At 35.3% G+C, this 135,068-nt stretch overlaps 19 protein-coding genes, 4 long non-coding RNA genes and 1 pseudogene across 44 annotated transcripts; 11 read left to right on the top strand and 13 right to left on the bottom strand.

Annotated features, from left to right (window-relative positions):
* The first annotated feature begins 7,230 nt into the window (after positions 1-7,230).
* On the top strand, positions 7,231-8,658 carry LOC135145163 (NH(3)-dependent NAD(+) synthetase-like). The gene is made up of 9 exons (XM_064077259.1): positions 7,231-7,356; positions 7,408-7,478; positions 7,537-7,598; positions 7,710-7,888; positions 7,936-8,063; positions 8,125-8,209; positions 8,304-8,368; positions 8,437-8,531; positions 8,583-8,658. The coding sequence occupies exons 1-9, from the start codon at positions 7,233-7,235 to the stop codon at positions 8,656-8,658; spliced, it is 885 nt and encodes a 294-aa protein (XP_063933329.1). The 5' UTR covers positions 7,231-7,232.
* Positions 8,659-20,166: 11,508 nt separating this feature from the next.
* Positions 20,167-21,227, bottom strand: LOC135145204 (uncharacterized). Of its 2 annotated transcripts, none has more exons than XM_064077317.1 (6): positions 21,160-21,227; positions 21,029-21,108; positions 20,848-20,931; positions 20,747-20,801; positions 20,582-20,690; positions 20,167-20,528 (listed from the first exon to the last, which is right to left on the bottom strand). In XM_064077317.1, exons 1-6 carry the CDS (start codon positions 21,193-21,195, stop codon positions 20,428-20,430), a joined length of 465 nt encoding a protein of 154 aa, XP_063933387.1. In that variant the 5' UTR covers positions 21,196-21,227; the 3' UTR covers positions 20,167-20,427. The 2 variants fall into 2 exon arrangements, with proteins under 2 accessions (XP_063933387.1, XP_063933388.1); XM_064077318.1 differs by having other exon boundaries at positions 20,167-20,515.
* Positions 21,228-27,355: 6,128 nt separating this feature from the next.
* LOC135145182 (uncharacterized) lies at positions 27,356-32,070 on the bottom strand. Of its 5 annotated transcripts, none has more exons than XM_064077290.1 (17): positions 32,007-32,070; positions 31,901-31,951; positions 31,767-31,808; positions 31,657-31,696; positions 31,186-31,580; positions 31,090-31,136; positions 30,980-31,037; positions 30,739-30,820; positions 30,454-30,686; positions 30,348-30,391; positions 30,128-30,295; positions 29,937-30,071; positions 29,692-29,881; positions 29,438-29,631; positions 29,307-29,368; positions 27,488-27,544; positions 27,356-27,437 (listed from the first exon to the last, which is right to left on the bottom strand). In XM_064077290.1, exons 2-15 carry the CDS (start codon positions 31,914-31,916, stop codon positions 29,357-29,359), a joined length of 1,656 nt encoding a protein of 551 aa, XP_063933360.1. In that variant the 5' UTR covers positions 31,917-31,951; positions 32,007-32,070; the 3' UTR covers positions 27,356-27,437; positions 27,488-27,544; positions 29,307-29,356. The 5 variants fall into 5 exon arrangements, with proteins under 5 accessions (XP_063933360.1, XP_063933364.1, XP_063933363.1 ...); XM_064077294.1 differs by having other exon boundaries at positions 30,739-30,808; XM_064077293.1 differs by having other exon boundaries at positions 31,186-31,577.
* A 3,637-nt stretch (positions 32,071-35,707) lies between these two features.
* Positions 35,708-37,965, top strand: LOC135145197 (E3 ubiquitin ligase Rnf121-like). Of its 9 annotated transcripts, XR_010283361.1 has the most exons (9): positions 35,708-35,806; positions 36,013-36,094; positions 36,145-36,223; positions 36,295-36,631; positions 36,831-36,955; positions 37,007-37,108; positions 37,169-37,370; positions 37,778-37,848; positions 37,910-37,963. XR_010283361.1 is itself a non-coding variant. In XM_064077309.1 (6 exons), the coding sequence occupies exons 1-6, from the start codon at positions 35,754-35,756 to the stop codon at positions 37,287-37,289; spliced, it is 927 nt and encodes a 308-aa protein (XP_063933379.1). In that variant the 5' UTR covers positions 35,708-35,753; the 3' UTR covers positions 37,290-37,418. The 9 variants fall into 9 exon arrangements, 1 of the variants encoding a protein (XP_063933379.1); XR_010283357.1 differs by having other exon boundaries at positions 36,035-36,223; positions 37,896-37,965; XR_010283360.1 differs by having other exon boundaries at positions 36,035-36,223; positions 37,007-37,079.
* A 376-nt stretch (positions 37,966-38,341) lies between these two features.
* On the bottom strand, positions 38,342-40,297 carry LOC135145162 (uncharacterized). Its single transcript, XM_064077258.1, has 9 exons — positions 40,230-40,297; positions 39,802-39,849; positions 39,698-39,724; positions 39,536-39,647; positions 39,359-39,458; positions 39,248-39,301; positions 38,722-38,760; positions 38,535-38,622; positions 38,342-38,478 (listed from the first exon to the last, which is right to left on the bottom strand). Exons 1-9 carry the CDS (start codon positions 40,234-40,236, stop codon positions 38,342-38,344), a joined length of 612 nt encoding a protein of 203 aa, XP_063933328.1. The 5' UTR covers positions 40,237-40,297.
* A 123-nt stretch (positions 40,298-40,420) lies between these two features.
* LOC135145138 (uncharacterized) lies at positions 40,421-41,082 on the bottom strand. The gene is made up of 3 exons (XR_010283340.1): positions 40,831-41,082; positions 40,587-40,752; positions 40,421-40,498 (listed from the first exon to the last, which is right to left on the bottom strand). It is a non-coding gene; the product is annotated as an uncharacterized LOC135145138 (long non-coding RNA).
* Positions 41,083-41,218: 136 nt separating this feature from the next.
* LOC135145196 (beta-catenin-like protein 1) lies at positions 41,219-45,028 on the top strand. The gene is made up of 19 exons (XM_064077308.1): positions 41,219-41,278; positions 41,358-41,465; positions 41,530-41,639; positions 41,820-41,937; positions 42,342-42,461; positions 42,562-42,655; positions 42,718-42,764; positions 42,816-42,933; positions 42,989-43,047; positions 43,108-43,256; positions 43,310-43,410; positions 43,462-43,539; positions 43,590-43,701; positions 43,756-43,828; positions 43,879-43,951; positions 44,002-44,066; positions 44,114-44,186; positions 44,244-44,403; positions 44,855-45,028. The coding sequence occupies exons 1-18, from the start codon at positions 41,264-41,266 to the stop codon at positions 44,342-44,344; spliced, it is 1,614 nt and encodes a 537-aa protein (XP_063933378.1). The 5' UTR covers positions 41,219-41,263; the 3' UTR covers positions 44,345-44,403; positions 44,855-45,028.
* Positions 45,029-49,882: 4,854 nt separating this feature from the next.
* LOC135145179 (superoxide dismutase [Mn], mitochondrial-like) lies at positions 49,883-52,184 on the top strand. Its single transcript, XM_064077281.1, has 6 exons — positions 49,883-49,988; positions 50,061-50,186; positions 50,242-50,325; positions 50,385-50,533; positions 50,789-50,889; positions 52,050-52,184. Exons 1-6 carry the CDS (start codon positions 49,883-49,885, stop codon positions 52,153-52,155), a joined length of 672 nt encoding a protein of 223 aa, XP_063933351.1. The 3' UTR covers positions 52,156-52,184.
* A 1,477-nt stretch (positions 52,185-53,661) lies between these two features.
* LOC135145159 (putative uncharacterized protein DDB_G0286901) lies at positions 53,662-54,786 on the bottom strand. The gene has a single exon (XM_064077257.1). The coding sequence runs from the start codon at positions 54,784-54,786 to the stop codon at positions 53,662-53,664; it is 1,125 nt and encodes a 374-aa protein (XP_063933327.1).
* Positions 54,787-65,610: 10,824 nt separating this feature from the next.
* On the top strand, positions 65,611-69,148 carry LOC135145189 (proline-serine-threonine phosphatase-interacting protein 1-like). Its single transcript, XM_064077301.1, has 15 exons — positions 65,611-65,754; positions 65,804-65,840; positions 65,919-65,994; positions 66,190-66,299; positions 66,353-66,462; positions 67,547-67,609; positions 67,675-67,743; positions 67,803-67,928; positions 67,988-68,086; positions 68,148-68,244; positions 68,303-68,365; positions 68,535-68,603; positions 68,740-68,810; positions 68,871-68,925; positions 68,987-69,148. Exons 1-15 carry the CDS (start codon positions 65,713-65,715, stop codon positions 69,040-69,042), a joined length of 1,143 nt encoding a protein of 380 aa, XP_063933371.1. The 5' UTR covers positions 65,611-65,712; the 3' UTR covers positions 69,043-69,148.
* On the bottom strand, positions 68,537-69,126 carry LOC135145190 (uncharacterized). Its single transcript, XR_010283354.1, has 3 exons — positions 68,876-69,126; positions 68,762-68,827; positions 68,537-68,612 (listed from the first exon to the last, which is right to left on the bottom strand). It is a non-coding gene; the product is annotated as an uncharacterized LOC135145190 (long non-coding RNA).
* A 7,624-nt stretch (positions 69,149-76,772) lies between the features above and the next one.
* Positions 76,773-77,683, top strand: LOC135145158 (uncharacterized). Its single transcript, XM_064077256.1, has 4 exons — positions 76,773-76,813; positions 76,886-76,970; positions 77,047-77,116; positions 77,181-77,683. The coding sequence occupies exons 1-4, from the start codon at positions 76,773-76,775 to the stop codon at positions 77,681-77,683; spliced, it is 699 nt and encodes a 232-aa protein (XP_063933326.1).
* Positions 77,684-82,971: 5,288 nt separating this feature from the next.
* LOC135145157 (uncharacterized) lies at positions 82,972-84,611 on the top strand. The gene is made up of 10 exons (XM_064077255.1): positions 82,972-82,982; positions 83,052-83,199; positions 83,280-83,370; positions 83,431-83,477; positions 83,532-83,616; positions 83,672-83,722; positions 83,778-84,058; positions 84,122-84,187; positions 84,247-84,418; positions 84,475-84,611. Exons 1-10 carry the CDS (start codon positions 82,972-82,974, stop codon positions 84,561-84,563), a joined length of 1,041 nt encoding a protein of 346 aa, XP_063933325.1. The 3' UTR covers positions 84,564-84,611.
* A 2-nt stretch (positions 84,612-84,613) lies between these two features.
* Positions 84,614-87,664, bottom strand: LOC135145169 (vacuolar protein sorting-associated protein 33A-like). 7 transcript variants are annotated; one of them, XM_064077268.1, is made up of 20 exons: positions 87,563-87,664; positions 87,440-87,502; positions 87,259-87,377; positions 87,083-87,200; positions 86,867-86,964; positions 86,689-86,744; positions 86,567-86,637; positions 86,421-86,498; positions 86,277-86,343; positions 86,145-86,221; positions 86,054-86,089; positions 85,926-86,000; positions 85,778-85,868; positions 85,643-85,717; positions 85,475-85,582; positions 85,309-85,416; positions 85,177-85,259; positions 84,943-85,111; positions 84,759-84,893; positions 84,614-84,699 (listed from the first exon to the last, which is right to left on the bottom strand). In XM_064077268.1, the coding sequence occupies exons 1-20, from the start codon at positions 87,641-87,643 to the stop codon at positions 84,614-84,616; spliced, it is 1,794 nt and encodes a 597-aa protein (XP_063933338.1). In that variant the 5' UTR covers positions 87,644-87,664. The 7 variants fall into 7 exon arrangements, with proteins under 7 accessions (XP_063933338.1, XP_063933335.1, XP_063933336.1 ...); XM_064077265.1 differs by having other exon boundaries at positions 85,475-85,717; XM_064077266.1 differs by having other exon boundaries at positions 84,759-84,878; positions 85,475-85,717.
* Positions 87,665-90,652: 2,988 nt separating this feature from the next.
* LOC135145203 (inactive serine/threonine-protein kinase 19-like) lies at positions 90,653-92,100 on the bottom strand. 2 transcript variants are annotated; one of them, XM_064077315.1, is made up of 8 exons: positions 91,873-92,100; positions 91,655-91,821; positions 91,425-91,572; positions 91,280-91,370; positions 91,126-91,190; positions 90,986-91,077; positions 90,832-90,917; positions 90,653-90,783 (listed from the first exon to the last, which is right to left on the bottom strand). In XM_064077315.1, the coding sequence occupies exons 1-8, from the start codon at positions 92,060-92,062 to the stop codon at positions 90,735-90,737; spliced, it is 888 nt and encodes a 295-aa protein (XP_063933385.1). In that variant the 5' UTR covers positions 92,063-92,100; the 3' UTR covers positions 90,653-90,734. The 2 variants fall into 2 exon arrangements, with proteins under 2 accessions (XP_063933385.1, XP_063933386.1); XM_064077316.1 differs by having other exon boundaries at positions 90,851-90,917.
* Positions 92,101-92,544: 444 nt separating this feature from the next.
* LOC135145193 (spermidine synthase-like) lies at positions 92,545-93,875 on the top strand. Its single transcript, XM_064077305.1, has 7 exons — positions 92,545-92,833; positions 92,985-93,080; positions 93,126-93,276; positions 93,327-93,410; positions 93,474-93,584; positions 93,636-93,712; positions 93,778-93,875. Exons 1-7 carry the CDS (start codon positions 92,582-92,584, stop codon positions 93,865-93,867), a joined length of 861 nt encoding a protein of 286 aa, XP_063933375.1. The 5' UTR covers positions 92,545-92,581; the 3' UTR covers positions 93,868-93,875.
* A 362-nt stretch (positions 93,876-94,237) lies between these two features.
* On the bottom strand, positions 94,238-95,169 carry LOC135145206 (uncharacterized). Its single transcript, XR_010283365.1, has 5 exons — positions 94,923-95,169; positions 94,706-94,786; positions 94,544-94,652; positions 94,384-94,485; positions 94,238-94,330 (listed from the first exon to the last, which is right to left on the bottom strand). It is a non-coding gene; the product is annotated as an uncharacterized LOC135145206 (long non-coding RNA).
* Positions 95,170-99,981: 4,812 nt separating this feature from the next.
* LOC135145184 (ubiquitin-conjugating enzyme E2 D2-like) lies at positions 99,982-100,835 on the top strand. The gene is made up of 3 exons (XM_064077295.1): positions 99,982-100,043; positions 100,281-100,407; positions 100,459-100,835. Exons 2-3 carry the CDS (start codon positions 100,294-100,296, stop codon positions 100,786-100,788), a joined length of 444 nt encoding a protein of 147 aa, XP_063933365.1. The 5' UTR covers positions 99,982-100,043; positions 100,281-100,293; the 3' UTR covers positions 100,789-100,835.
* Positions 100,836-102,141: 1,306 nt separating this feature from the next.
* Positions 102,142-103,951, bottom strand: LOC135145156 (acidic fibroblast growth factor intracellular-binding protein B-like). The gene is made up of 4 exons (XM_064077254.1): positions 103,927-103,951; positions 102,966-103,187; positions 102,529-102,907; positions 102,142-102,217 (listed from the first exon to the last, which is right to left on the bottom strand). Exons 1-4 carry the CDS (start codon positions 103,949-103,951, stop codon positions 102,142-102,144), a joined length of 702 nt encoding a protein of 233 aa, XP_063933324.1.
* Positions 103,952-108,568: 4,617 nt separating this feature from the next.
* On the top strand, positions 108,569-110,344 carry LOC135145177 (eukaryotic translation initiation factor 3 subunit I-like). Its single transcript, XM_064077280.1, has 9 exons — positions 108,569-108,664; positions 108,798-108,900; positions 109,025-109,102; positions 109,167-109,295; positions 109,358-109,447; positions 109,496-109,632; positions 109,712-109,822; positions 109,876-110,052; positions 110,120-110,344. Exons 1-9 carry the CDS (start codon positions 108,662-108,664, stop codon positions 110,279-110,281), a joined length of 990 nt encoding a protein of 329 aa, XP_063933350.1. The 5' UTR covers positions 108,569-108,661; the 3' UTR covers positions 110,282-110,344.
* Positions 110,252-111,506, bottom strand: LOC135145178 (uncharacterized). The gene is made up of 3 exons (XR_010283351.1): positions 111,416-111,506; positions 111,159-111,337; positions 110,252-110,353 (listed from the first exon to the last, which is right to left on the bottom strand). It is a non-coding gene; the product is annotated as an uncharacterized LOC135145178 (long non-coding RNA).
* A 4,418-nt stretch (positions 111,507-115,924) lies between these two features.
* LOC135145199 (uncharacterized) lies at positions 115,925-117,469 on the top strand. Its single transcript, XM_064077311.1, has 9 exons — positions 115,925-116,046; positions 116,152-116,224; positions 116,285-116,364; positions 116,426-116,584; positions 116,642-116,704; positions 116,788-116,854; positions 116,903-117,033; positions 117,084-117,233; positions 117,285-117,469. The coding sequence occupies exons 1-9, from the start codon at positions 115,981-115,983 to the stop codon at positions 117,390-117,392; spliced, it is 897 nt and encodes a 298-aa protein (XP_063933381.1). The 5' UTR covers positions 115,925-115,980; the 3' UTR covers positions 117,393-117,469.
* A 77-nt stretch (positions 117,470-117,546) lies between these two features.
* LOC135145200 (dnaJ homolog subfamily C member 9-like) lies at positions 117,547-118,952 on the bottom strand. Of its 2 annotated transcripts, none has more exons than XM_064077312.1 (7): positions 118,848-118,952; positions 118,495-118,721; positions 118,303-118,438; positions 118,059-118,222; positions 117,916-117,990; positions 117,741-117,857; positions 117,547-117,682 (listed from the first exon to the last, which is right to left on the bottom strand). In XM_064077312.1, exons 1-7 carry the CDS (start codon positions 118,906-118,908, stop codon positions 117,602-117,604), a joined length of 861 nt encoding a protein of 286 aa, XP_063933382.1. In that variant the 5' UTR covers positions 118,909-118,952; the 3' UTR covers positions 117,547-117,601. The 2 variants fall into 2 exon arrangements, with proteins under 2 accessions (XP_063933382.1, XP_063933383.1); XM_064077313.1 differs by having other exon boundaries at positions 118,498-118,721.
* A 3,608-nt stretch (positions 118,953-122,560) lies between these two features.
* Positions 122,561-127,075, bottom strand: LOC135145145 (pre-mRNA-processing factor 6-like; annotated as a pseudogene).
* Between the last annotated feature and the right edge of the window lie 7,993 nt (positions 127,076-135,068).

Raw genomic sequence — 135,068 nt, 5'->3', positions numbered from 1 at the left:
TTTAATTATAGCTTTTTAGGTTTTAATCCAAAGCTGATATATTATTTCTTTCTTTATTGCAAAATTAGAAAATCTGGCGAAGTTTATGATAAATAGAAAAACACTAATAGGATATAGAGAAAATTCTAGAAAAATATAAACCTCCCAATTTAAAAAATATTTAAAAGTTTAAATAAACATAAGTAATTAAGAAATAAAATTAAAGAAACAACACATAGAAACAGAGAGATTTTTAGATTAACCGATACAGTTCTTGTTTATTATTTTAAGTTTAATATATTGTTAAATTGTCTAAATATCTAGGTTGGTTCATATATATTGTTGATTGGGTATTAAATAAATACTTTTTTTTAAAAAATTTTAAATTTTCAATTTAAAACCTTGTTATAACCTCATAGTACGCTTATAAGTTTAAATATCTGTTTAAAAAAAGTACCGTGTTTCAAAGGGGAAAAACTTGGTGAAAATATCAACTATGTTTGTTTCAGACTTTATATGTTTTTCATTACAGTTTCTTCGCTCTACAGACTGTTTAATGTAATGATATATAATATCATTATGACGTAACCTTTTTGATAGTGCATTCCTAAAAATATCCATTAGTCTCGTTGTCTGTATAAATTTGTACTGTAAGAGGTGCATCAGGGAAAAGTTCTTTTAAAATATCTTCTATGACTATAGTATCCGTTATAGCGTTCCTAAGAGCTATATACTCAGCCTCACAAGAAGACTTATTTATAGCGGTTCTATCAAAATAATCCATTCAAGTACGATAATCATCGACCCAAGAAGAATCACAGTAACATTCTAGGACATATTGTTCTTATTTGAAAAATTATCGGTTTTAAGTTTTATATTCTATGTTTAATAGAAGTAATTATAGCTTTTTAGCAGTTTCATATTGTTACTGTTTTGTGAAACCTTCCTAAAATGGTAGCATCATATGCTATTTCTGGTCTTGTAAGGTCAGATGTTTTTGAGTGAACTAACGATGTTTTTATTGTTAAAAATATAATAGTTTGACCTAACTGACTATCTGTATGCAGACTCTATAAACCGACTAACGGCGTTTACTAAGAACAAAGCAGAAGCTTACGACTTTATTGTAATATATAGGGTTAGGGTTAGGGTTAGAGCTTATCTGCACATGGTATTATTCTTGCTAGATTATTTTCTCTAATATATACGCACTCAGATTACATTAATTTATAAGCGAAATAAACAAAGATACAAATATGTAAACTGCGTGATACATTTTAATACACCCCCTGAGTCACACAGTTAAGGAGCTAATTACTAGAGGCCAGAGTAGTAAATTGAGGGTCAGCTATATACTTTTTAAAAAAAAATCAGCTAATATTTCATTTGACGGAAAATATTTAAAAAAAACACTTTTTCTCTCCATTTCTTTTTTAACAAAGTGATAATTAACGTCCTTATGTCTTGACAATCTTGTCCCCACTTCTATTTGGTGCTATAGGTATCGAGGGTTGATTATCGGTCTAAACACTAAAAGGATAATCAATTTGCCTTCCGAGTTTTTTTAACACAACATTCTACTTACCCACGTTATACTCTCAGCTACCGCATGTATTCCGCTTCAGTAGAAGAAAGAATACTAAGGGTTGTTTTTTAGTCTCCCATACATGGCATTTCTGTCAGGCCCAGATGCATAACTAGCTTCAGATTATAAAAAAATTTTTAAACTTTCTTCTTGGTGGTTTTAATAGCGTTTACCCTTTAGTCCCATTTAGGTAACGTAACACAGTTTTAGCGGCTTCCCAATGTTGAGTTCTATAAGCTTTAAGGTGCTGAGCAGCTTATTTTTAGCTAACTAGATATCAGGTCTCAAGCAATTTGGAAGATACTGTAATGATCCTACAAGTTCTTAATAAGGGCAAGATTTAGTGATCTCTTTGGAGTCGAGTAGTTCTAATTATTCATAGGATATTTTACAATCTTAGACTTTTTCACGTCATAGCTGGTGAGTAAGTTGTCAATATATTTCTTAAAGAACCTTCAGGGTATTTTCCTCATATCTATATTTTATATCCCAAAAATACATTGTTAGAAATAACTTCTTTGGTTTTAGTGCTACCAACCTTTAACAATTCTCAACTTTTTGCGGGTTAGGTGTACACTTAAAAATCATTAAGTAAACAGTCACTAAGGTGGCTACGTCACTTGAATGATCTATTAAAAGGCATGAGTCAAAACTTAATTAGTAAAAACCAATTCCTTTAAATTTAAATACCACGTGGCCAAACCTTATAAGTCCTGCTTGTTTATGACTTAAAATACTTTAACAAGTTTTAAATATTTATTCTTACCCACATTTGGGTAAAGTAACTCAAACCCTTCAGGTAATTTGATGTAAAGGGTAAAATCCTAATCTGTTTGCACATAAGTATTTCTAACATCAAATTGTAGGCATTTTAAATCCTTCTTGTAGAGTCCATACTTCTACCAATCTTACTGCTTCCTTTGATATTACAGGAGACGTAGTTTTATCGTAATCACGCCCTTTTACTGAGTAAACCTTCTAACACACACCCGGGTTTTTAATCTTCCATCGCTCTTAATCGTAAAGTTCCATGCAGTGGTTTTCAACATAAGTCCTTCTGGCAAACTGATTATTCCCCATGAACCTGCCTTATCCAAGGTTTCAAGTTCATTTTTCATTAAAAATTTTCACTCCTCTAAATTGAGAGTCTTTTCGGCGATTCTTGAGTAATATGACCTCGCCGTCATATCTTGGAAAGCTTCCTGTATTTTATTATCAGGGATTTGCTCTGTGTCACGACCTCAAAAGAAACTGTGTAATAAGGTTTATCTTCAATAAATTAAATTGCTGCTACCACTCTAGGGTATCACCTCGGTATCTACCTTTTTTTGGGAAACTCATGAAGTACCTTCACTTTGGCCCAATTTTAAATCTCGGTTGGTTCAACTCCCATGACTTGAGATCTACTTAGTGTGTTCTCTTAAAATTCCAAGATGTGACATCTGGCGTTGTGATGAACTCATTTCCACTATGATTTTCTTGGGGATCTATTATATGATCGTTAGGTAAAATGGGAACTACATATCACTTCTCCCCTATAAGTTTTTCTTAATTCTACTAGTAACTACTTTGAAGCTTCTAGTCTTACTATTCGCTTGGTTTGCGGGTCAAAAATCCCCACAAGTATCAATTGAAGGACTTAAAATATACCGGTTCATACATTGGGAGTCAGCTTCTCAAAGCTTTCATGTCGATAATATTCTGTTAACCCGAAAACATCCAATTCATTAACTTTAAAAATAACTCTATGAAATTTTCCCCGGCTGCCTGAGTATACTTGTTAAAATTTTGCAGCATAATTTATGGCCTCTGCCCAAAAACTGTCATTTAAATTGGCTCGATGCACCCTTGCTTAGTCATTTCCTTTATGATCCCATTAAATAATCCCTCTCCAGTGGGTGTGATGGTGTATGTGGAGAGGGAAAGAACTGTTCTTTCATCTACTGTCTGCATACCTTCTTAAAGAATTTATTTGTAAATTCAGTCCTGTTATCTGAAAGCACATGCTCCATCATATACCCATCTCCCAACGGGTTATCTAAGAAATCTCCAAACAGAGGACCTTAATTTTAACGGCCAATGTCCAAACAAACCTTGTGCTTTTGCAAACCACTGTTAAGCAAAACCATGCTCCACCAAGAGATTCAGTTCTGGGGTCACAGAGATCGAGATCCTGATAACAAACCCTCGTATTCATTGTGTTTAAACCTCCTCACTAATTTATGGTGAAGGTTCATGTCCTTACGTACAGTCTATGTTTGTAACTTCAAAGCCCATTCCATACCTCTAAAAAAATTCCTTCAATTTTCCTCCTTAATACGGCCCAGCGTGTCATGCCATTTTTCGAGGGTTCAGTAAGCTGTCCTCAGTAACATAGTAACAACCATCCAAATTCCTAGGGGCAGACAATGCCGGCTCTGCTTCCTGCAATAGGTCTTCCTTAACATTCTTGTTTTTTCATAAACTCTACCTTACGTTGAGTCAAAGATGAGAACTTAATTCTCATCACATAATTGTCCCAGTCTAACAAGTTTTCATATGCACTGGGGACGTGTAAAGCTTTTCTGTACAAATATTTTCCGGTATCCTATGCAGGCACATGACCATTTATCTCCAATATCCTCTCTTTGCAGAGTTGATAAGCAGACGACCAGTATACCATGTCCTACTAATAAAAGCTGATTCTTTACTTCGCTATCACAATTATAGCACTTCACAGAGGCTCCTAGAATTTTCTTCCTATTCATAATATTCTCTATTTTTATTCCTGTTAATAGATACTTTGAGAATCTGGCCTTTAAAGCTTAATCATTAGTGGAACTCTGATTAGCTTGAAACTTGCTGTTTCATCGCCCCCTAGAGAGTGCTGAATTAACAGCACCCTCTAAACTAATTTTGCTCTAGGATTGTTTCGATTCATTAATACATTCTGCTTAAAAGTGACCCAGGTCTCATCATAGGGGAGCGCTCTCCCAAGAATCTAGTTAATTTCATTCGGTCACTAATTTTAGCTGACATGTCCTGATGCTCTATTCTGGAGTGCAAAAGGTTGATTCTATTTATTCATTCCACTCTTTCTAATTGTAGGAAATTCTTTTTCTAAGGCCAAAAGTATGCTCTCCGTAGTAGGGTTAAATTTATTATAAAGAGCGTTTCAAAGCTGCATAGGTTTCACTATAGTCCCCAGCTTATCCGTCCCTCGAATTTCTCGTAATATGTTTTTTAAAAACGGGTCAATGGTTAGAGATCATTGCATGCCAGGCTAAACCAATTTTTCTTCTGTCTGTACATCGCGCGTTAGTTATGGCCTTCACAGCGTAGATGTTAGTTAAGTAAGACTAGAGATATATACTCCAATCAGGCCAGTCGACTTCGGTTTTCAACTCCAAATACATGTTTAATTAATCATTGCATCCTCATTCATTATAAAATACAAACAGGTAAATAACTGTTGTATTATAAAAAAAATCTTAAGAGCTCCTGCCTGTTAACCTGTTAATAATAATAATTTGACCTAACCGGCTAACGGTACGCGGATCCTATATGCCGACTAACAAAGTTTACTAAGAACAAGGAATAAGAGACCAGCAAATGGAAAGCAAAAATTTATGACTGTCATAAAATAAGAATTTGTGTACACGCACATGGTAAGAAAGCTTGCTAGATTACCTGTAAAAAAATGCACTGCTTAGATTACATTAATTTATAAGTAGAATAAACAAAAGATATAAATATGTAAACTAAGTGATTCATTATAATATATTCTTCATTGTTGTCATCAGTTTTGCTAGGAGGTTTTAAATTTTGTATATTTATATGTAGGAGTATAAACCATGGTTGTTGTGTTTATACCATATTTAACTGCAAGTTGCTGAACTGTGAAATCTAAGCTGAGGGAAAAAAAATTTTGATTGACGTACCCCAAAATATTACCCAATGGAATTAAGTCCTTAATTTCGTATTCTTGGGAAATATTATTGATATTCGTCAGCATCTCCTCCCAAAAAAATGCAATCATTAACATATATGCTATCAATAACATCGAAATTTTATGAGTAAAATGTATATTAACCCAATACATTTGATTATAGTCATATTTTTGTAATCGTTTGGATAGGTCAAGATTAAAAAAGTCTTGCTGATCCTTTAAAGCCATCAATTGCTACGTTAATTTTTAGAACACACTTGACTTCTTTAGAGTAGTGTCCACTAGTAATCAATTTTCTTTTGAGTTAGGAAATTTTTAATTAAATATGTCTTGAGGCGTGAAAGTGTGCACAGGTTCTTTAAGTTTTCTATGCAAAAAATTAGTTAATATAACGGCAAGACGTATAATTATCTGTTTATAATTTGCAATGTTGAGTAGTAAACGAAAGGACTACTTAGATAAAAATGGTGAATAAAATTCATTGTAATCGATACTAGCTCTTTGTTGATAACCTTTCACTGTTAGTCTTGCCTTATACCGATTGTTACTTTTCTTTCTTTGAAGTAACTAGGTTGTGAATAAAATTTTTTATTCAAAGGAACTTCGTCATTGGTAAAAAATATTATTCCTTTGTGCTTAATTAGTGAATTTCATTCGTGACGGCATCCATATATTGTGTTTTGTCTTCCAAAATTATTGCTTTATTAAAAGTAAAATAAGTTACTAATAACTTATTCTCTTTAGTCTTTTTAACATTATCTATGCTCTCTTCAAAAGCCCTAAAATTTCTTTGATTAGTGCCAGACAAACTTTATCTAGTCTTTATCAGGAGGCGATTTTGGGGTACTGGATTCTGTTTTTAAATTTATATAATCAATATTTTAATCATTAAACTCTTATTTTGGTAAAAGATATGAAGCTATTTAGAAGTGTCTAGAGGAGTTACGATATTTATAGTATTAGGGGTTGACTTCTCTTCTAGTTCGACTCGTTTTTAAATTCTTGTTAAACACGCCTGTTTGCAACATACCACATGGGCAGTGTAATTAGCGTATATAACCCATTCACTAGTACGAACGAATATAGGTTTTGTAAACTGTGGGCTTAAACATGCTTGGTCTATGTGCAGCGACTGTGGTATAGGTCTTTGTGTAGACCTTAGTTTTGTAATATTGATTAATTAACCTGTAACTTTATTTAACTACTATTTAGCGATTGTTTTATAAGATATATTCTTCTATATGCAAAACCTTTAAAGGGGGTATGCTTAAAATCGGCACGAAAGATGCTTCTACCTGTTAGAGCAATACCTGCTCTCCAAAACGACCTTTTTATATACTACAGCTTTATTTTTTAAGGTAAAAACATTACGTCTCAAACAAATGCATTACTAAAAAAACGAGATACCTAATTTTTATCTTTCCCTAATTTTTTTTTTGTTCGATACTTGTTACTAAAATTAAAGAATAGCTACTACGATGTACTTAGTTGCTCAATTCGTGTTTAATATACTTTAAAGTTATTATTTTTCCTATATTGGTTTCTGAAAAAAAGATATAATATAACTTGTATAGCTATCAATACGAGTTTACATCAAAAGTTGCATTTTAATCTGTTTAAAAAAATACGAAAGGCCTAATACAGTTTGGCCAATCATACATATATAAAAACTTATAAATACAATTAACTGTGGGGGTTCAAAAAACAGTATTAGGTGTCTTTAACCGTGCTTTATCAGTTATGAAACCGTTCCACGAGAGTTTAGTTGAGCGGCTCCTTAATTACAGGGCAGAGAGAAAATTTAGTTCTAAAGAATGGATTTCAAAAAAAATCGACCTCCTTAACAATTACTTTTTGGCTAATAGTATCAATTTAGTTTGTTATTCATCATCTTTGTATTATGTGTCTTTTATAGAATTAAAGGCTTGTTGTATATCTTTAAGCGGGGGAATAGACAGTGCCGTAGTTTTGGCGCTTGCTAAAAAGGTTTCCTTCGTTATACTAGAGGAAAGTCATATATAAAATTATTAAATTTTTTTTGTAGGCTCAAGAAGAGCCTTACTCACCTATAGAAAGGGTGGTTGCAATTTCCCAACCCATCTTGAGGTTTTAAGTGCGATTTTATTCTTTTCTAACAGTTGTTAAAATCATTTTTATTAATTAACCATTACCCTTGTATAAATGTTTACCGAGATAATTGAGCAATTTTTTATTTAGCTCAGACTGGGCTCTTCAACGTGCCAAAGAGTGTGCTAAAAAGTTTAATTCCGAGTTTGTGGTCATTGACCAAACCGATCTCCATTTTTTGCTCAAAAATAAAATTGACAAGGCACTAGAAATCACAGGTGGGAAATTTGCTTCAGGGCAGTTGCGCTCCTATATGAGGACACCCTCTAGTAACAATTGTTGTTAAACTCCCAATTCCTTTATTAAAATGTGTTAGATTACTACGTGGCTCAGTTGCTCTCCCAGGAAGGGCTGACTTGCGCCGTGTTAGGTACAGGAAATAAAGACGAAGATGGATATCTTGCATACTTTTGTAAGGCAGGAGACGGCGTGGTCGACATTCAGGTGAGTACAATTCCTGCTTTGGGGCCGCCTTTCTATTAAACCAGAGCTTTTTAATAAATAGTTAATTGCTGATCTACACAAGAGCGAGGTGTTTCAAGTTGGACGAGCGTTGGGAGTTCCTTGCTCCATCTTAGATGCCAAACCCAGTTACATTTAATATTTACTTCTGTTGTGGCTTTAGGCCTTTTAAAAGCATTTTTAACTGAGTACTTGGCTTATTCAATATTTTAAAATTTAAAGGCGCGGATTTGTGGGCTGGCCAAGAGGATGAAGATGAGCTTGGCTTTCCTTATGACTTTGTGGAGGTATTCCAGTTTCCTTTGCCAAACGGAAGGCCGTGATGATCCGCCCACTCGCAACTTAATTTTTTAAGCTCTTTACAGGTAAATATCTTCCCCTTTCAGAGGAGAAAAAAGAACTTTTTTTGGATTCTCTAGGGAAAGAAGCCAGAGACCAATTTCTTTTGTGGTATTTATTTCTGTTAGTTTCAGTTTTGCTTTTGATCTCATTTTACTGTAGGAAATCTAAAGCTGAAAGCATACATTATAAGAATTGCCACAAATTCAATTTCCCCGTTAATCTGAATGTTTTGTAAATTAAACGAAAAGTTAATTATATCTTTGAAAATATTTAGCAGCTGCCTGCCGTTAGGGAGGTATTGGTCTTATATAGTGAATACAAAAAAAAACTATTATATAAGTCTCCTCACCCAGTACTATATATATGGGGAATAAGTACTTTTCATTTTAACCAATTTCACTCAACCAGGAGGTACTACTTACTCAAAACCAGTTTAAGACAGTTCTGTAATAGAACCTGTTTTAACTAGTTTATCAGCATCTGGCAATGTCAATAGTGTTGCTTCAGCTCTCTCGTGTACGTAGCCTCTTGTGTGAGATAAAATACAGTACACCTAAAGCTTCCGTTCGCAACTATTTATATCTGACCTAGAACTTTTTATAACTTAGCCCGGGTCTTGTACCGCTTAACCAAAAGATAGATAGAGTGGAGCCCAGAGCCCAGGCTCCAACGGATTAAAGATCAACGGCGAATGCAATCTAGCTAGTATTCAACACGAGACGCAAGAGACTATAGGTCAGTGGCAGGGCTCTCAAACACAGTACTATAACCAGAATCTTGATGGAACAAGCCCAAGTTACACCAGAACGATTGTGCAACCTGCATAAAAGCAAAGGGAACTTAGCACATCTCCCTACCAAATTTAAAAGCAATTCTTACAAACCGTGCATAAAGTAACTTAAAAGCTCTCCTAAGTGAAACTACCCCATGGTTGACAGTGGACATAGCACAATAACCATAGCCATAGTCCCGTGAGTTTGATCGTTTTTTTTAAGGTAAGATACATGGTAAAAAGGTGAGAGTCTACTTTTAATATATTTGGCCAAGGGAAGCAGTTTATCGTAGAGGCTTGTTAACCTGCCACAATGCCAATCCCATAACCTTACAGCGCAGTTCCATTACAGCCCAGGAGGACATACAACATGACGGGGCCAAGACCAGATGGTAAGATAGGCCACATGACACCTCCAAGCAAGATCAGTCCAATTTATTGCGTAGCTCGCTGAATGAATAAACATAACGACGTCGGGTAACTCTATATCGCGATCTTTTTTCATACTTAACCAATTTTTTATAAATTTGAATTTTTTAATGTAACATATTTTTCTACAGGTGATAAGTGCACAAAGCTGTTTATTTTATTAAAAAAGTTGAAGGGCTTTCATTACAGACGGTCTATTACCTTTCCAGTTACCATTAGGTAAACTACCTGGTGCATAGCGCGTGAATGTTACTGCGGGGCCGTGTTTCGGCCACGTTTATATACTTCTCTCACTAGGATTACAATAATTATTGCCTTTGAACGTTTACAATATATAATAGCCTTTTTATTTGTGTATGTCACTTTCCGGTCTTGCTTTGCCCCGTTATCCCAAAATTACATTTGGAGGTTACGAGTAGATTCTTATTTATAATTAACGCCTGTTTCTCTTCGCTACTTGTTAAGCTGTCTCTTAGGGGCGCCCATTTAAATTGATAAAGATCTAGTCTTTGTAACTACTAAGGAACCTAGAAATTTATATTTCGCTTTCTTTTATTGATAAACTATTATGTGTCGTTGCTCTTGAATGCTCGTGAACTTCACGTGCTTATTTCGTGTATACCTCCGCTCATTACTATAGGATTATACGCTGTGTGATCTTGGTAACTGCTGGGCTATCTCCCCTTTGTCTTGAAAGAAAGAGGGAGAGAGCGAGAAAGGGGAGTAACGTTAATTATTAACAGAAATTAAAAAAATTGCAAGCACTACCTAAAATCAGTGGGTGAAGTTTCTATTGAGATTGTACTTGTTTTCCATCAACAGTTTACTAGGAAGTTTATGGTGCGTGTTTAGTGGTTGCCGGGGAAGAATGGCTGAATATCTATGCGTTACAATTTAGTTTCTACGTTTTAAACTATTAGAGCGTTAGAAAGTTTACGTAAGCTTTATTGAAATAAATTTTTTTTTGGGAGTTATTATGTGATGTGCTACGCACGTAGTAGACTTGGCCCTATACAGGTTTGTTGCACAGTGATAGCTTGCTTGACTGCCAAGATTGTATATTTTAGCTTGGCAATATTAAGTTAAATTTGCCATCTACCTTGACACCTTCCTTTCGGCTTGAGCCTTCCACGGATTATTAGTTAAAGTTAAGTATGGTTAACATTCTTAAAAACGTCTAGCGACTCAAGGCTTGTAACTTGAATCTGCCTTGTTTGAGGTATCGTTAGCAATTTAAAGGATATTAAAAGTGCTCGGTTAGGGGATGTGAGAGACATAAGTTGTTCACAATAAAGGTAGTCACAAGGAGCCCTAGAAACATCGGTGTCCTGGTCATGGTAAGGAATTTTTTCGTTGTAAATTGCCTGTTATAAGGAGAAGAGTTTAAAGTGTTATCAATGAAAAAAGTAGTGAGCTGGTTTGATACTTCCCATAACTACCAGTAAGAAGGTGCGGCCTCAGTGGCAGGGAGGATAGGGTTCTCATTGGGTTTTTATATAAACATTTATGTAGATGCTCGGTGAACTTATAGCAGTCTGCTTAAATCCGTATTTAGTTTCTGCTAATGAATGCATTATTTTATATAAACATAAAACTGCATGGAGAGGTATACACAAACTAAAAGTGTGCGTTCAAAGTGCACTACTGAACCGTAGGAGGCGTGCGCCTTTCAGGGTTCGCATGTAAGTTTTTGAGCCCATTGATGGTTATAATGTTTACAGACACGTCAGGAGACATTAGTTGCATTACTGAAAGTCTTCAAGTCGTTTCAAACCTCGGTCGTCGTGCAGCGTGTTTACTCACGTATTAAGGCGCCATTCATTAGCCGCAGGGGCTTGTTTTGTTGCATCTGCAGGGGTGCAATTCGTCAATGATATTTGTGCGTCTAAGCAACAGTTGCGTAGGCCATAGTACAGACTTAAATAGAGACGATGTTTATTGCGCAAAAATATCGTGCTTTTCGCAAGCAGCAGCGGGTAGATGTGTGGGTTACTGCTTTGATCTTAGCTACAATGAATTCTAACTTGTTGCCGCCAAGTCAGTCGCTTAAGATGATGACGCTCAAGTATTAGGCTTAAGAGTTTCAGGGAATCTTAACATCTTAATGTTAGAGGTTGGGGTGGTAAAAGTGCATCTTCTTGAGATAAGAATTGCTCAGATTTTCTTTTAGTTAATACTTACCCACCACCACCGGCACCAGTTTTCAGATAACGTTGTAGGTATTGTCGTGATAATAAGGGGCTCTTAGAGCATGCGTAAACGGCGATGTCACCGGCGTAGAGTGCGATGAGAATGTGGGGATTTGCAGGAAGTGGAGTTCCGCATGTGAAGCGCGAAGAGCAATGGTGAGAGCAAAGCACCCTGCTGAATACCAGCTGTCAGTCGACCGTATGGTGAGAGCACAGTCCCAACTTTCACTAGAGTGATGCACCTCCATGAAACAACGCTAAAAAATACCTTAAAGAGGGCTAACATAGTGCCTAGACCCGTAGTTTTTGTAGGAGACCGTGATGCCATAAGCGGTCGAAGGCTTTTTCAACATCGAGAAGAAGTTTTCTGCAAGTTGAAATAATGTTGCTCACTTAAGAAAGCGCAAAATTTGTCGTGTCGAATAGTAGCCCCTTCGTAATCCGATTTGAAAATCTGGGAGCGCTTTTGTATGTTTTTAATAACTTTTCCACTTGACGTAGTAGAGCAGCCTTCAAAGCACTGCTGAAACTAGGCTAACTGGGAAGAAAACTGCTAGGATCTGGTGGAGCACGCGCAGTTTTTAGTAGGATTACTACAATATTTCTTTTCATCGCGTTGGGAAGAAGTCAAAAGTAATTGCACAAGTCGCAAAACAGGAAAGGTCGTTAATAGCCACAAGCGACAGCTTTTTCAGCATTCAGTGGGTATAGTCGTCGGGGACGGGTGCTCCCATCACGAAAGTGTGGAGATTATAACAGCGATTCCACCAACTGTGTTCGGTTTAATAAATCTGTTTTTAACAATAGAAGCTTCCGATTATATCTCTTCGTCCTCTGAGATAGCATAAGTTGCAGGAACGCACTGAACTTCAAGGAGGTCCACAAGAGTGTCGCCTTATCCTCGTCGGGTTCAGTCCTTATCACGTAGCTATTAAGCGCCGGAATTGGTGTGCAGCGGCTGTTTTTAATTCATTCATCAAAGTTCTAAAAAACTGGCCGTCTTCGTTAGCTGCTACAGATACCTCCGGCAGTCTTCGTGCTCGTAAGGATCCCTGTTCCGTCCTCAGAGGCATTGCCATAAAAGCGCACGAAAAAGATTATGCCCATATATGCAAATTCGCGCTTCGCTTAGACATTAGTTCTCGCTGCAGACGGTTTCGATGAAGGGCAACAGGTTTTTATCCTAAGGTAAAAACGACGTGCAAATGTAGGCCTATAAAACCGCGGGTATCGGGAAAAGCGGTCAGCTTTCTCTACTGTGTCGGTGAAGGCGGTTTAGCGTTAGTTTGTCGTTGGGTTTTGTGTAATAGCGACCAGGCGTATTAACTAAGGGAATTGACGAATAAGGTTCATTCCGGTATCAACTTTGTGGCTGGTTATCGCGCCAGCGCGGAGGTCGTCAGTGTACCCTCTAAATTATTTAAACCGCGGCTGTACTCCGTTTATGGTCATGTCCAGAGTTTTGCTGTAGTCTTGCCTTCACCTAACTACATAAGACAGCAGGTAGTCCAACGAGAGCTCTTCCAGCTCGGCGATTAATACCGTTAGTTGCTGTCTCCCAAAACGGATGAGTGGAGGAAGTCCGAAGCACCTCAGACACCAAAATAGCTACACCTTCTTCGCGTCTTTCAAGTCGATCAAGATAAAAAGTTTCGTACTTTCAGAAACTAGCCTATCGCCCTCTTTCTGGTTTTCTCACTTAACAACCCGTTATCTACACCTTCACTCTGCAACTATTGCAGCAGTTCGACTTTTTTGCAGTGCACGCCGTTGGCATTCTATTGTAAGAGTATCAGATTAAGAAATTGTGATTGTCATATTGCTTATCGCTCGATAAATGTTTCAATAGCACTTGCGAGTGGTGCCTGTATCTCGCCTAATTGTTTAGGAGCAGTAGATCGTTTCTGTTGAGTAGAGTGTTATGCATATGGATTTTGTCACAGCAGACCGCAAAGAGTGCGTTGGCGTTACTAATTGTAATTTTGCGGATCGACGACGTGTGGGAGACGCAAAAGCAATTCTACGAGGATATCTTAAACGCCCCCTATAGTTCGCAGTGTGGCCTTCGGCGCTGATAGCGGGTAATCCTCGAGGTTACTCACAACGAACCCCATCCCGCATCTGACGCATCGCCGAATTAATGGTACAATTTTGTGCGCTGTTGTCAAATGCGCTCACTCTTTAACAACGGTTCAAGGACTTATTTAAAAGTGACATAAAAATTTTAATGCGTAGACAGTCTGTCCTTGTTGGGCAACTGTTGCACCAACAACTCTAATTCCCTTTTTAAAGTTTCGTTCGTAGCTAATAATAGATCAGCGATAATTTCATGTTGTTCATTATTCGTGGAACAAGAACTCGTTCAAACGTTTAAGAATAAATTAAAATAAAGTTAAGTAAATTATAATGATAACTATAATAGAAATAGAATAAATGGAAATTAAAAGCATGAAATAATATGTATAGGTGAATTTAGATAAATTTGACTAATAAAATAGTTATGCGCGGAACCTACTTATCTTGGTTAAAATAACAAAAGAAATTTATTGCTTAGTTTTTAGTCCTCCAGGCCAATAACTTCGGTTGTTTTTAACGCACATTGAAGCTTACGAACCTAGGAAAATTTGCGCTCGAGCGCCCTGGACACAGCGGACTGTCTTCGGCTATAACCTTCTAGATCGGTATTTTTCAACCTGTGGGCCGCAAGAATATATGCTGAAACGCAAAAACTTCCTCCATGCTTTTGTCCGACTGTACCACTTCACTATCGGGGGAATATTCCGCGGCGCAAGCGGGGGCCAGAACGCTGCACGACGAGTAAAGAGGGAGAGCGCAATTGCCGAAGTTCGAAAACGGTCATGACTCGGCTTGCATGTTAGGATGACGCAAGGATTTTTATTCTATTGTGTTTTTTCGTATTGTTTTCTTTAGTTTTGGGGAAATCTAATAACACTATTTTTTAAAAAGAGGTAATAATAGTATTAGTTTATTATTAATAAATGAATAAATTAGAAATATAAATATATTATCACTATTATAGACTTTACCAAAAAAAAGTTTATTAATAAAAGGTTTAATAATTTCAGCCAGTAATTATAATAAATTAATAATTTATAAAAAAAGTATGAATAAGATTAACACATTATTTTTAAGAAAATTAGTGAAGTCGACTTATGCCAAGTACTAGTGCTTTAAGTGTAGTAGGAAACAGAGAAAATAAAATTTCTTGTTACTTCGGTACGTGGTATACAAACCTAAAAAAGAGAAAAAAAAATTGTTAGGCATTACGCTATGGAATATTTAAAGCTTAGTGTTATAACCCCTCCCCCCTACCGGCATTGAACTATCGCCAAGGCCTCCATGTGTAATATGTTTCGAAGTTTTTTTAAATGTTGCTATGAAACCGTCCGAACTGGCTCGCAATATATGAATTCGAAGCATACAGATTTCACTGTCCACTAAATTTTTTTGAACCATCACGTAATCTGATGAAACTTAATAACACCAAATGGAAAAAATGATGACTAAATGACAAGGCGGTGCTACGAGAGTCTAATTAGTTGCTCTTCAAATAACTAAAACTAAAAAACAGTTCATTATTGGTGAGGAGTTAATAAAGCTTTGCATCATAGATACCGCTTAAAAAAATTTGGGTCCTCAAACCACTAAAATATAAAAGGCTATACCGCTTTCTGACAAACAAACACAGTTCAGAGGAGAACCATCGGTTTAAAAAGCAAATCTAGATCTTTTGCAATTCAACTTGATGGATCAACTGACGGGAGTAACAATGTTACCTTATTTTGCTTCTTGAGGTAGAGTGTGGAGGAGGTCTTAGGGGAGAACTTCTTTGTTGCCTAAATCTACCTGGACGAATCACTAGTTTTGAGATATTTTATACTTTAGATGGCTATTTTAAATACAGGGCTTAGACTAGGGTAATTGCGTGGGTGTGCCTACGGACAGTGCTACGAGCTTGAATATAGTAGCTCAGGTGTAGTTGCGAAAATATAAGGACTTTCACTAAAAAGTTTAGTTTACACACTGAATGATCCACGGGGAGCATCTAGCTGCAAAGGAACTTTATCCTGAACTGAATACTCTGCTGGATGACGCGATGAAGATTAATAACAAAATGTGTAGTTGAGCTAGGACCCAAAATCGTGCACGACACTGGGCGGTCAGCAACCTTTCTTTCTCCATGTAGACGTGAGATGGTTATTGAGAAGGAGAGATTTTGTACACGCTTCTTTTCAATGAAGAGAGAAGTAAATCAATTCTACGAGAACAAAATATGACATAGACGCCCCTGGTGAATGAGGAATTAGTGGACTAGGCTTGGGTAATAGAAGACACATAAATCCTCTGAACGAACTTAATAATAGTTTTTTTCAGGGGTCTTACACCAATTTCACTTTAAGAAATAAAGTGGATGCCTTTAAAGAAGCTGCCTCTTTTGAAAAGTCGCGTATAAAAATATTTTTACTTTTGGAAAAGTTAAACGTTGCTAATTTAACCAAATGATCACAGTCACTATTATAAGCAAATTTTTTAAAATCTTTAGCCAGAATTCTGTAATAATTACTTCCCTAAATTAGAAATCCATTTAGGGGAAACCTATTGGTTAAAGTCTTGCACACTCGACCTTCATGAGAAAGAAAAGTTGATTGAGGCGTTTACTCATGTCACTTTGGTATCGAGACTTAAATTGCATTCATTGTCTCAATTTTAGCTATCCTCCAATAAAGAGTATCCATCTCCGAATTATGATAAAGCTATTAAATTGTTGTTGTTTTTTCGACTTCATATTTGTGTGAGAAGGCTTTCATCTACGTCAGTAATAAAATCAAACAGAGAATGGAATGGATGTTAATGCAGTAACCTCGTCTCTCAAAAACAATGGTGCAACCACTTATATCACTTCTGCTTACAAAGAAGCAACTGCAGATGTCGCATTAACGAAATATTGAGATTTCTATTATATTACATTTGTAAATAAAATTCCATAAAAATTGATTAATTTCTGGCTGATGTCGGGCAGCGAGTGAAAATTATGGCGCCACTGCTCTAAACTATGCCACCATTTATCCGTTTTAACCTCTCAAACCAGAATGGTAGAGTTATCATTAATGCTAAAAACCGGTTGACTTTAGAGACTTCGGGTACAAACAACGATACATAATGTGAAATAAGGCATCTTAATATAGTTCTTCCTCGAGTAAGCTATAAGGCTTCACTGTGGCGCTCATTACAAAATAAGTTAAGTAGATAAGAGGTCATAAAGTTTATTGATCGCTTCACATCCGCCTCCTTTTAACCCTTGATACTCGTAACGTGGAATCAATGAATTCTTTCGAAAATATCTCCGGAGGGTATGACAAAAATTCTTGTTTCGCTTGAAGCGGACTGCGTTTCAATTTATAATGAAGCTTGCTCTTTACTAAATTAAAAGGAGTTAGAGGAAAAGCGGCCTAGACTACTAGTAAAATATGGATCGTTTAAGCAAGAGGATTGACTGGCAGAGGCTCTGTCACTCGTGTAGAGTGCAAATAGCAATGGTAAGAGAAGAGCCTTAAGGAATTCCCGCCACGAATTGGACTGGAAGCGAGTGCAGCTTGCGTAGCTAAGTTTCATACTATAGTTCATGGTGTCAAAGCCTTATTAACGTCGGAAAGACAGCGTCAGTGGCTTTCTAAAAATAAGTTCAAGGAGTCCACTTGGTCAGGCAAAGTATATGGTGGGCCGTTGAAAATATATTTGCCGTGATATAAACTGTAACTCCGACAATGGTGTCCCTGTGTTAACGACTGCCTTCCAATGGTTTATTATAACTGCATCTGGCAACCTTGCTCAGCGGGGGGTGTCCGTTAAGATCATGTCAACTGTAATCTTCCTTATAAGAGAACACGTTACTACGCCTTCACCTAGTCGAGAGGCAGAACAATGACCTATAGTCCCCCCCTGATATGTTTCGATAATTAATGAGTCGTCGGAGTTTAAAAAAAATAGAAAGAGGGCCGATATATTTAGTTTAAAATTTTTGGTATTTATTTATCCTTTCTGATAATCCGGAACATTCTTAAAACACTGAGGGTTAGAATGTTGGGGCACTTCATAGTCTTTCACTTCGGTAGCTTTGGTCACCGTTCAGATCTCTTAGGTAGTAGGGGGCTTCATGAACTCGTGTCAAGGAGCGCATTATTAGCAGTAGAAGAGAGAGGTGGCGGGCAGCGCAAAAAGTATTTCCTAACCTTTATCGCTTTCATATATTTCGCCTTTGCGCAGTGGTGGTGTACGTCTGCAATTTCTTGCTTTTTAACAAATTAATAGGAGAAGCAAGAGTTGCCACTTCGCCTAGCTTAACCTCTCATAGGCAATTTGGAGCGACAGCAGCTTTTTCCTTATGTGTTAACGTAGTTTGACTTAGCTCCATGTTCTTTACTCATCAAAAGGTAATGGCCCCTTAAATAAGGCGTCAGCTTTCGCAGATTACCGCCACGAACTCTTCAGGAGGCCATTAAAAGCCTTACGTAAATTCATGTGGTGAGCGATGGTGTGAGCTTTTGTTATCACACTTACAAGGCCAGCAACAAGGAAACCGATAGAAAGTGAAAAACTTTAACAAAAGCGGCAGTCACAGCTATTGTGCTCGTTTTCCTTATCATGTGTAACAAAAGTTGGCACCGACGGGAGTCGAACCGCTCTCTTGAGATTGTGCGACAATTATCTACCCACTGAGCTGCGGTGACAACTCACATTGACGTTCGATAATTACTTATACAAGTTTTATTAATATCCACCAACAATAGTAGCCCAATGGCCCTCAATTGTCGTTCGTTAGCTAAAATTTAAGGATGTGGTAATACTCCTATTCCACGCAGGCTTTCACTCCCACATAGCTAAGAGGTACCACTAAAAAAGCGTTAAGGATTTGAAGAAGGGGCTCATAATTTTATTTACAGACGTTTGTCTAGTCAAGTAATTTGTTTATATGTACATAATGACCTTTTATAATATTTGATCGAGTCAACAAACTTCAAGTACTATTAGCTCACTATCAGAAATAGCTGCATATCCGGGCTTTGAAGAGGGAAGCATAGTAGAATTTATGAGGGCGAGGTTGAATAAGCGACCACCGAAGACGAAAAAGAAAGTCGTGTCGGTGGGAAACGAACCCATCATCTTGAGTTTGCACAGAGCTACAACGACAACTCTCGATCACGGTATGATGGTTTAACGTGTTTTTTTTTACCTGTTACATAGTTCGAAACAGTTCCGCTGGGCAGTTATCGCGTACAAACCACGCTTTTGAAGATTCAATTTCAGTTTAGGCGTGATGAAAAGCTTTTCACCAGGTATGCCTTCCTGGGTGTTCAGAAATCATACTAAACTACCTTTATACTCTGCGGAGGCGGCAGTGCCGTGGAATAGTGTTGATACTGTGTTAAAACAGAGTTGCAACGCCTCCTCCAATATCTCAAGTGGTAGAATATTTGGAGAAAGCTGCCATTAGTATAATACGCAGATATCTATTGCCTCTCCTTATATACTTTGTATGTAAGAAAAATTATTGAATGTAGAGTTCAAGAACAAGAGCGAAACATCCCCCTAATTTTTATGACACCGAGGTAGAGTAAACCTTTCAAAAATTGTGTTGGCGTGATTATATAAGCCGACGAAGAATACGGAGAAAGTTAACCGAAGGCAAGTTTTAATTTACAATGTAGTAGCAAGAGATAAATTATTTGAAACTAGGTTTATAAGTTTGCAACTTAACGCATTTGAAACATATCTTTTAGGAGAGGACGCGAAGCAATTTATAAAAAACTGTCTCCCCCCCTCTTTACTGTTTCTTTTATACGGCGTTAGAGATTAACGGTAAGATCTACACCAATGATAGATTAAACTAACGCCATTTCCTAGAAGATTAAAAGTTCTGGGAAAAAAAACTAAATTATGTTAAAGTGGTACAGATCATCTGTATAAAAATATTGTAGAATTAAATTCCGAATGCAAGGTCTGGTCTCCTTATGCGCTAGTTATGTTCAAAAGAAGGATCATGGTCGAGGAGTGAATTCTTAAAAAGATGAAGCTTTGAAACTTAATACTGCAAACGTTATTTCAACGTAAATATACTATTAAGGTAGAAAAAATTAGCTTCTCTTGAAGCGGTTCACCTCATTTTTTCGATTTTTGTTCTATTAATGTATTGAGTTTTATGCTAGGATTTTAGTGACATCTAATAATAGTGTTTGAGAGCTCTCTTCGAATCTACTAGCAATAGAAATAAAGATACAATGCTCTGACAAATGGTGCTCTTGTTCTAAAATATAAGGCGTTGAAAATCCCTGTATAAAAGGAAAAGTAATGATCCTTATCGATGCCTCACATGTTCTGGCTTTATAAACTTTTGAGCGCGGAGCCTTAGCTATTGCTTCGACCACAAAGAAATACGTCCCTTCATTCCTTTAAAGAACATTGCCAGCTGTCGAGGTACTTCTTTTTGTCTAGAGTGCTAATGGTTCATAACTTGGGGACCTTCCAATAGCAAGTACACTCTTTTGTAGAGCAAGGATTGCTTTATGTTTCTAGGCTACTATCGTAAAGTTTTCTTTTAGTAAAGTTTTACTAAATCTTTAGAAGGTGTATCCGTAGGATGCGAACGAGTTAAGGGGAAAGGGGAGAGATCGGGAGCCAAAGCGCTTTCAAAGAGCCCTTTAATGTTATTACAAGGAATTATAACCACCATAAATTACGGTCGAACTTACTTCGATCTATTATTTTTAAGGCTTTTAAAGCTTTAAGGCGTTTCTCATAGCGAATTTTGCGTAACTTCAAATTTTCTTGCAAGTTTTTTTTCAAATAATTTTCCCAAACCTGCAGTTGTGTAAGAAGATAAAAACTAGTGATAACAGTTAGTTCGGTCAGTTTACAGATTCAGCGAGTAGACAAACTTCAGAAGACTCAAACATTTTTGGAAGTCCAGGTCTAACACAACTTTAACGAAAATCAATATTTAATTTCACTTTTTAACCTTCTGGACTTTTGTTGCTTCATTAAGAATTGAACGTAGGGTTTTGCGGAATCTAACTTAAACTCTTCCTCTTCTTCCTTTTTACTTAAGATAAGTGAATAACGTTAGAAAAAAAGATTATGCAAGGTATATTAATACAGTTCTTCTTAAATTGATATAAGGTTGTAAGAGTTTAGAATACCCGGCATTAGTGGAAAAAAAGTTTAGGGGCCTCGAGAAAAGCTTACTACTCTGCTTTACCAAACTTTGGTACAGAAGACCCTTTGCCATGATAAGTAAAATAAAATAATAAGTGACTAAATGTATGTATACCATTAAGGCCTTCTCGAAATTTCTAGTTATAAGCATTTTGTGGCTAGACGTACAAAGCCCCCACAGAGTCACTGGCTAACAGAAGCAATATACGTAATTTATCGACCGAAGGTGTGAGCTGTCACCGTAGCATTGGTTAGAATATCGTCGTGCGATCTGTAAGGCCGCGGATTTCAATTCACATCGGGGTCAACTCGCATTTTTCTGGTATGGTGGTTATGTATACAGCTTCCCTACAAACAAAAATTCTGATACTGGCGCCTGCTAACCTTTAGTAGCTCTAGCTTTATTTTCAGTGTACTTTAAGGGCTACAGGCGACAAATGACCCTACTGCATACTTCTTGTAGTGACCGGTAACTCATTAGCCAGAATTGTGTATGTCAACGTAGCTCATGGTTTTGTAACGTTGATGCGTAAATATTTTATCACCGGTTCGACCCTTTTCAGTGCAACCTTCTGGCCTAAAAAGTTACGAGTACGTTCCTTATTAGAAATTTTTGTTGCTCGATCGGACCAAGAAAACTCTTGATTAGAGGATACATCGCACATTATTGACCTAATTCATTTTCCATCCTCTAAACGCCAAGTATTTGGTGAGAAAAAGAAGAAGAAAAACGGCATTTCTAAGTTGCTTTACGTGAACTACCTACTAAGATTATGCAGGGGTGATGCAAAACAAATTAAAATGGGAGAGATAGCAATGACAAGACCAATTAAAGCGGGTCAGTAGACGGCCGCAGGGCGCTGTGCTCAGTTTGCTGTTCGTATATGGCGATGGCATTGCATGAAGAGATAGTACATAGCGGAACCAACCAGGAGATCTCGGTTTAAAGTATCATTTAGCACAACCACTGTAAATGGGGTTGTTGTTTAGTATTGTTGATCTTTCAGACTTGATTAACGTCAAAAACTAATACATTATAAACAAAATTGAGAGTAATAGAGAGCAATAGGTTAAATTATTTCACAAAGAAATATACTATAGAGTTAATTAAATTAACGAAAGCTGTTTAACTTATTTCATTGCTCTCGAGCCGCCTGAGTAGCAAAACGCTCACGACGTCCCTTAAATGTTTACTTAGGGTCGTGCCCTCACACGGTCAACCCTCAATTACCTATAACAGTACAGTACTAAAAACATATGAAACATACCAATTGGTTCAAACTATGAAGATTCACCGAGCAAAACTTTATTTTGAATGATTAACATACTTAAACCTATAACTTTGCTTGTTTGGAACGACCTCTTAAATACATACTCATACCTCATATTATCTAGAAATTTTGTACGTCAACTAATATTAAAATTGACGGTACCCCGAATTTTATAACTCGTTTTAATAATTTTCTGTAGGTCAGCCTTAAAATTTTTTTAATACATATATTGCATGATTAATTTTTAATAAAAACTTCTCTTTATTAAGTAATGAGCAAGTAAATCTTTAATAAAATACATACTTGAAGGATTTATACATAAACTGGTTCTTCTGTCGTGGAGCAATATCTGCAAGGTGTGATGACTTTCTTTAACTTCCGCATCATATAATAACAGTACAAAGGTTTATATAGAAAATCATAGATGAGTAATCATTAGAATGAATTCCTGCTTTTGGTTGGTATCTTCTAGCTGTTAGCTTTGCTTTATAGATTTATGTTTGATACTGTACCAAAGGGGGGGTGCACTGCTCGAAGATAAAACGCTATATTGATGGTTTCTATATTTCATAAACATAACCGTGCTTAAAATAATATATATTGTCTATAAGATACTGCTATACTAAATTCGATGACTTGTTGTTTGTAATATATTAGTTTCTGGGTCTTATAATTATTAAAATTAACAACTTTACTCTTTACTAGTCGCACTGTGTAAATATAAATGAAAGGTACAATATATATAGTTAAACATGATTTAAAAAAGGGGGTTTTTAAAGCCCTAAGATTGTCAGCATTGCAAGTTTTAGTTACACCGTATAGTTGGGTTAATATTAATAATTTAGAGTTTAAACTTAAACAAGCATTAACATTGATAGTGACTGTACACAAAGCCACTCTTGCAGCTTTAAGACACGGGTTGAAGTTCTTTTGTAAACTATATTGCTGTGGATAATTTTAAAGGTCTTATCGGCGAGGTGACAGGAGATGTAATTTTAATTTGGAACTCACGGCAGATGGTAGTCGCATTAGTTTAAGGGTGGCCAAACCTTTTTCTTTAAAGTGCCACTTTTTCATTTCTTTTAAAACATAATGCGTATGCATGCCTACCCTACTATTTTATCTAAATCGAATAACAGAAAAAAAAAATTTACTTCATTAATTTTTAGTTAACTTTTGTCAATGATTTTATAATAAAATTTATGAAACAAAACACTACCCCAGTTGTTCTAGGCTGCTACCATAAACCACTAGAAAACTACATTATTAAACACAGACCACTCTGTTATCGGATAATAGTAAATAAAATGTTAATTTACTTATTTTTTATTTTTAAAAAACAGCAATTTTTAAACAATATTGAGAAACTTGTACTTAAACATTAAAGAGGTCTTTGATTGCTTCATCTGTGCCAGTTTCTCAATGTTCAAGTCTATCTGTAAGGACCCAAGAAGAATGAGATTTTAGAAATGTTCGTCGGTTGAAACTGCGCAATATTAACCTTTAATCAAATTCAGAGTTAAAAATATTTGCTCGTATATATAAGTCAAGCCAAATCTACAAGAGTAGCGGAGCGCAAATTTAGTTAAACTTGAGGACTGCCTTGGGGAGCAATTATCAAAACGAGGCAAACCTCTTTTGAGTGGGGGGTTTCACGTGTTTCCTTAAATTTTCCATGCAATGCCACGTGATCTTATATCTCTAAATTTCCACTTGCTGTGCGCTGGGTAATAGCTTCGGTTGATAAAATTGAAAAAAGATTTGTGAAACTTAAAATCCTCTTGAAAATCGGTAACTCTCTCTTCATACGATTGGTTTGTTTTCTAACTTCATTAAGTCTTGAATTTTGTTTCTACCATCAATTCTTGCATTCGAGTAAACTGGTGCAGTTCACCTTTACTCAGTTGCTCTTTTAAAGTGACAGTTTAGATTTAAAAGTTTGATCCAAACCGAACAAAGTTGGGAAAAAATTAGGTTTTCCTTGCAAACGCTTAATTCAATGAACCCATAATATCTATCACAAAAGCTAAATCCCACAAGCTATCTTTATTTCTAAGAAGTGGGCACTCATCTCGAAGTTTATCACTCTCTTCTAAATATTTCAAAACTAAATTCCTTAAATTTCAAAACCTTTCTAAAGCTTGACCTTGAGATAGTCAACGAGCAATGCAATGTATTAGGGCGAGGTTAAATACGCGACCATTATAGACCGAAAAAGAGAGTTGCATCGGTGGGAATAGAACCCATGGCCTAGAGTATGCGGGTAAATGTTCTTAACCGCTCAGCTACGACGACAACCCCCTATCCCAGTATGATGGTTTTACTTATTTAACCTTATACGATGTAGTAGTAATTCACGCTGTTCTTCTCCATTAAGAATTGAAGAAAATATTGTCGAAATATCCTTCTATGAAGAGCCTCGAAATGTGGTTGATACATCGTAACACAAGATTAAGAACAGGACAAAAGTTTATATCCTTGGTACAGGGAGCTTCTTGGTAAATAATGGTGTTATTTAAAAACTTTGCGTTTTATAAACCCTTTCAACAAACTTACAAACCCTTTTACCTTCTCGGTCATTGCCGGAGCTCTATCTGTACAAGCACTATCCAATTTGTCCAGTTTACTTGATGGTTTTCAATTACATCTTTAGTTTGACGGGAAACTTCTACTGTAATGTCAAATATTCGCCGACATTGCGAATATATGCACGATTGTGCAGTGTTCAGTCACATCCTAGCTCGTCCAAAGCAAGAGGAAAGTAGGAGCACGTTGTCATTTTTTTCCCAACGCCGTTTGCCATTAAACTGGCCTATAATCCGAAGGAAGTTCCTACAGTAAACATGTGCGTTGACATCATATACTACATAATCACGTCCAGAAAAAGTAGTGATTACCAATGGCTTGCGCAACAACCAATTCACCACCTACAAAGCCTAGCCAAGGCTATTTTCATAAAAATTCACGGAGATGGTTTACTAAGGCTGGTAGTTACCATTACGATAAATTAAACGGGTTTTTGACTAGTACTCTCGCTGGCACACCAAGTATTTGCAGTCAAGACATTTCTTAAATTTGTTCAATAGTTTATTTTATTAATTAATAAGGGTACTAAAGTTTAACTATCCTAATATAATGTATTGTTTATTATTTTGCTGCTGCATGTTCCTTGACAGTACACTATTTAGCTGAAACAATAGCGCATCCGTTTCGTTGAAGACATAATGACTCGTTAAGAAGGCCATGGCTTCCGTGCCCTCGTTAAAAGTTTTGATTTCTTACCACGCCAAAAAGTGGACGTTCGCCCCAAGGGGGCAGGAAATCATTTATTAGGTATCAGATATCCTAACATTCAGTCATGGGAAATAGACTAAGCAGCGATTGATTGTAAATCACACCTGTAGCAAGTTAATAAGTTATTAATCTAATAAGGGGGGCTCTGAACTTAATACCTTAGCAAATTGTTTCCTGCCCTCTCAAGATGGGCGTCCACTTCCTAACATGGTAAAACTTTTAATACAAGCCTAATTGGAGTTGGAAAAAAAAAAGATTATGTGGGTTTATTCTAGAGAGAGAACTCGAGTATTCAAAGTTGTTAACTGGATCGAGCACTAGGAAAAGTCATCTATGAATAAATAATAGACTAGTAACAAGGGCTCTAACGAAAACGAGAAATGTACGTTGAGAAACACAACTGAGAAAAGCTGGCTTATATCAGTATTAGCTAAAAATAAATTTAATTTTTATTTATAGAACATGAAGCGCAATATTTTTTTAACGAAAATCGAAAAAAAAACAAGTACTTATTTTAAAAATATTTTTCACAAACGATGAAGGGGTTGGAAATAATACAAGAAGTGTGCTTCTAAAGCTTTATACGAAACTGACTTAGAATCGAACAATCGTAACCCGCCAACCAAACCATACGAGACGCGTCTTCCAGACACTGTCCCCAATAACTTTAACTGACATACTAGGGTAGCTCTGTTTGGCTAAACGAGATGAAAGTTAAAACATATGTTAATAAGCCAACTCGGCTAGAGTTTATAGAAATTTAATGCATATTATTTAAAACTTGTAATATTACTAAAAGCATATGCAATAACCCTTAGTGGAGAAAATACCGCGTAAGAAATAGCTCCACGAAACAATTCTTAACGACAATTTAACAACTAAATACGCGAACCGCGTTGTGCTAGAAGCATAGACCGACAGTTGTATATTTACTATTAACATTTTTTTTCAATCTTTGACCTACTTATATAACAAAAAAGATGGTTTACCTTCTTGTCCAAAGTTATTTTTGTTTACTAATAAATTTTGGTGCGAAGAGGAATAAGTTTCAAGTTGTTAACAGTTTGATAAAGCGTTGAAATTTACAGAGGTATTCAAAGTTAATATAAAGGCGCGGAAGTGTCTTTAAACATATTATCACTGAAAACCCTTTGACTTAACTACAACAAACTTTTCTTTTTTTTTTTTGGATCTTAACTTATCAATATTGAAAGCAGGAAACTTAGACTGCATGAGCAGGCTCACTGTAACGGCCGCGAGAGCAGATTTTTCGGGAGGCGTTGTGTTTTTGAATTCGTGGGCTGTTAAATCAACTATTAATAATAAGCCAATAGCTTTTACAAAGAGATCATATCAGCCTAAAAAAAACTTTAATAATCTAAAATTTTTAATTAGGATTTGATAACCGGTTTTACTTTCAATATAAGCCTATTAAAGGATGTAAGACAAGTCACCTTTAATAAAGTTTTACATAAAATTGAATAGAAAAACTTTTACCTATTAACGAATAAAGCGACTAAATAACAATTTTTATATGTTAGAGAACTTTATTAAAGGTAAGATTTGTAAGAAAATATCAAAAAAGCTACTATATTACATTCACCTGTCAAATTACTGTCTCTTAAAAGAAAAGGAAAACTACTCTAACTGTGAGCAATTTTATTGTTATAACCTTAAAAAACCACCATATAAGTTTGAGGGAATCCCATAACTGATTTTAATTAACATAAATGTGTTTTCATTACAATAGAATTATAAACACTTGTTAAAATAAAACAGATGCAGGTTCTTACTAAAAGCAAAAAGCATCATACGGTTAACTCTTTACCTAGAGTATATAAGTAAAGTAGAAAATATTATAAAGGAGAAAAAATAAACCTGCAAAAACGGCCAAAGGGTTAGTCAGACAGCCCGTGATAGGAGTTGCATGCCTGCCTGTATAAAATAGGTTACCGGTTTGTAAACGTTAAGTTTTTAGAGCGTAGATCGAACACTTACTTATAACGTCACAGAGTCAAAGTGAGTGCAAGATATGTAGGTAAAAATAAAATTTTATGTAAATATCAAAATCATTATACTTTTGATAACTTTGATACAGATAGTTGTAAAGCGCAAAGCCAGCAATTCATTTTCTTTTATAAAAGTTATTAAGCGTTTACGCCGGTAACGGCCTCTTACAGTGTAAGGAGTTGAGACTAGTTATTGTGAAAGGCTAACCTTCAAATTAAAAACTTAATCTTTTTAACGATTTAGGTAAACTTGAAGTAACGCGGTGTTGATATAATATATAAGATAAAAGTTGAGTAATTCTCAAAGTGAACACAATAAAAGGTTCTTTTTTTATAGCATATGTTAAATAGAAACGATAAAAGACATTACGTTAAATATTTAGTAGAATGACTCCTGAAATGCCAACGCAAATTTAGAGGAAGCACAATTCCCCAAGTAAAGTAAAAACGCCCAAGACTTAAACTAACAGACTCAAATATAAATGCATTGATGCTTTAATGAATCAACAGAAGGTTTTGATAATTTTACATCTCAAAAAGAAATTACAAATAACATAAAAACTACGAAAGCAAAAACCTATTGCACCAGTTCCTATTGTGTGTTTTATAGAAAGTCATAAAATGTTTTACTTTTTTAACAAGGAGTTCTAACGAATAATAGAGTAAGGCCTCAGTTGCCGGCAATGGCAGTTTAAAAGTCTCATAAAGATGCATATAATAAAAGCTGAAGTAGTAGCTTCAAAATAAGTTCGTTTTTTTTTAAAAAAACTTAAAAATCTGTTTATAAATCATATATATATTAAATTAACACTAAAAACTTTTGTTAACACTTCTATTATTTATATATATATGAAATCAAAGCGTTGTACTTTCTTTTTACTGTTTTATTAATAAAATTTTTTTGTTAATACTCTTTAATATTAAAATATCTTTATAACTATAGTGTTGTCTAATAGTTATTAGAGGCGAAAGATCCCCTAACAAGTTGAAAAAAGTAATAACATTTCAAAAGTAGGACAGTCAATGTTGTTTTATTATGGTAAAGGTGACATCCATGCAACTGAGCGTATAAAATTTTAAACGGAATTCTTGTAGAAAGATGGGCTGTGTTATTTTGCATAGAATAAAAGAGCCCTCGAACCGAGTAAACGAGAAGCAGTAGCACCCTGACAAGTATATAACTCAAAAACCAGATAGTAGTCAGTTGGTATAGAATAGCTAGCAGTCTTGTGGGTGCTAATGAGTATACTTTTGAACCCTATTAATAACTATAAATAGATCTAAAGCAAGGAAACGATATGACTATGGTTCGATGTCGACAATAGTAGCCTCACGGGGTGGATACACCCAGTTAATTTACTAAGCAAACCGCAGGCTGGGAGTCAGAACACCAATTTTAAAAAAAAATATGAAAGGGATAGTGCACTAAAGATGCAATAAGGAATCAAAACCATGCAGCGTTAATAAAACTTGCAAATAATAAGGAAACTATAAGGGGCGAGGCCTTTTAGCTATAGTATAAATGAACTTCAATTGTCGGGGTAAGGCTAACACACAGCAATGAAACTAGCAGTTGCTGTGTTTATAAAAACGAAGCAAAGATAAAGATATTTTTTTTAAAAAAAAAGTATTACACAGCATTCGGTTAACTCTAAAGAACCAACCAGCCTCAAAGTATTGCCTATTACCTCGAGTATTTCCAGAACTAAGTCTTGTTCAAATTTTCCTCCTCTTGATCCTAACTGGAATGCTTCGAATATACATAGAAATGTGTGGTATAAATGTATATGCCGTAAAGAAGCAAATAAAACAGGCTCACCCCTACGCTTCCAAAGGGGACCTCACCAACAGGCAATCCTGAGCCTGACTGAGAAAAGTAAGCACGAGGGGGGGGGCGCACATACGCCGGCAACTGCGGCTGGGGGTGGACGAAGGGACGAACCAACCACGTGGGCGCCGGTCCACGTTGTGAGAAGAGCTGCGAGAGGGTTGGTGTTGGCTGCGAATGTAGGCCTGATATGCGCTTTCACAATTAAACGACCGGGCAACAAATACTAATCAGCTCAGGTTTACCGTTAGAAGGAACGGAAGCGCATGCAAGAATTTTTTGTTGGTGCTGCTGACAAGCTAACACCTGAAAATAATGCTGGCTAGCCTCTTGGGTTTGTCCCACTCGTGTGCAATAGTCTTGATACTGCTTGTGATACTCTTCCCGTTGGCGATAGTAAGCCAGCCAAGCAGACTCACACTCTTGATTGACACTCTGCAGGTTAAATTATACACGAAAACTAAACACAGGCAATAAGGCGCGTATATACTTGAGGAATAGGCCCATTTGCAGAAAAGGTGGAGGGCAAAGCTGGTAACACAGAAGGCTGCAGAGTTTCAGTACTTCTATGCTGTAAGTGAGGTTGATACAGAAGCTGAACTGGTGGAGCGCCTCCAACAAGAGGCTGTGTTTAAGCATATATCCGTGCTGGTTTAATAATATTTCTCACAGAAGCTGTACCTGGGAAGAAGAGGGCATACTGTTCGGCGCCAATGGAGAGAAGTTACAGGGTGGAAGGGATACTTGTTGGGAAAAAGAAAAGGGTTGGATACTTTTGGACTGGCCGTTCTGCTTTTCTGGTGGCCGTAGAGAATAAGGACCAGCCCGAGAGGTTTGGTAGAGCCCGCCCTGGACCCAGAAAGAAGTTAACAAAAAAAAGAGCAAGTTCGGAAAACCATACCGTGGACGAGAGAGGCAACGGGTGGCCGGTGCCCTGCACGCTGGCTAAAATAGGAGCCTTACTTACAAAATACGTGCACGTAGACACGAAGATATCGAGGTCATACTGGCCGGTGGCGAGGCGGGAGGGTCAGAGCGTTCCATTGTAGGTTGCTCCTGTCCAATGAAAGGCGCTTGCAGACGGTTACGAGGCTGTTCTGATTTAAACACTGTCGCTTCCGCGAAAGGCGTACGTGGTTGTCGCAGTTTCAAAGGTGCGTAATTTAAAAGAGGTAGTGGTGGTTCAGTTTCATGGGATACTTCTTGAGGAAGTGGAGGGGGCCAATGCCCCCGTCGTTCCCTAAAACTGCTAAAGAGCATAAACAGTATAAATAACGAATGGAAAAGGCTACCCCTCCCTTGATGCAGGGCGAGAAAAAGGGCGTTTGATTGACAGCGAGTCTGAGCAGCGAGTGGAGCGCCCTTGTAAAAAAACTAATAGGATACTTATATACGACGGTCAAAGATAAACGTGTAAAAAGGAGTATTTTAAAGTAGAAGTAACAAGAGAGAGTACGAATAAAAACTATAATAATCGAGGATTAAATTGTTCTATACTTCCCAACTAAAAGATGTGTAAATTTATAGTTATACTTTTTAACTCCAAAGGCCATTCACCGTCAGAGCGGGAGAGCACCTCAAGTGAAGGGTTCTACAAACAAATACAGTTTAATTTCGAAAGGAATTCTATAAAAGAGACCGACCCTGCGAGCAGTGGAGTTTGGGGGTCCAGGCTTGTACTCGGTAGAGGCTAAAAACATGGTAACCGCTTGTATACTTGAGTTGTGGTAATAAGTAACCTCGAGGGCTAGAACGGTGCAGTGGTCCGGAGAGGGCCCCAGGCCGAGAGCCCAACCCCTCTTGTTGTATTGCAGGGCGGAATCGTTCATGAACAAATGGGACGCGTGAACCTGAGGTGTTTCCTTGGAAAGAGTGGGCACGAGTAGATTTCGGAGGTTCTTTAAAAACGTTGTCTTCTGGTTGGAAGTTATATTCTCGGTTGGACTCATAAAAGGAGGATGACTTCTGGTGGCGAAAACGAGGCCTCGGGAAAGCGTCTGGAGCCAAATACGGCTTTCCAGGTGGCAGACGAGGTCGTCGGCAGGACACGTGAGCCTGAGAGCCTCTAGTCGTATAACCCGTCCTTTCTTCTACCGCTCGTCGAGATTGACTCGAGTAGTGCCTTCTCTCGCTACTTTAGACGCCAGTGTTAAAAGGTACATAAAAGAGACTATAAAATATACTCTTATAAAAGTAAAATGACAACTTACTTCATATGACCGGGCAAAAATCCAGTCGCTCTTTTAAAATCTTTGAGTTGTAAAAATAGAAAAAAGAAGAGAGGTTTAAGAGAAATTAAGTCGCTAAGTAAAAAAGGTACGTGAAACGAAAGAATTTAAAGGTTTCCCTATAGGCCGAAATCCTAAATATAAATTTATGATAAGTTAAATATACAATAAGATCTATATATACTGCTGGTAAAGATCAATTAGATAATAAGGTAGAAAGATATACGAGTTTGCCGAGTCATTTGCAAAACTGGAAAAGCTTAAATCTAATAAACACCTAAATAGAGTAAGATCCATAAAGAATATAGCTAGAAAAAATTTTAAAATTAAACCTTTTCAAATCTGAAAAAGTTTTACGGAGAAAGAGCAAAGAAAGACGGCAGAGGGAGCAAAACCATACTCTCTTAGAAGGCGGTGCACATAGTTTACCCTCGAACTTTTTTAGGCCAAGTGCATTTTTCTGCTGCCACAAGTGACTAGGAGGTTATTTTTTTAAATTTAAAAATCTAACCAATGCTGTTTTTTAAGCAAATGAATTGGGCAGAGGACGCTATTGTAAGAAGGAAAATATAAGAATTATGAGATTATTCTTCAATTTATTATTTATATTAGAAGTCATGAAGGAGGCAAACAATTGGCATGTCGGTATAAACGTAATAAACGAAGTAACTAGAAGAGCCTGAGAGCGCGAGAAGGCGTTGTTGATATACTAGTAGTTATTACGGGCACGCAAAAGTGTAAGAGAGCGGACCTAGCCTCGGTGTTTAAGGACCAAGAAGACTTAGGAGTCCAAATATAGATTGCGTTGTATGAAGAAGCTGATGAATTACGTTCTGATCGAAAATACGCAACTTTCCTTAGTAAGAACAGAAGCATACAAATTTTTATAATAAAGAAAAAGATTTATGAAACTGTTAGCCTCAAAAATTAATCGAAAAGAGTGAAAATCCATTTCATAAAGTTAAATGCTCTAAATCTATAACAAGATAAAAGGTAATTCAGTCAGATAGTAAATTAAAGATTAAGAATTAATGGTGGAGCTTTAAAATTACGTTGTGAAACTCTTAAAGTATATAATCAGACAGTAGGCTGAGACAATATATAGCCCGCGCTAGGATTTAGCTTAATGAACCTAAAACCAGTCTTAGTTTAATACAAATATGAGGTTAAGAATCTTGGAAAAAAGTTTATTTTGAGATTATCAGCAAATGCTAAATACAAAAAAAAATTGGTTTGTTGGAATTTTATAATCAGTATTTCATTATTACCTATTAGTGGTGAAAAGCAAGACCTAAGGCTGCAAGCGTCGATTTGCAACAAAACCAGAAAAATATATGCGTATGTATAACAATTTACAAGGTTTTAGAAATTATAGTTTAGCTAAAAAAATAAAGATTTAACCACCTTAGATTTTAAATGGTTGTTAAAACAGTCTACACAAAGTTTTTGGGAGAAGTCGCCTTAATTATGCCGAACGATAGGGGAGTGTTATAGTTGGTTGTAACATCCTGTAGAGTTATAAGGTATCTTGAAATTTTAAACCCTTGTTGTAACCAGAGTGTTCGGGGACAATAGGATTGTTACAAATGCAAAAAAATTTTAACCTCATCCCCCATTCTTTTATCAAAAGAAAAAAATAAGAACTGTGATAAAGATGTAAATAAATAATTAGAAGTAAAGTACAAGGCAAAATTAAAAAAATTAAATAGGGCCAATAACGTAACAAAATGTAGTTAAGGAAAATTACGAAAGGGATGAGGGCTAACTTACATAAAAAATTTTTGTATTCATGTTTATTCTATTACTCCGGAACATTTTTGTTACACTATGTATTTACTCTTTATAACCTTTTAGCAGGTTAGTTACCTTTCGGCTACGTTTATACGCCTTTTAAATACTAAAAAAGCATGTATTGGGCATTGCCGACCATATAAGCTGCTCCGTGCTTACATTTTGCATTGTCTACCTGTAGAGGCCAAGTCAAGACCCCGCAAGAACCGTCAACCGTTGGCGAAGGGCTTATTAACCGAGCACAGCTCATTGAATCGCTAATCACTGTTATAGTATTTACACTTTCGCCACGGAGAGCACCCAGTCCTTCTGGCATTTTTGAAACATGCTAAAAAAGATTAAGCCCGGTGGCGATCAACCACCTTTATTTTATGCAACTTCTGCAATGTCCCTTAGCTTTCCAAAACGATGAATAACAGTCGCTGCTGGATACTACCCAAGACTTTACAAGTTCCAGCAGACCCAGTAAATGTCGTTCCATTGCTTGCTTCAGAAGTGGTTCAACTAGGTGGAGACTCTTCTACTACGCTAGATGCTGAGTTTGCAGATACACACCAAGCGCATCCAGCGTTCTCAATTGAATTTTGAAGAGACCACTTGACGACACAACAACCTTTGCGCTTTGCTGAGTGGATAATTTGGAACTTCAATTTTAAGACATTTACGGGCGTCGTTTTTGCTGACATTAAGGCCTTTGACCCCTTATGTCACAAGGACCTCTTCGCAAACCCCGCGCATTAGTTACTTCGTTAGCGCCCTACAGCTTACTTAAGTTTTTTTTAGCGGGCACTCCTTTTGAGTGAGAATTAACACTGCGCTGTCGTCATATCGTCGGTGACAGCTTGCGTCTTGCAATGTTCTTTGCTCTCTCTCCTGCTCTTCGTGCTGTACATGTGGGAATGCGAATTTTCACACCCTCGTCGCACTCTACGCCTTTGGCCCCTCAATATTTACGCATCCTCAGAGAGCTCCTCATTATTAAGGCAACACTTGAAACGTATTTGGAAACACTTGCTGACAGGTGCAAGTAGGTGGGGATTACCTTTAATGCAAAGAAAAGAAGAGCAATACCCATTTCAGAAGTGCTGACTGTTTCCGCCTCTAACCCTCAGATGTTAAGATATCATGGGGATCTCAGTCCAAATACTTGGGCGTCGTCAACGATAGGTGACTAACTGGCGGAAAGAGGTAGAATTTGTTTGTGATTAAAATCAGAGCAGTAACCCACGCACTCTATTTGCCGCTGTGTGCGAGAAATACAAATGTTCTTGCGCAATAAACTGCACTTCTATTAAGTGTGCGTGCGCCCTATTATGATTCTAAGCATCTGTTGCTTGGATGTACAAAAAAACATTGACGATTGCACTCCTGCAGACACAACAAAACGGGGAGGGCGTATCATTTCGTAGTGGGGTTGTTGTGTAATAGTTCCTAATGGTTATTTTTACAATTTAAAGCTCAACTTTTTGCAAACAGAGAAAAAAACCGAGAAAAGGGCGGTATTAAAATAAAATTACACCATATATATATTGAAATTGAAACAACCCCTATTGTAGTGTTATAATTTGTTCCTACTAAGTAAGAGTACTTTGATAGGCTAAGAAATCGTGAACATATTTAGGCGCACAAACGCTCTCCCTCGTGCTTATTTGTCCTCAAAGAAATCTCCAATTCCTTATATGTATTCTCATAAGGATCGGTTTCATTTTCCCTTTTTAAAGAAAACTATTCTTTCTTCTCAAGCAGATGTTATTTCTAAGCTATCGTTTCTTATAAAAGTGCACCTTAACAGGTTAAATACGTAAAACAGCATACCGGCTCGAGAGTTGTCGTCGTAGCTCAGTGGTTGACGCCAAGGTCGTGGGTCCGATTCCCACCGATGCCACTTTTTTTTTTCGGTCTTTGATGGTCGCATATTTAACCTCGCACTCATTAATTTTATTAGGCTTTACGAGGTCAGACTGATTATGACCCGCGTTTAGTAATGCCAATACGCCCATTTACCTAAACTTTGTGGCAATAACGAACCTAAACGAATATTTATACAATTTACTGGTGTGTGCCTAAACCCACCTTGCTGTAAATTAAAGCTTAGACATTCCAGAACCAAAAAGCCTTCTTATTATTTTATTAAGGGCATTGCATAGAAGTAAGTATGTGAAAAGGAATCATTCGCTAATTGTACGTTCCCAGTTTAAAGGGAGTAGTCGTTACCCTCTAGCTACAGTCTGTTATTAGGCTTGCTAGCTGTGGTCGTGCTTGTGATTTTAATTGAAGCCTTCATAAAAATGGTTAATACAACTTTGAACAAAGTGAATCAAGAGATAATAAACGTCCAAAGGTTTTTATAATTTAATTGACTATCGCCGTTTTCTTCTGGTTTTTTTTCAACTTTACAAAAGGCTTTAAGCAATAATTTTATAAACAAATATTCGGATATTAAATAAACCGCCCTTTTTAGTTTATATTTGGTTTAGTAGTATCACAGAATATTGCGTTTAATACAAGAATATATTTAATATCTTCTTAATATTTATTGTAAATCAGCGGTAAATTGAAAATATTATAGACCAACGAATTTACAGCTGGAGCACGACCATCAAGGACATGAACTAATGCACCTAGAAATGTTAGTTGTAATTCTGTTCTGCACCATTTTTTTGCAGACGATCCTTTTAGTCTGGCGGAGAAAGGCGTTTACTTCTTACAGAATTGTCACCATGCTTGCCGTTTGGGCCCTCCCAGGAGTTTACTGGGTGTAATTTCGCTAAACATCTTTTTTTATACGCCTTTGTGAGACCCCCTTTTATATTTTTCTTTACTCTGCAGGACTCAGCTTTACTTTAAACCCCTTTGCATATGGCTTTTATTTAGCATTATGAATGGTTATATTGTCTACGATACTTCGAAGAAAACGCTTTCCAGCGCTACACCGAGATTTGTTTACCTTTATTTTCTAACGGTTTACAAGTTGTGCTGCTTTACTGGCCTTGCTGGCTATCTCTCCATCTTATTCCAGTTCTTTTTCTGTTTTATACTTTCGCTGTTTCAGACCACAAGAATATTATTTGAGGGTTCAGTGCGACTGCTTTTCTATGCCGTTTATTACGGGTGTCTTGTTCAAGACTTTGCCGAGTTATGCGCTGAAAAGATGTCTTCTTCTATTGTAGTGATGTTAAAGTTTTCCTATTTTTTAGTTACTTTAGTTAAAAATGCCACCCCTTTATGGCATACTAAAAGTTTTCAATAACTTTTTTTTAAAAAAATACCAGTAAAGGGAGTCGGGTTTAGGGGGAGGGGGGTTTTACCTTTATTGCAATCAACTTAACTTTAATTTAATATTTTAATTTTTAATATAATAATAGTATCACACGGTTAACGATCTTCCCCTAATAAGTTTCCCAACTAATTCTAACAACTGTTGCATATGTGGCCGCACGTTTTCTGAAAATTATGTAGATGAAGCGGTTACTTTGACCTGCAATCATCGGTTTATTTGTTTGGATAATATTTTTTCTCACTATTATAATAATTTTTCAAGAGCCCACGAATATTGCGTCCGTGGTTGGTGCATTGTAGGCAAGAAAAGCACATGTCCTTGTTGCAAAGAAAAGGTTGATCTTAGAAAACTCTCCAATTCTCCGTTAGTGACTTCTTATTCTCTTCTTTGTATTAATTGGACCTTTTACTTTCCATGCTCTAGTTGGACTCAGCAAGACGTGTGCTTTTCACTCATATTTGATTGGATTCGGTATCTCATCGCTTGGCAACCGCTCGTAGTTGTGCTTTCTAAAGCAGTGATTCGAGCTTTAAACCTAAAATAACCAATTGAGACCCGCAAGTAAAGCCGCCTTTTTAATTCTATTAAATTCAGTAAACCGGATTCAGCGGCCACTTTCCTAGAGGTGGGGTAGTTATGCCGGCGGCTTACTAAATAGAGCAGTTATTGAAAAGCCTTTTTATGGAAGTAGCACTATACTTGACCCATATTTTTATTAATCTATTTCTTGAGTTTTTTTGACAAAACGTTTGTTATTAACTTCAAATTATAATCCCTATTTTTGCTTTAAAAATTGCTATTCAGAGCCTTTAGTTTTACATCTTTGAGTCGATATTTTGACTCTATCACCTTAGCTTTCTAAGGGCAACTGCGTCATCTGTTAATACTTATTATAATGAAAGCAGTACGACTGGTTTATTTCATATACTAAACGGTTAGGATAGCTTTACAAATACAAGTTTTATTTAAAAAATATTTGATCCTAAGACCATGTTAGGTATATGCGGAGGTTTTACTTTCTTTTTTAAACAGTTTTAAAGGAGCCAACAACCGACTACGCTTATAGAAGGCTCAGCCATCCTGCCTTTCATTCTTTTTTAGAGGTTATCAAAGCTGGTTGCTAAGCGTCACTCCAAATAATGTCAAACAGCAAACTATATATAGATCCAAAGTGAATCCATACTAACTTTACCGCCTCCAGTAATTAATCGTTTAAGGTAAGACGCATTTGTTATTTAATACGCATAAACTGAACGAATTAAGCGTATTGGAACAACAAATATGAAGTAAGCGGGTATGTACACCTGTTTAATTTTCTTCTTTATAAAATAAGGGTTTTTAATTATCTTCAACTTTTTCACAAAAAAAATAAAAGTGGCAGTTGTCTATATTTAAGATTAAAAAGTATATTCCTTGTATATTCCTTGTAGAACCAAAGGTAAAACGCAAAAAAATTAGTATCGTTAACATTATAACCAGTTATATATTATTAAGCAAAGTAAAAAAGTAAAGGAAGAAAAAACCTTTTTTTATAAAATCGATAAAAAACGTATATGCAAGTAAAGAACTTGGAGAAAAAACTTTTTTGACCTTTTCTTAGAATAAAAGAATAGAATTAGAAAGTTCCACGACCAAATCGCATTGCCGAAGGTATTTGATCCGCTTGGTTTTATACTGGTCTTCTACCTGCAAAACTTTCACAGTTTTCGCTGGAACGCTTTCATTTATTCCTTCTAGGTAACAAACGGTATAAGTTCTTATGATAGAAAAACTTGGAGTGGGCAGCAACCCTTCCTATTGGTTTTTTTCCGGAGGGTAGGGGGCAACACGCCAATAGGGGAGCCTCGCCAGACACTTAAGGGGCAGGCCTTCCACTTCTTAAATATAATATTTATTAGAGCATTTTGTATACCATCTTACTCAAACTGTACATGCGCCACGCTTAAAAATCCACTTGTTTAAATAGGTTTACAAACCTTTTCATGCTTCTTTACGCAAACTATTTCCTTTAACTTCTATTTGAAGTTTAATTATAACAAATTAGAGTTAGTGATGAAAACATCTCTTTACTAAGTTATCAATTTTTAGAAGTTCTTTATTTTTACTCGGCGTAACATGATTAAAGGATCTAAGTTAAAAAAAAATTTACGTGAAAAATGAGAAAGCTAAAACAAGACTGAATATAAAGTCACGTGTGAATCCTCCAATTTTGAACGTATAAACAACTAAAGCGCCTTTCGCTCGAGTGGATCTGCTAAAGGCAAGAAACGCAACGCACTCGTGGAGCACAAAAAAGAAGAACTTTACGCTATTTTTCGGTCTAAAAGTTACATTCCTTGCATAAACTTACTACTACGAAAACACACAAGTAATAGTATCCCTTAAGTCCACAAGAAAGCTAGCAAGCAAGGGGTGCTTAACAATTAAAGAGGAACTGAGTGCTTAATGTAACCGACTTATTTTTTCCCCCTTAAAAAATAAAAGAAGCAGTGACGAGAATACCAGCTCAATATCTTCTGAAGCGTACTGGCAATCAAGAGGGAACGAGCCCGGATGCTGATAATAGATAAAAGATATAACAAAGATCGTAACAGCTAAAAACCAAAATATTACTTCTCCGTTGTTTATAAAACTTTCATGCAAGGAAGCAAGGGATATTAGTGGACTATAATCTTGAATAAGGTTGATCATACTATAAAACAGAGACCTCGTACTGCAGAGAAAAATATAAAATAAAAAGGTCTTCCAACTTGTCAAAAGCTTAATATATAATAACGGATTGTGTAAAACCTGCTGGAAGGGTTAAACAAGCACCGCACACACAAGGAGTTCCAAAAGGAGGGAGGTAAGCTTGTGGTACTCGAGGTTCTATAGATATCTATCATGCATGCACATATGGCAACTTAAAGGGTATTAACAAATGGTAGAGTAGTAAAAGGAAAGTAAAATTACCGAGTTGTTCCACTTTGTATGCATCATCTTCAGAGACGATGGTGTCGAATAGAAAAAATAAAAAATAGGACAGAAAATCCGGTACATTTTTATCAATTTCATACAAAACTGGTTTCCAAAGAAGTAAAGCTTCAGAATCAAAAGTTTCATACCTTATAATAAGTAAAATAATAATAATGGTACAGACAAAAGAAATTTACCTTAAAATAATAATTTAAAAGAGTAGGTATTAAAACTAGAAAGTGTAATTTCTAAAAAAATAAGGAGGTAAAGAAAACATATGTTCTACTGCACATAAAAAGAATTCTAAGTATTCAATTAAAAAATATTAAAAGTTTGTGTAAAAAGGATATATAATGTAAGGTTAACTAATATAAGTAAAACAACATGAAGTATATAACAAGCACACTGCTGTAACGAAAGTCTATCAGTGAATAGCTAAACGTGGATTTAAAAATAGCCGTCTTAACGTTTTATCACAGTAGCAACCATTCACTAGTGAACAGCAACAGTTACGTTTAATAAAACTTACATTGCATCAAACAGAAGTATGCCTGGCGTGAATAAAACTTGAATTAAGTTTTCAAGTGATATTTTAGAGCATTCATCAGTAAAAGAATTATAAAATTCGGTGTGATTAATAATTTTTTGGCTTTCAATAATTAACGAGTTATATATTTTATATTTTCTAGTAAAAATTTGCTCTCTGTAAAAGATAAGAAGATCTAATAAGTGCTTTCCATTATAGTGGTATATCTGAAATTGCCTCCTCCAGTAAGAATCTTTTAACCAAGTCAAAGCCTTAAATAAGGTAATAAATAAAACTCAGATATTAAGGTAACAACAGGAAATGATTAATAGGGGGTTACTAAAATAATACGCTCTTTACCAATCTGGCGGCTAAACGAAGCACCACAATAGAAGGTAAGATATTGTGAGTTGCTTCATGTCTTACTTCTACACAAAGTATAGGGATACCCAAGGATGAAGCCACCGATAAAACAGATTGTGCAACCTTGCCTTTTTGGTTTTCATCGACAAAAAAGTTAACAAATCTAATAGAATTAATGTAAATTCAAAAGATAAAAAGAAATATAATATAGTTTTTATATTATAAATAGCTATGAAGGCACCTTACAATGGCAAGGGCAAAGGAGAGTTTTAAGCTATTGGATTCTCCTTTCTGATCTTTATCACTGAGAAGTACCGACAATATAGCTCTCGTAGCATCTATTGCAGCGGGCAGGTGCCCCCTGGAACTCCACAATTCCATGATCTGAAGGGCTAATTGATCTTTTTTTTCACTGTGGTCCCGGTGAAGTAAGTGATAAACTTCCAGCCATTCCCCTGAAGATGCCCAAGGAACAAGTCGAGGTGCCATATTTGCAAACGTTGCTGCCAAGGAAGACTTGTCTGAGCAGCCGACGGAACTATGCGATCAATGGTTAATAGTCACGGCAAGCATGCAAGCCTATAACGCGGTCGCAACCAAGTCACATATGATTGCGGTGCAAAGCTCATTCGCTGAAGTATACAAGAATTGGTAATAGCTTTTCACCGGTTAAGATGGTAGATTTTAAGGTGACTTTCCTCCTGTTAATGTTGTTATAAGTTGCACCTATTAAAATGTCTAAAACACTTGTTAACTGTTTTTTCAAAGCAACCTCTGCCCGTTATAAAACGCCGTAATTCCAACTCTAAAAATAGTGATCCTGAAATATTTAGAGAAGACAATAAGCTCTTAAAACTAGATGAGAACATTGATGAGGTTTTTTTTTTATAGAAGCTTTATGTTTATTTACATCATATATACTAATTCAAACTTACTCAAGCATTCCCAGGAATTTAGTAGTACTATTTTAAAACGGTTATTACTAAGTTTACAGAAGAAAATCAATATTAACCAAGAGCTCAGAATTAAGTATCCCGAACAACCAGAAAAGTAAATTTTTTTTGAATATGCTTTTATTTATATTATATAAACTTAAAATATTAAAAATTTTAACAGAGTACATCCAAACTGTGTGTAGAAGTGTTTTCATAGAGTTTTCGTATTAATTTACTTCTTTACTTGCCGTTTATGGTAGATATAGTGTACAGCCTTTTAATTTATTTTATTTAGATTTATGGAAAGTGAAATCGAACTTTATGAAGAAATTCAAAACTTTAGTGTCTTAGCTACCGCCCCTGATTTGTTGCCTGAATTTATAGAAAGTAAAGTTTTCACTCTCACCATCCAAGTAAATCTTATCTCACTACTGTATAATTTATTAATAATATGTCAAAGTAGTTATATTTACTTTTTATTACCTTTTAAAAAAGTAAATTTAGATTATGTAAAAATTTTTATACCAAATCAAAAGTTTATTTGAAAATGATAAAGTCAAAAATTTTTATATAAATTATTATAAAGAAATTTGCAATTACTTTAACTGGTGAAAAGATCGGGTGCTTAAAGTTGGCATTAACTTTTTACTATATAAAATAATAAGTGACTAGCTTGTGGAGATCTGAGTTGCATTTATTTTAAAGTTACTGTTTGCCCATGGTTAGAATTTATATGGTTGTATGAACATGAGTGCTACGTGCCTTTGTTATTCGTGATATTTTACTTACTACTTCTACTTTTATTTTCCTCTATCAGCTTTTAGCACATGAAAATGCAGACATTAGCAGCGCTGTAGTCCAGCTTTTCTTTGAGTTAACGGATGATGAAGTATTAACTGACTTTCCCGATGAAGCCAATACCCTAATTGAAGCGCTGGTAATTATATTTAATAAGCTTTTTTCTAGAAAAAAGTTAAGGAGCATCCAAATAGTCGTTAGGATTAGCAAAGATCCCCTGTCATAGTCTTTGTTTTTAGGTAAAGGACAATTTTATTCTACTTCTTTACCAAAACATTATTCGCATGGATGAGAAGAATGCCGACGATAGCACGTGTGTCCATTCGACGCTGGGTTTCTTTTTAAATATTACGCCCATGTATTTGGGCTTGACTACCGCATTGGTTACTTTTTAGGAATACTCGAGAACTTTACTTCATTGGAGCCAAAGTTGTGTGAAACCGTAATTTTTACTGCTGCTGTTAATGATATTTTGCTCACGGAAGGTTGACAGATAGTAGATTCCTCAGAGTTTTTACCTTGGCTACTTGGAAGGATCCGTGTTAAGCAGTTTGATCAGAATAAACTCTATGCGAGTGAAATATTATCTATTTTACTTCACCACGGAGAAAGTTAGTAAACTTAGTATGTATTATTGCAAACATCTATTACTTTTGTGGCGTTCAGTAATTTCCAGGAAACTGGGAGAAATGGGCGGAATCGACTCTCTACTTCGCTCTTTAGCGGTTTTTTAAGCAAAAGTTGCTCTAAATAAATCCTTAATTTGAATGACATATTCTTTATAGCATTATCGAAATAAAGATCCCAAAGACAGCGAAGAAATTGAGTTGCTCAATAATTTGTTTGACTCTCTGTGCTCTTGTTTATTGGTAAAAGAAAACAAGAAGCATTTTTTACAAGAAGAAGGGATTGAATTACTTATAATTATGCTCAAGTGATGGTTTGGTTGCTCTGCTGTTCCCCTCTCTAATAATATTTTATCCTCAGAGAAAAGAAAATGGCGAGCGTTGGTGCAGTAAAAGTCTTAAATTATTGCTTTACTGGAGGAAACGAATTTGAAGCCTGCAAAAAATTTGTGGATCAATTTGGTAGTGATACTATTCATAGTTGTGAGCGTTTATGTTTGATATGAATTATAGGACTGAAAAGTTTATTTCCGAAATTTATGAAACCTCCCAAAAAATTCATAAAGGGTTTAGAGGTGAACGACTTTGAAGGTCGCTTAAACTAACATCCTTAAGTTACCCCTCGCAACTTTTCGCTTAAGAAAGCGTTGTTTGTATTATTTATGATATGCTGAGAGCATTTTCGGAGAACAGCGCTTATAAAACTCGTGTTCTCGGCAAGTTTATCGAAAGCGACATGATAAAGATAGAGAGGTTTTTTTACTTTATGTTTATTATTACTGTTTTATCTCCTAAGAAACTCGATAGATTAGTTGAGCTGCATGAAAAATATTTCGAGCAAATTCAAAAATGTCGTAAAGCAATTGAGGCAGAAAAAATGGTGCAATTTTTTACTAACTGCTCTGTGTTATGCTTTTATTTTTATTAAAGGAGCTTCAACTTGAAGGCAAGAAGCTTACCGAGTATGACACTGCCAGATTTGAAATGAAAGAATACGATGCTGGTGCAGTAGCACAACTATTATTATCATTATTATTAATATGATGTTGTAAGGCTTAAATACTCTTCGCCTTGTGGATTATTTGCTTTGTTACTTATGCGCCAGCGAAGTACCAGAAGTACTTTATACCTAACATTGTTTTACAAGAAACTTAATCTTTTGTAGTTTCAAGTTCGAATATATAAACTCTTCGATCAAAAGCAGAAGAGAATTACAGAGTTTCTCGCTACGCTTGAAGGCGTTATATAATTTATTGTTACCTTATCGTTGTTTTTAGAATCCCGATAACAAATAGATAACATTAAAGACTTGGAAAACGCTTCGACTGAAGATACAGATAAAGCTGCTAGAGATGTGAAAGCAATGAAAGAATTACTTTTAAAAATTAAGCGTTAAAAGAAGCGCTTCTATATATTCTTTAGCTTTGTTATTAGTGTTAAAATGCACATTTGGAAGTAAGTCATTATCTATAAAACACTTTTTCTTTCGTGCTTTTATAATTATATTTTATTAAGAATTTCTTTGTAATAGAAAAAATGATACTTTTACCTGAGCTGCTTTATAGAGCTAACGTAGCACTTGCTTAAACTTTGTATAGAGCATTTGTAGATTTGTAGCAGTGTCTAGTGATTAACTGTTTTAATACATATGCGGTGATACAAAAACAGAAATAAATATGGGTTAAGCAAACCTGCTTCACGTCCTTTAAAAAAGAACGGTGCTGAGTTATACTCACTTTAAAAACCGCTTTGTACTTAGTAGGCTATACTTGCGTTTTGTTGTGAGTAGGTTGAAGCCTAAAGAAATTTATTTAAAGCAAATTTTACAACACACGAGTACTAAAAATACTGTCTTCCATCTCGTTTATATTTTTAATCCCTCCAAACTTATATTATAATTTTCTAGAAGTCTTAAAGGGATCGTTACTAGCTTATTGGGCCATACAGCTATCCCCAGGCGACTCTAAGTTTGTTAGTTGGACCAACTGCCACGAAGAGAGTTGTGCAGTCATTTCCTATTTCCTGGTGCAAGTTTCACATGAAAGTTCTTATCAATTATAGAAGAGTTAGGACCCTTAAATAGTAGGGGCTTGTATCTTTATTTAGGGGTTTATATGCTTGCGTTATGTGGTTTGTTCCCGCAGAAGGGATCGAGAGTCAAATTCTTTCACTTTTAAACCTCTTCTAAAATATAAACATTAAGAATCCAAAAGATTCTAGGACCGCTGTTGCCGTCCCGTCTTATTTTTTTTTTTAAAATTTATATTGTTTTCACGGTACAAGTTGTGAAGTCAAACTTTTGGATGCGTTTTATTGAATAAAGCGGTAAAGGTTTACCTCCGCCTTAAACTTTATGTTGCGCCGAAGTCTTTTGTTCATTCTTACTATTTCAAATTATAAATACAAAAGTTATTAAGTTTAGTAAAATTAGTTAATCACCTGATTCTACTATAGGTTTAATCATCACCCTCAGAGCATTGCCTCCAAGCAGCTCTTAAGTATGTAGTATATACTATAGCACTCGCCCTCAAAGATATTAACAGCCCCTGGTGTTTTTATTTTGTTTTTAGTAACTTCTGGTTATTTTGGGTCGTAAGTCTTTTCTAAAAAGTTTTATGGTATAATACTTTTAATCTTAACTTCTTTTCTATACTCTAAAATTTTCAAAAGCTAACATCAAAGATATAAAGTAAAAAAAGAAACTACATTTCGACGCCGTAGTATTTCACTAATAATGGGCGGAATATTTTCTTTCTTAAAAAACGTCCGCGCTGTAAATAGGTTGTGTTTCCTCTTCTATAGGCGTTTTTGATCAGTTTAATCATGTAGGTTTTTATAGTTATGTTTTTAACCATGGCGAAATTCGTTAATCAGTTTTCTCATCCCGTAAAGGCGAGTCAGAAAGAGGATTTGATTATATAGGTTTAAATTTACAAGATATTGACGTACTCTTTCCCTTATTTCGATTAAATTTTTAAGCTTCTGGCAGGTTGAAGCAAAATTTTAATTTTTTTTAGCAATAGTTTACTACAGACGTGATTTTTAATTCAATGCTGTTTAATCTACTTTCCCTCTACTAGTTCAGGGTGGGAAAACTGCAACTTCCCTGATGCTGCCTTGGGCCACCAACGAAAAGAACGGATGCGCTTTTCACAGCTAAATAGCATATATCATTAAAGACGTATTAGCAAAGTAATAACGATATTACATGTAATGGAATAATCAAGTTTTAATATCGTTGTATATGTAAAATATCTATTTACAAGTTAACAAAGTAAACTATAACTTTAGTCGTATCTCCCCCCTGCTTGATTTAAAAAATCTTTTGACCACGAGCCACTTGGGATACCAGCGATAGTCATAATCAAATGCCTGCCTAATATGTTGTGATGTCTACTGGCTCTAGTAAGCCGGTTCCCTAAAATTTTATATTCTCGAACAGGCTCTAGGTTACACTCTCTATGTAGTTGACTGTTGCGCACTAACCAAGGGGCGTACATCACCACTTGAAGCCGCGACTTTGTATTATTGTACTCGATAGCATGTTTGCTTGAGGAATAAGCCCAGGCAATAGAGACATAAACCATCAGCGGGCGTATAACCAATTATATAACAGAAGCTTAGTTTAGACACAGTTTGCTTTTCCTGCCTAGTAAGGGATATAAAAGGGTTATAGCATTGTTTTTAAAAACGAAGTAAGATGCGGAGTCCAACTTAGTTTGTCGGCATGCATTAACCCGAGATATTTAACTTTCTTACCTCGAGGTATGACAATTAGGTATAGGGATACTAGGAGCCTGGGGAAATAACCTTGTTTTATTCATAAAGCTACTTTTCGACACGTTAATTAATAACCTCCATTTGAAAACCATGTTTCAAGAGTACTGTCAAATAAGACTGCCTTTTTTAAAGTTAACCGGGCGTCTTTGAGCGATAATATAAGACTGTGTCATCAGCGTACTAAGTTAAGGAGCCTTGTGGCACACCCATTTTTGACTAATAGAGGACGTCAAGGCACGTACTCTAGTAGTAATGATTCTACCTTGTGGGTATGGGTGTACGACCGCAGTTAAGTAATTGGAAGCTGGGAAGTATACCATCGTGCCATTCTCAAAAGCCTTTTCAGTATCGAGATAGACTTCAGCTGTTACTTTTCTATTGTTAAAAGCTTTTGTAGTTTCTTCTGGAAACCCAAGTATTTGGTAAATTGTGGAGTTATTTTTATTGTGACCAAATTTAGAATTTAGGCATGACGCACATACTATCTTCAAAATTGTTGTAACCTAGAAATGATAACCGGTTCCGCCATCTTTCCTAGGCAGAAAAACAAGCTTATTGGGCGATAATATTTAGTAAAATGACTGGGGTCCTAGTTTTAGGAATAAAAATTATGCTTATATACACTGTTTGGGCAACTAGGCAGTGGTAAGTATTTAATTAATAATCTTGAAATCAAAGGGATAGCTCGAGGAATTAAGTTTTTTAAGTGTTAAATTAGAAATACCGTTGGGACCCAAGTCTTTTCCTTTCGTTAAAGGATCGGATAATGGTTCTAAATTCCGCACTGTTGGTAAGCTTAAACCTTGTTACATGTGTTAGATCTTAAAAGTCAAGCAATAACTAGTGTGGACACGTGTTTGGCATAGTGTTCATTATTGAAGGGCTCTATTCTTTATAGTTGAATGAACCCCCATTGAGTCGGCAAATGCCTCTACTATTTCGAAGGTCGTCCTCGCTGAGGTATTTAGCGCCAGGGATGGGCGGTTGTTCTTTGTCCCAGAAGACTATTTTATTCTGCCTCTCCTTAAAGCAAGTTTTTAATTCTTCCTTAACTCGAGTGTTAATCTTGTTGCAAAGTTTTTTGTCGCCTTGAAAATAAGAGTTCATAAATCTTGCCCTCAACTTTCGCTTTCTCTTTATCAGAGATCTAATATGGTCTGTGGCCATATTGCTGGTTTTGGGTTCTTCAAAAGAAGTGGGCTTACTATGGACCTCTTTTATAGCTCCTTCCGTTTGCAAAACAGTAGTGCTAATTTAGGAGCTTCTTCAATGATGTACACCAGGGTATTAAGCTTTTGTCTAATTGTTCCCGAAATGTTGGCCAACTAGTTACCTTTTTAACCCAAGTACTCGAGGGCGACTTATCTTCTATCTCTATGAGGATGGGGTTATTTTGAAGAGAGTTCAAATAGCGTATAGACGATGACAAGTACGTATATATTTTTTGTTACCGTGATGTTTAAAAACGTCGCAAGTGCCTTTGGCGGGGGCGATGCGTTGGGCCCTTTGGATCAATAACAATTATTTTTTTCGTTGGCTATTTCGACCAACCTCTTTTTATTGGCACTCCCCTGCTTGCTATTCCAGAGGTCTTTACAGTTTAAATCTCCAGTCAATAAGATACTGGAAGAGTTAGCAAAAATCTTATCAAATCAGATTTATGCATTACCCTGTTGGGTAATTTGTAAACAGCAATTATATCGACTTCCCCTATAATCACGCCGACAGCTTCTAAACTTACCAGGTCGAAAAAATAGAGCGCTTGGTGGATAATGTTTCTTTCAAGGTAGCTAGCCTCGCACTTGTAAAAAAAATAGTTAGGTACTCCAAATCGATTATCTTCCTTTAGATGTGTTTTAGAGATGAGCATTTTGTCCAGGGCCACTCGGATAATAAGTTCCCGTAGTTATTTACTTCTTGCAGGAACTAGGAGCTGACCTCTATTTTTTTTAACTTTAAAATTAATACAAAATAACTCCCTCATGGCCTTTGCCAAATGAGAGCTAAAGCAAAGGTAAGAGTGCAACAAAGTTTTTCATCATGTTGTTTAAGAGAGCTGTATTAGTTGCTTCAGCTGATAGTTCAGTTTAGTACGCTGTGCATAGCTTATATTTTCCTCAACGAAACTTTCAGGGTTCTTGGAAGCTTTAGTGGAATATATTTATAAATTTTTTTCATAGGTGCAATTTTCGGGTAGTATATGCATCCTCTATAATTTGAATGAAGCTACCCTTGGTAATTTATGCAGGTAGGCTTTTTATTCTCGCCTTAAGTGACGTCGATCCGATAGTACCAGCGTATTTGACGATTTGTAGTTTGACTTACAGTATTCTCTATCTCACCTATGGCATTGGTAGATCCTTCCCCTTTTTTCTCAAGGTTCAACCGATACGGGCGATATACCCTATACCTTTTAAATTATAAATGCCTGCTTCCATTTAGGCAAGTGGTCAAGTAGAAGAGACAGAGGTTGTCTTCTTTCTTAAATGAGCGCATTCTAATCACTACAGAAGAGTTGAACCCTTGAGAGATAAGATCCGCCTTTAAAGTTTCCGTATCAATCTCTGAAAAAGTACCTCGAGTAACTACCTTTAAGTTCTTTTTCGCTAGGCAGCTGGTATGTATTATATTCACAGAAAATTCCGTCAAGAATGTCAGTTTTCGGTCGGGATCCGCAGAGGCTACGTTCACAGGAATTCCTAGTCTTAGGCCCTGGCGCTTTTTATATCTATTTTGTCGTCGATAATCTGTTGTTTGATAAATTCCCAAGCTAGTTTGTTACGAATTATATCATTCATCGTCTTGGTTACATTGTTGTGAAGACGAAGTATAGTTTTATTAACATACAATCCCCCAGTTCTCGCAAATACAAACACCTCTGATTGATTTTTCAGAGTTCCAATTTATAAAGATATAGTGTGTAAGAACTGAGACTTCCTAAAAGGACAAGACTAATTAATTGTGTGAAAATATTAGGTGTGTACAATTTGTGCCACCCGGTAATCCTGCGAGGGTTACCCGCTTAGTAATTGATATGTTTACTCTCCACAAAGGATCTAAAATAGAAACTTCCTTATAAGGAACGCCTGGGGAGCTCTATAAGGACCACATTCTCTCGCACTTATCTTTTTGTTTATTCATCTTTTCTCTCATGATGCGTAGGTTTCCTCGAGAGCTTCTAGTGGTTAAGCCTTTTTTTCGGTACCGTTGTATGCATACGTTACCGGATCTACCTTATGATTACGATGCCCTCGAACCAGGTATAGTAAATCTATTATTTTTAAGATAATATGCGGTGATCCTCACACCCATTAACAAACTGCTTCTCACAGTTATATCAAGCGAAATTATGAAAATTCACCATGCAAAGCATCATAAAGCTTATGTTGACAATTTAAATAAGGCGGAAGAAGGTTTGCAAAAGGCCCTCTCTGAAAAGGATGTCTCTTCTCAAATAGGTTTTTTTTCTCTATGACTTGAAACAGTTCCTTCGTATATTGTTGTTTCTCAAAGCATTCCACAATGCACTAAAATTTAATGGCGGAGGACATCTTAATCACTCCATATTTTGGAATAATCTAGCGCCAAAGTCTCGAGGTATAAGAAAATATTAACTTAATTTTTTGATTAAAAAGCGAATAATATTCCTACAAAAGGTGGGGGCTATTTAAATAATGGGCAGCTCAAGACTCAAATTGAGAAGCAGTTCTCTTCCTTTGCTAAATTTAAAGAAGTTTTCTCCTCTCAAGCTGTTGCAATCAAAGGTTCGGGCTGGGCTTGGTTGGGATATGACACAAGAACAAAGGTGCGCAAAAATAATAAAAGATCAAATAAAAATAAATTTAAAAAGTTTTTGATTGTTTAAATATAATTGTTTTTAATTTCATTAAAATTCTAAAAGTTTATAATTTATTTTTTAAAAAATTGAATTATAATATCTTTATTATAATTATAAAAAATAATAAAAATTTTCTAGTTAACTTTATTAATTACAAAAAGCTATCTAACCTTTTTTTCCTGTTTTCTCTTTTAAATACTTAAAAATTTGGTTGCGTAATAGAATCTTGCTCTTGCTACTTGCCAAAATCAGGATCCTCTCCTTGCTACGGTCGGCTTGATACCTTTACTGGGCGTGGATGTTTGGGAGCATGCCTATTACTTGTGCGCTGATTTCGTATTATTTATATTAATTTTAACGAAGTTTTTATAATAACAATTCCCTCTTCGTAACACCAATCGTGTAGATGTGCCCTAGTGAAATAAGCACGTTTGTATAACCTTTCGCCAGCTTCTATCACGTTTCCCTTTTTTTGATAAAAGCGATTCAGTGTTTGATAAAAAAAGTCTAGAACCTTTTATTTAGCGGAATTATTAAAAAAGATAGAAGAAGGCTACTTATAAACATATAAAGGGGAATAAACAATTTTAATTTTAAATTATAATTCTTTTTTATTTTAATGTTATATTTATTAAAAAACCTTTTTTTAAAAAAATAAACTGTTTGGTTAAACCGTTCTGATTTGTGCCTTTTCGCAGAAGGTATTATTTAATATCTTTTTTTATAATTTAAAATGAAATTAGTAATCTCCGGACAATCCACTGTTACTATTAAAACGCTTTTCCTATAAGTACACAAGACTTGCCTTCGTTACATCAAGAAAGTAATTTATAGTATGGTCTCGTCATATTCGCTGTATTTGTCGGAAACAACTAGATTTCAGAACATTCAAACCTTTAAAATCTTCTAACAATTTTTAAGGTTACAGCAATCTTCGCAGAAAGAAAAATAATCAAACTTTTATATCTTCTTTTTTTAGAAATAAACTTTTTCCCATGTTTGTAGGTGGAATCCAGAAAACTTACCTTCTGTTTTTTAAAACTTTTTATTTATTATAAATAAAATCTAGCTCAAGTTACTTGCTAGCTTTCATTTATTAAAGGAAGGCAGTAGCTAGTTTTGTTATAGGATTTTTATACGTTATGGAGGTTCAAGTAATTTATAGGGAAAAAAGCTGTGAGATCCAAATTTTATTGTTGTCTTCAAGTTAGTAGCACCCGATTGTATTATTTTTTTCTTTATCTTTACATTGTAGGCCTCGGCCTTTTTAAATCCTATGTTGTATAATAATTGTACAACGCTATTCAAGGCCATAATATTTTCTTTATGTTGGTTCTAGCTGATTTTGATCACATTAGTGACGCTATCGTGCGTTACTTATTTATTATCTGTTACTTGGCATTACTTATGTCTACTGTCTTCCAAGATCTCTAATATTTCTTAGCGAAGTTCTAAGCTTTACGTTATTCCTACTTTCCACTAGGCAGTACAAGAACGAGCGGCCCAAGTACGTAGATGCAATTTGGGAGATCGTGAACTGGAAGAATGTCGAAGAGAGCTATCAAAAAGCAGTGGAGTTTTCAAATTAATTTATTTTATTTTATGGAGCAACCTAATAAATACTTTTCCACACGGTTAACTGGGTTTTTTCATTTAAACTTATCACATTAGTCTAGTTACCACAGAAACACTTTTTTGTTCTTTAATAGGCAGTAAGATGCTTCAATCTTCACAAAAAATAATTATCTTTAGAGGTTGCGCCAGTTTTTGAAGACCTAATCCTGTTTTTTATACTTACTTCCTCGATGAGCCTTTTACTTGCTTTAAATAGTTCTTAAAGATTTTTCCTGCTCTCTTTTTACTTGTTTCAGTTATAGAAGGTAAAGGCGGTGTCATATATTGTATTTGTCTTGTAAGTTTTTACTATTGTTAACCTGACTAGCTACTACTATCGCCAATTTATAAAGTGAACATGTAAACTTCTACTTAGCTGGTAGTATGATTGTGTAAACTTGTCTCTTAGAATAAACTCTTTAAACTGTTTAAGTAAGTATTAATTAAACAAGTAGTTTTTGATATGTACCGTTGTGGAGCGGTAGAAAAACGGTAATATCTTCTGTACTACTCTTAACTACGTCTAACATTTAGTTAAATTTCGGTGATAGCAACCGAATTGTATTTAATGTTAAAAATTGTTTACTATTTAAAACTTGCACTTTAAATAATTCCTCTTCTATTCTCCGCTTCAAGTGAGACAAAACAAATTGCTACCCCTTATGGCGGGCGCGCCGTGGTTTCTTCGCAACGACGCCTTCCATTAAGACTCCAGATTGAACCTCTGAGTAACGTTTGTCGACGCAATGCTACCGCCACCCACCCTCCGCTCAGTCGGCAAACCAACCGATTACTGGCAAATTAGGACAAATACAAAATTTGGATGGTGCACGCTATCGCCGATCTCGCACTGAACTCTAAATATATAACATGGGTTAGGGTCAGAGTTATTATATATATATATTTATATGAGATTGCTTTAATGCAAACCTTAAGCTAATGTGTACGCTATCACCCTGTTGAGAACTCGTAAATTCGGTGTTTTCTTCTACAACCCGACCGAGCACCAAGAAATAAATTAATAAATATAAAAATTCTTTATATCGCTTTTATGCTTTGAGCAAGACTCGCGTGAATAAATATTTTATGTTGTATTTTAAGAGAAAAGCTGTGCCATACTACATAGAGACCACTGCTAATATAATAGTTTAATTCTTAGTAATAGTAAGATTTTGCATGATATAAGGGAAGAATATCTTCCAGGTAATATACTATTAAACAGAGATAACGATTTCTTTTGAGTAACCATTTTTAATAAGTTTAAATACTTACAATTAACAATAAATATAAAATTCGTTTTGTTGTATATAGGATGTCCTGTTCAATTAAAGCGTTAGCAACGTAATAATGATATTTTTAAGTCTTTCTTCGCTTGACGGAGCACATAACTTAATTTAAGATTTTAATATAGGTAGATTTATCAATTACAAGTTGCTAAAAAGGAAAAGGTACATTCATTATCTTACAATAAGTACAATAGTTTAAAAGTCTGTTTTAATCTCTAAGTTAGCTAAAGCGGCAGACGGTTCAGTATAGGGCTGAGATAAATTCTGTTGAAGATTAAATTGTTGTAAAAGTCCCAGCTGTTTATGAAGGTTATGACTTTGTTGAAAATTGGGGAGTTCTAACCATTGTTCACTAGGCATCGATTTCAGCCCGCTAAGTTGCGTAGAAATTGACGAGTTCTCTGCAAGCTGTTGACCAAGATTTTGTGTTTCATTAGATATAAGCATTTCATGAATAAGCAAGGTATTATCCACTTCAGCAAGTAGTTTAGATGGCTGAAAATTATGATTTGTGGTTTCGTTATTCAATATACTACCAGATATAACTGGTTGAAGATTATTGTCAAAGGCGTCTGCAGATAAGATGTCTTCAAACAATAAATTCGAACTGAGGCCAACAACATCAACCCTCGGAAAAAGATTACTATTGTTATTACTATTATTATTATTAGAATCTGTACTGTTATTATTATTATACCCATTAGTGTTGTTTTTATTAGCTGTGTTATTATTATTGTTATTAATATTATCAGAGGTAGTGATAGTAGTATCGCTATTTATATTATTAATGTTTTTGCCGTCACTGTTATTATTTCCATTTCCCGTTAGGCTTTTGTCGTAACTAATATTAGTAGACTTATAGTTGTTACTTTCGGTTCTATTAGAATTTGTGGTAGAGGTGACTAAGTTAGCATTACTGCCGCTAATAATACTTTTAAAACGGTCATTACTGCTATTATTAACATCTTTGTTACCAAAATTATTAAAACTATTACTACTATAACTACAATTTATGTTATTATTTAGGTTATGTTTAACAGTGTTACTGCTAGCACTGTAGGTATTATTTTTGTTTTCATAATTGAGAACGTCAACACTTGAGCTACTAAAACCGCTTCTGCTAAATTTTTCCGTATTTGTGTCGTTGTTTACCGTTAGTATGTTGTTTAAGTATATGGCATTAGGGGCCTCCCTTCTACCATTATTATAGTAATTTTCAGATGTTTGATTTAATAAAGGAACGGTTGCACTCTCCAGGTGTGACATAGATATGCTTTTCTTAAGATTATTTAGCGAATTCTCGCAGGGATTTACTAGCATATAGATAAAAGAATATATTAATGGTCTACATGTTTAATGCTTATTATAATAATGAAAACTAATAAATTTTTCTAGCTGTAAAACATCGATTTAAATTTGTAAAGATGAGTATTACAGTTATACTGATAATCAGAAGATTGAGAGCTCCCAAAATTGAATATATTAACTTTGGTTACGTTCTCATCAAATAAGTTATCCTTTTTTAAATTTTCTCCTAACCTAAGTACATCTTTTGAACACGGAGAAAAATATTGGTTTTTTTGTAGCTGTAGTAGTTGACTTTTATCTTTAAGAATGTAATCCATGGGAGGTGGAAAAGGGGCAATATTTAACAAAGGAGTTTTGTAGCCAAGGCCAAAATAAGAATTTCTATTACCAGTATTAGCCCTTAAGGGTAAGTAAGATAAACCATTATTTGAGTTGTAAGTATTAAAAGGAAAAGAATAGGCTTCATTATTTATTGCCGTAATTCTAGGTGCAGAGGGATCCTTTTATGCCGTATTAAAAAAAATATTGTCAACCATTTCATAATGAAATTATAATGATAATAAAAACTTTACGACCAAGGGCAACGTGGAATTTATTGAAGATTTCTCGGTGGTTCGTACAATTGAATTTAATTTGAATCGCCTGCCTCTAGGAAACAACCTTAAAAAGATTAAAAACGGCCAACTTTATAAAAATGCAAAAAGGAATCTATACTTTGAATTTTGACTTTGACGTTGTCTTTGCATATGCTCCACTTGAGTTGACCCAATTGATTCCGGCTGATAAGAGTAAAAACAAAACTTTTTGCATTTTTGTCCTTTTTTATTTGGGGACATTAGCTCCTCAATAGTAATAAATGTTTGGACGTAATAAGTTATGATCCTTTTAGCTATTATTATTTATAACAAAAATGCAAAGTTCATTTTAAAAATTGCTTTGGCATTTTATTTGCTTGTGTATTTAACGAATTTATCGTTATAATGAATAAAATACTTAAAAGGAAATACAAACCAATTCTAAGCTCCCTCAAACAAATATGGCTAATTTAGAGTTCTTAAGCAATTACGACGCCCAACTTGTTTCCATTTCAAGTCTGCATGAATTTCATTTTAAACTATTAAAAGAAACTTCTTCAATAAAGGAAGGATGGTGGGCTCTGCTAAGAGCGCATGGAAAGCTAGGAAAAATGCAAGAAAACTTAAAAATGTATCAACCCTTAAAAGAATAGCCTCTTATGTGCCGAAAATACATAGTGGGCTTTTGTAATACGATTATATATGAGGCCCCTACGAAGAAGAGGAAATGGCTAAATAAATGCTTTTCATTCTGCGCTGTTTATTAGCTTTCCAAAGAACATTTTGATAACGTGATTGACAATGTAAAGTTTGTATTTGCCATAAACTTTTACTTTTATATGAATTTAAATTCACTTCCTTCACCAAAACTTGCAATTAATTAAACTGTATATGTGGATGAGTAAACATGAATGTGCAATTTTGTAATAATAAAGTTTAACCAAATTATTTGCCTGCTACACTAGTGGAAGTTAGTTATCAAAACATTATTGCAAAATTATCCTTGGGTGTGCAATGCGGTTGGTACTCCTTTACTTAAAAATAAAAACTTTTAAAAAAAATTTAAGTGCTAAACTATGTTTATAAAATGACATTACAGTTGAATAACTAAATTTTTAAGAGCAACGAGTACCTATCAAACGAATATAATTATCTTAATAAAACCTATATCGGGTTTTTTTGATATAAATGGTTTTGCTAGTTGCGGAGTCTAAAACTTTTTTTTCAGGTGGAAGTATAGAGCTATAATAAAAACTATTTCGGGTAAAGGGCTCAAAGCAAGTGTTTTCTTAATTACCAACTAGTTTTGCGCTTGTATTTTAATTTTTCTTAGTAAATGTTGCAAACAACGTATCAAAGTATTCACCTTAAAACCTAATAAAATACGAACAAGGACTTTTAATGGGGCCATTGAGCGAATCTTTTAGATTGCTTTTTTTTTTTTAACCCGCAGGATGCTTAAGTCCATTTAATATAAAAGTGATTAAAATGTCTCATAAACTTGGTTACTAACCTAAAATTTTGTTCTTAGGTTGGCATTGTCAAGCACAAGGCTTTACGATAAATTTATTGAAAATTATGCATGGTTAATTACTACTTTAACTTCTATTTTATCGTTAACCTTATGTTACTCATATAATATATGTGGTCATGGGCTTATTTTAAAGCCTTAATAAAAGAAGTAAATACAGGACCAGATTTACATTTGGGATATTTATAGAAGTATTCACTGGAAGAGCTTGTGTGCAAAAATAATATCGTTAATTTGAGAAAGTCTTGTCGTGAAAGTGTAAGTTATTTAATAATGTTATTTTTATGACTCATAAAAAGAAAAAATAGATGCTTTGCTTAAAATACATTATAGAATAACTTAAGTGAAAGCTTAATTTCTCAACAATAGGATCGGATAAAATCATTTGCAAAATATTTGCCACAATTAATGCTCCACGGCTGCTTAATAAAATATTTGCTTAACATGTTTAAAAGATCCACGTGCCAACTGTTTAGTCTATGAATATTTACAGAGAAAAAAAAAAGGTAATTAAATTTAGTTTTCTAAAACGAATCTCTTGCCGCAATCTTTAAAATTTTTTGAAGTCATAAAATGAAGTTTTGATTGTATATTCTGAGAATCAATATGTTTTTACTTAAAGTAATAAAGGGACTTAATATAAAAGCTGGTAATTTTGAACAGTAATACTTTTCTAGCTAGTTTTCTTTTCTTTGCATAGAGCATACATATAATTACCGCCAGTAAGACAGACTTACTAAATCTTTTTAGAAAAAAATTCCTTTACTTTTAAATCGAATTGTATATAATATTTTTAAAAAACATAATAATCGATCCAGATATCAGTTTTTAAGAAAATCCAAATGCATAGCTACCTTACGGACTAAACACAACTTTAATTTTGTAAATCAGTTAAAATATAAATTTTTTGTAAGGTGCACCTAAAATGGGTATAAAAGAAGAACACACAAGAAAAAAGTCGAAATAAAATCAAGAATAAGCTTTTATAATACATTTTTACCTACGCTGTGATTACTCAACTTATAGGCCCTCCTACTCTCTAAGGTGTAATTTTCTCGCATTAATAATAAGTAGGCGGTAGTTAACTTTTAAAAACTAACTTTTGTTAGTCAATTTTTAAATTATATGGAATAAATAAACAATTAAGTTTATTTGTAAAGCTTCATGATGCTCACGAGACAGAAAGTTTCATAGAAGACTGTATAATTAACGTTCCATCTGATGTTCCTTTTAGTTAATATTTCCTCATTGCTTTCTTCCTAGTGCATATTTACACTAAAAAACTTTACTTTACTCTGACTTTTGATTTAAATTATTAATACCTGATTAGAGACTGATGTTAAAATTTTATTTTCTTAATTTATATGTTGGGATTCGTTCATGGAATTATTTAGTTCTTAAATTATTAAGGTTTTTCACCTTCAATTATTATTATAAAATAAATTATTATTTCTTAAATCTATATCTTTTACATAGTTAACGGTTTTAGTACCAAACTAGGCGAATTTAATTTATAAAAATCATAATAAAGCTCTATTGCGGAAATGAAAAGTCTCAGTATTTTTACTAAATATACTGGTGATGGTATGAATCCACTTACAGTGCGCAGTTAAATAAGATAGATTGCGTTTTAATTTATAATTTTAATTGGTAAGTTTAATCTATCAAGATTATTTATAAAATTGTGTATATATATATATTCGTCTCCAGGTCGCCTCGGGCCTTACACCCAAGACTGCCCTCCCGGCGGGATTCTTAGCGGCTTTCCACTACATTAGGCAGAATGGCGGAGGCCCGAGCCCGATATTTTCCGCTTTTTCACTCCTTCGAAACAGTCACTATAGCTCTATAAGGCGTGCTCTAATAACATCGGCAGAAGAAGGAAATTCAGATTAAGCGGCTTAAGGTCTTAGTAAGAAGACCGGCCTTACTATGCCAGTGCTAATAAAAAAATATTTTTATTTTATTTGTGGCATCTTTTCTATCTACAAGGCTGTAAAGAAGTTTAGCTTTTTTGTCTAGAGGACAGTTTAACGTATTGTTTTGGCCTACAGGGTTGAAAAGAGCGTTGTCAGTAACTGTTTATAGGATAATTTATTAGTATATTAGCGTCTAAAGGGCGGGTGATCATAAAGAGCCTAAGAGCTCAAATGAAAATTTTAAACATATACTGTATATACCTTTTGAAGTAATTATAATATAAAAGTTGAAGTAACCGTCAAAAATTTTATTAATAAGTTTAAACTCCGGTATTAAAAAATATAACTTTAAAGAAATAGTTACATTTTAACTTCCTTTATATGTTGCAGCTACATATTTAGCAGGTAAAATTGGGCAATAAACATTTGTCCAGCAAAGTGCACGTGGAAAATTTGTTCACATTACCATATTTAGTTAATTTCATATTATACCAACGAACTGCACGCTTAGTCTCTACCCATTGAAATTTTTTTTTTTACTCGCGCGGTTTTCCTGCCATTTTTGGACGTGCCCTGTTGACCTGAACATATAACCTAAGATTTACGTTAAATACTATTATCCGATTCGTATAGCGCGTATTTGAAAACTTAAACTTAAATCTATAATTACTGACTATTTATAACATAAACTTTGCTACCATGGAGCGTCACTCTGCAGGCACTGCTAGCAGCGAGATAATTTTACTAACCTGTTGGCTGAGAATGCTGAACTTAGAGAAGAATTAGAGGCTTTAAAAAACAAATTAGATCGCTTAGAGAAAGTAAGTTGCGACAAAGTAATTTCTAAAAGACCTAAGGAACCTTTGGATCTACCATTATAAAAAATGAAAACAATAACAACCCTTATTTCCCTCTCCAAATTCTAGTTGAACCTTGTTTTTATAAAGAGGGGTTACGTAGACAGTGTTATGGTAGAGACCACTGTAGACTTAATAGATAGTAGTGTTAACCATACCAACAACATTAATTATATAAATAATAAAAGCTATAACAACAGTAAAAAAACGAGTTTAAAAACTGTAATAACAGTAGTGCTGATAATAGTAACTTTACTAATAATAAAGATTTTAAAAAATATAAAACTAATAACTCTAATAATGACAGGCCTAATCAAGTCTTTGAAACCTTTTCCAAAGACAAATTAAGTAGTGGAATAACTACGCTAGTCGTGGTAACAATACCAATAATAATAGTAATACTAACAGTATTAATTATTTAAAAACTAACAATAACATATATAATAATAACTCCCATATAAGCAACCAGCCTAAATTTAATAGGATACCTCCTATTATAATTCGTAACAAACTAGCTTGGGAATTTGTTAAATAACAATTTATCCACAATAAATTAGATATAAAAAGCGCAAAGGATCTAAGTCACGGAATTCGTGTGAACTTAGCCTCTGCGGACGAATATCGAAAACAGACATTCTTGACGAAATTTTCTGTGAATATTATACATACCAGCTCCCTAGCGAACGAGGCTTAAGGTGGTTATTCATGGTATCTTCGCAGAGTAGGATAGGGAAACTTTGAAGGCAGATCTTATCTCTTAAGGGTTCAACCCATCTGAAGTAATTAGAATGCGCTCGTTTAGCCAAGGATAACAACCTCTGCCTCTTTTACTCGTTAAGTTGCCTAGATGCGAAGCGAGAATTAATGATTTAATAAGTATAGCTTATATCGCCGTGTCGTTGAACCCTTAAAAGAAGAGGGAGGATTGGTCAGTGCCATATATGTCAACTATATGGACTTATAAAGAAATACTGTAAGCTACAAATTCTTCCAATGCGGTGTCCCTCGAAGTCCTGCACAAAAAGCGAGAATAAAAAGTCTACCTGCGCCAATTGCCAAAGGGAGCATCCTTAAAATTATAGAGGATGCATATACTACCCGAAGTATGCACCTATGAGAAAAATTTATTAAAATAATTCAACTAAAGCTTCCAAGAACCCTGAAAATTTCGTTGAAGAAAATATATGCTATGCACAGCGTACTAAACTAAACTTATCACCTGAAGCAACTAATACAACTCCCTTAAACGACATGATGAATAACTTTATAGTAACACTTACCAATGCAATCAGCTCTCATCTGACTAAGACCAAAACGAAGATATTTCAAAATTTAAATAATTTTAAAGTTGAACGAATCGAGGTTAGCTCTTAGTTTCTTGAAACTTTTGGCATTGGAATGTCAACGGCGTTTAGTGCAAGAGGCAAGAACTACAGGAACTTATTGCCCGAATGGACTAGTCACAATTTTCATCTCTGTAACACATCTGAAGGGAGTTAATCGATTTAGAGTACCTAACTATTCTCTTTTCAAGCGCGACAGGGAAGATACTGGAGGAAAAAGCGTAGATGTCCTAATTAAAAGGAATGTTATCCACCAAGCACTCTATGTTTTCGACTTGGTAGGTTTAGAAGCTGTCGCCGTGAATACTGAGCTCTGACAAATGGGAAAGAGGATATACTTGCTGCTTATAAATCACCCGATAAGGTTATGCATAAAGTTGATGTTGATAAGAGTTTGCGGATTCCTCCAACATCTTAATGTCTGGAAATTTAGACTGTAAAGCCCATTGTGGAATAGCAGGCGAGGGAACGCCAATGGAAAGAGGTTTGCCGAGATATAAAAAAGAGGTTTAATTGTAATTGCTCCGAAGGGCCCAACGCATCGCAGAGTTGAAGGGGCTTGAGACATTTCAGATATTACTGCAACACAAAATACCTACGTGCCTGTCACCGTCAATACGCTATTTGAACTCTCTTCTGGTAATAACCCCATCTTCATAAAGATAGGGGCAAGTCGGCCTCGAGTATTGGGGTTAAAATGGTAACTAATTGGCCAACATTTGGGGAACACATAGTGACGCGCACCATTGAGAAAACCCTCAATTTAGATACGGCTGTTTTGTAAATGAAAGAAGCTATAAAGGAGGCTATAGTAGGTCCACTTCACTTGAAGAACGCGAAATCCGCAATATGAGCTAACAGACCATTTCAGATCAGGCGAAAATTGAAGGCAAGGTATATAAACTCTTGTGTTCCTGGCGATACAAAACTACAACAAGATCAACGCTCGAGGTAAGGAAAAATTAAAAGCTTGGTTTAACGAAAGCTGGCAGAATAAATTAGAGTCTTCTGGGCCAGAGAATAATTTCCTATGGAAATTAACAAAGTGCATTTGCAGGCTCAATGGAAGCCCACTCAACTGTAATAGATTTCCACAATAATGAACAACATTCCAGGCACGTGTCCACCATAGTTACTGCTTGCCTTTTGAAATCTAACATATGTAACTAAGTTAAGCTTGCCACCAGTGAGGAACTTATAATACAAGAAAAGCCTCAGGTTCCGACGGTTTTTCTAATTTAATGCTTACAAACTTAACTTCAGGAGCTATTTCTCTGACTTTAAAATTAATTAATCAACTACTTACCACTGTCTACTTCCCCAAAAGGTGGAAATTAGCCAAAGTAATTTTTATACCTTAAACTAGGCCCTCTAGCTGTTTTGTTAAAAATTACCTCCCAATAAGCTTGTTGTGCTGCCTAGGAAAGGTGGCAGAAGCGATTATCCTTTCTAGGTTACCAAAAACTGTGGATAGATGTTCGTCTTGCCTAATTTTCAATTTGGTTTTTCGAAAAAATTACTCCACATCACCAGACACACAGGCTTAAGGAAGAAGCTACGAAAGCTTTTAAAGGTAAGTAGTAATAGGTATGGTCTTTTTAGATATTGAAAAGGCTTCTGATAAAATGTGGCACGATAGTCTAGTTCTTAAAATGATTACCGTCGGCCTCCTTTTTTACTTAACTCCGGTAGTTCACTCATAATTAACAGATAGAAACCTTTACTGCCAGAGTAAGTTCGTTGAAGTACGCTATTAGCCAATTAAAAATGGATGTCCCACGAGGCTCCTTACTATCCCCTTTACTTTTTTCTATCTACCCATTCGACATGCCACAATCGGCAAAAATTAACTTAGCCCAAAACGCTAATTACACAGCCTTATTTTATAGTTCCAAATTTGCCTGCCTGGTGTTTAAAAACAGACTTATTTGACAGTACTTGAGACATGGTTTTCTGCAAGGAGGTTAATAATTAACTCGTCGAAGTAGCTTTATAATTATAACAAGCAGGAGCTACTTTCTCCGATTTCTAATCTCTCGTTAAACCAAACTGTCATCCCTCGAAGGAGGAGGGTTAAATATTTCTGCGTTATGCATGACGACAAATCGAACTGGTCTCCGCATATTCCTTACGTCGTTTCTAAAACCAGACATGCTATAGCCGTTCTGTAGCCTTACTATGCAGGAAAAGCACACTGTAATTAAAAAATCAAGCTTTATTACGAAACAGTTATGCGCCCACTGATAGTTTATGACTCTATTGCCGGGCCTACTTCTCAAGTAAACATATACATCGACTACAAATACTACATCATCGCGTTTTGAGAATGGTGGTGGACGCCCCTTGGTCTGTGCGCAACAGTCAACTACATAGAGGGTGTAACCTCGGGCCTATTTAAGAATATCTTTATACAATTGCACGGAATGGCTTACTAGAGCCAGTAGTTCCCCAACATACTAATTAGGCAGGCACCTGATTATGACTCGTTAGTACCTCAAGTACCCGCGGTAAAACATTCCCTAGATCTATTGGAGGGGGTATACGACTGGTTATAGTTTATTTTATTAACCTACTAATATAATATTAATATATATATTTCTAATAATATAATGGTATTTTATTACGTGTAATATTGTTATTACGTCGTTATTAATGTATAATAGTTAGCTAAAGCGAATCCGTTCTTCTCGTTGATGGCAATGAATCGTTAGGGAAGTTGTGGCTTCCGCACCCTCAATTAATAGAGGGAAAGTAGCTTAAGCAGCAACTGATTATAGTAACGCCTGTAGCTAATCAGTGCTATAAATATATAAATAAACGCTCAGTCTCTCTTGTCTTTGTCTTTTGTATGCAGTTGCAGAATAGTTAAAAAAACTTGTTACCTTCTCTTTATATCAATTATATGCACTACAGCCAATTTGGACTACGCGAGTGGGGGTCTTAACCAATATCTTTAAAAAGGCTGTAAGGTAAGTGCAACTTTCCAATCACTAAGCGAGTGAGGGTTATGTAAAAAGTTAGCTAATACATTAATAAATTTGCACAGGTCAGCTTCAAAAAATAGTTTTAGTTAGTATTCTTAATAACAATTTTTTTGAAACGTTAGCAAAGCAGAGAACAAGGTTTAATTAAAAATTACAAAATATGAGCCTACACGATATATGTAACGAACAAAGCGTGATTGGCTTGGCAAAAATGACGTATCGCTAAGCAATATGGGAGCAGCATTATTTCTCATTTTAGTGTCTTCTTATATCTTACCAGACTGATCCGTTATATTTGGAGGGTGTAAATGTCGTTGACGCTCTCAAGCGCCTATTAATAGCTGTAATGAGCTCGCACTTAATAATTTTCTCTTCTTCCTTTGGGGGTTTACAACTTGAACACTTCTTTTCGGAAGGAACGAATTTGACTGAATCTTTTATAATAAAGCGCCGTCTTTACCTATTTTAAGTTCTGTTGTTCTCAATTTTTGTTCTGCGAACTTTTTAACTCATTTCTACGAGCTTTACCCTGTTTAACCTCCTTTAGAACTAATTCTACGTTCGTTGCTATCTGGCCGAACGGTAGTTCCCTTATCTTCACATATTCAACCTTCTATAATTTACTCCTATCACAACTTTTCGCCCTGTTTATCTTCATAGAACATTATAACCGGCTTGGTTATAGCGTAAGAATGGTGTAACAACTTAATAGAATAACTGAACTCTCCTATTTATTTGTATATAACTGAATATACATAGTTTAAATATTTAAAGTATTAACTTAAATACAATTAGACCTATTAGCTGCGAAAGCAACAAACAAGAAAAACTTCTACATAGTGGGCGCAAAGTTAAAAAGGTGCAGTACTTATAGTAAGATTAAAATTAGTAATTAAAAATTTGGTAAATTATATTTAAATGTTTATAATTCATCGGTTTTTAAGCTTACGAAGTCATCACAAATATGGGAAGTACCGACATTTCTTTTATAAAATGAAGACTTGGGCGTATGCTTAAACTGGGTTTTATAAATAAACTAACGAGTGTCTTTAAAGTAAAAATTAAGTTTTCTTTAAATTCAAAATATACAGAAAGAAAAATTGTGGTAGCTAATATTAAAACGTAAAAAAGAAATCAGAAAAAGGAAAAACACTGAGGAATAGACTACATACCCGTCATACCGAAAATAATTAGCAAATTAAAAAGGGCGAGCTGCAACGAAAAACTGCTCTTATTTAAATTTTTTTTAAAAAATTTTTTTTTGTTTCTCTACTCAAAAAGCTTTAAATTAGTATATATAAAAAATCAAGAACAGTAATACAGCACTAACATATAATCCATGTTTAATTGCTAGGAGATTTACATTGTACTATCTTCTTAAATCAAAAGTCTTTAAGTAAGGTAAAGACTCAAATAAGATATGCATATGTAAACCTAAAACCTTTAATTATTTTCAAAATTACTCATTACCAAGTTATAAACACCCTTTCATGTTTTAAAACTCACCAAAGTTACAGGCATCGATTAGGATAAGCATGACTGTCTAACGCCACAATAATGCAAAATTTATAGGACCGCTGGTTGACAAGTTGAGACCTGCTTCGACCCGCTTGTCCTACTGCAGTAGAGCTTTTCTGTTACTTTGTTAAGGACTAAATGAGTTTGAGTTTTTAAGAACTATAATTTAATAATCTCTTTCCCTAAAAGTCGAAAAATCTTTCGTCCTATAATGGAAGCTTCAGATAACCACAAGTTTACTGATTTTTTCTGGGTATTTTATACGATCTTTCATAACATTTTGTTTTACTTTATTTTACAAGGGCAAGTCAGGACACGAGAATGCCGAAAGTTCAGAAGGTTATATAATATAAATATATAATTTTCAATATATATTTTTACTTAACTTATATTTGCATTTTCCAAATTCTGCTTTAGGTTTTGAAGTGTTAAATAAGCGCATGCACGATGCCAAGTCTATGGGAGAAGCCTTTGAAGAATTTTATAGAAAAAAGTACTAACTTATGAGTACATATTTTTTTGTTGCAAATAAAGTACAATAATCGCTTTTGTAAAGTATTATATAAAAATAATATGCGTAGAAGGTAAATTTGATTTATAGTTTGTGTCAATGTTTATACTAATTATTTAACTCCCCTTTCACGCTGATGTTACAGTTTGGTGGTTTAAAGTTATGTAATACTATTAGAGTAGAATTTGAAAAATCTTATGGAAACGCATTTATGAAGCTTGCAGGTTCCATTTCGCATAGAGATAATCACGGAGAACTTAAGCATTGTTGGGACACATTATTGGCTGGTTGTTTAATTAATTTTTAATAAAAATCAATTTCAATCTTTTTTAAATATTAGTAACGCACAGCGTTGGCCAAACACATCTCACTGTAGCAGATGTTTTTGAAAATGAGTATCTTCCAGAGCTAAAATCTTTTAATAACCATCAAAGGCGAAGAAGAAAAATTGTAAGTAGTTTTTATTCTTTTTTTAAGAAGGCAAAGCATTTACTTTCAAATTAGTTTAAAAATTTAGTGGTGGTTGTTCGAAACTTTGACTATCTTCTTAGCATGTCATAAAGTTGCTTATGCGTACGAGTAGTTACTGTTTAAGCTTATCACTTTGTTTGCATCAGCGGAATTACTTTTTATAGCTCTTTACCAGTTATGTTGTCTGTGAGTTTTAGAAGTGAATATTTCTTTCTCTATCAGTAATTTATTTCAAAGCCCCTATTATTAATAATTTGTGGATGTTTGCCAAAATAGAAACCGATTATAAAAAGTTGGAGTATAGGATTCTGTTTGGTTTAAGTGGTTATTAAAAAAGACGTTAAAGTGAGCAGCTCTGGGCTCGTTTTATAATTCACGTATTAGAGTTGCATTTCTTTGTGGTAAAAGCACTATATATTTATAACTAAGACCCTTAAACATCACTTATGTTGAAATTGTCTACTTCTTGTGTTTTATACAGGAAAAAGTTTTTATTAAAAAACAATCTGAGCAAAAAATCAACAGAATGCAATATTTTTAGTATCAGTATCACCACGTCCTAGTTTTCGCTTAGAGAAATTAGTGGGTTAAATCCCATGGCAGCCCACACTTTCGGCTTTATAAATTTTTATATAATTTAAAACTTCTTTATAAATGCTAACAGCCAAAGAGAGTAGAATTCCAAAGTTTATGAATTCAATAACGTAAAAAGGCGGAGTAGATTTATTATATTCTGAAGCATTATTATAATAATTTACAATAAAAGAACCTATTATGTTCACAAATAAAAAATCGAAAAAGTAAAATATAAGACAAAGAGAAAATTTAAATAAAATAAAGATCGGAAAAGTTTCATTTAGTCAAATTATACTTTTTAAATTTATTATTAAATCCTTTTTTTTTTCAATAAAAAGTTGTTTTGTTTATTGCAGAGTTAACAAGTTATCTATTATTTTATATAAAATTAAACTGCATTGTCGTGCTGTTGGATGGATAAGAACTTTTCTGACTTTACACGAACAACCTTGCACTGCATATGATATTATATAAATTTTTTCTTAAGGCTGAAGATTCGTGCCATAAAACTCACGAAAAACGTTTAAAGGCTTATGAGAAAGTTTCAAGGGTGTGTAAAACTTTTTTGGGGGCATATTTTTTACCGTAACAGCAACTCTTTTATTCTTGTTAAAGACCCAAAAACTGTATTATACAAAGTGTAAAGAGTTCGAGGCGTTGGACGCACAAAGCCAAACGGAAAAAGTGAGACTGTTTTCTATAAAATTTACTTACTATGTTAAAGTTTTATGGCCGATGTTGAGAATCAAGGGAAACTTTGCAAAGTCAAGACCGCTGTGGACACCTTGGAAATCGCCTACTTTGAGGCTGTGCGATCTTATAACGATATAAAGCAGCAGTGGGAGAGCGACTTTACAGTTCTCTGTGAGGTTTGCACTGGCGTCATCTTGGTAGGAATAAAAAATAAACACGGTTACGATTCGTACAGATTTATCAGGAGTTAGAAGAGGATAGAATTTCCTTTACAAAGAATACTTTTATGAATATAGCAGAAGCCGGTAGGCACTGCGCCCAGGAAACCGAAAGAGTCGGTTTTTGTGCCTTTTGTTGCTTTTGTATACGCTCACTCCCGGCGAAATCGTTATTAGATATACAAAAAACTTTTGGATGCCTCTAATAATATAGATGTAAACGAAGAGATACAGTTATTAATAAGAAATATTTCTACTGGAACAGTCCGTTTAAGTAAACTGTTTTTGTTTGCCCTATTCTTCTGTAAGTCCTTAGTAACTTTCTGTAATAGAGGAGATCCCATCTGTCGACTATTGTAAATTAGGTAGCCCTCGAGGGATCATATCTGAAGCTTGTAATCTATATACGATATCAAAATTTCACTAATTATTTTGTTTTTATTAAAAAACTAATTATTTTGTTTATTAGCTTCTAAAAAGGCGTGTCTTCGCTGTAATTGTTAAACAGTTAATCCAGAAAAGATAGATTTTTAAAGCTGACCTTTTTTAACCTTTTATTTTCAGCGGGTTCAGTATCAAACCTGAACTTGTACTCCTTGAAGTCTTCTAGTCAGAGTCCAAACGCCGTGGAGTGTACATTTCCTATTATATATTAAAGTTCGAGTTAATTTCTCCATCGAGTTAGTTAAAAAGATTTTATTTATGTTCTATTAAACTTTTTTTATTCGTTGCTTTTCTATTGATACACTGCTACAATTTTTTCAAATAGATCGTGCTTTGAACGATTATACCAGACAAAGCGAGGAGGAGTTATCCTTCAAAGCCGGCTCTCACGTTTATGTATTGCTTCTTTAATACTTTGGACAGTAAGAACCCTAAATAATAACAATATTAACACAGGTTACTTCGAAGGAGGAAGATCCATGGTGGGAGGCTATTATTAACGGCCAACGAGGTTGGTAGTGCTATTGAGATTGTTTGACTTGCGAAATTTTCTTCTTACGTTTTATAATAAGGGATGGTTTACAACACCTTTTTGATCCCCTCCAATGAGTATGAAAAAAACAATTAAAGCAATGTGGAGACAATGAGTAGTCGAAGCGAAGTGCTAACTTTAATAGCTGATTTACACCACTTTGTGGAACAATTATAAATAAATTTTTTTAACTGTCCTTATATATAAAGTTTTCAAAATTTATTGTTATATATAATTTATAGAAATCATGAAGTTGTTTGCTGTAAGCTTTTTTTATTTAGAAGCGCAAATGTCAAGCTTTTAGAGAATTTATTTCTAATTAAAGTTATTAAACTTAATTTTTAGTTTTGTTTAAATAAGTTAGTTGTTTTATAAGAGGCCTCTATTTTTTTATCAACACTTTTGGTATCAAATACTAAATTGTCCTATTTTTGCATTGTGTGGTAGCCCTTCGTGGTGTAAACCCAGAGATTTGAGTTTTGAAAGTCATATATGACAATAGAAATAAACTCAGATTGTATATAATTAAATAAATAAATATTATATTTATAAAACAATAAATATCGATAAACTACATAATAATGACTGTTACCCATCCAGTATTCAAGTGGTCTCAAGTGAAGCCCGTAAGTAAGTGAAAAATAAATATTTATATTTAACCTTACTATGAAAAGACCGTATGCCACGTTGTGACTATAAATTTCGTTTAACACAAATATTTGCAGTTATAATTCTTTCAACTATCTTTATAGAGAGTTATAAGAAGCATTTTATAGATTTTCATTGGGAGCCAACGTCATGTAATTTCAGTTATCTTACAAGCAAAAGTTGCACTTAATTTCGTCAACTAAAACTTTTTTAAGTTTAGTAAATTTCAAAAAAATAATAATTTGCCATTTTTCTTTGTAGCTTTGATTATGTATGATAGAAGATTAAAGAGTTATGCTTAAGCAAAAAAGAGTAATTTTGTTCAATTTTTTGTGCGTTATTGAAAGCCATAGTTCTTTGTCTTTAGTTTGACTATACCCTTCTCCAATAGTTAGTTGACTCCAAACAGAAATTTTACTATCTCATATACACTAGCCATCGACCAAGTGACATAGTACACAAACAAATTTGAATGCCCCAATTAACTTCGTTATACAGGACAATCGCTAAATAGGGAAGATTTCAAGGCTAAAGGCTAAAAAAAATAGGAAAGGGTGGAGAAATTTTACATGAAAAGTTTGTCCTCGCCCCCTGACTACTCAATTAAAGTTTTCCCTGGATCAGCTTATTTTGTAAACTGAATACTTCGCAAAGAAACTGCATTATTATTTAAGAACACGGAATACATTTAATGGATGCTACCTACGTTTTGGAAGCACGTCTAAAAATTTGTTGCAGATATTAAATTTTAATCTCGAATTATATTATTTTTCAATATTTTGCTCTTAATAGTTTTGTTAGAAATTTCTCTTTTACTAATTAATGACATATACCTACTTAATGGATCTCTAGACCTCTAAGTTACTTAACTCACCCTACTTAAACCCCTTCTACAAGTTTACCTTTTTGTATTTTTCGTGTCCTTTAACTAAAATCGCTATTTACATTGTAACTCTGGTCCTTTAGTCTGCTGTCAATCTATGACAATAAAGTAGCTAAGGCAAGAGTACGGAGCAAAAAAAAAAGTCAGCAACCCCACGTTATATTTATCTTATCTATAATATGTTCCACCGTACTATTATCGTTGTATATAGTAACTTAAACCCTTGACCTACATTCTAGTGACACAGGGAACGGATAAGGGGAGAACAAAAAGGACAGGAGTTCTTATACTATTATTAGTAATGATATTTCCTGATGCTCGATAAGGTCGTAAAAGAAAAACACCGACTTTACGAGCTCTCCACAGGGTTGATAGCGTACCCACTAGCTTTAGGCTTGTGTTATTTGTCTATTTATTTATCGTTTTGACCTACGACAGTCGTCTGCAATAACTTAAACTGCTTAAATTCCCTCATTACGGTGATGGTTGAAGAGGGTGGCCCCCTTTATAAATTAAGGCCTCTCGGATCATCTTTCATAACATAAAGACAGCGATGTCTTTGCGATTTAAGCGTATTACACATTCCCCCTTCCCCTTCCCCCCACCTAAAATTCAAAATATAATAATCATGTAATAAATGTTCTGGAGACGTTTCAATACTCGATTTTCTAAGATAGATCCAAATAATATTTAGTAAATTATATTTTATAAAATTTGCAGAAGCATAGTCCAAGGCATTAGTTATTAAATTGTTGGGGTATTCGTCATATTGAGTAATACATCTTATAGCCCTCCGTTCAAGGTAAAGCAAAAAAGGTTTAAAATCACATTCATGATGTAGTTAAGAATTTGAAGTCTGTTTATGAGTAAAGTCGAGCAGTAAGATCATGAGACAGAAGCGTAACTATTAATAGGCCTGAGAATAGCTTTATATATAAGGAGTTTATTTTCAAGATTTCTTTTAAAAATGAGAAGATATAAAGCAGAAATTTAATTCTTAAGATAAGTCTAGAGTCAATAAGAGCACCAAGTATTTTAACTGATTGCACCAAGAAGGCTTGTGCTAAAGCAATCTCATATATATATATTAAAAATAATTCTACCCGTAATTCATATTTATTTAAAGTTCAGTGAGCGGTCGGCAGTAGCGTGCTCCGACCCAGATTTGGTAGTTGACCTCATGTGTTAGTGATCGACTGGTGTGCTGATTGAGCCGATCGTAGGTGGCGATAACATTGCGTAAAAAAACGTTACCCAAAGTTCAATCTGGAGGTCTTAATGTAAGGACTCGTTGCGAACAAACCTTGGCGGGCCCGTCATAAGGCGGAGGCGTAGCAGCTTGTTTTATCTCACTTGAAGCAAAGAGGCTACTACCGGTGAGCCGAAGGCCAAGGCGGTAGCCGCGTATATCATGATCGGTTGGATGCACTACAAATACAAGCGTCGCTTGTTGTGCAGCGAGAGTTTGCTTCGGGCACAAGTAAAAAGAGTTTAACCCGCCGCCTTTACCTTTGCTGCTAGATAGTTTACGTGCGGGTCACGTGAGCTTATTGTCGATAATGACACCCAGGTATTTCCCCTCAGGGCACCAAAGAATTACTTTATTTTTCAAGTTGAGCGGCGGTAGTGGTGTAGTGAGCTTCTTTGTAATAAAAAGGGCCTTTGTTCTTTACCGCGTCAATAGTAACTCTCCAACCCCGGCACCAGTTGGCAAGCGTCACTATGTAGTACTGCAAAAGCTAACTCGAAAGGGCAGGTGACTTTGACAGGGGTAAGTATGTGTTTATCCGCATATAAGGCAATCAATCAGCTTGTGGGGGTTGGCAGACTGTGGCAGGTCGCGTACATAAAGTGCAAAGAGTAGGTGTGATAATAGAGTATTCTGCGGGACTCCGACTGTTAGTGGTCATAGGAATGAGTGCGCATCGTCCACATCCCCTTATAAAAAGGTAATCTATTAAGATTTAGAGTAAAATATAGAAAAAATAAGAACAGATATAAAAAATATGTATAAGTTTAAATAAAAATAAATAATAAAGAAATGAAATTAAAAACAAAATAAAGAGCCGAGGAGAGATAATAGGGATTGTTGTCTATTCTTGTAAGTGTTTAAATAATCTAGAATATCTAGATTAATTTATAAATCATTGGATATTGGATATTAAGTTAATCCTTCTTTTAATTAAATGCTGTAAATTTTTATTGGATTTTTTCTTACAATCAGGCAGATTATATACCTACTCAAAAGGTTAAAAAGTATTTCAATTTATATATATTTTTAGATTTTTAAAAAAATAAATGTTTAAATTGGTTTCGTCAGAGTTAATAATTACCATATTTGTATATATTGTTTCTAAACATAGCCTCTGGTGAAACTCTTCAAAATCGCGTTTATTCTAAAAATATTAGTTTATTATATTTTTAATTGGTTTATCTTTAAATTTTATATCTGTATGGTTTATTTTTGTATATGTAATTTTTAATACATTTCCCTTATCACGAAAAAGATTAGGGGGAGTGACCACCTCCGCAAAATAAGTTAGCTGTAAGGCCATGCATAACTTTTAGGCCACAGCGTTAATGAATTTAAGGTTTTTACCTTCTTTTTATTTTTTCTATATGAGTAAGCATGATTATATGAACCGGTAGGATTTCTACAGCCTTTAAAAATATTCGCTGTTTTTAACTTGCCTAGGAATGTTTAGGTCGTTCATGTATTAAAGATGTGTACAGAAAGGCAATTTATTTGATTCCTTAAATAGATGATTATACTTTACAAATTCCGTGCAATTCGGTTTTCATTTCCTTAATAAAAATTAACAATAATAAAGCCGTTAAAAGGACAAACAGATAATAATTGGGGCTTTTAGGAAATTAAACTCTAAACACCTCAACTCTTTGTTCTCTTGCCAAAACTAATAATTTAACAAAGTTTAAGTAAACATATCGGTGAGGCCTATCTCCGGCGCTGCAATAATAGCCAAACACTCGTGGAGGAAGAAATATTTTAAATTACTACGTTTAAGACAACTTAGCCGTCATAAAAACAAGGGAAGTGTCGTACCTGTGCAATCTTATATTGATTAATAGCATCCAATTGAGGACGTTCATTTGCTATTAAGTTGCCCACTATTTTAACTAATGCTATTGGTATGGTTCAATATAATGATAGATATTAATAAAAACAGTGTTATTTTCTATATATGCGGCGGCTCAAAGTTTAGAGCCCATAACAAGACAAGGAGGCTTCAAATAAATGAATACGAAAAAAGAGCAACAAAACGGAAGACAATATGAAAGAAGAAGAAAAACAGTAATTTAATGCTAAGCTTTGATATTCGTATTATAATTCGTTCATTAAAGAACATTTAAATAAAGAAATTAAATTTTAACGGTTGTTTTCTGTAAAAACGTATTATTCTTAATATTACTAGTTCAGTTGCGACAAGTAGAAATCATGACATCACGTTAAGCAAGTAAGTACTTCATAAAAAGGTCTACGAGCTTGGATATGTATATTCCAAGTTAACTGACCAAACGAATTCATTAAAACCTCATCGAAATATAACGTACAATATTTTTTATGAAATAAACAAAAACATTAAGTTGAGATGGCACACGCTTCTGCCTTCTGCGCAATACATGGAATTTTAATGAATTTTCATTAGAGTTTAGGGCTAAAGGTCTTGTAAATATTGCTTCAATACAAGCTTAAATCTAATTTTTACGCTATCACTAAGTGTGGGCTCGTAAATTTGATGTTTCTTGACCCGATCAAGCACCAGGAAATAGTTGTTATTTTTTTTCCTCGGTGTTTTTGGTGTGGTAGGCTTGTATACCTCGGGTGGTTTTAAATCTATCAAATAAGTTATTACAGAGTTTTTTCGTACGTTGATATAAACCTATATTTTATTTATCTTGTTTATCTACTATAAACAAGTCTTTAAAACTAGAATATGTGAATCAATAATTTGATGTTTTTTACCAGCCTAAAATGCACTGAGAAATAAAAAGAAGGATGTTAAGTTAGGTACTTAAATTTAAAATAGAGTTGAGTAAGTTTAATTATTGTAGTGCCCCTACTATTACTATAAAATAAACTTTACACTAGAATTATTCCATTCTTAGACGCGAGCTACCAAAGCAAGTGTAAAAGTTGTGGAAAGTTTGGACATTCTCTGCGACGGTTGTACACGCCATTAAGCCAAAACATGCAGTGTTAAACTCACTTACGTTAGTACTACTACAGACGATGTTTCTGGGAATATATAAAGGTCTAAGACATGACCTTAACCTTTTAACACATCTGTCATACTAAGCTTTAATAAGGATGAAATTTTTTGGCCTATTTACTAAATTTTTTTGGTTACACACCAGAAAATTTTTCTAGACTCAACTTTGTGTTTCACCTCAATCAGCTACTCTCACTTTAGGCTAAAATTCCGCCGCAATACTTTTAACTGTCACTGTTCATATCACGAAAAAGGTTTTTGCTAGTGGAGGCAACTGGAAACACCCGAAAAAGCCCATAACTTCGGGGATTTCATTGAGAGTAGAGGCGTCGTTCCTTAGCGGGTAAGAGCATTGACGCGCAAGCTCAAGTTCCTGTGTTCCATTCCCACCGTCGCAACCCTCTTTTTCGATTCTTTGATGGTTGCGAATTTAACCTTGTCCTTAGATATTCCAATATTATCAAACGGTCTCCTAGTATTTGCCATAGGTGCAAATAAAAAAGTTACTGTTGTTGTCAGGAAGTCCATAGTCAGTTATTACATTAGATTAATAAAAAAATTTTTAGTAAATAATTTTCTCTAAAGCTGTCAACATTAGCAATGAAGATAAGACATAACATTTAACTTTCGACTTTGTCTAGTGGTAAGTTTTACTGGCGAACTCTATGGTTCTTGCATATTTCTAAATTGGACAGGAATATTTTTCACTACCCAGTCTTGCGAACACCCATAATATGGAATTTTTTTCACGTCGAGAAACTAACTCTATCTTTTTTGGCCTAATTTTGATATGGGATGCAAGCACCAAGTTGTAGAGAAGTCGCATAACAACTGAGATCGTTTTAAAATCACCTCAGTTGAACTCTCAAATCAATTATAAGCACCTAGAACAAAGCTGCAGTGTTGAAGATTTGTTATTTCGAACCAACCCTAAAATCCCTAATTTGTACCCTCATCACTATAAGTACTAAACAACCTCAGTTATTATCGCTACCCTTAGAAATCTAACCTCTGTTACACTACTAAATCACATAAAAAACTGTTTTATCGAGTACTGCCTTGCAAAGTGAAGTACCTTCATAACGTAATGTCATCTTTCTTTCCCTCAAGTTATCAGGAAGGACCACAAACCTGTTATAAATACCATTAATTTACTTAAGCACACTATCCTTCTGAAGCAACGACCTCTGGTAAAGTACGGGACGTTTAAATTAATCCGCGCAGTATTAAAGCAAATCCCGTGCATTACCTTAGCTAACTGCATTATTGACATAAGATATTTAAAGACGTATGAACACTTAGCAAGTGTAAAACACTACTACTTATAAAAGGTTTAACAAGCTTTCGGGAAAATTACATTGCCCAGAAACAGCTGGTTGCTATACGCAATTATAGAATTTTGCTTGGAGAGTTGGTGCAAACAAGCCCTAAGCCCACGCTAAGCTTTCCTTTCGGGTACACTTTTGTAATGTATAGAATATGCCTTATGGGTAACAATTATTTTCTTAAAATTTTAAAAGTTAGGCCAACCAAGAGCCTTTAAAACAGGAACATTTGTGAGATACGCCATAATAACAACTAGCCACACCTCTTACTCTTAAGCCTATCAGTACTACCAGTATGTCTGAAACAAGTGGCGCCGTTGGCTTGGCGGCACACTAATTTAAAACGTCATTTTCAGTTTTTAGATGAAGTAATTTTTTAATAAAAAAATAAGAATAACGAAAAAGCGGTATCACTGACTTAGAGTTTAACTAAAGTTGCAACAATTGAACTTGATAAATTTAAATAATTTTATTGCCTTATCTTTAATTTGAATTCTTAAGTATATTTTATAGAAGTAAAAAGAACAAGTCCCACCAGAATCAAAAAAAAATTCCTAAGTACTTCAACCTTACACGGTAATAGTTTCGCTATTTTTTTAGTACGTCATTAAAAAATTGTAGCTTTATGCGCGCAAGATTTGCGCGGGTTCCCCCAACACTTTAGTCTTTATTTTACATATATCTTTCTAATTTTTTTTTAACAGTATCCTTTTTAATTGTCCTTTACTATGTGTTTAAATGGAACAAGCAAACGAACTAAAGTTCATAAGGGGTGCATGGTTAAAATAATTTTTATTGAATAACCTTTTGAAATTTTTGATTTTTTAACTTTAAGTGACATCCACAACTAGTGTCTCTCAAATTGTTAGCAGAGAAAATAAACGTTTTACCGTTACAAACTTACCTACTCGGGCAACAATATTAGTAGAGAAACAAGTAATTTCTATATTTTTTACAATTTATCTGCAGATTACCACTTTAACAAAGTTTACTTTCTTAATTGCGAGCTAAGGAACACGAAAATGACCGCATAGCATTTCCTTTATATACCAAATATCTTGAAAATCAACATAATTCCCAAGGTATGACTATGACTAATTTTCTAACTCGAAAGATAGCTCGCTAAGTAAATAAATAATTATATAGTGGATCACAGCTGTATGCCTGAAAAAATTTCCCAAAAGCAAAAAAATCTCAAGTTGATGGATACGGAGGTTATTCAAAATGAACTCTGCGCATCAAAGGAAGAATCAAAGAATATTTTGAAGTTCAATAGTTCACCTGACTTCTTGGCCCCTGAAAAAGAAAGGGAAAGCTCATGTCCCGAGTTGAAAGCAGTAGATATTCAAGAATTATTAGAAGAGGATATATTGTTCAATCGAAACCCGTTTCTTAAGGGCCAGTTAAATTTTAGAAATATTGGCTTAAGATACACATTTGGGAATAATAAAGTAACTGGAGCAGTGCAGCAGATTTCAGGGGCCAATGAACTCTTTTCAAATTCTTTTACTCTGTCGTTACAATCTTTTCAAGCGTACGCGGAAGCTACTCAAGATCAGTCTCTTAGAGAACTAACACATCTAAATAACAACCTCCTTCACGTGCAATATCTACACACCATTAACTCAGGAGACATTGAGAGAAAATAAGCAAATAAAATATTTTTTCATGACAGTTGTGCTGTTATGTAAATCCGTGCCCAAAGTTATTATTCATAAAAAGGCTTAAACCCCTCGCTCTAGTTTCCAAAGTAGATACGTAATAATAAGAATTCGTAATTAATAATTTCGCGCTACCTGGGCAATTTATTTCAAGGCAAGTTAAAAATGATTTGGTTAGGCAGTTACTTAACAACACTCCGAAGTTTTTTGGGAGTTAGGCAACTTCCCAAATAGCCTTAGTCTATTATCACTACAGCTCTGTATACAGTCGAAATATCACTAGCTAGCATTTTTAAAAGATAATCTCCTTCTCTGAACTTAAAATTAATTTTTTAAGGGAGCATTGTGTAGCCTGTGTTTTTGCTTTTCCCTGTGGTTAGCAATTAATTAACTATCTGCATGGAATTTATTCTACAAATAAAGTCGACTCATTATTATTTAATACGAAAACTTCTTTCCCGAACTTAATACTTTCGAACAAAATAATATTTCTATAACAAAAGTACTTTATTTATATATATAGGTAAGGAATTTATATACAAAATACTTAAAAAATTACTTTATTATTGACCTTCGTTATAACACTGTATTATAACGTAACTTCATTACCGCCTATAACTAAGAACAATATTACATAATTTACTCTATTAAAAGATTTTAACTGGATAAAAAAATTACTAATAACTACTTTTAAACAACCAATTACTAGGACGAGCACCCTATAAATGATTAATGCCCTTTTACCCTCTAGTCTTTTAGGTCAGAGTAGGTAACATTTGCTATCAGCTGCAATGGGCTCCGAGCCAGAGCTATAGACTGGAACCTCAACCAACAAAATAAAAACCAAAAAAACGCAGTGCGGAGGCGACTCTATTTTTAATTTTAATTAAACCATCTACTATGGTCAGTTCAAAGAAGCACTTTAACCCGCTCCAATCTGGCCACCCCTCCTTCGACAGGGGTTGGTGCACGAATTCCCATTAGTGCATTTTTCCCGAGGGTACATCATATATTATTGAATTACGTTTTTACCAATAAAAAAATTAATACTGTTTACTAGGAATGAAATGATTTAAAAAATAGTGTTATTTCCCAAGATGACTGTTCCGAAATATTGAGAAGGGGAGTGGCGGTGTACTGATCCAGAACTTCTCCCATTTAACATAGGCTGTGGAAACCTAAAAATTACCACCAGGAGAGATGGAACCAAGTACTAGACTCCAGGCCCCCTGGAGACCAAGCTTAGCACGCTTGAACCCTTTGTTTCATTTAAAAATAAAATAAGTTTTCGTTTAAAACTTGAATTAGTCCGTCCTACTTAAAGAAAACGAATTAAAAGGGAAGGTGTTATAGTTGAAAATACTACAATTGAGAATTGAATCCGAGGAGGAGACCCTTAAGGTCTCTGCTTAAACCTCTTTATCTTTGCATACTAGAACAAAATAACAATTAACAGTCTAGAAATACTAGTTGGCTATAGTGTTCTACTAAAGTAGAAAGCAAAAAAAATAAAGATTATGTTTCTCCTTTTCATAGTGGTCTCTTTTTTGGCTTATCATGGGGCCTAAGCCCTATTTAACTATTTGTATTCATTTAAATTCATATTAGTTGCGGTTTACGCCTTTCACACCAAACGACGCTAAAGTTTTAAGCAGCTCTAATAATGGCGTGTTAACTAAAACAGACTAAAAGCTGAACCGCGTATGGTAATTTGATCACTTTATCGACTAATAGTAAAAACACAATACAGCCCCAATTCAAAAAAAACTTTATTAAGATATTTTACAAGCTAATTCAAAATTTTAAGACTATATCATAAAACTTTTGCATGCTCCAATTTTTTTATTTCCTTATCCCCATTGGTCTGCAAGCTTATAAAAAACATTACTATAGTCACACTTTAAGCTAGATAACAAAAAAAAAAAAAAAAAAAAAGAAAAATCCAAGGTAAATAAGGTCGAGAGAACGAGCATTCTATTCTTTCGGACACTATATCACTTTATTACTTTGTAACTTTATTTACCTTAATATTTATAGAAAGGCTAGATTATTTTGTTTATAGCCCAACCACAACCTCCTTTAGGATACCTGGTAGTGAGCTGTTTTTTTCATTTAGGGAAAGAGGGTTTGCAAATTTAAAAGGACTGCTCCTTGATTTTAGAATCTAAAGAATAAAAATGCTGTGACTGCTTGAAAATTAAAAAATTTGGGGAATAAGGAGATGTGTTTTCCCTTTTTTAAAATATTTTATTAATATTTTAGAGACTATATATTCGTGCGTAAAGAACTAAATCTAACTTGACATGATAAGCGGTCATTAAAATAGTATATTTGTTTTTATGAGACACCCATAGTGGCCATATACTATTATTAAGTAAGGCGAAGGGCGACCCTATATATTCAACCAAGTCCTTTCCTCTTCACAACCTTACTATGTGCGTACCGCTGCATACCGAGGGCTATAGTTAACAAACAGGTAAAGAAAGATAACGATGCCCTCGACTAATTTGTAGATTCCCACCATGCGAAAAAAGTGGTGGACGCCCATCTTTTATTAGAGTATCAGAATAACCTCGTCCTTTCTTTACTAAATGATTTCCGTTTAACTTCATTCCATACTTCCTTATTAAAATCGTTTCTTTTATCCATACATTTATCCAAATTTAGTAATAGTTAATTTTTTTTTGGAGGTAACAAATACGAACCGGAGAAAGTACACTTTTAAACCGTTAGATTTCCCCACCAGTCAAAAATCGGAAACCCACCTAAAGGGACAGTAAATTTTTGATAAAGGTTTCATATCTTAACATTAATGAAGCTAATCTCACGCTTACCAATTTTTTTTAAAAAAGATAATCGTTGCCTTGCTTGCCAGACATAATTAAAGGGAGAAATCACCTCCCTTACGTTGTATAGAGTATACTAAAATTTGTAATATTGAAGGGAAAAATCTGTTATGCATGTTAATATAATGAAATACAAGAAAATTGTAAGGAATTATAACACTAAAATTAAGATTTAAGTGAATAAATAAATGTAAGGTTTGAGAATATTTAAGGCGTAAAAATGAGTTCCATGTTTGTTTTAGCCCTTTCCACGAACTCTTATTGGCATCTGATTTTTACGTGGCTCTTGCATCATAAATGCCAATTCTAACTTGAGACGTGACTCAAGTTGAAATTAATCTTTTTGTAATTAGGTATTGTCGATCGATATATATTATGTTCGGTCCTGTTTTTTTTATAAAAGCAAAGCCTTTTTCATCTTAATATAAGTAATCTTAGCTTATGGTCGTCACACAAAGAGAAAAAAGGGAAAATGCTAATGAAAATGTACGTATATTGGTGGGAACCGTTACAGCACAATCGGTATTCCCAAGTCCACTATTTTTTAAAAAAAAGACAAGGGTTGCGTGGGGCGTTAGGTAGGAGGATTAATGTTTTATTATGAAAGAGTGACCATGAGTAATTTCACTATAAATTTCATGTAATTAAACGTCATGAGCTATGTTAAGTAAAAGTAGATTAATAATGTTTGCAATATGACAATAAAAAGAGTAGAGATGTCGAAAAGTGTCATAAAAGAGCATGGAGGTTACAAAAACGATTATGGGCTACTCCCTACTAGTTGAGGAGCTCATAATTGGGGAGGCCTGGCTGGCTGCGGTGCTGGCCAATGTCTCCGGGTGGCCTAAAATATTAGTATTTTAGAGGTCAAGGCTAAATACGCGGCCATCAGACCGTAAAAGAGAGTTGCATCTGTGGGAATCCAACCCACGACTTTGAGTATGCGCATCAATGAGCCCATAACCGCTGAGCTACGACGACAACTCCCAATCCGGGTATCATGGCTTTGCGTATTTAACATGTTATCGTATCTCGTACCTAAGACTACCTCTCCCGGTGGAAGTTTTTAGGAATTTTCCACCATACTAGGTTGAATGGCGGAAGTCCAGGCCCGATATTTTCCGCTTTTTCAGTCCTTCGGGGCAGTGGTGATAGTGCAAGCGCCCCTAGGTTGGCTTTCGTGCGATCTTAGATCACATTGAGCAGTATATAAGGCCCTCTTCTATATAGGGCCTGGCTGTAGCTTGCCAGGTAATAAAAAAACACTTTTAAGAAGGAAAAATGAAGTTTACCTTTGAAAGTCATAGCGCAAGTTTAACTTTGGTGAGCTTTTTGTTTGCAACCTGCAGATCTAGTTGCATAATTTAAATTTGAAGTAATTAAGAGAATATTTGCTGGCTTTACATACCAAACTTTTAAGTTTACGTGGGTCTCAAGAAGAAAAAGGTTACGAAATTAAACTGTTAAAGTAACACTAAAGTAGGGGACTATCTCAGTAGGAATTACATAGGAAATAAGGATCCGTTTACCTGACGAGTGTTTTAAAGAGAGTTTAAAAAGCTCTTAAAATAAAATTATTGGAATTTTCATGTGACTATTGAAACCATGGATAAATAGTTGTAGCAAAGCAGGTTTAGTCTAGGAAAGAGTTACAACAGTAACCTAGAGCCCATATGAGACTGTGTGATGATTTGCAAGGCTTTAAAAACATATAATTATATAGAACAAGGTCTTCCCAGGAATATTAATTTACGTTAAAACTATAAACCCTAATACTTCACAAAATTTCATTTCGTCAAATAATTTTACCAGCGAGAACGGGTCTGAGACAACAGAAAGTATACTGCTTTTGCCACCTTTGTGGGATGCAGAGTGAATGTACCTTTTACAAATGTTTATCGTGTGGAATAAACACCAAATAGGGCCTTAAATACTTATTCTTTCTTTATATGCGCTTTTTCAATTAATTATTTTTCTGAAACAAGCAATTTTGAATAAAACGAAGAAACCACGGAAAAACGGTCGTATTATATTACTGCCTACTGCTCTTTTTATTCTGTTTTCCAAATATTAATTTTATCTTTCTCATAATTATAAAGAAATTAAAATATAGCGAAAAGTATATAGTTAACTTTACTAACTTGAAGTAGTTGAGTACTGTGGTATTATACCAATGGTTTAGCTTTCTTCACTTAAAAGGGCTAAGTACAAAAGGTGGGAAGGAGAGCTGTAGGAGGTTGAGCATCCCTAATTAGTTTTTTTCCCATACTTGGAAAATAAAATTATAGCGATGGTTTAAAACTGTAAGCTATTATGCTTTAGTACTCCTTCATGATGCGCTTTTAAGCTGTAATAAAGTTTGTCACATCACTGTTGAACTAATTTTTCTTTTAAGTTTGCTACATCCTAAACTATTAGCTCTATATTAGTATGGTTGGAAAGTAAGTGGAAGCTCCTTTTTATGTTTTTACATCCCTTTTAGATTTCTTCTTTTTTTTAAAATCTTATAGTTCTTTAGATAAAAAAATATGTTCAAAAGCGAAAGTATATTTTCTAAAGTTAAAAGCTGACAAAAAGTGGGGACACGGTTGCAAAGCCTTAGTCGTAATAAGTGGCGAGAAAACTACTTATAAGTTAATGATGTATCCAAAGGAGGAGGTTCTACTTATTAAACTTTTCTTCCCGTGAATAAATTTTAATCTTTTTAAAAAATAATAATCGGTTTATATAAAGTTTAGCATATAAACGCCAAGTACGAAATCTTGCTAGACTCAAAAATTACTTTTAAGGTGACTAAAGAATTTTTTTTACAATTTAACGGAAAGAACGGTACTTTATCACTGCTATTTTTTATTTATATACTTACCTTTATAAATACTAAAAAAAAAGGAAATATTTTTCTTTTTTATTTTAAAAGTTCAGAAAAAATTGTTAAGGTAAAATACTGGTCATTATTTAGCTTATGGAGCCTCTTAAATTGTCTCTCTTAGTTTATAGAAGATTTAACCAAAGTCCTTTTAAATTTTATAAAGCAACCTCAAATTTTGGTAGCCAAAGCTATAATTGACTTTTCTGGTACTAGCCAGAAACTAACCACCTTTCTACCTCTCTTTACCGATTTTCCTTATAGACGGTAATAGAGAACACTTATCTTTTAAAAAAGGACAGCTTCTTCAACACGGTTTGCTTTAAAAAAATTATTGGCAAAACCTCCACCGAACTTTATATAAAAAAAGTTGGCTACGTGGAAGAGGGGTGGTGCCACGGTGCCTATAAAACTAGTGATGGGCGTAAACAAATGGGGCTCTTCCCCTCTTACTGCGTTGAGGCTATAAATCCGGTGCCTCCGGAGGGCCAGGCCTCTGAAGAATCCGCTAGCCTCAGTGAAACTTCTGAAGAAATTCAAGAAGAGGAGGGGCTCCTTCCGCCTTCATCCTCGAGCACATCAGTAGAAGACGTTGCAGCGCTCACTATTTCGAGTCCGTCAAGTAGAGAACAAACAAGTCCTGTGTTGAAGGTCTTCTGTAGTGAAATTTTTCTTAAACCTTCCGTGGATACGAGCTGCGTTATCTTTTCAAAGGGAAGTGTGGGAGGCTCGAGGGAAGTTAAAGAGTTGCAACAAAAGATCAAAGAGTTCAGAGCAGAAGTAATATTATTTTAAATGCTCGCCATATGATACGCTGATGTGTTTTGCATGCAAAATAGAACCAAAAAATAAAAAACGAAATCCTTTCGCTTTCAAAACAATCTAAGCTTTGGGAAAAAGAATTAGCGGAGGATACTGTGGCGTCCGTTGAAATCCTTACTGTACTGCAGGAAGTAGTTAAGAGGTCAGAGAGCTGGAAGTGGTACATAGCAGAAACGCAAGATCTTAAAGGTTTTATATAAGTTAATTTACTTTGCCTCCTTTACTGACGTCTCATAATGTAATAGAAAAGTTGAAAGCGAAGATTGTTATTCTGGCGGAGGCGGTAGACGAGCTGCACGCTTTGCTTGCAGAAGCATCCTTGTTACCCGCGTAGCAGAAAATAAAGCTTTTGTGATCGGCATAATTTATTGAATTAATAGCGCGCTAGCAGGGAAAGGGGCCCTCCAAAGTCGAAAGTAAGGCGTCTCCCGTTATTATACTGGTAGTAGCCACAAGATATCGGCGCAAACCTGCGCAGTAGTAAACATGAGCAGATTAAAAAAGGGAAGAATCTTCGGGAAAAAGGAACCTCGCGCCCTCGAACTTAACAACCGAAGCGCCGAAATCTCTGCGGAGGTACACCCGCCCAAGTAGAAAACCAGCGTCGTTTTGGGGGCAGTAGCGGCGAAGTCCGGCTGCGCGACTCCACCTAGACTCAAGGAGGCTTAAACGAAATTGAAAACTTAGGCGTAAGAAAGCAAAAAAAGGTCAACTCTGCTGGCGGGCTCCTTTAGGTCTTTGATCCACATGAAAAAAAGGTCCTGCGAAGCTCGCTAAGGCGGCGTCTGGACTCTTCGCTCCCGTGTGCTGGAGCCATTCCACTAGTCTTACGGAGAGTGGAGCGTAGCCGCCGTAGACATAGCTGATATCCTCGCGGCTTTTCTGGAGTGAAGGAACACTTTGTTAAACTATAAAGACGCAGAGCGGACAAAGGAAAATAAGGAGACTTCGTTGGACCCCGGTACAACCAGCTTAAGCCTTTTTTTAACAGAACTGTAATAACTGCGCTCCGCCTTGAGGGACAGCAAGCCTGTCCTCCGTTCGTTACTGGGACGCCAAACACTCAGGAATAGGGAGACCTGCTTTCTGCAAGTTGTAGAGAGTCTGGAGGTGCTGAGAGCCGTAAGTCTGCACCAGCTCGCTCATGTACTGTTCTAGAATCTTCTGTCGCAAGCCGCCGTTGATTACTATCATCAAAAGGCGCTGAGGTAACAGTAGCTGGTGAAGTAAGGACTAAAGGTCGACCCGATTGCAGACATATCAAGCGCAAAACTTTCAGAAAAGGCTCACATCGGCATATTAGCGTCTCAAGGGACTCGTTAAACTTGTCGGTTCCCTCCGCGTCGATAAACACTGTGAAAACAGCGCAATGTAGCTGTAGATCGGGTGAGCAAAAGCAGACACCCTTTTTACGTTTCTCGATGCGAAGGGCTTCCGAAAAACAAGGGTCCGCCGTCGAGCATATTATTTTTTCAGCAATGCTGGTGTCTATTATGAGGCGAGGAGCTCAACGTTTCAAGTTTAATTTTTGTATTAAAAAATAACAACGGATGGAAAGTGATCTGTGTTCCTCCTGTACTTCCTTCAGTTGCTTTACGAACTCTCTAACCTCGTCTACCGTGTTAGCCGTGTGTCTCTTCTGGATTGCCTGCATTAAAAGGCGAGTGCTGTTGATTGCAACTCTTTATAAGGCCACCTGGTATGCCGCTTCCATAGCCTTCGCCCGCGAGCGGATCCGCGGCCCCACCTCTGGAAAGGAAGAGTCTCGAATCTTATTTTAAAATATTAAGGCCTCTAAATTAAAAAGATGACTATGAAACGAACCTCGTTATAAACGGGATCGTTAAAATCTAATAAAAACTAAATTGAAGCGTGAGTCACTAATAAAAAATGTTGTGAGAATTACCGCGCTAACCTCATAGTGGAGCTGATTTGCAGGAAGACGCGCGACTAAGTCGGTAGGCAGGATGTCCACGGGAAGTAAGATCTTCTCTGTAGAACAATTCCATACGAGCTAACTTCGTTGCTAGGCAACGTCTACAGCAACCTCCCTCCACTTGGAAAACTTCCGAAAGCAGGCCCTCGTAGGTCAGCTGCGTACAAAGCGGCGTAACCTATAACGGTTGAGCTTTCACGAACTTATGTAAAAAAAAAAAAAAAAAAAAAGAAACGCCGGAGATGGATTCAGCACCAAATCTGCACAACGATCTAAAAGAACAATCGTATCGAGTTCTTCAGAAATTTTCTCGTCTTCCTTGATAATAATATCCTTTCATAGATGTAAGAATTACGAGTTTTATAAATAATAAGTAATATATATATATAAGCAAAGCTTACCGAGAAAACGTAACTTTCCTTTTGCAAGCACGAAAGAACGTCAGCGACTTGTTTTGCCTGTAAGCCCGCTCCTTTAAGATCCATTATAATAAACACTTGGCTCAAGGAGGAATCGCAATTACCACAGATGTGGGAGATAAGCCCATAAGTTGATTGCAGTTTCATAATGAATCGCGCACTTAAATATTTTATAATTATTATAAAAAAAGTAAACTAAGGTAGAACAATAATTACACGTCAGGTACAAAAAGATAACTTGATAATTAAAAATGAAATAAACAAAGGTAGAATAGTGACTACACGTTATACAAAACGGTCGAATCCCCCTCTACCACGCACTCTCGAAAAGCATGCCGACTTTCCAAGGAGAGGACTTCCCTGTTTAGAGGGAAAAAGTCCTTTTGCGTAGAAGATATATAAAGAAAATTGTATTTAAAAATTTTATTAATAAAAGTATAAATATTTATATAAGAAATATAAAAAATTTAAATTCTTTTAAAAAGTTGTATAACAAACCACGTCGCATTCTGAAATATATAGATTTCCGTAGACACCGGCATTTTTGAGGTACTCTTCACAAAATAATGTTTTTCTTGGTACAAAAAAGACACTGATTCGCTTGTGCTGATGCACTCTAAATCGAAGTACAAGACTACCAAGAGGAAATGGGATTCATATATTTAAAGAATTACTTAACATTACGGTGAAAAAAATTAAGGGACATGGGAGCCGGTTTTACAAAGTAAACAAGAACTGAAAGTTGAGTTTTTAAACTTTCCCCTAAAAAACACTTTTGTTCCACTTTATACTTCTATTAAATAACAAAATTAAGTTAATCTAATAACTTTATAAAATATAAAGTGAGAGCTAAACCTTTAACGTAGAGAACTTACAAATTAAAGGTAATACTCCCAATTGTGCATCTAGTACAAGGCACTTACAGTAAATTTATACTTTATAATAAAAACTAGTGGTAATAAAATAAAACTCAATAACTTTAGCCATGGATCCGGTAGATTGTAAGCAAGATTCTAACTTACTTGTGGCAAGATCTTGGAAAGTTGGCAGATCTAGCATCACGGCTATAGGGCAGGCACTCCGCACGTAGCTAAACAAAGATTTTTCAATTGGTAAGAGTAAAATAAGAAACATGACTTGTATAAAGCGAAATAGAAAGGTGCAGTCAAATTATTTATCTAACACCACATACATAAGCATAATAAAATAGTTTTAAGTTGCTCTTATACACACTGTCAAAATACGGATAAGTAAGGTAAACAGGATTTATTTCACTTCTTTTCTATAATTATATCTACGAGTTTGCTTCCACCATAGTTACTTTGAAATATGGGCAAACAAGAATAATATCAAGATTAATCATTATTTGTTTAAGGCTTGCTTACTATAACAGCCTTATCAGAGGGAAAAAAAGATTTTACATAGTCCTAGGCTTTACTTATAGAAAACAACTTAAGATTACACTTCAGCTATTATCTCTGTTGTTTACTAAATGCTAAGTCCTTTAAAAATTGCAAGCTAAAATTGTGTGTCTTATATATACACATCAAACTCTACTTTGGGACAGAAAAGAGAGCAAGTACCTAGCAAAAAGATGCACGAAGTGCGCAAAGCTAATGGATAAGGGGTTAAATCTTCGCGTGGAGCTACTAGTAAATTTTTTTGCGCCCTAATAACGGGTAGTTTTTGTTGTGGATATTATAGATTTTATAAGAAAATAAGTTTAAGTTCTGCAAATTTTTTAAGTGTAATTTGCTTACAGAAAACCTTGAATATATTTAAGTTGATGCTCATACTAGCACTATAAAGAGTAAAGTTTTAGGTTGCATATAACTTCATTTCCTGTCTATATAGAAAAGTTTCTAGGTATAACATATTATGACTTAAAAAAGTTTGTGAATGTCAGTTACGTACTCCAGCGACAATATACTGTTATAGAAAAGTGTAAGAGTTACAAACGCAGTTGGGGAAAATTCGGTACAATATGATATATCCGGGTTATTTAATGCTAGCTCCAAATTGTACTTTGTGATTGTAGTCTAGTACCCTAATATAGAATAGAGTTTTTTTTAAAATTTTTATATTTGTTTACTTTGATAACTGATTTAAAAATGTAGAAGCCCTTGCTGAAAAAATATAATATCAATTATGTTAAGTTATGGTCCCCTTAGGCGTGCTAAGGCTAGTCCCTCCATGGGCCAACCCTTCTGAAGCCACTCACTGGGTACATTTAAAAATGCTTGTATGACGCGTAGCAGCTTGCTATGTTTCACCAGGGTAATAAGTAGGCACAAACATATACCTGGAAACACCACGAATTTTTCTTGACTTCTAAGGTTGAAGGACAAATCCCCTGACGTTACCAGTTGGCGAGCGTGACTGAAAAAGCAGTGCAAACGCTGGCGCAATAACGGTAAGTGACTTGAAGGAAGAGTAAATCGCTGTATCATTGCGTAGAAAGCGAGCCGAGTGTAAAGGTTGCCGGACTGTGTCACCTCGCGACTATAAGTGCAAAAGGCAATGGGAGTAGAAATAGTTTTATAGGTCAGCCTCCGTTAGTGTTTTTGAAAACAAGCGTACGTTGACCGTACGTGTTGCAAGCCTTGTGCTCTTTACAAAGTACAGGAAGGAAAGTTATTGTACAAAGCTCTTGTGTTAAACCCGCTTAAATGTTTGTAAGAGTCAGTATGGTAGTCTCAGCTACTTTCTTCACTGCTAACAAGGGGCCCTATATAATTTTGCGTAGAGGCTACTCGCGCTCTTTCGGAAGCATTAAAACAGTAGTTGTCTTCAATCGCAACGGGTAGAAACCGAGTATCATCATCTAATTAACGAGGCGGTTTAAAAGATCAATCCCTGCTATCAACGTTGGCTTTCTTTCCAAGATTCAGCAATTTAAGTTTTCGATACAGCTGTTGCAGTTAAGGAACCGTTTATAAGGACGACTTAATCTGAAGTTTTTAATGGCTTGCTAGAGTAATTACAAGCTTAGGTCACCGAAACGTCCACCTAATTGAGCAAGCTAAGGAAGACCAAATGCTTTGGTGGGCTAGCAAAAATATCGCAAGACCAGAATGACTCAACGCCCCTATCGAGCTCTTGTTGTACGGCGAGAAGTGGTAGAAATCAAATAAGACTGCAAGTTTTCGCGCTGCATCGGCTCCTGTAGCTCTTGCTCCCTGCGTGGAAATTCTAAAAAAGAGGCCGGATTTGGCGGGGTGTCCGTGTCCTAAAAACCCTTGCAAGCGGATTTTAGGTTTTTGACTATTTAAATGATGACAACTTTATTGTCGATGCAGTAGTAATTGCCGCTGTTGTGGAGGCGTAACTGAGGGCTGTCTTCGTGTGCCCAAGCTAGAGGCGTACGAGATCTTATGGAGTATATTAGAATCAGGTAATGATGGGCCTTCTTTTCTTCTGATAATTAACTATTAAGATGAATGCGCCTTATCATGCATAACCGAAAGGCAGATGTATAGCCATTTGCTGTCTTTGTAATCTTAATTCCTTGACACCTATCCTTGGTCTCAAAAGCTCGAAGTCGTTTTAAGTTTAACAAATTGGAGCAAAGTTTTTATTTTATATAAAATAATGAGTGGATCTTTTTATTTCGAGGCTGGTGAGAAGTAGGAAAAAGTTAATTTAGTTTTGCAAGTGCTAATACTAGGATTCGTTACTATCGGGGATTTAGTTTCGCAAGGCGCTTACTATTTTTACTTGACACCACGCAAATACTGTTGAACTGTGTGCGCGTGGTCTCTAGTGGAATATTTGAGTCTTTGCTCATTTAATAATTGTTGCTATTATTATAAATAGTTTTTAAAAGCATTACTAATAATTTCTCTAATAGAGTTGAAACCGTTATCATTAGTTTTTATTACAAATATTAATACTAAAATTGTTACTGCTATTACTATTACTACACCTTGGAGTCAATAAATTTATTATATAATATATTGGCTTATAGTGAAAACTTGAATATAACTTTTTTTTGTCAAAACTAATTTAAAGACAGTTATTAAAAAGTTTAGGTAAAATTTAAAAAGATTTCAGTGGTGAAACGTAAAGTTTTGTTAATTTCTGTTTAATATCATAAATTAGTTTATTAACTAAATTAAAACATCGTAAATCCAGCAAATTTAAACGAAATTTAATCTGACCGAGGTATTCTTATCAACAGCCCTTGGGACACCCTCATACTAAAAATAATTTAGACCAAAAAAAGTTTAACTATTAAAAAATTCCACCAATTGACGAGTTCAGTACCGCACAATTCTTCAAGAAGAAAGGAAAGAGGCAATCTCGTTTTTCGCAGTTTCTTTTTCAGTATATCCTACAGTTGAGCAAATATCACGTAATTAAAAAAATTAAAATCAAAATTTATTTAGAATGGAAATTGACGTTAGCAAGAAGTTCTTTTCCCGCACTTCTCTTTAAGAAGTTTAGAATTTGACGCCTACCTTCTTGAAGATCTTTTATAAAAGGGCCGACACCTTAAAAATAGTAAAAGCGAGTAGAAATAAAAAGTTTTACTTAAAAACCTGGAATCCCGAGCCAGTATGTATTTATGTTATGAAATACAAGGAGGCCAAGATGAACAAGCTCTCTATTAGTGTGAAAAAAATGAAAAGATTTTAACATCATCCTCCTGCGTTAAAATTGCTAAATTATTTAGTAATTAAATTAAATAAAAACGTTATATCCGATTCAGTAAAGCCAGATGAGCAGAGAAATTCTGACGAGATGTTGGGAGAATTTAAGCTAAGAATGGATTCTATATATTTTTCTAAAATTATAAAAGAGAGTTAAAAATAAAGGGTTGAGTTCCCGAGAAAAATACGTATCAAGGCTATGTTAGAACTATGTGCTCTGGGCATAATTTCTTTTTTGATGTACTTGATAAATTCAGTTTTAATGGATACTGCATAATCCTCAACTCCTGTAGTCAAGTTAAATATAATAATGGAGCCCTTATGCAAGAGCTTATTCTATTATAGTAAAAATACGTTAACAGCATTTAATAATAAGCTTAATTAATAATATTAAACTAGTAAGCTAAAAGTTATTTACCAATTCTTGATCTACAAAAGTCCTGTTATTATGCCAAAAATAAAGATGATGGCGCAGTACAAAACGAGGAAAAGTAGAGTCAAATAAACTCATCGGAATTTTTTTCGATAAAAACAACAAAGTAGATAGCGTCTTCCCTTTAAAATTTGATATACTTCTACTATTTGCTATTGAACAAAGGGAAGGAAGTTAGAAGTGTTTAAAGAAGTTATTAAAACCTTTTTTTAGCTTGTTTGAGAAATTGAACTCATCATTTAACAAAGTTAAGGAGAGATAGTCCAAATTCTCAATAATCAAGGACGAAGCTTTATTATCATCGCCGTATACCAAGGGAATAACTTTGGGTGTGTATAGCTTCTTCCTGTTTTTCTTTACTAAGTTTTTGCTACTATCAAAAGTTGACCTCATAATAAAAACGTTTCAAGGATAGCTTGCTTCAATTTAGCGATACAAACTTAAAGTAAACTAAACCATCAACCAATTATAAAAATTAAATAAAACAACTGCCGTACATTATTTAGTAAATTTATGCCACGCTTATAATTAAAGCCTTTATCTAATGGGTAATCAGAATTTTCAGGCTTACGTAAGGCATTTATACAGTTCTTCTCAAACCTGCAGTGATAAGACTGGAAGAGGGTTCTTAAAATCATTTGTTACCTTACTATTATTTCTTTATTTCAAAATATTATAAGCTCACATAATGGATTTATTAGACTGAAATGTGGTAATAAACAAAGAAAAATAAAATTGTATCGCAAGTAAAAAAAGGGGTTCTTTTAAGCCAACTGGAATAGTTTCAATGATCTTGGGGCTGTACTACAGTATGTATTAGTCGTTACATGAGGAACTCGATCAGGACAATATAATATTAGCCGCACGAATTTAGGTGTTCCCTCCGAAAACTTCTGAAAGTGATTTTTTTTGATGAATGCACACAAAGTGGGTTGGTTTACTGAACTGAGCTCTTTATGGCCCGGTCAAGCTTTTTCTCTCGAAGTTGAAGAAATTCTTGTTGATTTAAAATCAAATTATCAGCACATTTTTATTTTTAAAAGCAAAACGTACGGAACTTGCCTAGCTTTAGATGGTATATTGCAATGTACTGAGAGGGATGAGTTCTCCTATCAAGAAATGATTACTCACTTAGCCCTTTTTTGCCACCCTGAACCCAAAAAAGTTTTTTAATATTTAGGATTAATACTGTATAGTTACAACACTTCTATTGCTAAGTAAACTGTCTTGTTGGATTTATTATTGATTTGGGGGTTTTTTACAATTAACTACTTTAATTAAAGGTTGACGAACAAACTTATTTTCTCAACGGTAGGTACTTGTAATTGGTGGAGGAGACGGCTGTGTTGTTCGTGAAGTACTTAAACACCAATACGTAGAATCCGTGACACTTTGCGAAATTGATAGAAAGGTAGTGGATTTTATAACTTTTCAGTTTTTTTTTAAGCTTTTTTAGGTTGTCGAGCTTTGTAAGCAGCATTTGCCTTTTTCATCTTCAAGTCTTGACCACCCAAAATGTCATATTCATATTGGAGATGGTTTGAAATTTATGGAGCAACACCAGAATGAATTTGACGTTATTATCACCGACTCTTCCGATCCTTTTGGTTTATTATAGTGTAACTACTTTTTTCACTTTTTAAACTTGGCGGTGAAGGCCCCGCGGTTACTTTATTTAAAGAAGAATATTACAGGCTTATGCACAGTGCACTACGGAGTAACGGCATTACCATCTCCCAGGGCACTTTTTTATATACCGAACATAGTTTAAATATATAATGTTATATATGTATTAAACAACTAGGAGAGTGTGCTTGGTTGCATTTGAATCTTATTAAAAGCATGAACAGTTTTTGTAAACAGATTTTTCCCTCTGTGGCATACGCCTATACTTCCGTTCCTACTTATCCGTCTGGTATTTTATTTTAAAATTATGTTATTTTGTTTAATTCTTATACTTTTTTAGGCCAGATCGGCTTCATACTTTGCTCTAAGGATGCCTCTATAAACTTCAAAGCGCCTAAAACAGGCACCCTTAAAATTGTAATTAACTTGCTAAATTCATTGTTTATTGTAACCAATTCTGTTACAATTTTTACAATGAGTAGCTGGAAGAGATGAATCTGAAGTATTACAATCAAGAAGTTCACACCGCTGCTTTTGCGCTTCCTCAATTTCTTAAGAATGCTCTGTTCTAAAAACACACTACGCCGTTAAACTTTTGTTCTTAAAAAAATTTTAATTAAATATTTATTGTGCTTCAAGCTACTTTTACTTTTCATTACGCTTAGCGATTCCTTTTAGGTTATTGGATCAAAATATTTAAAAATTAGAGTAGAAAGACTAGTTATTAATACTTTTAACGCTCTCTTACGAAGGTTATTTAGTTATATTCCGCTTATTTTAGATAAACTACGGTCTATTTGCCTCTTAAATTCAAAGGCAGATCATATAACAACTTGACCCCATTTAGCGTAACACTTAATTTATTTAGGCCGTCTACAAATTTTATTTAAAAATTTTAAGTAAGTAATAATTACACTATTCTTCTTCGCTCAAATAAACGCTTTAAGTAGAACACTTGAGAAAGGGACATGGCAAATACCAAGAAGATTTCGATCACACTCCAATAAAGTATTCTATCATGTGTCCTTTGATTGACTTTATAAACGAATAAAGGGCTTCTTAAAAATAAAATTAATTAATTAAAGTACTATTATCGTGTGCTTCTCCCCTCGACGCTAAAAAGGCGTTGTTGTTCCATACTTCTCGTAGTTTATCGCCAAGCTGTTCGAGCATTTTACTCAGGGTGTTATCTAACGTTGCAAAAATGTGAACATGTAGGAGGCTTTGAGGATCAATGCAGTATACAACCTTTATTATCTACGTCCTTTATATTTTGTTCACCAGAAACAAACTGAAACAAAACTCTTTTGGAAGTTACTGTAGACATTTTATTGTCAAAGCAAAGTTGATATTCTCCCTGTTTTTTTAATAAACTTATATTGAGTCAATAAGAAAAAAGTGGTAAATAACATTTTCGTTCACGGCAAATATGGCGCTATCTTCAGCTTTTTTTCCTGATTCATAGAGCAGGTCTCCTTTTGCTGAATTTAACTAAAGTAAATAAATAATTTTGATAAACGTATACTAAGACTGTTTAATTTTTAACATTAAATATGGTTAGTAGAATTTCGGTATATATATAGTTCATAATAATAAGGTACAATAGCGAGAGCTATACAGACTAGACCTTGACATTAATGTCTAAAAAGCCACCTTCGACAACCTGGTAAACAAGAACTATAGTGTTGTCTTTTTTAAAATTTTCGTAGAAGCAACGGCGTTCGTTAGCGTCGATAGTAAAGTAATATACCGTGGTACCGTGTGCCCAGAATATAACTGCAAAAGCAAGATAAAAAAAAAATAGAAAACGCATCCCAGTTTTATAAATTTTTTTTAGTGGACTGCGGGTTATAGAACTGTTAGTTTAAATGAAAATTTTGGTAGCTACACCGACCTGAAGAAACATAAAATGAAAGACAAAAACGGTGCTGGAATAATAGGGCCAATAGAAGTGAGGGTTTGCAAGCGGCGGAATATAATCAAGAAATAGTTTTCAGCACTTTCATGCTCTTTAGGTATCATGAGCAAATATATTATTTCAAATTACTTTTACTGAACTTAACTGAAGGAATTCCGTGGGATTTTTCTAATTTTCTAGAAAGAACATAAGATAGCACTACAGAACTGCGGTGAGGATCATTAATTAAATAAATGGGTTCAATTGTTCGTATTAGTTAAATAAAGGGATAAAACGCTAAGGTATGATAAAATTTTGACTACAAACGCCCAAGAATAATGCAAAATTGAGAATAGAAAGAAGGATTAGTTAGAAAAAAACACAAGGTTAACAGAGGGCGATAAAGTAACCAAGCTAAAATTTGAAAGCAGAACTTTCAAATAAGGCGTGCCCAAACTACGAAGCAATTAAATTAATTGAAAGGTGGAGGGTCCTCTATTGTCGAGACGGTCCACTGGTCAGCACTCTGTAATGACCATTCTTGGCGCATGTTAGGAATACAATATTTTTAAAAAAATGCCAACTCAAAATATAATTATGTCTAACACAAAGGCCCCATGATCATTCCCGAACATTGCTACTTTTGTACATAAATATATATATATTACTAACTAAATATTCGCGTTTTCGTGTTGTGCACTTGTCTTTGTTTTCTTTCCATAGTTTCGAATACCTCAGTCTCCAGACCTGCAAGGGTCGTAGAGTTAATGTTTTTTTGTTATGGTCTATAGGTCGAAAGCAACAAAATAGAGCAGCTTAAGAAAAAATTATCTAAACAGACTAAAAAAAAATATCTACACTATATCTGTGAATAATGCAGAAATAGCAATTATTGTGTCGCATACGACCGGTGCAGGCACGTCATCAGTAAGCAACAAAAAAAATCAGTTGGTACCACCCATAGCATTAGCTTCACAGGCGATTAATTAAGTTTGTCTTCTTCGTTATGTTTCCTTGAAACTATAACGCTATAAATAGGACCTAATATATTTTTTTTGCAATGGATAGTAATCACATAAATGTGATGCAATCAATTAATATAATTTGTCCCTTTTTTTCTGTTAAGACTGATAGTAGAAGACGCCTTGTGTATATTACAGCAGGGATTTTTAAGCGGTTTTCCACTTACCTAACCTTAATAATTAGAGTCTAAAACTGATATCCTTTGTTGTTTCTCGGCGTAATGAACAGGTATTACACTCCCTCAAAAAAATCTCAGGTAAGCATTCATGCCCTGACCCCTTTTAACGCTACCTAAAAACATTTACCAACAGGTGCCGGCAGTGGGGAGTAATCATAAACGGCAAGAAAATAGAGCAAATCTCATCTCAAGCAGATGTACTATAATATACGCGCCTTCGGCACGGGAATGCGATAAAATTTCATGGGACTTCCTAGGCCAAGTACTTGGGAGTCATCATCGATAATCGACTGGATGGGCAGCATCACGTAGAATTTGTTGCGGTCGTAGTGAAAGCTGCAACCCGGGCACTTTACCCGCTGTTGTTTGCAAAAAGCACTATGTCCCTATTCAATAAACTCCTTTATTAAGTATGCGTGCATCCTACGGTTAACGCATCTCTTGCTTGGACAGTCCGGACAATTTTTCGACTGCGCACCTAACGTAAGTACCGCAGAAGCGGATTTTATTCGGAAGTATTGAAAAGATCTCCGCAAGCAAAGTTTTCTGTAAACGTGGATGTATTAAATTATATAAATGTTTTTCCTAAATTTAAGTCCCTAAAAAGCGAGAAGACTTTGTAATTTAACACTGCATATAATATGCTAAAATTATTAAGTTTTTATAACGTTGTAAATACGTTTGATTTGAGGATACTAAAGCTAGAAGAAGGTAACAGGACCTCCCCTGTTTAGTTTTATAAATTTGTTTTCTTATGATGACGCGAAATATATTTCTATCATTAAACAAATCTTCGTTAGAGGTCAAATATAGTTTGCAATTAGAACTGCTAAGTCTATATCCTAAAGAAAGGCCCTTTACCAAAGTTACGTTTTTATAGCCAAATAGCATGGCCGAATTGTGCAAAAGCTTTTGCAGAAGCTAATCGTACATTAGAATGCGCCCACCTTTCTCCCTAATCGCCCGAACAATATCCTCATTAGTTTTGGCGACACCGAGCATACCTGTGGTTAATAAAAGCATGTAACTTAGTGACTTTTCACCACGCTAAAAAGTATATCTTTTATTAAGGTATTAAGTTCTAACACACTCTTTTGCCCTACTATATAATTTCCATTTTTACTTTAAATTCATGACTACAAACCATTTATAATATTTAGCTTTCTTTCAAATTTAGTAACAAATAAAATTTTCTTGGGGGCGGCAGAGGCGTATCAGAGTAACTAGACTTTTAATCAGAGAGTCTTCCCACCACGCCAAAAAAAGACTTATTAAGGTATAAAGTTTTAACAAGGGCTAGAACTGGAAAAATCAAGTATACACTATCGCCCACTGAAAAATGACCAACAGTAAAACTTGATAAACGCTATAATAATTGGTGCAATTTAACCAGACCACATAAAATATTACTTGTAACAAATTTTCTAATAACAGAAAAACTTATTACCACAAAATCTTATTTACAAGTCAATATACAAATGCAAAAAAGAATTAACTTTTGGTCTTTGAAAAAAATTCTCCCCTGGATGCAATCACGGCACGCGCTATTCTCGGCACCCTTGCCACCATATTGTTTCCTGCTGCATGTTGTTCCAACCTCTTTGAAAGGGTCCTCCACAGGTTTTCCTTTGATATCATACAGTTCCTGACTTTCCTAACGAGTTCACCCTATAATTTTTTAATTTGATTCAAGTTCTGACTTAGGGAGCTACGCATGTTTGGTGATGTCTTTTTCTTCTTTGCTGGCCAGGTAAGTTTTGCATGCCCAAACGGTGTGTTTAGGATCACTGTCCTGCGTAAAGGTAAATTACCGATAATCGCACTCTCGATGGCACCACATTGGTTTCCAAGATTTGGAGATAATTTTTTTTGCTCATAATCCCAGCAATTTTGACCAAAATATCTGACGCCGGCAAAAGAGAAACAACTATAAGACGGGGCCACCTCCTTCACTGTTGGGCCTAACACAGCCGGTAACATTTTTAGACCTTCTTCCATGGTTAAAAATTTTACGTTCTTGTCCGGAGACTTTGTATTTGAACTCGTCATTCCACAACACGCTTTTCCAGTCCTCCAGTGTCCAATTTTTGCGTTCTAACCCTCTGAGACGTTTTGTTTTGTTTCCTCGTCGAAATAATGGCTTTCGTTAGCACACCGACCGTGTAAATTGGCTTCACGTAAGCACCTTTTACGGTAATGACAAAAACATTGCATTGATGTCCCAATTAAAATCTGGTTAATTTCAAGGGCTGTTAGACGTCTATTACGCTTACATATTAGTTTGAACCTTTGGTGTCGGCTGCCGAGGTGATCCGAAATGGACCAGGCGTTTGAGGTCTTCAAAATTTCCGCGTTCTTAAAACTGACGAATTGTTAGATGGACGGTAAAGTTTTTCACACCTACTCTTTTGGTGATGGGCCGCACTGAAAAATTTTCCCGGTGTAGAGTTGTAATCGGAGCGTTTGCAATACACCTGAGGGCTTTCCAAGAGCCATGTTGAATAGACAAACCACCTACTTAAAAATTGCAAATTCTTAAAAGAGAGTTATATTTTAGTTTTATCTACGTTGTATAAGGTATTATATTGATCGAAACTCTGGGCTACAATTCAAGGGAGCACCAAATATAGTTAGCCATCTACCTTAAAATGAGGATTTGAACTTTTACTTTCTGAAAAGTATTGACCCGTGACTATTTACGTTTATCCTTTGTTATTTTTCTCACTATTCAAAGGTAATTGAAATCATTTGTTAAGGTAATCGAGCCCTTTCATACCCACTTTCTTTAAAGAATGGTATATTTGCTTTTACACACTTTAATTTTAAATCGAATCAAGTCAAATTTTAAATCAATTCCTTATATACTTCTCCAATTAAGCTAACAAACTAATTCCCTATAAGCGGTGGGACTTAAACTTGAAGATTTGTGGTTTCCCAAGCTTTTTATGGGGCAGAAAAGCACTTATTTAAGCGACCAAACGCCTTATGTTTTATTTGATATTTTCCCGAGACTCAAGCGCCCCCTTATAAATATATAAAGAATTAAAAAGTTAGGGATTCTGCCGTTTTTTAATAGTTGCAACTGCACTGCGTAACTACTAAAATATTAACTGATTTCTATATAACTCACTTAAAAAGGTATTAGTTTCGTTTGCCGAAAAATAATTTAATAACTAAAGGTATATATTTTTGCTAGAGTTATGGTAAAAGACAAGAATAGAGGGGGAGAGGCCGAAGTCCGTTAGTCCTTTAAAAAAGGAAAGAGATGTGACTGTTCCTGCTTTGTAAAAATTACGCAAAGTTTCGAGGTCATTCTAAATTTATAATTTTGAGAATTTAGATGTGTTGAATAAAAGGATATAAATTTTAAATTCTAAAATTATACCTGGTTTTTTTTTCTCCCCTATACCCAATGCGTTAACGCTTTTTTAGTATTTTTAGCATATAAATCGATATAACCATTTGATTCGCGTATTGCATCAAAACGAGTTGATTTCGCCGGAGGCACAAGCATGCCGTGAACGCAAGGAGAGAGTGCATTTAAGACCTTGGACTTAAGGGGCGGAAAGACTCTCAGTTACTTCTAAGAACTCATTCACTGGGCAATAAATATTTGGTAGCGATAGTTTCGCTTATTTTAACAACATCGAGTAATAGAGATATTCAGTATTTTAACTTATACTAATTATGAACTTTTATTTATAAATTCTCTGTATAATTTTTAAGACTTGTAATATTTTTTTGTTAATATAGATTTTTTTTTAATAGTTTTTATTAGAAAAAATTATTATCTATGTTTTCTTACTAATGATTTTTTCAATATAGATCCTTGGGCTCAACTTATGACTTAATTATTTTTTTATCTATATTTTGTTTTGTTAATCAAGACAATATTTAGGCATGGCTTTAAAACGTATTCAAAAGGAGCTAAATGATATAGTTCGTGATCCTCCTGCTAATTGCAGCGCGGGGATTCTGGGGGACGATCCTTTTCACTGGAGTGCCACAATTATGGTACCTATATTTTTACTTTTTGCATCTTTTACTCTTTATTAATTTATTTAGGGGCCAAAAAATTCCCCTTTTGAAGGGGGTGCCTTTTTTTTAAACATTCACTTTCCTACAGACTATCCATTTAAACCTCCCAAAGTCACCTTTGTTACTAAAGTATATCACCCAAATATTAACCAGAATGGAAGCATCTGTTTGGATATTCTTAAGGATCAATGGTCGCCAGCGTTAACAATTTCAAAAGTTTTGTTGTCCATTTGTTCTTTGTTTGACGATGCTAATCCGGACGATCCCCTTGTTCCTGAAATTGCTAATATATATAAAACCGATCGTAAAAGATACGAAAGTACAGCAAGAGAATGGACTAGAAAGTACGCCATGTAAATACCCGTTTTCTGCAAATATTTTTGAGCTTTTCTGTTTTGCTTTAGTTATTTTGCTTTGGTTGTTATAGGTTATTAATAGTTCAGTTATATTAATAAATCTTATAATACACGTTATATATGGACTTAATTTTATCGAAGTTTATTTGGTATTATGTATAGATATATTAACTAAGTTTGAATGTTTGATTATTTGATCTTTCGAAATTACTTGTTGAGCATTGAATTTAGAAAAACTATTCTATAGAATCTTATGGCCTTTCTTTAATAACGTATTTATTAATTTTTTGGCGGCGGAATGAAAAGGTGCACTACATATTAACCCCGCTTTTTCTTCGGTTACACAAAATATGTGTTATGGTAAAGTAGTCGCCCTACTCCCTCTTCTTATGTCTAATTGAAGTATATTAGATTATTTATTGTACTAATGAAGTCGTTGGCTCTTTTTCAACCATAATTATTAATCAAAAGTATGCGATTATCGAATTAAAGCAATCGTCCCAAAATATACTTCTTTTTACTATTATTTGCATAATTTTTTTTGTTTGCTTGTGCACTGACACTATCTAATTAGTGACCAAAATATTAGTATGTTCAGTACAAAAACTATATATTACATTTTAGGTTAACCAGCAAGACGAGGCGAGCTACGCGATAGATGTTAAATAATTAAAGCTGTAAAGCTTTATTTTATTATTATAAATTGCGTTTCCCAAAGCTCGAGTTAACAACTTCAAATACTCGAGCCTTAAACGGTTTAGCGGTCAACACGTACAGTTAAAATTATCATCTCACATGTATTCACGTTTAATTTAAACCTTAACAGTTTCCAGTTGGGAGACGGTGGTATTATGCGCCACTTACGACTTGTAGTTGGGCACTTCCACTGAGGACGATTAGCTTGTACCACTCGTAAAGAACGCTGGCCCTACTTTTTGACTGTGATCAGCCGGCTCAAGTTGTAGATCGCGGTAAAGCGTATCATCACCCACCAACCACGTCGCGTTTGTTAAAGAACGCCGCACTTACTTTACTGCTCTTGAAGCGAGGAGGTTATTGCCGATACGTTGAGCAGTGAAGCTTATGTCATGATCGGCCGGACGCACAACACGCACATATCCTTCGCTTATTGCACAACGAAAGATTACTTTTGCTGTGAAGAGAATAGGGCACCTGGGTCGCTGCGGAGACCTCTACCACCACTTGGACGTCCCGGCAACTTTGAATTTATGATTAACTTGTGAAGTTTATCTTTTCTAACGAGTAATGAGTAGCTTTATAAAATTGAAATTATAAATAAGGACTAATGCCTTGTCGTTAAGCTCCATTTATTTAACAGAAGCTAGTACCTTTTCTATAAAGAAATTGTTGTACACAAAGGTCCATGACTAGCAAAAAACGGATTAATACGGATTTGTACTTGCGAACAACTGCAAAAGATATGGACAAGCGCAAAAAACATGTCTTAAGAGACTTAAAAAGTACTTCAATTTCTTTCTGAAGCAAGTTCAGCGGCACAAGTAAGTCCACCAATTTTTCAACTACATCAATAAAAAAAAATCTTATGCTGCTGTTGGAGACTAAACCAGCCCCAATCGAAAATAGGATACGCACAAAAGGTTTAAAAACTTTTTGGATTCCTAAATGAGAAATGTTTTCAAGTTTGAGATCCTCTAAGACAAGAACTTTTAAATTATCCAAAGCAGTTTTCTCAAGAAGTATAGATTTTAATTCAGCTAACTTTAAAAAAAAGTTGTCGTCCAGTATTTTAATAGCCAGCTGCCGTGGAGGAGACCAATACTGCATCATTAAACCAGCACAAGCCATAAAGTCTTCTAATTTATATTTTCTTAACCTTTTCTTCCCGCAGTAGATCCTATAGCGGCACAAAAATATAATACGACTGTAACAGAGAGAGAGTTTATCCGATAAATAAAAATTTTCTTTAATAATTCGAAAAAGACTGCCTTCCTTATCTTCAACAAAGCGATAAATTCTTTTTATATTTTCAAACTGTAACTTGCAAAGGTATGTTGACAATCCCGTTCTATCACTAAGTTCACTCTCCCTAAGAGTTCTAGCAGATAATTTTTTACCAATAATTTCACGAGCAATATTATCTGAAGATAAGAAGAGAACAGTAATAAAAAATTAAAAGGAATAATAAAATAAGAATACCATTTATTTCGTAATAACTTTCAACTAAAAATCTTTTGCAAGAGTCCGATATATGAAAAAGACTTTGAGTTTCAAAATACTTTGGCTGCTTAAGAAAGTGTAGGAGTAATTGAAAGTTTCTGTAGTTATCGTTCACCTCGCTAACAAAATATTTTAATTTTTCACTAGATTCATTTTCTTCAGAATTGAACTCCGACTGTGCTGTTTTTTCAGAAGAATAACCTAAAAGCCATAATTTAAATACTCTTTTATTAAAACAAACTGTAGAACTAATAAAGACGTCAATAGACATTGCAATGGGCCTAAAGCTAAGAATGGTGAGGGCTTTTAGTTTATGGGCAACATTTTTGTAAAACACTGTCTTTTCACTTTTTTGGCTCCTAAAACGAAAAATAGTGTTTGGTTACATATCTTTAGGAGGTATTTAACTTATGACTCTAACCTAAGTATAAATCTGATAATTACTTTGAATACAATCAATCTATAAGCTATATTAGTGAAATATAAAATTAGAAAAATAGTAGTCCACCAAACCTTCTTAAATCTAGGCATCCAAAATATTCTTATTTTTTTAAACCTTTTTAAAGTAGATGTGTGCGTTCTAATATATAATTTGAAGCTCTTCTCATTCTATAATTTTCTTGAATTTTTATTTCTTTTGATGTTTAAATTTTTTACTTTTGTCCAGCAAGGGTACACGTGGGAACCCTAGTGACGCACAATATATATTTGATTTATGTGTTATTATGCGAACGAACTGCACGTCCGACCTCTCTTGTCCTTAGACTTGTTTGATAAAAAACTTGCTTCTTTTCTTTACATCAGTTTTCCTGTTATAAGCGATTACAGTCATTCCGAGAAACTATTAAAACTATATACCAAATTAATTCTTTGGTTATCATTAGCGCTCGAATTGGGTCCTAGGTTTAATTCTTATTAACTGGAGCAATGTTTTTCGTACTTCGATAGTCGTTCTCTAACCTCATGTAGGTTTTTTTTTCGTGTGGTAGACCTGACTATAGCCTAAATTTATAACATTAAAAGACTAAGTGGACTGCTAAATGGAATGTAAAGTTAAATTTAATAAAATTCTGATCCCCTTGGTAAATAGTTATTTTAAGGTGAGGTCCTTTTCTACCGAGACAGCTCTACAACACTTTTTATCACTTAAAAAAATTTAAATTGTTAATTGCTCTGTATGCACGTAAGAGTTATTAAAACTTTTGACGCTATTAGTTAAGTTAAATAACAACTTTTAACTACATATAGATTCTTGAAAAAAAAAAAGCCTTACTTTTTACACAAATTAACTACTACCTTCTGTCCTATATATTAGGAAAGTTCTTAAAATTTAAATTAATTAAACATGTAAGTTATTATAAACAAGTTAAATAGTCTACAAGGAGATCTAATATAAATTGCTGAAAGAAAAAAAATTGTGCTTAGAAAGTCGATGCTTTGCATGGTTTAAAAGATTCTGCAAGTATCTACCGACTAAGGATTGGGTAAACAGAGTAAAGGTCACGAATGTATTTTTATATACTGAAAACCATGACAAAGTCAAAAAAAGTTATGTGAACAAATACATACTACCCTTAAATCAAAATAAAAATAAGACTTCATCTAACTAAAAAAAAACTTGGTATAACATTACATATAATAACAGAAATTTAGTTATGAATCAGACCTAAACTACTGTGCAAACTCACAGAAACTATAACGTCAGCACCTTTCTAAGTTGTAAATTCTTGCGAAACCTGCCAAATACTAAAATTCATTCGTATCGATGCCAAATATCGTTAACTGTTGCTTCGACGCTAAGTATATTCCCACACTGAAGTGACGAAGGAAGTATGAATAAAACTAAAAATTTCTATTTCCATTTAAAATTTAAATTATACATGGTCCTTGAATGCTACTGTGACACTTCGTGGGTAGACTAAAACCATAATGGGTCAATGTATTAGATCAATTACAGTCCCATTCAACAGTCATTTACCCTTTGATAAAATTAAAAATTTCTGTCTTCTTCTATGGAGCGGAATATATAAACTATAGGCAAGCCTTCGTAAACCTTTTGAAGATCTGAAATCTACTTTTTGAAATATTTTAATTTAAAATTTGGTAAATTCTACACTAGGAATGAAGTTATGAAGAGCATAATTCAAGGCGGAGTCTAATATAACGTTCGAAGCACACTAATATCACCTTCTTTTACTTATAGATCAACTTGTTGAGGGAAAACTACTCTATGAGTTGATGTTTTGTAAGTTAACATATGGAAATGTTCATTGCGCCCTTGTAAATCAAAAACTTAAAGGGGGCAATAAGAATTAAGTCTTGCTGTAATACTGGGGAGTTAATATATTCTAAAACCGCAAATAATTCTAAGAACCCTTTTTAAAATAAGTCAAAAATATTTTAATTTACTTACTTAAAACCAGGAAGTTAGAAGTCAGCTATTTTGAAGCCCCCTCTTAAAAAAAGGTCAGGAGAGTGGCTTTTTTGAACCGCTGTCTATATTGTAGAGAAAGCAAGATGGTGCGAAAATTGAGCGTATACTTAAAAATCGCTGTCATAAGGTAGCAGAACATAAAAGCAAAGCGAAAACTAAAAACCGCGAACAACCCACCGCTAAATAAAAAAAATTTTGGTAAGGTTTCAAATAAAGTAATACTTCGGTTTAATACTTCGGTTTAAACTACTTGAACCTGTTCAAACCATTTTGTTGCAGTTTATGATTAAAAAGATAGAATTGTTTATAGTTAGTGGTTCTACTGCTTATTCTATAAGCTATAAAATTCATCTAAACAAAAATTAACATTTAATTTCCATTACACATTCCGGGGAACCGTTTGTTGTATTACTGATATTAGCCCTAATTATAGACGACGCTATCTGATTATTAAACTAAATAGATCTTATTTTTCAGGTCTTTGGTATGCCTTAAAGGGTTATTGTATTGAAAAGTATTTCAAAAAAGAAATTAACAACTATTTAAACTAACAAACTCTAAGAATAATGGCTGATCTCCAAAACCAGTTTTAGTATAAGGTTGTACTTTATGTTCTGAAGAAATGTTCAAGGAGCTATAACTGAGCTATCTATATACTTGATTGCAACTCGAAACCTTTATAACTAATTTCCTGCCCCCCAAAATGGGCTCCACTTTGGCGTGGTGGAAATCCAACTTAAGTTCTGTTCTTTATTGAAAGCGCTAAAAAACATCATTTTTACTAAATTAATTACAAAAAGTTCCTTTGAATATTGTGCATAATCTGACATATTCTATTAAAGCTGGCAGGGACAGCGACCGGCAGCTTCCTCTTTTCCAACTTCTCTATATAGAGATTAAACTTGTAGAAAGGGTGCCCCAGTACGTTCGCCTTACCCTTATCGGCATATGAGTTAGAAAGGTTGAAGTGTACGCCGATTCTGCCGGACCTATAAAGGAAATTGAACCCGCCCGTTTTTTAGTTTTATATGGATAGACTTTTTTTTTTCCAAAATACAAACGAACGCGAGCTCAGTTTATATCGATAAAAGAGGGTTTCCTTTATTTTAATTGACCATATGTTGTCTGCCCTTTCGAGAACCAAGGTCTCTACATGTCTTTTTCTTTCCGACTCTTCCTAGTTAGACTTAAGATGGGGACGGGTTAAAAATGTCTTTAGAGGTCTTTTTGGTATATTAACAATTTTTACAAAATGTAGCTTTTAATTTTCTTAAAAGAATAGCGATTAACTAAAAAAAATCATACAGAATTAAAAACTTTTTAAAGTCTTAAGAAAAACGGAAATAACCGTGCAAAAATATATAAAACATCAAATGCATAACTTTTTTCTGGCTTAGACAAAATCAGCTATAGGTAATATAGTATTTCACTTTAGGAAAAAATTAACCAAGTTAGTCAATTGAATAGGCCACCGCGCGTTATAACACTAGACCTTAGAGCTCTTATCAGTAAGGTACCGTATTCACACTACTTATCACCTTGTTTACTTTATTTCATAACCTATTCCAATTTAGAATTCCTCAAAAATTTACTTTACAAAGAACTCATATTATTTTTAAAGAGAAAGAAAACCGAATTTTCTTATTTAAAAGGCAGATCTTCATATTTAAAAAGATTTACATCCTGCTTAAGCTAGACTCAAAATAAGCTATATTTACACCAAAAGAGAGGGAAAATCATCAAACGAAGTGCTACCCTTAGTGTTAGCTTCCCCACCAACCTGAATAATGAGTATCTCACTTTAAGGGGGAGGAAAAAATTAGGGTGATGAGTTCTAACACACAAACTGAGTTTAAGTCATAAATTTAAAAAAACTCTATAGATAATTAATAACTTTTAGCTCCTAATAAAAACATAAGCTTGAAAACTAATAATTTTTCAGTTGTGTTTAACCTTTATGTAAGAATATTTAAAGAAATTTGTGGGTGTTATTAGAGGTTTACTGACCGGTATCTAAACCTTTAGGCCCTTTACAATTAATTGTAAACAAATGTATATATATAGAGAGAGAGGGAGAGATGTAAAGATGTGACAAACAGAAAAAACACTAAAAAATTAACACAACTGCCAGTTTATTTTTCGTAAACCTTCATTATATACTAACCACTAAGCAATGAAATAATCACTAATAATTATAAAATTACCTAAAATGGAAATTTGCGTTAAAACATGAACTGGGATCTTCCCTCAACAGGCGTCGTTTTCAAGTAAGCAATATTAATTTAATAACATAAAAATATAATTATTTAACTATTATAATAATAAAAAAAAGACTACTTTTTAGCTGACTAATAATTAGTTTAGATCTGTGAGAAAATTGAACCCTGTTCAGTTTTTTAATTTGAATGTATTGGACCTCTTCGTATTGATAACCCTAGGTAGAGGGTTTTTTGATAAAAGAGTTGTAAGTTATAATTATTAATTAAAATTTATTTTTTTAGATATTTGCTGCGTTAATTTTAAAAACTATATTAAAAGGAGGGCGGCAAGCTTGGTCTTAAATTAAACTAAATTGGAATTTTTTTTAGTGCAGCGCTCATGACAAAAGTATAGACTATTTTAAAAATAAAATAAGTCCTTTCAATTCTTCCCAACAACACTATGATCACTCAAATTAAGTTTTTTTTTAAGTTCTTAGTCTGTATTTATCTCTTTCCATCTCTTAGGAGAGGTGTATATCTGTCCTGCAGAATCAAGAAAGTAAAGTCGGTTCATGCTTCCTTTAGTCTAAGTCGTTGAAAAGCTGCTAAAAACCCAAGGATACAAGATCTGAGGTTTCCTGGAAGACCAGCTTGCACAGTTGCCAGCCAAGTCTCTCAGATTTCCTCATAGTTGAGGAGTATTAATATCAAAAATTATTTATTTATAAAAATCAATAGCTAGAAAACGCATACATAGGATCAACATATATATCTGTCTAGTTCCTCACGTCTTCCGAGGACTTCCCGGGCTCAGTTGACTCTCATTGGGGTTGCCACAAATATACTTAAAATTTCTTCAATAATCTACGCACGTGATGGGAAGCCCTAAGCACTTCTCTTAGCTAACTTTATCTGCCTGTTGGCTGAGTTTGACGTTATTGATTCTCAACCGAAACAGGCTTACAACCTTTTAATGTTAACGGATCGTTTTTCAAGTCTATATAAGCTTACTTGAGTTGATCTTTACAGATATTTTGAATATGGTATTATTAGTTTTAAAATTATCTATAATAAGTAGCTTTATATAAAACTTCTTGTATAGTTGTATGAATATATATATACAGTTAAATTTAAGCTTTACTTAAAGTTAAACATATTATTATATATTAATCATAGAAACCTATTTTACTACATTCTCATACTCGCCCTTTAACACAACTCAAATTCAATAAAGAAGGAGATTTACTTTTTTCTTCTGGGAAAGATATTAGTTGGCATGGTTAGAATTATTTGTTATTATTAACTTAAATATGAGCTTTTTTATACAATATATTTATTACTTTGAAAATTATAGAAAATTAAAGTTTTGTGACTATTTTTGTTTATATATTATCAATTATTAGTTTGGAGAACTTCTAACGGTGAAAAACTTGGTTCTTATGACGGGCACAGTGGTTCTGTTTGGTGCGTCGACATTTCAGGTTTGTGATACTACTTGACCCTGTTTACCTGAGTCCAACTGTATACTTTTGGCCACGGCCTTAGCCGACACCACCCTTGCTGTTTCTGGTAGTGGTGATACAACCTGCAAGGTGTGGGACACAGAAAAAGGGACAATCATACATAATCTCACTGCTTCAACTCCTGTGCGCACCGTTAATTTCAAGAATGACAGTACTCAAAATTCTTGGTTTTGTCTTGTTTTTCTGTTAGCTAAAAGTTATAAATTTTTAAAGAACATATAATTACTATTACTACCGATGCCACCATGGGAAAGCCTTGTGAAATATTAACGTATGATCTTAGAGATGAAAATTCCTTAAAAGGTTGCAAGCTCTTCATCTTTTCGTTTTATATTTATTTATAACTTGCAGATGGAATAAAGTTTTTTCGAACTGATAGTCAACCCTTAAATAGTAACAATAAGGTTACTGCTGCGATTTACGTTGCTTATGATGATTTGTACCTCACAAGCCATCTCAATGGAGAGGTCACCCAGTGGCGCGCTGCGGTATATATTATATGTTTCTTGAGGGATACTTTACTTTAGGCGATGCTTATCAGAGTTGTTACACTAACTATTATCTTAGACCGGTGAGAAGCTTAGATCTTCCTGTGTACACACGAACCAAATAAACAGTATTCAAAAATCTACTGACGAGGACTTCATCGTTACAGCGTCCAAAGACACTACTGCTAAGGTCTTTTTATACATAGTTAAAGTTGTTTTTAATAATTTTTTAAACAATTACAGCTTTTGGATGTCTGGTTACTTGAAGTGGTTAAAGAGTACAAAACTCCTCAAGCCGTAAATTCTGCCAGCCTCAGCAGCTTAGAAGACCACGTGCTGCTTGGAGGGGGTCAGGACTCCCACGAGGTGACTACAACGGATACCCGGTCGGGAAAGTTTGTTTGCCGGTTCTACCACAAGGTTCCCACTTCGCTCTACACACTCACCGGTAATTCGGAACCTAGCACCTTTTCTTTTTTAAATCAAGATATATGAATCGGAAATTGGACGTGTTAAAGGCCACTTCGGGCCTGTAAACACCGTGGCCTTCCACCCCGATGGGCGCTCCTTTGCCAGCGGCGGTGAAGACGGACTTATACGATATCACTACTTTGACGATAGCTATTTTAACTTTAAGTTTAGTTATTAATACCTTTTTTATCGGCTTCTATCACTTTAATAAACTCGTTTCTTCGCGCTTTCCATTCTTTTAATTTTGAATCTAATTATAATCAATAGTTATAAAAGTTGTAATTCAATACTTGCTAAAGCAAGTAGCGGTTGTTCATATATATATTTAGAGAGAAATTTTTTCAAAGTATAACTCTAATGAATAGCGCAGCGTTAATTATTAGTTTGACTTTGTGGCTAGTCTCTACTTTTTATTGGTTAGAAAGACCCTTGAGCTGCACTTTTTAACCTTTCGACTGTTTACGACTTTGTGACTGCTTTAACAATCGAGGTATACTAAGGTATTAATTATATTAAGATAACTATTGAAAAAAAGTATATGTGACTTTTAACAAACTAGGGCTTTAAAAAAAAACTGTTGGTTTTTAAATATGAGTTTAGACATTGACCGTGTTATCTATGAGACCTTCCAAAGAACGCAAGTGACAGCTACCCTATTTTTAGTCAACTGCACTGCAAGAATGCCTAAATAACTAATGACTTAGCCTTGAGCCTAAGTTAAAAGTTTATCTTTTTAAATAAAGAAGAAAGATAGCTGGGTAAGGCCAAAAAGAAAGCGAGTTAGTCAAGGTAAAGAGGCAGAAAATCTTTTAAGCTGTTAGACTGCACTTCGTAGCCGTAACTAAAAATTGGAAGGCTTCTTTGGACATCTTAATTTTGCTCATTAGAGTGGTAAGACCTTTTCTGGTTTAAGCTATAAACTGGCAACGGGGTTAAAAGTAAACAATCCCTAAATATGAAAGGTCCTCTGATAATACGCTTTTTTTTTGGGTAACAATAGTTACATTAAAATAGTAAACTTTCTTTTAAAGGGGTAATAGTAGATTTTTAAGTACAGTCACTGTTCCGTTTTCTCTTCAGAACGTGAGCAAGTAACTTTCTGGCTCAGATTATCTTTAAATTGAGCAGTCCCTTCTAATATAGTTACATTAAGTAGCAACATTTAGGTTAACTGCCGTCTCCTTAATAGTCGCCTTCGGTACCGCTGTCGTTTAAAGAAATGCTTCTCAAGAAGCTATTTTTTTTATTATATTTAACGTAACAAACCGAGTGTTTCTGAAATCAACTGTATATACTTTATAAGAAAAAATACCTTACGGCAATGCTTTCTTTTCAGGTTATACCTATAGAGGTGGGACCGCAGCTAAGTCGCACCGTGACCGACGACACAAAATTTTCGATTGTTTACTACGCAGATACTCAGTAAGATTACAACTTTATCGATAACATATGTTAAGTAGAAATTATATATATACCTACTTATATAACCTTTTTTTTAAAAAAATACGAAACAGCGTTAATTTATGAGACTCCTTTTTTGAAAATGTCTCTAGTTTTGGCTAACTTCCGTGAAGCAAAGAACTAAATGGAAAACTTCTTTAATGAAGACTAATATTAGGAAAACAGTAGTAGCAAAGTGTTCTTCCTGATCTCACTCACATAGTTCACTAGGATTTAACTTTAGGCCTATAAAAAAATTAAATGAAGGAAAAAAAAAGGGAATTTTGAAATTAGTATGCGCTAACACCAGAGGTTTAACTCTCTCTAGTAGGCAGATCTTTTACTTAACACAAATATAACTCAGTGGATCTAAGTTTTTTAATTTGAAGAACGCAAATGATTAAATTCCTCAATTGAAATTAATAAAATTAATCTTAATATATGCATATCTCTTTGTACTCGTTCCCTAGTAGTTGTAGTTTATACAAATTCTTTTAGTAGGTACGCTTGCACGCGCACCTCCAGCAGAAGTGAAAACGCTGTAATTGTCTAACTTGTAATGCTGTCAAGCGGTTCAGAGCCCACGTATTTGTATGCTACTTAATCTAATATTAGTTGTCTCCAAAAGTTTTGACCTTTAAAACGTCGCTATTCCAAGAGCAATTTCGTGGCTCTATATAAGAAGCTTTATACCTTTGGTATTATTATTAATAAATTTTTTAAGAGCCGTCTGCGTTCCAATGTATAATTGTCGATGCTTTATCTGACCGTTATATATCTTTAATGCAGAAGGTGACAACTCGAGGTTAATGTGGTATAACGAACCAAGAGGCTGTTACTTCTATGAAATTTTTTAAATGTTAAATAAGTTATGATATTTTAATAATGTATAAGTATATCTATAATTTTATTAAAACTGAAAATAGAACAGAACGGCGCTAAGAGAAGGAATAGCACTTGATCATAAAGAGAATATATAAGCCCAGGTCGCTTCTTTAGTTCGAGCTAGCATCTAAACATGCAAAAGCCACGTGAAGGCAATCAAATGCACGTGGATAAGGGTGTGAAAAGGTTGCAGGAAGAGCTAAGAGAAGAGTATTACATGTAGAGCTAGTTTTCCTCAAGGCCTACGTACTTCAATAACTAATTAGTAGCAGCTATGAAAGTATTTATAACTTAATTATTTGGATTTTTATTTTTTTGTAGTGATTGAATTTTTAACCCCTATATTCTTCGCCTATAAGTCTGACTTTTCATTCGAAAAAAGTTAAAACTTTGCCAAAGTGGTTGAAGTGCTTTTATTTTTTTTTATAATATATCGCGTCAAGTCAATAGGTGAGGAGAAAGTTAAGAGTGAAGGCACCTCGCTTTCAACTTTATTAATTTCGGGTAAAAATTTTATTACAACAAAATGTAGTATGAACTGGAGTGCCTCTTTTTATACATTGCACTGGAGTTGTAGATCCTCTTCTAAAACATTTGATTAGATATCCAGTAATACACCCTTTTATAAGCGAACCTTAGATATACTTTATGCAAAAGACACAAACTTTAACTTTCTTATAAAAGCTGCTTTAAACTAAACCATATTTTTTATAAAATCTGTCTTAACAACAATAAAATGAACAGAGAACTTTTACTAAACATGTGGTCTAGCCCCAAAGATCTATGCATATTTATAGCAGTGGAGCTGTAAATTCTCTCTTTAAGGGTAATGACATTTAATAACTACGCACAATTATTGCTTTAATAACACATTTCTACCACCACCGCATGGCAACAGCCCAAGTCACACTTGAGGCGGCGAAGGTCTTCGAAATTGATATTTGCATGTGAGAATTTAAAAATAGAGACATAAGAAAAAAAGAATAATAAAGGATAAAGTATGAACATAAACATAAACATAACAGATCTTTTTTTTATTATTATTAATAAAAATTCCTGGTGCTCGATCGGGTTAAAAAGAAAACACTGATTTTACGAGCTCTTGTCCGGGTGATAGCAAATAGGTAGGGGCGAGTTTGTGTCATAGCGATCTCACATGTATACATCCTTTAAATTTTAGCCCAGAATCCGTTGCGTGGGCGGTGCTAGCGTGAGCTATCCCATGTTTTGTAACAGGGCTCATCGCTAGTAATCTTTTGGTGTGCTCATGAATCCATACCTAGGTGTAATTAGCATTGCGTGGAAAAATAGTAGCCAGGGATTCTATTCGAGGATTTGAGGAACGGTATCGATTCGAACGAACCAGCGCGCCTGTTAAAGCGGCTTGTTTCGTCTCACTTAAAGCTAAAGGCTATTGCCAGTGAGCTGTAGGCACATTAAGTTAAGGGTAAGGAGTTTGAACCGGCGCCTTGGCTCCGCCGTGATATAGTTTAAGTTTGGCGGCCACGAAAGATTATTGTCATTGATGACCCCCGGTTTTTCTCTTGGGAAAATTAAGGAATTATTTGTCTACGAGGGAGAGCTGCGAAGGTGGGTGGTTTAGCGTTCTTCTCGCCGATAAAAAAATAACCTTGCTCGTTTCCGCATTAATAGTAAGTCGCCGGCGATTTTGACGAGGCGTAAATCGCCTGTTAACAGGTCCTTCAACATTCCGAGCTACCACTTATACTGGCAAGAGCATTATAAAAATTAGTAAATGAGCGTGTGTTGAGGGCAACAGATTTTTTCCCCCAGTGTTAATTCTTGTCTTTCGTACGCTTAGTTCAAATTAATCAAAGCGCTTACGTCACTGTAGAAATAGAAAGGGAAGAGAATTGGATTTACTGAATTGTTTTACGCTTAACGTCCCAAATAAAAGTAGATATTTCTTAATTAGAAACCATTAAAAACGCTTTTTCATGCACTTGAAATTTTTCCGATGCGCGCGCTTCCTTTGACTATATTAAGATTTTGCTTACAGGGAAGTTGTTGTACACGTAACACCAAACCAGAAAATTTTGAGTTGAACACCGAGAATCGAACCGAGACTTTGAAATTGCTCGACAACGCTCTAACCACTGAGCAACGGTGACAACTCACTTCCGGTCGAAATTACGTAAACCAATTTTGTTATATTATACACTAGCACTCTTAATGACCACTAGTACTTCTCTCTATTGTTTATTATGAGGGCGAGGTTATATACGCAACTACTAAAGACGGAAAAAGAAAGGTCGCGTTGGTGGGAATCGAACCCACGAACTTGAGTTTGTGCCTCAATGTTACTGTCAGCTGAGCTAGGACAACTCTTAATTTTGATATGATGGATTAACATATTTGACCTGTTTACTCTCGGGGGAGTATTAAGAAGTCTTAAGAGTAATGTTCGGCTCGTACTCCCGCCGTAGGGTCTGGTGTGATGATAAGCTGCTTTAGGCTACTACCAGGGGAGGCGGTCACGAGAGCTTAAGATCCAAAACGCCGACCTGTATATCTCACCAGCCAGGCTTTTTAGACTGTCGGCTTTTACTCGAACATCTTTGATTTTTACCTCTGGCGCTCGACCAGGTCGATAAACACCGATTTATCGTTATCAATAGGGTGATGACTTGGGACTAAGCAATTTCATTAATACTGATTGTTAGTTTTTCTTATTTATACGCGATATTGCGAAGTTCAAGTTATAATCTGGTGTAAAAAGATAAGATAGTAATTTCAAGTACTTAAAACGTAAGTTTTTTGTTCTTCATAGACAGTTGGGTGTTGTATCATTTGGCTGCCATTCAATAAAGCTTTAATTAAAAGTTAAAACTACAATTTGACTTCTTAAGAGCATGAGATCCCCAGAATACATCTAAAAACTAGGCCTAGAAAGACATCTGCGCGGTAAGGCCCGGGTGGCCCATCTAAAATAAATAAGTATAAAGGAAAACCTTTCGAAGTTTTGTTAAGGCTGATTTTTTGTTCATCGCAATACTCAAAAAGTTTTAATGTTTTAAAAAGTATTATATTATCATCTTTGCCCAAGAAAAAAAAAATATAAGTTATTAGAAAAGTATGGCCTGATATTAAAAAGTTTCTAATTTTTCGGTGGCATGCTTAGTAATACAGTATATGATACTGATATCCCTTTTATAAAAACCATATAACAAATACTAGATATTTAAAGTGTATTAAAGCTAAGGACAAGATTCCTCGAGAGGAAGTTTTTAAATCCTTACTCTAAATAATAAAATTAAAAGTAAAAAGTGCTTTTAGCCTAGAGTATAGAAGAGAAGAATTGACTTTATATTTCCGCAATAGAACATGTTCACTTCCTACAACAATGCATGTATACGCTAAATAAAAAATACAAACCAATAAACAGTTGACACGAAGAGAAATCGCTAGCAAAAACTAACTGATTAACCAACCACTCGAAGGTTAGCTTTTGTCCTCCCTTTCGTGAAGAGTTGTTTCCGAGGCTCCTTAAGTGCTAACTGTTACTTTCCTTACAGTGCTGTTTAGCGTAATATGAAAGTTTTAGTCAAAGATATACATCAGTGGAAGCAGGAGTTTGAAGTTGCCCCTTCAGATCCGGTACTTTTTTTCCTTCTATATAATATAGTTTACCGCAATAAATATTAAAGATACTCTTAAATTTTCTTAATAAGCGGAGAAGTTACTTTAGGCTTATTTTTATAGATAAGTAGTCTTAAAGAAAAGATTATGGAGGAAAGGGGTTTGAAAGATTATCTAATTAAACTTATTTACAAAGGTCTCTCTTATAAATTTTTATTTTGAAATAATTTTTTGGGTTTTGCTGATCTTGTTTTAGGAAAGCAATTAGCTTCCGAGTCCACCTTTGAAAGTTACAACATCCAAGATCAAGAGCTAATAATAATGCTACAGACCCCCGTACAACTAAATTAGCTTCCATGAATAAATTGTTAAACTCACGTTTTTTAACTATATCCAGATCTCAACCCAATCAAATTCTGCTAAAGCGGCAGGCAATATTGGAGATAGTAATGAGGAAGTTATTATCTCTAAGGAACCTGAAGCTCCCACCTCAACAACTGCTGAGTTGGAAGATTCTGCTGAGAAACTCAGGACAATGGGATTTCCTGAACACCAAGTTTCTGTTTTTCCTACCCACTTTTATTTTTATAGTCATGCATTCTTCTACCTCTAGATTTTTCCGGCTTTAAAAGCAGCCTTTGGTGATGCCAATAGAGCAGTTGAATATTTAACTAACGTCAGTTTCCTATAATATATTTCTCATCTACTTTACGCCCTGGAAGATGATAAATAAGTTATTTAAAGTTTCTTTGTGTGTAGGGACTTCCGGAAAATTGCATGGAGAGCTTTCAAGATGAAGATACAAAGCAGGCTCAGCCGACTTTAAGTTTTAATTTTTATATTCATATGCGCTGCATATTCTTTACTGTTTCAGATTTACAACCTGATACTCGTCATCTAAGCAACCCCGAGTTTCTAAGAATCATTCACAACATTCAAGAAAATCCACAAATTCTTGAACCCTTATTGATATCCATAGGGCGTACAAATCCAGACTTTCTTCGGGTTTTTACTTTTTCTGTTAACTTTTTTTTAATTACTGAGCCCGTTGCCAGACTATCAACAGCCACCAGGAAGACTTCCTCCGTCTCATTAATGATACACCGCCTAGAAGCGCCGCCGGGATGGCTCCTGCCACTGAAGATGCCAGCGGGACTCCTACTACGATCTCTATCACGCCGGAGGAAAAAGAGGCTATCGACAGGGTGAGCACTCTACCTAAAAGCTGCATGAGTAGTACGATTCGAATCCTATAGCTGTGCGATCTCGGTTTTGACGAGCGAACGGCAGTGGAAGCTTATTTTGCCTGCGATAAGAATGAAGAGCTGGCTGCAAACTATTTATTCGACTCGCAACTGCAATGATCGTAACTCTCATTAAAGCTGGTTTTTATCGGGGTTGTGTCTGTAAATAGGCGCTATGCAAACCAGCCTAAATAAATTAAACGCAACTTTTCCATAAGCATTTATAGAGAAGAGGACAAACAAGGTCATTTTATTAAATAGTCGAGTCACAACGCATAAAATTAAGGAAACATAAATGTATCGAGCTGGGGCAGAGCGCTCCTATTCCGTTAGTAATATTTTTTCCCTTTACCTCGGCGTCTACTGTCGAGTCTACATCGAGCGCTCAGAAACTCTTCCTCAGAGGGCAGCTGCACGACGGATTTTTGTAATCAGAACAAAGTCAGAAAAGAAAAACAGGCAGTCCACTTGGCCACTGCCCTTCTTCTGACCAGCATACTTAGCTTCAATTCTCGCAATAAAGCTCTCCGCCTCTTTTCTACGTTTCTCCTGGTTACCCAATATTAAAGAATTTAGGGTGCCCTTCTACCTCATAGTCGCGTTAGAAAAAGGCTACTTTAATAAAAATTAAAAAAAAGAAGACCTCGCTGCCCTTTCCTTCAACTATCATTCCAAGTTTCTGAGCCAGCTTTTCAGCCTCGAGCTTTTCTTTCAAAGCCTCAAAGATGAAAAACAATTTGCTTCCCTACGACGCTTAAATTAAAGTAACTAGCATAGACACTCTACCTTTCTAGCCCGTTTCTTTTTCTTACTTTTTGAAAGCGACTTATCCCAGGCTGGTAACTCTGTAAGCTCTCCGCTTAATATTAAATTATTTATTATGTCCACAATGCGTTTTTCTTCCTCGGGCTCACAGCAAAAGGCGAAGTTCATAATTTTATCCAGACTTCCTTAGAATGTAACACAAGAATAAAAATTTGTATGCGGTTTGCTATATAGTTTGCAAAGGCTTATATAAATCAAAGCAAACCTTCTGCCTCCATATACGCTTGCTTTAATTCGTTTATTTCTTCATTAGAATTGCGGTGGGCGTTTTTAAAAGATTCAATATCAGAAAATGTGATCTTTTTAAATATCAGCCTCCAATATTCTTCCCAATCTCGTTGCTTACAAAAAATATAAAAATGCTATGGCTAAAAGCTGAAGTTTATAAAAAGCTTACAACCAACTGAAAATCATCTGGTGAACCAAAATCTCCAGTTTCATCATACACACAACGTTGTTCAGGGTTACTTAAAATTTCGTAAACTTTACCGAGAAGTTGGAATTTAGTTTTAGCTAGGTCTTTAGCTTCCTCGGTAACTCGATCGGGGTGCCATTGCAGAGCAAGTTTATAATAAGCCTCCTTTATTTTACAATGAGGTATTTTTGAATCTTCAACTCCAAGAACTATCTTAAGCAAATAATAATATATATATAATATATATAGATGCTTATACTATATAACCTAAAATACTGTTAACGTTTATATTACTCTACAAAAACTTATATTACATATGATATACTGTAGAGAACTTTTATATAGGTTAGTGGTATGAAAAGTATCTTCCAAAGACTTTTTTAAAGTAGTCGCCATTACTTTCACTGTATCGAAGAGAAGTATATCCAGAGTAATACAACGTTTGTCGACAGCAAAACGGTAGGTTTCATAAAACACATGCTAACTAATATCCCATATGGGCATTAAACATATTAATGGCGTTGGTGCTCGCTCGAGTTAGCAACTTCGAAATACATGAACTCTCAAATAGGTCTTTAGCCGCCCACGAGCACAAGTAAAATTATTATCTTCACATGTGACCATCACGTTCAATTTAACCCCCAACCTAGCTTTCAACCGACATGCTAAAAGTGCGTCGCCTAAACGGCGGTTTTGTGGGTCGCCCCACAACCTGTAACTGTGTTCTTTCGCTAATAGGAGATTAGTATGTTCCAGCTATCCGTTCGTGGAGGGCGATGGCTTCATTTCTATAGAGTGTGGTCAGCAGTTCAATCCGTAGTTCTTGTTGAATGTATCTTTGTGCACAGACCACAACGCTTTTGGTAGAAGGCACAGTAGTTTGTTCTGTCGCACTTGAAGCGAAGACGTTATTGCCGATAATTCGTAGGCCCAGACAGGAGATGCATTACGTCATACTCTGTCGAATGCACAACACAAAGCCTTCGTTTATGGCGCAACGAAAGTTTACTCTTGCTGTATAATAGAGGATATGGCTGAGTTGACCTTCATCGCCTCGCAATTTACGTTTGGACGCCGCGACGACTTAGAATTCTCTAAGGGTCCCCAGGTAATTTACCTGAGAACACCACGGAATTTTTAATAACGTTAAAAGTTAACGGAGTCAGCAGCATGGCGTTTCTTCGTTATAAGAAGCGCCTTGGCCTTTACTGCGTTAATGGTAAGACCCTTGCGCGTAGAGATAAAATTGTTAAGTGCTGCCATAGTAAACGGGTGACTTTGACGAAGAAAAATCATCCTATCAGCGGAGTAAATGGCGACCCGCGTGTAAGGGTGAACTGGAAGAGAAATGTCGCTCGTATAGAGAGCGAATAGCAGCGGTGATAGAAGAGCGCCTACTCGCACGTAGGGGATCCTACCGTTTAGGTATCGCCAGAGCATATAGCTTCCTTATCTGGCCACCATGCCATACTCGGTCAAAACCTTCTCAACGTCGAGAGAGACCGCGCCAGTGAGCTTCTAAAATTAAAGACTTTGGTTCGTCACCCGGTTAAGTGAAGAATTTTTTGGGCCGTTGAGTGTCCCTTGCGATCCACATTAAAACTCTGGTAAAATCCCATCAGCGTCTACGACCGCCTCCAAACGATTAGGTAATCACTGTCAGCTATCTTACTAACTGCCGACAAAAGGCTGGCTGGCAGATAGTTGTGAGGCTCCGCCGAAAGTTGTGACGTCTGTGGTAACATCACGACTACCGCCATACCGCCATTTTCCAACGCCCGGGAAAATAGCGGAAGGGCAACACCGAATTACCGAAGCTGCATAGATGATTCATAACAGCCTCTGGCAACTGTTTTGATGCCGTCAGGGCAGGGCGTCTTTCGCTTCGGTAGTAATTTGGTAATTGGTTTGATCTTACTTGTGATAGAAAGCGCCAGAAAATTAGTTGTATCAGACGAAATAAAAGGCACAAGGGAAGAGTTGCCGTCCGTTGAGGGGGTAGACGACGAACATTGGGCTAGATGACTAGTAAAAAGTTTAGCTTTATTGTCATCGCTTTCGCCAAGATTTCGTCGTTGCGAAGTGGTAGCCGAACCGAATGTACGCAAAGGTGAGGATTAACCATATGCAATAGGAAAAAAAGAAAGGGCATGCTACCTCAAAGTATGTAAGTTTTGTGAGTGGGTGAACCTGCTAAAAAATTAATAACTAAGTCATAATTTCATAAAATTCTTTGAAATGACCAAAAGCTCTAACCACGTTAGGCGAGAGTCTTTTCTTTAGACTATTAAGAGGTTCTTTCGCAGTACTATGAGAAATACCAACTTTCTGTCTATTATCACTTAAGCAAAGCTTACAGGCAAGGCTTTTGACAGATACCAACAAAGAGTGATTGCTCTATGGGATTTCTAAAATCTGTCCACTGGAAACAGAATCAATAACAGGCATATTAAATTACACCTACTAAAGAAAAGGCAAAAGAGGCTTTTACTCCTCGTCTGGTTATAAACACTTAAATAAGCTAATTTTTGGAAACAAAAAGATATAAATAACAGTTAGGACCATTGTGCTTTACCCTATACCGGTTTTGACTTAAACTTGTGTTAAACTTTCAAATGAAAACAAGCTCCTGGAATTTATAGAACTAGCTTCGACTTATGGAGAAAATGGTACCTACGTAAAGTTTTTAGAATTTTAAAAAATAAACCTGTGAAGCGAAACTTTAATTTTTTTATTACCAAATTGATCACCCTCACTAATCTCATTTATCGGCGAGTTCACCTCAAATCAAAGTAGCTAACACAGTTATAGTTAAGTTTCTTCTTATTCACAAACAACAGCATCTCGGGCAGTAGATTCGAACAAATGAAGTGAATCAATAAAATCTTTTATTGCAGTTGTGCCAGATCTTTTAACTTTTGTTTACTTGGAACTCCACTTTAAGGAAAGAAATTTACTGGATGCTGGTTATTTATTCGTCATTAAACTTGAACCACCCACCTAAGTTCTATTCTATTTCCAATCAAAAGATTTGGCTAGCCTTATAAAACTTGATAAGATTATTTACATTTTGCGAAAGGTCCCTTTAGTTAGTTTATGTGTATTTAACTCCGCTCGCCCTGAGCTGATTTCGGGTGCGGATGTGAAGAGATGGGTGCTATAGTTTAGCAGAAACTAAAGTTAACACTTCTGAGGATTTTAAAAGTTTTTAAGCCGAAATAATAGTTGTAGCACTAAATTTTTTATAGGATTTTCTGTTCTGTACCCCTATAAATATTTGCCTTCTTTTTAAAATATTGCATTGATAGAAGATATGATTAATCAAAATCCATAAGCAATTTCTCATTATTTTTAGGACTTAAATTTTGAATTACACAAAAATTTAAAAGTATTCCACAGCTTATGGTTTTGAATCCCTAAACGGAGGCCCTTCGGACCTCCACTTTTAATTATAAATAATATGAAATGGGAGGTTTGAGGCTCATATGAACAATTTATAAGGCTTATATCATGATTAAAATTATAAGTATTGAAGGCAATGTTTTTATAAACCCTTACCAATATTTACTTTTTAGTATATGAACCTCCAACCTTTTTAAATACTGTTAAAAAGACTTTCATATGTTTTGTTTCAATCAATGCAAAGGAGCCCCGAGAATAAAATAATGCGTTATTGAAAAAAGAAGATAGAAATAGTAACTACGCTTATAAATAAAGAATTTTAGTTGTGCAGACTGGTAGTAACCAGAGCAAAAATTTAGATCACTTTCAAGTGATAGGCTAAAATTGAATTCTTTGATAACAAAGAGAAGTCTCATTGTTGGAACTACTCGTTCTTATTAACCTCTTAAAATTAGGAACAAAGTGAGAGACCAACCAAATCTAATAGTAAAAAAAATATATAAAAAACTGGCGTTGCTGTGTCTCTGAATCGCAATATTGTTAGGCTAATGAAGATAAATTGCAACAGCTTTAATATGTTCAAGCGATTTTCTGTTTAGCCAGATAAAGTTTGAAAACCTAACAAAAAAGTTAACTAGAGCTACAGTTTATTTCGCAAATGGCGGCGCTTGTCCAAAGCGACGAAGGGGCTGGGATGGCATTTCTATTTACTGCAAGGATGGAAGCTGAGTTACTGTAAGAGCTAAAAGCTTAGGAGTAGAAAGACGGTGGTTCTTCACGTCTTTGGCCACCGGGGCCCAGTAGCGGCCGTACTTCGGCTTGGCTGTAGCACACTTTTTGACTAAGTCACGCTGTTGTTGCTGTTGATTTTAAAAGTCAAGTAAACTGTTCTCTAATATTCGCAACAGGCAAAAATAGGGGTTACGGGCGTTCCGTGCTGAAGTTCAAAAGCATAATAAAAGGCCCAGGCATCGCCCAAATTAGGTTGCATTCGGACGGCTCGGTCAAACCAGTTTCTGGCTTTGGCGATGCGACGCTCGCTCCAGAAAAGCCTCGCAACAGCGAGTACCACGTGCACGCTGCAGAAGGTTCCTCAATAACAGTATTGAGATAGCAAAGCCGAGGTCGCAGTTCGCACCTGTCGCACTGCTTCAAGGCGTAGACACTCCTCGACTTGCGCTGTTGCCGGTTCTCGAGAAAAATAGACTCAGCCCACAACAAACCAGACTTAGGACATTCTTGGAGGGCTGTGGTCAGTTTAGTAAGCGCAACGGCGTGGTTTCCGACTTTGGTTTCAATAGTGATGAGCTCGAGCCTGAGAGGTCGCGCGTTAGTCCGGCACCGAATGGGCCAAACAGTAGAGGCCAAACAGTAGAGGCCAACCAAAGTTCCTCGTTTTTTGGATTGGCAACGAGTCCGCGCTCCAAAACAGCTCTAGCCTTGGAATTATAGCCTAACAAGAGCTATAAACGGGAAGGTTCGGCGGAAAAAAGTCAAACTAGAGAGAAAATGAAACCGCTTTTCAAGTCCAAACGCGCAAGGAGCAGCCATAGGGGCACAGAATCTGGGCAAAAGCCGATCCCATCATTGTAGGCCTTCCGGGCCTCCGAAAAGCTTTCCAATTGCTCGTTTATATGACCTTTCATCATCCACAACTTGGAATATTTAGGAAATTTCCGAGAGCCTTGGAAAAGAAATAAGAAAAAGAAAAAGTGTTTATAGTATAAATAAAGAAACCTTCTTCCAGCAAGTCTAAAGCCCGCTTGCAGTTGTTCTGCTGCCACTCAAACAGAGCACTTTTCATCCAAACCTTTATTGAAGACCAGAAAGTGGATCAAAAGGTTTAAATGCAGAAGAAAAAAGTTAATAAACGTGATCCGTATTAGAAGAATGGCGGGCTTTCTTCAAAAGGATTCTGGCCTTATCATATTCCTGGTTTTCGTTCTCAAGCTTGACAGCAGCAAGAAAGATGCGTTCCGAGTTGGGATTGGCAAGGAAGGCGTCCCCCAAAATGGAACGGGCGCCAACTACATCTTTCTTAGCGCAACCAGAATAAAGACCAAAAAAAAGCAAAAAGACAAAGAGAGTTACTGCATTCCACTTGGCTTTTGCGCGAAGGAGCCATAACACCTCCGCCTGCGGGCAGTACTTGACGGCCTGAGCAAAAATACTTAACTACGGGCAAACCAGACACCGAACAAAACGAGCATCCACCTGAGCTAACAATTTCTCTAAAGAGTCGGAGGTGCCGTGCTCGCGCTCGTGGAAAGCAGCCTGGAAAATTAAATAGTGAACGGTTAAGAAGAGTACCAGGAGGGCGGAGACGACCTGGAGCCAAACAGACTTCTTCGTAGAAAGCCGAAAGGTGGCGAGGGCGTAGACGGCTCTGGTACACAGGCACTGAGCACATGGGGTGTCCTCAAAAGCTGCGAAAAAGGGGGCGCATGCCTGGCACACTCGGGGGCATTCTCCCGCTTGCATTGATCGGCATCCTCCAGCCACGTGTGCTTTCGATCCTCCTCCTCCACGCCGATGGGGGCCACCGCCCGTCTGTGCCATGAGTCGCAGTGAGAAGGCAGAGAATAGGAAAAGAAAGCTGAAGCACACATAATGGCCTGCGCAGTGACGACGGAGCCGCTGTGCTCGCAGTGAATGGCGCTCTTGATCCACTCTTCTCGGTTGATCTCAACGCCGTTCCTTTTTAACGACGAAACACCCATTTGGATGCGCTTATCAACGCTAAAGAAAGCGTCTCATATATAAAGCCAAAAGAACAGTAGGTAAAACGCCCCTAACTCGAATCGTTGCCGTTAAGCTTCTTCGAGCTTAGCAGCTGCAATCCAAATTTGCTTTTCTGTAGGGATATTTTCTCTTGCCTATAGCGCTGTGTAGTATAGCGTTGAATGTCCCAATGCTATCCGAATACCCGATTAAGCACAGCCTTCGCGTTTTGATAGTCTTCCAGATGTGCCAACGCCAGCCACAAATCCACGCTCTAAGTGAACTTTTAGAAAAAAAAGGACTTTTTTCGAAAAGGAAGGGCGCCTGAGGACAGCATTCTACAGCGCGCGACAAAAGGATCTTGGCATTGTCCGGCTCCTCCATTTCCACTGCAATCTTCCAGAGCCGGACCGAGTTAGGGATGGCCTCTAGAGCTGAGAAATACGCGGTGTATGCACGCGATAAAACGTATTCCGTGAAAGACGCTTACCTTTCCTAATGGCGACTTTCTTGCCCACCGCCTCCTTCTCAAGATCCACTGCCTTCAGCCAAAGCTTTACGGAGGTTGGAATATTCTGCAGCGCTTCAGCTATCACTTTAGGGGCGTTTTCCGGAAGCTGGAGACGGACAGCCTCAAGCCAGACCTCCTCGTCGCTGGGACACATCTGAAACCCATTAAAAAGAGCAGGGTACCGCAAGCAAAGGAGCGGTTGCAACCTTTGTCGCTTGCATGATCTTCTTCCTAGCGGAGTGTAGCTTTCCAACGCCTTCGTCCAGGCGAGCTGCCACAACCCAGCCTAGCAAGTAGCCACGTCAGCCAGTTCAACAGGAAGAGCAAGACAAAAGCACCTCGTCCGTAGCTGGAGTTGGTTTGTGTGAGATTTTCGACCAAGTCCCTAGCAGCCTTCCAGTCTCTACGACGGAGAACAGAGCAATGAAGCATAGGTTAAACAACAAACAGGAGCAGCTGACCCCTGCACAGCGGTGGTAACGGAGGTCATACTGTTCATGTCGGAGATGTAACCAGTCGGATCCACCACGGTTTGGCCAGTCACAGAATCACCCGCCTGACCGTGAAGCGTACAGGGATTGCAAAATAGTGGAGCAACAGAGGGTAACTGCGCCCAGTTTCATTCCCAGCATACTCCTATTGGCGTCACCAAACTGGGTCAAATCTCTTCTTGTGGTCTCTATGCCACTCTGGAAACTGGTCTGGAATCCGCTTGAGGGTCCTCTATTAAGTCGGCAACGAGTTAGTGTGCAAAAAAGATCCCGAGCCCCCGATCAACGGAGAGACCGGGGATCGATGACGGTGGCTGTCCCGATAGACGTGTTAAATCCGAGACTACCACTGATGATCTGCTGAGCAAAGGAGTGCGTGCCCCTCGTAAATCTGCAAGAGCATAAAGTAAAGCGTTCTTAAGGCCAGCGACCAAATATAAAGATGGCACCTCTCAGAGCGGCTCGAGTGTTTGAGGCGTTTAGCTTTAGTGTCAGCGGCGTCCGGGATGGCGTCCCAGTCCTCCTCTGTTACCTGCGACAAACTAAAAAAAGGAAGTGGCAAGTAAAAAAAAAGAGAATGCGATGTAGATCAAAAAACACTTTTGTTTCAAATCGGCAAACTGTGTCTGTAACTTCGGTCTTTCTTTCCTGTACTTTTCTAATTCCTCTTTAAGACGAGCCTCTCTACAAAGATTTTTTTTTTCAACTCCTAAAATCTTCAGATAAAAACCTTTTTTCTTTTCTTCTGCTATCTGCACGTGCATCAATAGCACTGTATATCCGATCCGCTTCATCGTCATCTTCGTCCCACTTAACATCGTTAAATAAACCGCCTGATTATTTAAGTAGAATTATCAGTAATTTAATAGCTCAATTATGGTTAAAAAAGGCCTGTATAGCCGTATTCTTCGTCAAATTCCTCTTCTGAGCCCTTTTCGTCTTCTTCATCGTCATCCTTTTCAACAAAATTAGTAAAAAAGATATACAAAATAGAGCACAGTAAAAGGTATTATGGTAATAAATAAAAACTTCAGGCTGTTGTCCTTTATTAGCAATTAGCCTTTGCTGAGCTTGTTCTCTATAATTAAAAAAATAATAAGACCCAAAAAGTAACAATAAATTTTAAACGATAAGGAACTCACTTAATTTAAAGGTAAACTTAATTATAAAAATTATAATAAATATTTTAGAGACAGTAATATTTCGCTAGGGTCGCGAGCTGGTCCGATGTCCGACCGCGTTGTAAAGCCAGTGGCACTACAGATATAAGTTAACAATACATATTAATATATATTTTACAGTTTCTTAAAATTAATCATATAAAGCAAATATTAAAATAATAGTAAAGTAAAACCCTCTTCCCAAGCCAGGAACGTAGCCTAAAGGAGGCTCCATATCCATGAAGGGAAGTTTTTTTCTTAAATGCATAACTTGTTTATTATAAAATAAACCTAAGAAAGGTAATATTGTAACATATAATAACGCAATAATACAAAAAAAACTTAAAAAACTCACCAAAACTCTACTGAGTAAACTTCTGTAAGGTAAGTAGCCTTTAAATAAATGCTGATAGAGCACGTGCGAAGACAGGCTTCCACCAAAGTTTTTACCCTGGGCCAAGTCATAACGAAAAGGCTGCAAAGCCTTAGTAATTATGGGATGTGGAAACTTGAATGGACAAAGTGATGGGTAAACTTCGCAAGATACGTAGACCTATATCGGTAAACTTTTAAAGCTAGTATGATTTGATTTAAATTACTATAAGAGCATTAATATAGGTTCCGAAGATGAAGCCTAGTCTAAACATGTAACTAAGGCAAAAAAAAAGAACGAAAAAGAAAATTCATAAAACAAGTTTTAATTACTTTTTCAAACATAACCTCTCGACGCAGAAGATTCCCAGTTGCGCAATTCGGTTGTGTGAATTTAGTAAATGAGTATAACTAAAGACTTTATCAGTAAAAATTAACTTCTTTACTCTGATAAATACAAACAATTATCAATTTTTATACTAGAATGTAATATTATAAAAGGTTGTAGAACTATTTAATAGGGGGTTGGTTAAGTCTTTCACAGTTAAACAATAATACGCGAACTCCTAGCGTTATTTTCATTTATCAGAAGGTGTCTATGCCCCGATTTTAGTTGAGCATACGCAGATCTCGAACTTATTCTTCAAGCTCTAAACACGCAGCCTAAGGTGGTGTCGTTCTATAAGGCAATAGTTAAAGCTAATAAACAGCACTATACAAACCCCTTTTCAACCTAAAATACCATGTATTCTTCCGATACTGACAATCAATTTGTTCGCAGGAATTTATGCGTTTTTTGGGTGTAATGGGAAATTTAACAACTTTAGCTCATAATATTAGTAAGTTGTAATAATTCTAGCAACAAACACTTTTTAGTCCTTTTCAAAGGCAGGGCAATAACTATAATAAATCGGAAATTTGTCAACATTATTAAACTACTTTTTATTAGTATTTGTTAGTCAAGAGAACTAGGCTTCACTATATAAAAAGCTTGTAGGATTTTAAACTTATTTACTTTATTAAATAACAGAATTTAGTATATCAGTATACTTTCTTAGCCACTCTGCTGGTTGTGAGAAAGTATTGCCAAAAAACTTAAGTTATTAATTGCTATGTATACATTTCAAACAAACATCTCGAAAGTATAGGAATTTAAACTTAGCCGTTATCTTAATAAGGTAAATTTGTAATTAAAAACAAAATACAACTATTTTTTTGAACTCACTACTGTGTAGGATAAGTGTTTTGTTTTTTTACAAATGGACTAACCCTTAAGTTGTGCGTGCGTTGTGGGCTTACTGAACTTAGCTTTGGGTTATAAAAACTATAATGTTCGTAGTACGCTCATATTTATTTTAAAGCACTGTTTTGTCAGAGGTATTATTTACAATTAAATGCTAAATCTAATTTCTCTTTAATGAGAATACGAAAGCCATGACTCTCTTAACGAGGCATTGCACGTTCAACGAGAACAGATTCGTTTTATCATAACGGTTGTATAGTATACTCAAGCAGGAAAGAGCAGCAAAATAATTAAAAAAACTTCTTTTATAGAACCTATAAAGTTAAAATGGACTTTAAAGTTAAAAAGATGTAATAATAGGCATTCGACTTGTAAAAAGTACCTTAACATAGCTTTAGTACAATTACATTTAACATTTCAAAATAAGGGCGCTGTGCCGTCCTCTTTGGTGCAGCGGCAGATAATTTCCGACTTTCACTCGGAGGACTCGGGTCCCATTCCCGGACGGGGGGGGGCTTTTTCTTACTCTACTTACTCTACTTTTCCTACTTTTTTGGCTTCCTTAAAGTCGGAAGAGTATAAGCTAAAATATTTTTCTCCTTGTCAGTTAACTGACATTAGAATAGTTATCAGTATATTTTAGGATAATCAACTGTCAATTTTTTTTTTAGGTATTTTTTTTATTGAATGGTTTTTTATTTAAAGTTATGTGGAGCCTTGCAGTTTCAGTATCTTTATCTTAGAAGCTTTTTTTTTATAATTTTTAGTTTTTATAGTTTTTTAACTTAGAGCATTACTACTTTAATATTTATTATTTATTGACCTTATATATTTTTATTAAGATTTTCCTTTCTTAGTTAGGCTTCATAGATGGTGGGGGCCACAATTGTTGAAAAGGTGCGTAGGAGAGATCACATTTCTAATTTGCCTATGTTATACAGTTTTAGGCACTATTTTTTTATTTAATTAATTATAGCACCGGCTTACTACAGGCGTGATATAAAATCAATTGCTGCTTGATCTACTTTCCCTATACTAATTGAGGGTGCGGAGCAATAACTTTCCTAACGATTGATTGCGCCCTAAACGAGGACGGGGGGGGGGGGGAGTGTGCTTCATCACCACAGGTAGGCGCTATTTCGACTGGCATATTGCAATATATATAATATAATATTTCTACATTACCTTGCATTTCTTTATATTTATGACTCCAGTATAAAATAATAGTGGAACTACAACAATGCTATTTAGTTTTACCATTTTTATGAACAACTCGGTCATATATATGCTTTGTATGTTTTGTAAAATAAACCATGGTAATTCGAAAAGTATTGTTATAACTTTAACAATTGTAATTTTTTTTTTTTAAATTTTTTGTTTAATAAAACTATATTTATTAAAGCGAAAACGAAAAAATTGATAAAACTTGTAATTTTAAAAAATCTGTTGAACAACAAGTAGTAATTTTGTTATCATAATACCAACTGGTTTCCAAAGCAAGGGTACTTGACAATTTTAAAACGTAGCGCAACTAAAATAAAACTTGACTAGATAACGTATAAGTATATTGGAGCCAATCTTTGACATTTATTAGACTTTTTGTCGATAGGATACTTTATGTCGATAAAATCTTGAATAGTTAAAACCCTTTTAGATATCTCTAGACTTGTGTAGATCTCTAATGCCAAGGAAAATGCAAAATACAGGGGTTACATTATTAGAAGATAATATACAGAGAGACCTATAAAAAGATAAGGCTTATGATAATCGATGCAATCTAAACTTGACGATGACCGGCTTATATATAGTACTAGTAGATAGCACAAATCATAACAGCACGTATCATGTTTATCATATAGTTAAACGCACCATTATGCACCGGCCATCGAATGCCAGTGCAGTTAATTAGCCAAACGTTCTTCGATTTTCAATGGCTTTGGAATAAGCTTAATGCTATCTGCCTTACTCATCAACTAGTCCTTACTAACTTGAACGAAAGGCAGGGTGCTAGACAATTGTGTGCACCAAATTTTCACCACTAGTTTTTTCATGATCTTTCTAGGCATATGACAAATTGCTTCGAAAGGCGAATAACAGTGCTCATCGCGAGGGTAAAAATTCAAGTTAATTAACCCGAGACTTAATACAAAGTCAACCTTTGAATGAGTTCAAAATGAACCAAGTCTGGTTAATGAATCCTAGGGCACTAGACGCAAGGAAGATTATTAACCGTAACGTTTCATCCAAAGTTACAGAGAAGCTAGCATCTGCTTCAGAACTTAGCAAACAGACGCCTTTTTTGTCAACTTCAAATAGTTTCTTTCGGACCGGGTAATACACCACTCTGGCACTTTCCGCTGCTCATGCCCATCCTGAGCTTATTTGCTCTCAAAGGTAGGTACAATAATTACAACTGATTTAATCATTACAGTGATCTTTTTGTAGTTGCATTAGCTAATGATTAAAGCAAAACCTTTCAAGTCATAGAGGGTAACATGACCCAGCGGGAATGAGCCCACATAAAGCATGTGTTTCATCAACGGTTGACGGCCTTTCACCTTCCCTAGGTCGAAAATCATTGGTTTTGGGAAGCTTAGAGGACTAAGGCGCCTGTAAAAGCGAATTATATATATAGGCCCAATCTTTTTTGGCCGCTTTACGATAGTTTTAAGCCAACAGATCCAAAGCACAAAGAGCACCTAATGTTACTATTAATACTAGTAAATGAATTATAATTTTAATCATATCCCCCTTCAAACAGGTCTAAGAAATGTTTAGGCCGCGGGTACTTAAATAGATAAGCGAGAGTACTAATTAAGATCCTCCCTAAATAAATTGTTTTCCTGGTATTTGTAAGCCAATTCCGTAAAAATTTTTTTTTTTTAAGCACTGGCATACTACGGCCGTCTTCTTATGACCTTAAGCCGTTTAATCTGAAATCCCCTCTTCCACAGTTGTTGGAGTACGACTCTTAATAAAGCTAAAACGACTGTCCCGAAAGACTGAAAAAGCGGAAAATATCGGACCCAGACTTCCGCCTTTCTTCCTAATGTGGTGAAAAAACACTAAAAATCACCAATGGGAGAGGCAGCTTAGGTACAAAGCCCGAGCCCACCTGGAGATGCTGGCCAGGCCTCCCCAATTATATTCCGTAAAATTTAATAAAGGTAAGCTTAAATAGACTCTGGGTTATTTGGTAATATTTCAGTGGAAATATTAATGGGGTTTTAACTAAAGCCTGTCCACAAGGTTTTTTTAAACCGAACCTATGCGATCCTTCTTTGGAGTGCCAGGCCGTATAAATAAACAAGCAAGAGTAAAACACCCAGCGAAAAACTACAAGCAAAAAAACAGCTAAAGGGAATAAAACCCGTTGCTTTACTTTATTTATTTATTTATTGCACTGACATTCTACAGTCGTTATAAGTAAAATAACTCAAACTGCTTAATCTACATTCCCCCAAGTGGGAGGGTTCGGAAGGCCCTCTCCTGCAAAGATTGCAGCTTTTAAAAGCCATGTCCAACTTTAAGTGAAACTTGAAAAATAAATATTACTTTATAAGACATTTTTTTTCAAAATTTTAGTTCATGTAAGTAGGCCTTCACTGTATTTATGAATAATATATTATTGAATATAGATAACATTACTATTATTAATAATTACCATTTATTCCCCACTATTATCAAAACTATTGTATTATTTTTCAATAAAAATTTTGCATTTTAAGTTATTATCGAACATAGTGAGAGGTTTCGGCCGTTAAATTTGGGAGAATGAGTCGAGTTATAATTTGAAGAATTAGCTAGTAATCTAATATAATAATTTTTAGATGTTTTTACGGCCTACTCAGTTAAGCACTTAGTAAACTTCAAAAATGGTTCCAGTTCGGATTCATGATGTAATTGGGAGAGTTTTACATACCAAAGAGCTCTTGTAAACACTATTAAAAACTTATTTTGCATAAGTGTTGCATACTATTTATGTTGGAGGGAGGAACAACCCCAAGCTACTGATGCATAGGCTTTGTAAATAATTAATTTGTTATCAAGGTCAGGGACACTATTTTTGCAATAAGCGAATATAAATCGTGTGTCGCGTTTCTAATTTTCTTAACCAAATATTCAATGCGAGCCTTCCAATTATTTTTGTTATCAATAATAACACCAGGGAATTTGACTTGGTTATTCCAGGCGAGGGGAATACGAATAAGGAATAAGCCTTGTGGTACTCCTTTCTTTCTTTTTTTTCGAGATAAGCATGGCGTAGCTCATTAAAGTACGAACGGTTACTTTACACGTTGCCAACCAAACTTTAAATAAGTTAAGGTAGGATTGCACATACTTAATTGCAAAAGGCGGAGAGTTTGAGCTGCTGTAGATAACAGTGTTATCGGCCTACAACGTCAACGAATTTTGAGCGGTAGAGAGAGGTATGTCAGACATGTATAATGAGAATAAAATAGGAGATAATTAGGGTCCCAGCGTTAAGTAGTTTGGAATCTGATAGTTCTGTTCCTACACGAGTATGAAGGATCTACTGCTGAGGTAGGAATCTATAATTCGTATCAAATACGCGGGTAATGCCCTTTGGTCATTTTATAAACATGGCTCTTATGCCATTACCTTGTCAAAAGACTTCTATAAGTCTAAAAAAACCATTAGAGCGGATTTTCTTGTTATTAAGGGTATAGTTGTGTTTTCCAGCAATCAAGACTTGTTGAGTGGTAGAGTGGTTTCTTAGAAAACCAAATTGATAAGCTGGAATAAGTCTTTCATCATCAACAAATTTTTGCAACCTTAAAAGAAGCCAAACTCCTGCAACTTTTTCTAAGCAGGAAAATAGGCTAATAGGACGATAATCTTTAGCTTATTTGCTTGGATAAGATATTTTCGGTATAAATATAACGTCAGCTTGCTTCTATCTTAAAGAAAAATAACCATGGGTAATAATCGCGTAAATAAGCTCTAAGGTAATTAATTGCGGTTATAGGAAGATTTTTAAGCTTTTCATTTAAAATTTATCAGGACCCACGCTCTTCCTGGTGTTAAGTTTGGCGAGTATATATAGTACCTCATCTTTATTGGTAAGCGCTTCCGAAGTGAATAGTGGACCTCTACTAAGGAAAAAAAAAGTGAAATTCACTCCTGTACGTGTGCTTCGTGTTCTCTGTCCACTGATAATGGTGTCGTTCATTGTCCGTATAAAATTTTAGCAAAGGAACCTGCTTTTTCGGAGTTTGAGTAGATGATAACCCTATTCTTAATTAGAGGGACCTCGTACCTTTTTTCTCCAGGTCTCCAGGTTTGAACATATTTGTCATTTTCCACAACGTGTTATCGGTAGAAGCTAAGGATTGCAGTTTTTGTTTCCAGCTCGGATTTCTCGTTTAACAAGCTTAATTATCTTTTAAAAGCCAATTTATCACTAGGGGCCTGCCGTTCTATGTATTGTCTCTTTAAACGGCGTCTTTTAATAATAAGTTCTTTAATGTGCACAAGAACATTAAGCTTAAACTTTTTATAGGATTTAAGGATGGTTGCGTACTTTAAAGAAGTGACAGCAGAGGCTTCAAAGATAGAGGTAGCCCTGTTAACGCCGGAATAATATGATGGACAAGGAGAGGGTGGTAGGACGTCGCTTACAGATCTTATAAGAAGGTCCCAAGCAATAATTTTTACAAAATTTTCAGTTGAATCCAAAAAATCATCTCCAACTTTCAGCAGGACTGGGCAATGTTTAGAAGACAATTCGTAGAGGTTTTATCATGTACAGGTACACGTACGTTTTTTAAAAGGTCTATATCTAGTACACAATTCAGCCTCGAGTTGGTAGGTGTGTAGACTCAGAAGGGGCTAATACTAGTCCTTTTCTTCTGCCAACCGTAAGGATTATCGACTCTGCTGTTCCATGAAGGATGTTTACAGTTTAAGTCTCCACAGATAATGGCTGAATGGGCACCCTCAAACAGCATATCAAATCTTTTACACTCAGATTCTTATTCGGAGGCTTAAAAGTAGATAAAATGTTCCCAGAACCAGCATATCTAAGTTGGGCCCGGATACCAGTCGCTTCTATACTCTGTAGCTCAAAATGTCCCAAAGAGGGTGTCTAATGTTGGTTTATAAGAATGTCTACACCTTCTCCCCCCATATTACAATGGGCTTTTCGATAAGTTATGTAATTTGGGACGCAATCCTATTACCACTCTTCAGATGAGTTTCAGATATCAGTGCAAGGTCAATATATTTCTTTCTATTAATCCTTGTAGTTATCGTTCATTGTCCCAGATCCCTTTGGTGTTCCAGAAAAGTATTTTAAAAAGTTTTTATTTCAATCATTGCCGACTGTTTAATTTTAAAAATAAACCGCTTCACGCTCTAGAGATTTGGGTGCTGATGGCTTTCGATAAAGAGATAACAATTTGTTTTTTTATTATAATCTCATCCAAATTAGTGGAAATTTATGCAGCTTTGTCTGCTGTCTCCTGAGCGTAGGTTTGGTGTAACTATACCGTCTGGTATTCGAAGTGGCCGACCGGCATTCAGAAGGTTTTTCCTAAAAGGCGCATTTTAGGGTAATAAAGGCAACCTCTATAACTAGCAGAGTGTCCATTCTTTCAGTTGGCACATGTTGGCCTCACGTCTTTTTTATTCAG

The sequence above is a fragment of the Zophobas morio genome, unplaced genomic scaffold (genome assembly GCF_036711695.1).
Source record: "Zophobas morio isolate AGI-343-1 ecotype UQ-CSIRO unplaced genomic scaffold, CSIRO_AGI_Zmor_V1 ptg000131l, whole genome shotgun sequence".
Classification (NCBI taxonomy): Eukaryota; Metazoa; Arthropoda; class Insecta; order Coleoptera; family Tenebrionidae; genus Zophobas; species Zophobas morio.
The sequence above is the reverse complement of the archived record's forward strand: the minus strand, read 5'-3'. Positions and strand labels throughout refer to the sequence as shown.

Excerpts from the sequence above, each read along its gene's own strand:
- LOC135145163 (XM_064077259.1), top strand. The coding sequence starts at position 7,233 with ATGAAACCGTTCCACGAGAGTTTAGTTGAGCGGCTCCTTAATTACAGG. Across the intron at positions 7,357-7,407 it reads CAATTACTTTTTGGCTAATA|AATTAAAGGCTTGTTGTATA; the intron begins GTATCAATTTAG and ends TGTCTTTTATAG. Across the intron at positions 7,599-7,709 it reads ATTTCCCAACCCATCTTGAG|CTCAGACTGGGCTCTTCAAC; the intron begins GTTTTAAGTGCG and ends TTTTTTATTTAG.
- LOC135145204 (XM_064077317.1), bottom strand. The coding sequence starts at position 21,195 with ATGCTTATAACTAGAAATTTCGAGAAGGCCTTAATG. Across the intron at positions 21,109-21,159 it reads ATTTCGAGAAGGCCTTAATG|GGTCTTCTGTACCAAAGTTT; the intron begins GTATACATACAT and ends ATCATGGCAAAG. Across the intron at positions 20,691-20,746 it reads TTTGTCTACTCGCTGAATCT|GTTTGGGAAAATTATTTGAA; the intron begins GTAAACTGACCG and ends ACACAACTGCAG.
- LOC135145182 (XM_064077290.1), bottom strand. Across the intron at positions 31,697-31,766 it reads TTTAAATTCTTTCGTTTCAC|ATTTTAAAAGAGCGACTGGA; the intron begins GTACCTTTTTTA and ends TACAACTCAAAG. Across the intron at positions 31,137-31,185 it reads GCACCGTTCTAGCCCTCGAG|CCTCTACCGAGTACAAGCCT; the intron begins GTTACTTATTAC and ends CCATGTTTTTAG.
- LOC135145197 (XM_064077309.1), top strand. The coding sequence starts at position 35,754 with ATGGTTAATACAACTTTGAACAAAGTGAATCAAGAGATAATAAACGTC. Across the intron at positions 36,224-36,294 it reads CTCCCAGGAGTTTACTGGGT|GACTCAGCTTTACTTTAAAC; the intron begins GTAATTTCGCTA and ends TTTACTCTGCAG. Across the intron at positions 36,956-37,006 it reads ACTTTGACCTGCAATCATCG|AGCCCACGAATATTGCGTCC; the intron begins GTTTATTTGTTT and ends TAATTTTTCAAG.
- LOC135145162 (XM_064077258.1), bottom strand. Across the intron at positions 39,725-39,801 it reads CTTCTTTGGAAACCAGTTTT|ATGATGCATACAAAGTGGAA; the intron begins GTATGAAATTGA and ends TCGTCTCTGAAG. Across the intron at positions 39,302-39,358 it reads GTTTTATAAACAACGGAGAA|CATCCGGGCTCGTTCCCTCT; the intron begins GTAATATTTTGG and ends ATCTATTATCAG.
- LOC135145196 (XM_064077308.1), top strand. Across the intron at positions 41,938-42,341 it reads TTTTCACTCTCACCATCCAA|CTTTTAGCACATGAAAATGC; the intron begins GTAAATCTTATC and ends TTCCTCTATCAG. Across the intron at positions 42,656-42,717 it reads GTGTGTCCATTCGACGCTGG|GAATACTCGAGAACTTTACT; the intron begins GTTTCTTTTTAA and ends GTTACTTTTTAG.
- LOC135145179 (XM_064077281.1), top strand. The coding sequence starts at position 49,883 with ATGCGTAGGTTTCCTCGAGAGCTTCTAGTGGTTAAGCCTTTTTTTCGG. Across the intron at positions 50,187-50,241 it reads GGATGTCTCTTCTCAAATAG|CATTCCACAATGCACTAAAA; the intron begins GTTTTTTTTCTC and ends TGTTTCTCAAAG. Across the intron at positions 50,890-52,049 it reads TGGGAGCATGCCTATTACTT|GCAGTACAAGAACGAGCGGC; the intron begins GTGCGCTGATTT and ends ACTTTCCACTAG.
- LOC135145159 (XM_064077257.1), bottom strand. The coding sequence starts at position 54,786 with ATGCTAGTAAATCCCTGCGAGAATTCGCTAAATAATCTTAAGAAAAGC.
- LOC135145189 (XM_064077301.1), top strand. The coding sequence starts at position 65,713 with ATGGAAGCTTCAGATAACCACAAGTTTACTGATTTTTTCTGG. Across the intron at positions 66,300-66,352 it reads TTGGGACACATTATTGGCTG|TAACGCACAGCGTTGGCCAA; the intron begins GTTGTTTAATTA and ends TTTAAATATTAG. Across the intron at positions 66,463-67,546 it reads AAAGGCGAAGAAGAAAAATT|GCTGAAGATTCGTGCCATAA; the intron begins GTAAGTAGTTTT and ends TTTTTTCTTAAG.
- LOC135145158 (XM_064077256.1), top strand. The coding sequence starts at position 76,773 with ATGGAACAAGCAAACGAACTAAAGTTCATAAGGGGTGCATG. Across the intron at positions 76,814-76,885 it reads AAGTTCATAAGGGGTGCATG|TGTCTCTCAAATTGTTAGCA; the intron begins GTTAAAATAATT and ends ATCCACAACTAG. Across the intron at positions 77,117-77,180 it reads AAATCAACATAATTCCCAAG|TGGATCACAGCTGTATGCCT; the intron begins GTATGACTATGA and ends ATAATTATATAG.
- LOC135145157 (XM_064077255.1), top strand. Across the intron at positions 83,723-83,777 it reads AGGACAGCTTCTTCAACACG|TTGGCTACGTGGAAGAGGGG; the intron begins GTTTGCTTTAAA and ends ATATAAAAAAAG. Across the intron at positions 84,188-84,246 it reads TCAAAGAGTTCAGAGCAGAA|AACCAAAAAATAAAAAACGA; the intron begins GTAATATTATTT and ends CATGCAAAATAG.
- LOC135145169 (XM_064077265.1), bottom strand. The coding sequence starts at position 87,643 with ATGCTAGATCTGCCAACTTTCCAAGATCTTGCCACAAGTAAGTTAGAA. Across the intron at positions 86,001-86,053 it reads ACGATCCCGTTTATAACGAG|ATTCGAGACTCTTCCTTTCC; the intron begins GTTCGTTTCATA and ends TTTTAAAATAAG. Across the intron at positions 84,894-84,942 it reads TAAAGGAGCCCGCCAGCAGA|CCTCCTTGAGTCTAGGTGGA; the intron begins GTTGACCTTTTT and ends ATTTCGTTTAAG.
- LOC135145203 (XM_064077315.1), bottom strand. The coding sequence starts at position 92,062 with ATGAGGTCAACTTTTGATAGTAGCAAAAACTTAGTAAAGAAAAACAGG. Across the intron at positions 90,918-90,985 it reads GAAAAGAACTTCTTGCTAAC|GATATACTGAAAAAGAAACT; the intron begins GTCAATTTCCAT and ends GCTCAACTGTAG. Across the intron at positions 90,784-90,831 it reads GGTACTGAACTCGTCAATTG|TATGAGGGTGTCCCAAGGGC; the intron begins GTGGAATTTTTT and ends AATTATTTTTAG.
- LOC135145193 (XM_064077305.1), top strand. The coding sequence starts at position 92,582 with ATGAATGCACACAAAGTGGGTTGGTTTACTGAACTGAGCTCTTTATGG. Across the intron at positions 93,081-93,125 it reads TTTGCGAAATTGATAGAAAG|GTTGTCGAGCTTTGTAAGCA; the intron begins GTAGTGGATTTT and ends AAGCTTTTTTAG. Across the intron at positions 93,411-93,473 it reads CGGCATTACCATCTCCCAGG|GAGAGTGTGCTTGGTTGCAT; the intron begins GCACTTTTTTAT and ends TTAAACAACTAG.
- LOC135145184 (XM_064077295.1), top strand. The coding sequence starts at position 100,294 with ATGGCTTTAAAACGTATTCAAAAGGAGCTAAATGATATAGTTCGTGAT. Across the intron at positions 100,408-100,458 it reads ACTGGAGTGCCACAATTATG|GGGCCAAAAAATTCCCCTTT; the intron begins GTACCTATATTT and ends TAATTTATTTAG.
- LOC135145156 (XM_064077254.1), bottom strand. The coding sequence starts at position 103,951 with ATGAGGTTAGAGAACGACTATCGAA. Across the intron at positions 103,188-103,926 it reads GTTAGAGAACGACTATCGAA|GTTATTCTTCTGAAAAAACA; the intron begins GTACGAAAAACA and ends TATGGCTTTTAG. Across the intron at positions 102,908-102,965 it reads AAGTTATTACGAAATAAATG|ATAATATTGCTCGTGAAATT; the intron begins GTATTCTTATTT and ends TCTTATCTTCAG.
- LOC135145177 (XM_064077280.1), top strand. Across the intron at positions 109,823-109,875 it reads CCAAAGACACTACTGCTAAG|CTTTTGGATGTCTGGTTACT; the intron begins GTCTTTTTATAC and ends AAACAATTACAG. Across the intron at positions 110,053-110,119 it reads TTTGCCGGTTCTACCACAAG|ATATATGAATCGGAAATTGG; the intron begins GTTCCCACTTCG and ends TTTTAAATCAAG.
- LOC135145199 (XM_064077311.1), top strand. The coding sequence starts at position 115,981 with ATGAAAGTTTTAGTCAAAGATATACATCAGTGGAAGCAGGAGTTTGAA. Across the intron at positions 116,047-116,151 it reads AAGTTGCCCCTTCAGATCCG|ATAAGTAGTCTTAAAGAAAA; the intron begins GTACTTTTTTTC and ends TTATTTTTATAG. Across the intron at positions 116,365-116,425 it reads TAATAATGCTACAGACCCCC|ATCTCAACCCAATCAAATTC; the intron begins GTACAACTAAAT and ends AACTATATCCAG.
- LOC135145200 (XM_064077312.1), bottom strand. The coding sequence starts at position 118,908 with ATGGCGACTACTTTAAAAAAGTCTTTGGAAGATACTTTTCATACCACT. Across the intron at positions 118,223-118,302 it reads AGCGTATATGGAGGCAGAAG|GAAGTCTGGATAAAATTATG; the intron begins GTTTGCTTTGAT and ends TTACATTCTAAG. Across the intron at positions 117,858-117,915 it reads TTGAAGGAAAGGGCAGCGAG|AAGGGCACCCTAAATTCTTT; the intron begins GTCTTCTTTTTT and ends ACTATGAGGTAG.